Source organism: Tachypleus tridentatus, chromosome 3 (assembly GCF_004210375.1).
Source record: "Tachypleus tridentatus isolate NWPU-2018 chromosome 3, ASM421037v1, whole genome shotgun sequence".
Taxonomy (NCBI): Eukaryota; Metazoa; Arthropoda; class Merostomata; order Xiphosura; family Limulidae; genus Tachypleus; species Tachypleus tridentatus.
Genome location: NC_134827.1, coordinates 75,956,955 through 76,082,104, shown reverse-complemented (window position 1 = coordinate 76,082,104; position 125,150 = coordinate 75,956,955). Strand labels below are relative to the sequence as shown.

At 33.8% G+C, this 125,150-nt stretch overlaps 2 protein-coding genes across 6 annotated transcripts; both read left to right on the top strand.

Annotated features, from left to right (window-relative positions):
* Nucleotides 1-12,558: 12,558 nt before the first annotated feature.
* On the top strand, nucleotides 12,559-14,400 carry LOC143247231 (uncharacterized). The gene is made up of 2 exons (XM_076494944.1): nucleotides 12,559-13,533; nucleotides 13,740-14,400. Exons 1-2 carry the CDS (start codon nucleotides 13,314-13,316, stop codon nucleotides 13,886-13,888), a joined length of 369 nt encoding a protein of 122 aa, XP_076351059.1. The 5' UTR covers nucleotides 12,559-13,313; the 3' UTR covers nucleotides 13,889-14,400.
* Nucleotides 14,401-24,812: 10,412 nt separating this feature from the next.
* Nucleotides 24,813-122,568, top strand: LOC143247230 (putative receptor-type tyrosine-protein phosphatase mosPTP-1). 5 transcript variants are annotated; one of them, XM_076494939.1, is made up of 25 exons: nucleotides 24,821-25,752; nucleotides 32,759-33,055; nucleotides 66,705-66,828; nucleotides 68,277-68,458; nucleotides 74,534-74,718; nucleotides 75,113-75,227; nucleotides 75,794-75,991; nucleotides 77,281-77,376; nucleotides 78,491-78,675; nucleotides 79,731-79,872; nucleotides 81,353-81,464; nucleotides 82,459-82,538; nucleotides 83,228-83,325; nucleotides 85,642-85,815; nucleotides 88,306-88,440; nucleotides 105,814-105,840; nucleotides 108,185-108,319; nucleotides 108,678-108,829; nucleotides 109,920-110,055; nucleotides 111,150-111,311; nucleotides 112,907-113,077; nucleotides 113,867-113,995; nucleotides 116,000-116,271; nucleotides 116,591-116,726; nucleotides 117,308-122,568. In XM_076494939.1, exons 1-25 carry the CDS (start codon nucleotides 25,671-25,673, stop codon nucleotides 117,467-117,469), a joined length of 3,687 nt encoding a protein of 1,228 aa, XP_076351054.1. In that variant the 5' UTR covers nucleotides 24,821-25,670; the 3' UTR covers nucleotides 117,470-122,568. The 5 variants fall into 5 exon arrangements, with proteins under 5 accessions (XP_076351056.1, XP_076351054.1, XP_076351055.1 ...); XM_076494941.1 differs by lacking the exon at nucleotides 32,759-33,055 and having other exon boundaries at nucleotides 24,813-25,752; XM_076494940.1 differs by lacking the exon at nucleotides 105,814-105,840.
* The last annotated feature ends 2,582 nt before the right edge of the window (nucleotides 122,569-125,150 follow it).

Below are 125,150 nucleotides of genomic sequence, written 5' to 3'. Positions count from 1 at the left end.
ATATCCGGTGGGATATCCTTATCGTTCCAGTAACGTTGGAAGCCATCTGGACCATCCAGGTTAAATTTTTTCTCATCAGAGAACAAACCCTTCTTCCACTTTTCTACACCCCATGTTTGGTGCTTCTCAGCAAAGTTTAACCGAGCTGTTTAGTGGTGTGGAAAGAGGCATGGCATTTGAAGACGTTTACGGCTTTTAAAGCCTTTCGTAGATGCCGTCTTATTGTTCTTGAGTTGCATTCTGCGTCTGTAAGGGCATTAATCTGGTTCGACGATCGGCTGGTGTCTTGCTGGACAACCCGCCGAATCCTCCTGCTCAACGCCAGAGAAATTTTCTTAGGCCGACCACTTGAAATTCTCGTTCCGTATCCCTCAAGGGCTTTTAAGAAATTTGTAAAACAGCAGTTTTACTACGCCCAATCTCACCAGCGATGGCACGTTGAGAGAGACCTTGCTTTTGCAGCTCGACAATTTTGCCACGTTCAAACTCTGTCAACTTTTTAACCTTTGCCATGTTTTTACCCAATGTAACACAGGAGTTGTTGACAACGCTAATGCTTGAACACAAATGACTAACTTTCTTTACGTGCTTACCGATTGACACTTCGTTTCAGTTTGGTCTTAAACTTTTGACCAGCTAATATTTAGGCTAATTTCATAGTGTTGACATTTTCCATATTAAATGCTAAAAAGTTTATTTTCCTTTTTCTTATTTTCATCTTTCAAAGCTTTACTGAAATAAGGGTTTGAGTCTGACAACGCAAAATGCATATTTTTTCTTTGTTCATTGGACAATAGATAAAGTCCACAATAAAGCAGGTTTAATTTTCCAAACGATTCATATCTAATTGGATGGTTAGTAGGGGTTATAATTGAATTCTGTACATTGTCTCATTTTTTAAAAAGATACAAGATATTACAGTTGATGTTATGCTTGATATTATGATATTGTCATAACAAACAGTTCGAAACATAACACTAAATTTAGAAAATGGAAAGAAACGACCCACATTATCTTTGAAGTTCAAAGTAATTTCTACATCTGTGTTACTTTCCTTTTGTATTTCTCCATCTTGTGATCGTGAGTTTTGACAACATGCTCTTTCGAGTTCGAGCCTAGTAGTAAGGGTGCGCGACTAACAATCTGGGTGTCGCGAGATCGAAATCTGTCATGGAACATGCTTTTCCTGTGAGCTGTAAAGGGTGTTTTAACGTGATATCCATCCCATTATTCATTGGTAAAAGAGAAACCCAAGAACTGGTGGAAGATCATATTGGCTAGCTACCTTTCTTCTAGTTTATTAGAGAAACGTTGGGTCATCTAGCATAGATAGCCCTTGAGTAGCTTTGCATGAAAATTGCCAAAGAACTGGTGCAGAGTTCATTGTATTAGATGTTAACACCCAGTCTTTTAAGAAACATTTTCATGTCACAGAAAAATTGAAACATGTTTGAATTTATTCTCACTTGAATTTCACAATCGCATACCGAGTAGTTCGTCTTCCAGACGTTTTGCAGGAAACCTGTGTAAAGGTTTTTATTATTTTCTCTGGTCATATCCACTGGGGTTCGAGCTAGCTCCGTGACAGAGATGGGAATTCGAAGCTGGCGATCCATATTCGAGTCCGGGCGTGACTCAAAATATTCCCTAAACTTTAAGCTGTGGATAAGTTATAAAAGTAACGATCAATTCATTAGTGTCGATAGCGAGTAGTAAGGTGCTGCTTCCTATGTGTACTAGTTGAAAATTAGGGACATGGAAGATGGGCTTAAGAGAGCATTGCTCTAATTACGACATAAATGTATCCTGGTACATTACGAGCTGATATTTAACTATTGTTTAATATTGGAACCACGTGAGCTGTCGGTAATCACTAAAGTTATAAAGGATTTGAAGAGTATCAAGAAACAATTGTTACAAGAATGGACAAAATTTAAGGGTTGAATAAACCAAGGAATTTAAACCAGACTCGAATTCTTATTGGTCACCAATTAAGATCCTTCCGAAAACTCCAGTCAGTTTCTGTCCCTTTGAGTAAATACACAACACCTCGTAAATTAACTTAAAGTTACAGACAGTCTGGACTGAAGATCAAACATGAAAGTGTCGAAATTTGTATACTTAAATTTGTTATTCTTTAATAGTGGATCTAAACTTTATTTCACAGTTCAAATAAACTGTGTGTTATCCATACCTTATTGACAAACTGAAACAAACTGTAATTTCGTTGTGTAAAACACAAATAACTATGTTATTATCGATAATAATTACATGAAAATAGTCGATATAATAAAATATTTAAAAAACGACCTAGATGTATATCAAAATTATGTTCATACGCGTATTTATTTTAAGGTATACTTCGAAAATGATTTACTTTCTATAAATTATTTTTTTATATATATTTATAATGTAATATTTTATTCTTAATGCACTTGTGTTGTCAGAGATAAGTTCTTCAGGCAAACCATTTAGGCTTAAGCCAGAATTTTTAAGTTAATGGTATTAATTCGATATTTTTCAAAAGTATTAAAAGCATCATCTGGTGTCAGTTACTGTTGCATAAATATTTCGATTTTTGGTTGAAAACTTATCGAAACTTCGTGTGTGTGATGTTGAATTAAACTTGATATGTAGCCTATACACAAAATGGAGAACGATTAAACGTGAAACGTAATTAAAAAAACAAACAAAAGTGAATTTTACTAAGATGTTTCAAACTCATAGTTGAAGGGTACTGCTGTTGATTTTTTTAATTGTTAAAGCCACCCTTCCTCTGTGGCTCAGCAATAAGTCTGACAGCTTACAACAATCGACTTTCAATACAAGGAGTGAGGAAAGCACAGATAAACTATTGTGGCTTTTGTGCTTGAAGGCAAACAATCAGTTTCTAGAACAATTCATTCTAAGAACAAGCGCCAAGAATCTGAAAGATTAAAAAAAGTGAAAAACTGAATATTAATAATAATGGTGGCCAAATCCCCAATAGTCCATTGTGTGACTTTGCTCTTAATGGCAAACAAACAAATTCAAATAGGAAATCACAAACGTGATTTTTTTTACGCGACTGGTAAGATAGTATATCGGTTTCATTTAAAGTTGATAACGGAACACAGTTTGTTTAATGGTAACAAGTTAATGTGTCGATATTATTAACCCAGATAATGAATGGGATACACAATGAGAAAAAAAAGTTCTTATAGTACCACAGATTGCCATTAATACCTACAAATTTCAAATATAATGAAATTTATTTACATAGATATAATAGTATTTATTGTCTGTTGTATGTCCATGTAACTATTTCACAAGGTGTGTATGGACATTCATCAAGTTGGTATGGAAGTCATTGGATTCATAAAGAGATACATTCAAACTTGAGGTTTTGCATTTTGTGTTTTGCAGTTTTTTATGGGAGTTTTTAAGTTTTTCGGCTCAGCATGGTGAGCGCGCTCGACTCGTCATCTATGGTTTGTGTGTTCGAATCCCCGTTCCACCAAACATGATCGCCTTTTCAGCCGTGAGGAGCGTTATAATATTGCGTACAATCCCAGTATTCGTTTGTAAAAAGAGTAGCCCAAGAGTTGGTGTTGGTTAGTGACGACTAGCTGACTTTCCTCTCGTCTTGCATTGCTAAATTAGGAACGGCTAACACAGATAGTCCTCATGTAGCTAGCTTTGCGCGAAATTCAAACCAAACCTAAAATACCCTTTCATTAGTCATGAATACATAACGTCCATCCAAGGGATGGGTACTCCAGCTGGTATGAGAAAAAACACAAAAAACTCGAAATATAATTATAACTAGCAATTAAAACGTCTTGTTGGTTTAGGGTTTGATGAGCCCAAGAAGAAAACTAACTAATTAAAGAAAGTCCTAACTCTCTATCAGATATCTCAGAACTTTGACCAATTTTTGATTGTTTTTTGTAAGGTACGAAGTGTTAACTGAAACATTATTGTGTATATTGTATTTTTTAAAACATTTTTTAAGTTGATAATTGTTTATCGAATAGTCTCGGTGTTTTGTTAAGTATTTCCTAATGTGTAATAGTTTGTTTGTTTTTGAATTTCGCACAAAGCTACTCGAGGGCTATCTGTGCTAGCCGTCGCTAATTTAGCAGTGTAAGACTAGAAGGAAGGCAGCTAGTCATCACCACCCATCGCCAACTCTTGGGCTACTCTTTTACCAATGAAGAGTGGGATTGACCGTCACATTATAACGCCCCCACGGCTAAAAGGGCGAGCATGTTTGGCGCGACGGGGATGCGAACCCGCGACCCTCAGATTACGAGTTGCATGCCTTAACATGCTTGGCCATGCCGGGCCAATGTGTAATATAAATGAAGGTTTTGCTTAAAACAAGTATAGTTTTAAGACCTTAGAGTCTGGTGAATCCATTATAATGTCATTGAACATTGTAAGAACGATCACTTGACATTGGCCCAGCATGGCCAGGTGATTAAGGCACTCGACTCGTAATCTGGAGGTCGCGGGTTCGAATCCCCAAACATGCTCGCCCTTTCAGCCGTGGGAGTGTTATAATGTGACGGTAAGAGAGTAGCTTTGCGCAAAATTCAAAATCAACCAAACCAATCACTTTGACGTCTTAAATAAATGAAAAATATATAAATATATTCCGCATAATTTAGCAAACATTAAATAGATACTTGTATATTTGTAATTCTAGTTCTCTCATGTTTGCCATATGAGAAATTTACGAATTATAATTATGCCTCATGATGCGATTGACAGAGGTGTCGTTTGTGCAGCACCTTAAACATCACAGGAATAATAAGAATGAACGAAATTGTTCGCAGAAAGCACGCCATCTCGTGAATGTATACAGTGGATCACAGTAATGTAATTAGTACAAGTTAACACCTAGCCAGCAGGTCATCAACGTGCACTATGCCTAACAAATAGTGTCTGCTACAGTTTAGTAATATTAGATTCCTGCAAAGAATGTGATGATGACATGTGGTGAATGGTTTTAGGCGCAACAAAGCACAAGCCGTGTTTATGGTTGTCGCTGATATTGTATGCCTTGAAGCTGTTTGCTACCAAATCCGTTGACTTTGTTGTCATGCATACCCCATTACAACATCAATTCTAACACTCTCGCTCGCTCCACTTAATCACAGTATTTTGTTCTAAGTCGTACGTCAATCTAAAATATTCTGCATGTTTTATACATCTAGGAAAGAGTTGTAAACGGAACGAGATTTTGTGTTTGGCGTTTGACCGAAGGAATTATTTATGTTTTTTGTTTGTTTTTTTTTAAATACAAACTGTACATAAAACCTGATGAGAAAGGTGTTTCACTGATCTTTGGAGTGAATATATTCTAGCTGCAATGTAAACCATTACAGTGCAAGTCGATCAAAAATCTTTTACATTGTCCAAGAAATCTGAAACTAGTTGACGTAATATGTTTAATAATTAAATGGCTGAGGGAAGATGACCATAATATAAATTATGGAAGTAAGATATTCCAAAACTAATGGCTTATAAATGACAGATGAAATAGGTTTAAACCTAATATAAAATAAATGACATAGGATATAGGTTTAGAACCTAACGTGTAATAAACGACAGAAGGTGGCGGGCTTAAAATGTAACGTGTAATAAATGACAGAAGATAGTAGGCTTAAAATTTAATGTGCAATAAATGACAAAAATAGTAGTTTTAAAATTTAACGTGTAATAAATGATGGAGGAAATAGGCTTAAAATTTAATGTATAATAAATGAAGACGACAGTGGCTTAAAATTCGATGTGAAACACTGAACTGATATCTTTATATCTTCTACATCCTACATTATTAGGATGATCAGGTGGTTATGGCGTTCGACTCCTAAACTGAAGGTCGCGGGTTCGAATCCTCATCACACTAAACATGCTCACCCTTTCAGCTGTGGAGGAGTTATAATGTGACGGTCAGTCACACTATTCCTTAGTAAAAGGGTAGTTGACAGTGGGTGATGATGACTGGTTGCCTTCCCTCTTGTCTTACACTGCTAAATTAGAGACGTGTAGCTTTGCGCGAAATTCAAAACAAACCTACATCATTATTTATAAAATGTTTTTTATTCAATGTAACTTTTAGTAAATCGTAAGCACGTTTGTTGCAAGTAGATACTAAAATAGGCAGAATATTTTCATTTTGACTCCTTCTTTTTCCTATTGTTGAGCAAGGCTGTATCACAAATAAATAATAGGTACGAATTTTAAATCCATACCGTTATTCCTTATCGTTAAATCTTTGAAACTTATATCGTGTTTTAGACCTTTTGTTTGTTGTTTTTTTTTTACGTACGCTCGCCACTGACAACAAACAACAAGACTATAAGTTAATTTACTTTGTTCTCTATAGTCTCCTCTAAGACAGAATGGTTATGTGGAACAACAACATCAACAGAGTCGATACAGAATATCATCTTTACAATTTACAGTAACGTCCTTGGTCACTGTTCTTAGTGACACCAAATCAAAATATTAATCAAGTCTTTATTTTATTATTTTTTGACAGAAAATAAGACTCCAACAATATTGAAGACAATGGCAATCTGTCAAGATTTAAGCTGGCAGCACTATTGTTATCTGTTCTCGGAGTTTCTACCAAATATAGTAGATTGATTATCGATTAGGGCCTGTAAAGCATTTTCTTTAACGTTATTGAAATCTACTCCTTCATACAAACTCTAACATTCGTCCTAAGATCTGGTTAATCTCGTTAAATAACACGGAGTCAATTTGTTAGAAACCGGCCTAACCTGTCTCTTGGTTAACCTGGGTAAATAATGCAGAGTGGTAGTGTTAGAAACCGGCCTTACCTGTCTCTTGGTTAACCTGGGTAAATAATGCAGAGTGGTGGTGTTAGAAACCGGCCTAACCTGTCTCTTGGTTAACCTGGGTAAATAATGCAGAGTGGTAGTGTTAGAAACTGGCCTTACCCATCTTTTGGGTAACCTGGGTAAATAATGCAGAGTCGTATTGTTAGAAACTGGGTTAGCCAAGGTTAATAATGTAGCAATGTATATTATTAAAACTAGCCTAACCTGAATCAACGACGTCTGAAATTTCCTTGTAAAACTATTACAATTATCTAATGGTATTAAAATACCTAACAGCACAAGCAAAATTCTATATATATATATAAATATTCAATCACAATCGAGTTTAATCTATACTATTTCTATCTCTTAACATTCTAATACACTGTGTACTTGTGTTATTATATATGGATAATACAAATGATATCCCTACTATCTTGTTTACATTGTTTTTGAAGGATGAATATTAGCCACCCCTACATTTAACCCAGTTTTAAAAAGTTATTTCTTACTTCTAAATATCAAAGTTTTAGCGTCATAAATTGTCATTCCAGTTTTTCATAACTCTTAGTATAACTTTATAGTGTAAATCACTTAGTGGTACTATAATTTTCCAGTGTGCATCACTTAGTGATACTATAATTTCCCACTATTCTACAAGTAACGTTCTTATTATTGTTTAGTATTCCTCACGTACACGCACATATTTGTTCAAACAAATTGGGTGAACAAGCGACAAAAATATTTTGCTGAAAAATATTCAAGCAGAGGTGGCACGTGGCTCTTCTCTCTTTGTTAGGTACCTATGGTCACGTACTATTAATATAATTTTATATTACTTGTTACGAGGTATTTATTATACCTACGCTGTCAAAAGTAATCCTGGCGGCATTCGTTACATGAAGAAAATAGGTTTAGTAAATTGTGTATTTCTCGCCATTATTTTCCTTTAATCAAATGCATTTCTGTCAAGATAGAGAAAATCGTACTTAGAGTTAAAGATTAAAAAACAAATCAACCGACTTCCCTTGCAAAATAATGTGTATTGAAACACAAAAGGGTCGCCAAGCACAAATAAAATCGTTCAGTTGTTGCCATAGGAGCAATTTCGTGCATGATGAGCTCTAAAACTTACTCTTCGGAACCTTCCACCAGCTTTTACCCAAGACCACCATTAGGGTCTTAAGTAGATGGTACATCATTGGAAAGTTCCAGAAATGCCCTGTCTTCTTAACGTAAAGACATACGTTAAATAAACAGCTTAGAAGGGGACATAGTAGCAACGCTTTTAGAATTGGGTATTATAGTTTCTATTGTTTCATATTTAGGTAGTTTTATCGTTTGTATTGGTTCATATTTAGGTAGTTTTATAGTTTATATTGGTTCATATTTAGGTAGTTTTATAGTTTGTATTGATTAATATTTAAATACCGCATAACATTGTGGCAAAGTTAAGGGTTTGTTTGTTTTTGAATTTCGCACAAAGCTACACGATGGCTATCTGTGCTAGCCGTCTCTAACTTAGCAGTGTAAGACTAGAGGGAAGGCAGCTAGTCATCACCACCCACCGCCAACTCTTGGGCTACTCTTTTACCAACGAATAGTTGGATTGACCGTCACCTTATAACGCCCCCACGGCTGAAAGGACGAGCATGTTTGGCGCGACAGGGATGCGAACCCGCAAATCTCAGATTATGAGTCGCACGCCTTAATGCGCTTGAACATGCCGGGGCTTGTTCGAAAAGAAAGAAAAACATTATTACACATAAATTGAACCCATATGCTCCTATCACATACTATTTCGAAGATATTTAGCGAGTGAAAATGGTATTAACATACTGTTTTGACAACACTGTTCATGTATATTCGACAGAAGTCGTTTTTGGAACGTCGAAACAGAGTTATTTTGAGTTTTGTTAGCACCTAGTTCCAGGGTATTTGATTTATAGTTATTTTGGAGAATTTTTTACATTGGTCATTTCAAATTTTTTTGTAAGTTCTGGTTTTAATTTGGATTTGTGGGGGGGTGAGGGTGACATCAGTCGAGGACCGAATGACTTAACGTCTGAAATTGTTTGTTTCTGAATTTCGCGCAAAGCTACACGAGGTCTATGTACGCTAGCCGTCCCTAATTTAGAAGTGGGAAGGCAGCTAGTCAACATCACCCACTTTTTTCTTTTTTTTTTACCAATGAATCACTTTATAATAACCCCACAGTTGAAATAGCTAACATGTTCTGTGTGATGGAGGTTTTCACCTACTACGTTGATACCGAAAACAGAAAATTACACTCAAAATGACGAATATATTTATAATAGTTTGTTTTTATCAAGAAAACAAAGAAATTTGAATTGTAATACTTATTACAATCATTCGCACAGAAATATGTACTTATAGTGGAATACGAAATACAAATATATAAACAACCAACACGACTTAAAACTAACACAAAACGAATGTTCAAGAAGGAAAGGCATAATCGTGGTTCATTGCACGACTTTCGTCAAACGAAACAAGAAGAAAACCAGATAAGCTCAGCGAACAACATTGTACGCTTTCTTTTGTTAAATCCACGCGTCACCATCTTTCTTTAACAACTGTAAAAACTCCTTTTTATGGGTTGAGTCAGAGATCTTGTTGTTTTATGCAATTACTCAACTACTGTTGTTAGGGCGAGTCAGAGATCTTGTTGTTGTACGCAGTTGTTCAACTATTGTTGTTTTATTAACTACTATTACTGTATGTGTGTTGTTTGTTGTGTATAGTTTCTCACTTCCTGTTTCTATTTGCCATCTGTGTCACTACTCTTGTTTTGTTTTTTATGTATAAGTGTTGATTTTTAACAGATATCGCTGTATGTGTGTACTTTCGTTTTTCTGCCGTTTTGTGCAACTGGTATTGAACAAGTAGAATCACTTAAATTAATGTTAGCTTTTCTTAGATCCTGTTTTTTTGTTCGATTTTGTTCAGACGGACTAGAGGGAAGGCAACTAGTCATCATCACCCACCACCAACGTTTGAGCTACTCTTTTCCCAACGAATAGTGGTATTGACCGTCACATTATAACAACAACAAGATAACTTAAGAAGGTAGAAACGTTGTTCTCCACTTTATTTTAACAAACGTTTTAGTACCCATACCACTCATCTTGAGATACAATTTTTTTGTCAGTGGACAAAAGATATGATTGGAGAAAATCGTTAGGACTCTACGTAACCCATATGAGACATGATTAAATATTAAATCCTCAGGATAATTAGAATATAGAAATAAAAATATATTAGTAAATGATTAATAATTAGGCTTAAGTGATCGTATAAGATTCTGATATGACAACACTTGATTTCAAATTGCTAAACACTCAACATGGGTACATTACACGCTTTTTAGTGTATTAATCACTTACAGTGATACAATAACCTAATATTCCAGATCGTAGCGAAACAAAAATATTAGCTTTGTGTTTATTGTATACCGATTGTGTGTTCGTTTGTGTGTTTTTTTAATTTCGCGCAAAGCAACACGAGAGCTATCTACGCTAGCCGTCCCTAATTTAGCAGTGTAATACTAGAAGGAAAGCAGCTAGTCATCAACATCCACGGTCAACTCTTGAGCTACTCTTTTACCAACGAAAAGTGGGATTGAGCGACATATTATAACGCTCCAATAGCTGAAAGGGTGAGCGTGTTTGGTGGAACAGGGATTCGAACATGCGACCCTCAGATTAGGAGTCAAGTGCCCTAACCATCTGGCCATGACGGGCCGTTATGTACCGAAGTGCTGCGTTTTGTATTAACTTTGTGTTGTTTAGTACAGTGCTGTATGTTATATCAATTTTGTGTAGTGTAGTATAGTAATGCTTGCTGTGTTAGCATTGGGCTGTGCATTACAGAGCTATGTTGTATTATGTTTGTGTTATGTTGTATTTTGTGTCATATAATCCAGCGATGCATTTTGTATAATAACACTGTCGTTGTCTTTCATTGTGTCTACTGCCTTTTGTGTGGTTATGACGTCACTATTATTAGTTTTCCTAGTGTCTATTGCATTTGTTTGTTATTCGTCTTGGCATCTCTGCCTGTTGTTTGTTTTATTGCCAGGGTATTTGCTGTTGTTTGTGGTTGTTGTCTCTGCTGTTGCTTTGGCGCGGTATTAACATAGTTTTTGGTCATTACAGTATCTACTGTTGTTGTGTTTAGTTGCCTTGATGTCTACATCTTCTTTTGTATTGTTATGTGTCTAATGCTGTAGTTCTTGATTGTCTTGCATCTGTTGCTGCTGTTCTTTGTTGTTGTGATGTCTACTTCTGTAGTTTTTAGTTTGTAATGGATTTACTGTTGTACATTTGTTTTAATGCCTACGTTTATTTCTGTATAGGTTCCCTTTTGCATATAAAGTATATTGTTGACTGTGTATTGAAAAATTCCTGCCTGTTCATGAACTTTGTTAAACGTTCATGAGTGTAAAAATCAACAATAGTTGTTTAACGAAAGCGTGCGAGGATATTGTCGAAATTTCTAAAAACTCGTTTATTATAAATAAGCGGCTAGCCGAGTGACGAAAGAACATCATTGAACAGCTACAGTCAGCACACTGTAAACCTAGGAAGCTATAATTATGATTAACATCTATTAATAGGGAAGCTACGGAATTTGATCAGGAACATTACTGATTTAGGACATTAGAAACCATTCAACTTCAGTGAATTACTTCGTTGAAAGGAGTCAGCTTGTATCTGGTGTACCGTGTTTACTCGCTTATAAGACGGGGATTTTTCCTCGAGATTTCGGGCTCAAATTGGGGGGCCCGTCTTATAGGCGAGGTCTACAGACATAGAAAATAAATTTAGTTCACTCAGAACTGTGCAGATATTTCAGACAGTGAAAATAGGGAAGTGAGCTATCTTGTTATTATTAGATCTGTGATTGTGGAGAACACGGAGGAATGTGACCTCTACGATGATGGATTGTCCGAGGAGCAGTTTTATGAACTGTTTGGAGATAGCGACAACGAATAATTTGAAGGCTTTTGAATTTCATAACTTGCATACTGATTTGCTGTGTTCTATTAAAGTGCAGTTTGCGTAAACTCTTTTAATACTTTGAAGAAATGTGGTTTAAAAGTTAGCATAAACGTAGTTTGATACTGAAATATGTTGTGATAAGTTTTGTGCGTTAGATTGTTCTTTGTTATGTGTTTTAAATATGAATATTTATCATACAGTAAATAAAATAGTTGATGAAATTCCATTAAACGCTTGAACACCGAGTTTGGATTTATTCATTTATTTTCACTTTTCTATCTCTTCTATTTATCTCCTTCTAATCTGAAATCGAAATATCGTATACGAAACCCAAAATTAGGTTTCTATTAATTTCCATTTTTTTCACTTTTCTCTCGTTACCTGCTTTCCTTCCTTCGTCTTATAAACGAGTCTAAACAGAATATCGACAATCTCTCAGGTGAAGTTGGGACCCGTCTTATAAGCGAATCGTCTTATAAACGAATAAAAACGGTAAGACTAGCCAAAAAAGGACATCGTTAGCTTAAGCGAGATGCAACAATATTAACTTAGAATTAATTTTCTCGTCGTGTACTTGGATCGTCGATAAGATATCCAGTTCTAGACCGGATGTGCGACTCAGTATTGTCTGCAACTTTGTAAAACTGTTGTATATAAATCATTATTTTTAATAAATGTTAATACTAACCGTTATTATAAAGTGTATTGTTCTTTTGTTTGTATGTTAAAATATATTTGTATTAAACAAAAGGAACTTGTATATATTATAATCTTGTTGACAAATAACACACATTTGATACGTATTAACATTATTTAAGTACTAAGCTCAAATTAAAATTCCGATTATTTTAAGCAGTAATATGTAACGTACGTAACATAATAAATCGGAGACTCATCCGAAATAAAATACAATCTGTAAGATCGTTCCTGTGATTTTTAGTGTTGTAGTTCTATATTGTTATGGTGTCTACCGCTGTAACCTAACAATTACTAATACGCAAAACTAGTAACACTTACTTGTAATACCGGACGGTTTATAACGTAAAACTAGGAACACTATGTAACAAAATTTTTACTTTTTCGTGCTCCTGGGCAGAAAGTGTTTTTTCCCAATTGCTTATGCCTAAAGTAAATGGAAAAGACCTATTTTTCTTTTCAAACTTTGCTTATTTGACGAGGATAATGAAATTTTCACGTTTACCTGTTTTCCAGGACATTCCAGGTAGATTCAGTGCTGAGTAGCCGATAGAGAATTTTCTCGAACTTAGAAGAATTTTTCAAGAACTTTCCAGAATGTTGTAGAAATTACAAGAATTTTCTAGAATGTTGTAGAACTTACGAAAAGTTTCTAGAACTTTCCATAGTAATATATATACAGGGGCTCACCACTCACCACTTCAGTTTAGTTCTAGCTGCCTAAGTGAATATATAGACCTATCTGATTTTATCAGAGATGGCATCAAAAAGCTGCAAGCATTTTCCAGACGAATTCTGCTATGTATATGGCCAATTTATCAAGCCAAGTGCGAAAAACGTACTCTGTGGTAACATCTGCTGTGTGAAGCCTACAACACATATTTCAACATGCCTGTCAGGGATCAAGACAAACCCTGGACACCTCATTTTACAAACCCCTCATTTTACCCGCGAACACTGCAAAAAAACTCTAGAAGGTAAGACGGACAATTTTGCTTGTTTGAATAGTAAGATTTTATATACAAATTTTAGACCTTTTAAAATTTAAATATCTTATTTTTTTAATTTCCAATAGTATAGAAAAAATATCACATAAAATATTTTGTATGAACCTCTTACGCATTAGTTGTGGATGAAACATATTTATTCTTCATACTAATAATTTTATTTTGCTCTTTTGCAGGATGGTACAGAGGGGAAAAGAGAGCCATGAAGTTCGCTATTCCAACAATTTGCGTGAACCCACTGACCCTTCAAGCAATTGCTACTTCTGCATGGCGGACCCTTCCAAACGTTAGGCTGGCAAGAATGTATCTGCTATCATGTATCTGAACTTGTTGATAAGGGGTCTGCAGTACCTTCGAGACTTTTCCCCTAAGCTGTCTGAGGCAAAGGTAAAAGCTGGTGTCTTCGTTGGACATAAAAAAGATCCTGAAGTGCACAGAATTCCCACAGAAGCTCAGTAGGAAGAAGAAAAAAAAAGCTTGGAGTAGCTTTGTCGCAGTGGATCGGGGTTTCTTGGGCAATCACAAGGCCGAAAATTATGTGGAACTGGTTGAGGCTTTGGTAAAGAACTACGGCAAAATGGGCTGCAGGATATCCCTGAAAGTCCATGTCCTTGACGCTCATCTTGATATACTCAAGGAGAACATGGAAGCATACTCGGAGGAGCAAGGCGAGCGCTTCCACCAAGAGACTATATTCGGGGTCTCGTACGTGAAAGTGATTTACATTACAGTCGCAAACCTCGAAAAACTACTCACTCTAAACATTTTTGTGTTACTTTATTATAAATACATGTATATCTTGATTCATATGTTGTTTTATTCAACATATTGCAAATTTGCCCGTTTTTACATAGAAAATAGGTTAATTTCTAAATTTCATTATCCAGGTCACAAAAGCAAAGTTTGAAGGGAATAATGACCATTTTTTGTACTTTTATAACATAAACAATTAAGAAATAACACATACTATGCAGGAACAAAATGTGTGTTACATAGTGTAATACTTACTTATAATACTGGATGTTTACAGTTTTAAACTAACAATACAGTTTAACTAAAGAAATATGAAAGTAATCCACGAGATAGCTTATTTTTCCCATTAAAATAATATAAGATTGCTGCTCTAATCCTTAAACATTTAACCGTTACATATAATAATTTATTAGACTTTTATATGTTATTATTATAACATTGTATTTTTAGACAACAGAAATTGGAGTTTACTTTCAATATGAATATCGATGAAATTACTACAGGGGAACAAATGAAGATACTGTCATGGAAACCACAGAAATAATCCTCTTATGCTGAAACTAAGATCTGCAATTTGAACATCGATTTTTGTAACAAAACCTTTTTCTTTAAAATACACCATCACTTATAAGTAAACGGTCAACAGTGCATGTTTATTTTTTACTTATTTCGTGTGTGTGTGTGTATTTTCTTTTAGCAAAGCCACATAGGGCTATCTGCTGAATCCACCGAGGGGAATCGAACCCTTGATTATAGCGTTGTAAATCCTTAGACTTACCGCTGTACACACACACTTATTTCGTATTATTAATATTATTCAAGGTGAAATAAATTATAAGGCCTAACAATATTGAATGGTTAACAAGTGTTTACTTGTTGAAAGCGCAAAGCTACACAATTGAGTTAAGTTTAATGTGAGTGTTGAAAAACCGGTTTTATACATGGTTAGTACTCTGACTTACGGTTAAGCCACTACGGGCATCAAGAATAAAATAAGTCGTACTGACTATGAAAAAAAATACTGGTCTTCAAAGGAATATCATGATTGGTTATTCAGAAAATGTTGCAGAGAAAAATAATATTGAAAATATTTTTAAAAGCTTTTGTTGCAGATGTGACAATATTTGTTTTATTTTTCTCAAGTGATTTAAAGTGGTGACTTTCCGCAACAACAGCTATACTAAAATCGCAGATTTCGGGAAGAAGTGTATGTGTTTTCTTAATAGCAAAGTTACATCGGACTATTTGCTGTGTCTAGCAAGGGAATCGAACCCTTGATTTGGGCGTTGTAAATCAGAAGACTTACCAGCAGGAAGCGAAAGAAGTGTGTAGCTCATTCTATTTTTAGATTCATCGCATATTTGAATTGATTCGTTAAATTCGAATATTTTCAGTAAGGGCATAAATAAAGATACAAGTTACATTTCAGTAAGGACATAAATAAAGATACAAGTTACATTTCAGTAAGGACATAAATAGAGATACAAGTTACATTTCAGTAAGGACATAAATAAAGATACAAGTTACATTTCAGTAAGGACATAAATAAAGATACAAGTTACATTTCAGTAAGGACATAAATAAAGATACAAGTTACATTTCAGTAAGGACATCAATAAAGATACAAGTTACATTTCAGTAAGGACATAAATAAAGATACAAGTTACATTTCAGTAAGGACATAAATAAAGATACAAGTTACATTTCAGTAAGGACATAAATGAAGATACAAGTTACATTTCAGTAAGGACATAAATAAAGATACAAGTTACATTTCAGTAAGGACATAAATAAAGATACAAGTTACATTTCAGTAAGGACATAAATAAAGATACAAGTTACATTTCAGTAAGGACATAAATAAAGATACAAGTTACATTTCAGTAAGGACATAAATGAAGACACAAGTTACATTTCAGTAAGGACATAAAAGAAGATACAAGTTACATTTCAGTAAGGACATAAATAAAGATACAAGTTACATTTCAGTAAGGACATAAATGAAGACACAAGTTACATTTCAGTAAGGAATAAATGAAGATACAAGTTACATTTCAGTAAGGACATAAATAAAGATACAAGTTACATTTCAGTAAGGACATAAATAAAGATACAAGTTACATTTCAGTAAGGAGATAAATAAAGATACAAGTTACATTTCAGTAAGGACATAAATAAAGATACAAGTTACATTTCAGTAAGGACATAAATAAAGATACAAGTTACATTTCAGTAAGGAAATAAATAAAGATACAAGTTACATTTCAGTAAGGACATAAATAAAGATACAAGTTACATTTCAGTAAGGAATAAATGAAGATACAAGTTACATTTCAGTAAGGACATAAATGAAGATACAAGTTACATTTCAGTAAGGACATAAATAAAGATACAAGTTACATTTCAGTAAGGACATAAATAAAGATACAAGTTACATTTCAGTAAGGACATAAATGAAGATACAAGTTACATTTCAGTAAGGAATAAATGAAGATACAAGTTACATTTCAGTAAGGAATAAATGAAGATACAAGTTACATTTCAGTAAGGACATAAATGAAGATACAAGTTACATTTCAGTAAGGACATAAATAAAGATACAAGTTACATTTCAGTAAGGACATAAATAAAGATACAAGTTACATTTCAGTAAGGAATAAATGAAGATACAAGTTACATTTCAGTAAGGAATAAATGAAGATACAAGTTACATTTCAGTAAGGACATAAATAAAGATACAAGTTACATTTCAGTAAGGAATAAATGAAGATACAAGTTACATTTCAGTAAGGACATAAATGAAGATACAAGTTACACTTCAGTAAGGACATAAATGAAGATACAAGTTACATTTCAGTAAGGACATAAATGAAGATACAAGTTACATTTCAGTAAGGACATAAATAAAGATACAAGTTACATTTCAGTAAGGAATAAATGAAGATACAAGTTACATTTCAGTAAGGAATAAATGAAGATACAAGTTACATTTCAGTAAGGACATAAATGAAGATACAAGTTACATTTCAGTAAGGACATAAATGAAGATACAAGTTACATTTCAGTAAGGAAATAAATAAAGATACAAGTTACATTTCAGTAAGGACATAAATAAAGATACAAGTTACATTTCAGTAAGGAATAAATGAAGATACAAGTTATATTTCAGTAAGGACATAAATGAAGATACAAGTTACATTTCAGTAAGGACATAAATAAAGATACAAGTTACATTTCAGTAAGGACATAAATAAAGATACAAGTTACATTTCAGTAAGGACATAAATGAAGATACAAGTTACATTTCAGTAAGGAATAAATGAAGATACAAGTTACATTTCAGTAAGGAATAAATGAAGATACAAGTTACATTTCAGTAAGGACATAAATGAAGATACAAGTTACATTTCAGTAAGGACATAAATAAAGATACAAGTTACATTTCAGTAAGGACATAAATAAAGATACAAGTTACATTTCGGTAATGAATAAATGAAGATACAAGTTACATTTCAGTAAGGACATAAATAAAGATACAAGTTACATTTCAGTAAGGACATAAATAAAGATACAAGTTACATTTCAGTAAGGAATAAATGAAGATACAAGTTACATTTCAGTAAGGAATAAATGAAGATACAAGTTACATTTCAGTAAGGACATAAATAAAGATACAAGTTACATTTCAGTAAGGACATAAATGAAGATAAAGTTACATTTCAGTAAGGACATAAATAAAGATACAAGTTACATTTCAGTAAGGGCATAAATAAAGATACAAGTTACATCAAAGCAAAAAAATATATAATTTAATTCATATCGTATTCCTTATCTTCAACAATTTTCTTTGTACAAATGGTAAAAATCTTTAACTTAGAATTGTATTCATCCAGTAATACTTAATTTTATTAAGTTTATCGAATAATGTTTATTGAAATTACCTGACCATCATACGAGTAAAAGTCTATCGAGTTAATAATTAAATCATTTTATTTTTTATAGAGTTTCAACCCAGTTAAGAAACCTCGGAACTCATCGAGTAATTACGGTACACTAGTGCTGTATGTTATATCAGTTTTGTTTTGTGTTATATAGTTTCAAGCCAGTTAAACAACTCGGAACTCCTCGGCTAATTCCGGTACCCTACGTCAGACCTCTGATGCATAAAACACTGATGAGCAGAACAATTCTTACATTTTTACCATATAAATAAATTAATCCTTACATCTAGTAATAGCTGTGCATTTTTTTACCCAGTAGAAATTCTTCACAATGGCAATATTATTAGTCAATACACCTTTTTACAGACATGGCAGAAAGTAGTTCAACGTGCATGCCTACGTCATTTACCAGAGGTTTGACGTAAGACACCGGAATAAACCGAAGAGTTCCGAGTGCTGATAAACCGTTGATAGTGGGAAGGAGTGGAGAAGTACGTGGATGAACGACCTTTGTGGAGTTAAATTCCTGTTCTTCGGTTGAAAAGAAAAGAAATAACAAAAGTGAAATTTAGTTGACATTGTACGGTCGTGCTACTGTTACAAAAACTTATTATTGTATATCGTGTTCTAACTTGTAGCTAATGTTAGCGCTGAATTTAACACTATGTTCACGGCAACATTTCGACCTAAGAGTCAGGATTATGTAACGTTGATAAGAAAGTATAATTAACTTCTGAGAAAAGCTTTTTACATTCAATAAAAATTTTGGGCAGAATTTCGTAGATTCGCCTCATAAGAAACTGACAAGAAAATGTAATATTAAGGGTTTGTGGATACCAAACGTTTATGTGTTGCCCAATTACCACTTAACTACTACCTTTTTTTTCAGCTCGATGCTTATTATTAATTAATTTAAATCCTATATTTCCGTTGCTAACCTGCTGTCTTTTTTTGAGAACTCTCGAAAAGGAATTTATGTGGTGCACAGACATTTGATCCCGTCTGTTTGTTGGAAAGTTGTATGTCGCGGATGGGGGTTGGGAGAAGACCACGGATAAGTGCATAGAAAATCAGCCATTATAAGAAAAATATATTAGAATTTATTGTTTGCTTATGTTGTTTAAAATTATTCCAAACGACAGTTTCATTAGTAGAACCAAGTAGTGGACCCCATAATATTAAACACTCTTGCACATTTCAAATACCCGAGATAATCAGTTGTACTTAAATAACATTAAATATTGATATTCTTAATATTGTTGACCATCTGCCACATTACGGTCAGTGGTCAACAAAGACTATTTGTGCATTCTGAAAATGTGCTGGTTTATTATCAAAATAACACGTGCTACAAACATGACTCCTTACCTAGGCCTAATGGCTTATACCAAACATTTTCTCTCGTATTACAACGGCGAGTCAGTTCATGTGAAGAATTTGATAGGAGACAAGCATTTCTTGCATAATAAAATAATGTTTTTACGTTTATACACTGTCTCCACGACTAAGTGACGTTTTCTGAGATTCTCAGAATCCCATCGCTCACTGTCTCTTCAGTACGAAGACGTAGTCGCCATGTCTGCAGCTGTTACGTTGCCAACACGGAGAGGTAACTATTTTAAGAACTCTACGTCAAATCAACATCACGACAAACAACAAGAATATTTCGTTATTTTCCAAGAAATGTTTTCCATTACAAACAAACTATCTTTCTCTTGTTATATACAAGGAAATAAGTAGTGAAGAATATTTAAGTAATCTATTAAACTTTAAAGAATTGTAAAAAATAAAATAAAAACTTCGAAGTTTTACAAACATTTACTCGTTTGCTTGCATTCAGTTAACTTGTATCAAATTCTTAATCTTAAAATTAAAGCATTCAGCATTATCTAATGAAGGGAATAATTATTATTACTAAAATAAAAATTCGGAGTTGTCATCGAGTATATAAATTTTATTTAGCTTCTGACCAAAACAGACTACCGGTATAGATCAGATCGAAAAACTAACTAAAACTGTTTCACTGTTGTAAGTCCAAAACCAACAATATTATAACTGAGTTTGGCCAATATAATTATGATACTTGGGTTCGTTATAAATCAAACTAATATTAGTAGTAGAAATATAAAACAGTGAGAAATAATAATATAAATGTGGATGTTACATATTCTAATCAAAAGATAAGTAAAATAACCTTAAATAAGTAATAAAAAGTAGCTTGTCTATGCAGTTTGTCACAAAAACAACTTCTTTCTCATTAAGTACATTATTAAAACTATCCCACATTCCTTAAATACACACACGTATATATAAGTAGATATAACGTAGATACACGGGTAGTTGACGTAATGTAACTTCGTACAGTTATAACATATCTGTAGGTTGTTTGTACTTAACCTAATGTCTCCGAGAAATTGTTACTAATAGAATATAAATAAAACGCCATATTGTTAGTGTCTTTCAAAAAATCAGAGAAACAAACACCTTTACACTCGAAATGTATATATTATATTTTAACGAACAATTTGCATTTGTGGCTTCCTCGAGGTGATATTGAAATACGTTTCACAGTGTAAGGTATATTAAGTATTGTAAAAATGGTTCATGTTCATAGTTTCTTACAAATAAAATGTTTTACGATACTTAGCAATGCTTCTAACTGGGCGAGATTCGTCTCTGGTTTTGTTTGAAATGCGTTATTTATGCACTGAGAATTAAACAATAACCAAATTCAAATTACTGTCAACATAGTTTGAGTTTGTAATAACTCAAAACTATTTACATTTGTTTGTTTTTTGAGTTTTGCGCAAAGCTACACGAAGGTTAACTGCACTAGCCGTCCCTAATTTAGCAGTGTAAGACTAGAGGGAAGGCAGCTAGTCATCACCACCCATCGCAGCTCTTGGGTTACTCTTTTACCAACGAATAGTGGGATTGACCGTAACGTTATAACGCTCGCACGGGTGAAAGGCGAACATGTTTGGTGCGATGGGGATTCAAACCTGCGACCTTCAGATTACAAGTTGAGTGCCTCTTAGCCACCAGGCCATGACAGGTCTTTACACATTAGAGTACGAAGGTTTGGTCTGACAGGCCGTTGTGCCCCAGGTGTTGGATCCTGTGGATCCGGGTGTTATTGATTCCCATTCTCTCCTTGCTGTGGGTGCACTGAAAGAGTAACAGTCAAATTCCAGTATTTGATTAAAGTAGTTCAATGATTGACAATCGGGCCACTGATTACCTATCTTCTCTCTAGTCTGTTAATTCCATATCATGGAAACATATAACAGTTGTTTATGTTTACACACTTATGTAAAAAAAAACAAAAGTATTCTCAGTAAAGACGTTTTGAAAATTTATATAAAATATTTAAAGTCGTAAAATACTATTTATTATTTGCATAGATGTTCAAGTTTCGCTTATTTATTATTGACTATAAAGTTCGACATGTGAATAATCAAACTGTGATATACGAAACTGTTATTAATAACGTATTGGAAATCTGTAACGATACTTTCTTTCAATATTTCGTTTTCTTTGATAACATTATAATGTTAAGACCCGACATCGCCAGGTGGTTAAGGCACTCGACTCATAATCCAACGATCGCGGGTTCGAATCCCCGTCACATCAAACATGCTCGTCCTTCCAGCTGTAGGGGGCGTTATAATGTAACGGTCAATCCCACTATTCGTTGGTAAAAGAGTAGCCCAAGAGTTGGTAGTGAGTGTTGATGACTATTTGCCTTCCTTCTAGTCTTACACTGCTAAATTAGTGACGGCTAGTGCCCATAGCCTTCGAGTAGCTTTGCGCAAAATTCAAAAACCAAACCAATTTTGATGTTGAAAATTAGATTGATTTTTGCTTACCTTTCAAACGCGTAAACGTTATCAACAAGTATTGTAATTTCGAATGAAATGATATATAATATGGACAGTAAGAAACGAAGGTTGAACTTGGACGTGTACATTATTCTTCAAGTTGGTTTGAACCACATTATCTCTAGTGTAAAAACATCAGGGAAAGTCCATAAAAATTGCATCCCAGGATTAACCCAGTTTCTCATCTGTATTACCGAACGTTTAATTACTGTCCGCATGGAACTGCTCGCAAATACAAACAGCAAATATTAGAGTAAGATGAAACCTTAGGGTTATTATATAGAACACCAACACCAAACGTACTTCACATGAAACAAACAGTGAAAACCGGTGTTAATTAAAGTTCAGATAAACCTAACAGTAATTAAGTACATGACAGTCACGTGACGAGTGTGCATAACATGATCTATCCGAAACTAACCAATTAAACAATGGCCACATGTGTAAGTGTGTGAAGATATACGTTATTTCACCTGTCATCAACGAAGCCGTATGGATTAATGTAGTTTATCTAATTATGAATGAAATTAAAACGTGTTCTAACGTTAAACTCTATGATTAATCTGTTCATATATCATTAGGTAAACATTCAAAAGACACTTTAAAACGTGTGAATAAAGTACCAATAAATTATAGTTATTTTCTACACACACACACATTCATACTTAAAAGTTTTGGTAAATTATTCTGAGAACTGTTTCTCAGAATAGCACAAACAGATTAAAGTTTAGATCCGGGTAACATTCAGGAATGATAATAATTAGACCCCAGTATTGAGGTTTAGATCTAACGAGGTACGATCAGTTAGCTTGTTCATCTTTCACTAGACATTTATTACGTAATATTTTCCAAGACTTTTTTTATCATTAAACAAGTTTGCTAATATTTATATACATACACATATTTGAACAACTGACTGTTTTATCCAGGTTTATTTGTTAGTGTGAGAGTAATTGATTAGAGCTGACGTCTTTATCGATTTGGTGTCTATTACATTTGTACTATTGAGGATTAATTTTACGGAATGGCAATAAAATCTTTAATACTGATTAAAGTTCACGATATGACGTAGAATAAAGAAATTACACAATAACCTATCTGACTTTTGTCCAGCGTTGTAGGTCCGTAAGCTTACCACTAACTCACTGGAGATACAAGTTACAACAACAACAACAACAACAACAAAAAACAAAAACGATGTCCATTTATAATTCGTTCCTAATAAAGGAAAGTAAAGACACTCAGACAGCTATTTGATGTCTGACTTTGTGTTGCTACTTGTGAAAGTTATTCACCGTTATTATGTTTTACTCAAGTTCATTTGGTTGTTTCCTGTTAAGCACAAAATTACGCAATGGGTTATCACTTCTGTGCCCATCATGGGCGACGAAACCCGACTTTCAGAGTATTTTACTTCAAAATAATAAAAAGTTCTTTAATGAAGGAACGTATCAATACATTATTAAAAACGATTTGCGATACATCGTTTTTTGACCGCCAGAGGGAACAGAATTTAGCACATTTATTTACAGCATCACTACAAAATTGGCCTCAATCTTCTATTTGTACTAGTGTCATTACGAGTGTGTGAAGAACATACGAAGCAGACGAAAGACGTATAATTTAATCATGCTCGTTTTTAAATGTGTTTTGCGAGATTATAAAATTCAATAAACTTTGTTAAAACTCACATTTGAATGGATATGAGAGACTGACCTTTGGAGTCCAACATGCCGACACGAGACAACAATATCCTGCTGTCCTAGTGGACCAATAATCTTTGATCTTTCGCTGAAAGGAAACGTTTGTTAATTATTTCGTGCATTCACCACAGCCCCACAAAGTTCATTAGACAGGCGAGCCCCCGAGGGTGTTCACCTATTCATCTAAGGGTTATCGTAAGGTAACTTATAGGTAAGGGTGCCTTCGCTTACCTCCTAATCGTTATTACAGCGTGCAACAGATGACGCTAGTAATGACATATGTACTTTTCGGAAAGATGAGTAGATTTTCATCGTTGAATACCATGCTTTCTCAGAAAGCTATTTTGGTGTTAGCTTTCGTAAACGTCACAAATTCATAAATGGTTGTAACGTATGGTAACGTAAATATAAATATGATATACCTGAACTGAAAAAAAACGTTCGTAACTCTCTGTTTTACGTTACAAAAACAAATATACTTCACTGAACTAACACCTTATATCATTTGACAAAACGGATATGCGTCACTAAACTAAAAATCTTACGTTAGAAAAGTGTAGCATCTTACTGGTGTATATAATAATAACTATTGTCCATTTTTCAATTTATTTTCATTCAATAAAACAAATTAATAATCTCGTTTGATCATCAGTATATTTTAGTATTGACTTTCGTTAGATTTTTATAATTCATTTTCGTTTTTTTGTAATTCTACCAAAGAAAGAGCTTATAAGTTCAGTCTAAAAACGAATGTGGAATGCCACACAACTAAATAATGAAACGGTTCTGTAATTTACAGACTGGTATATTTTAGTCGTAACACGCAGTACAATATTTTGTATATTTATAGGGCTATATTATAAAAAGCATAATAAATACGCACTACTTTGAACTATCAATAGATAATCTGACATTTTTTTTATAAAATAGCATAACACTCTCACTAGAGGGCAGCATTTAAGGTACAAAATCAATACTAGAATTTGGTAAACGCAGCAAAACATTTTATCAGCTCTTGGGTATTTACAGATGTTTAACAAAGACTGCTGAGTAGTGCCATTACTATTACAAATTTCTAAATAAATTCGGGGAATATTTTGGTGACACCAGATTGCGCTAAGTCTGTAGAAGAAAGAAGCACATCTGGCTGCATTTGTAGAACAGACGACGTCAGGTGAAGGAACGAGTAGATGAAAACACCAGTGTAATGGATAAGAAAATCTCAGTTACCATTCCATAAGTTTCTCTCTTCCCTCCTTTTAGGTCTTTCACGCAGCACGAGGAGGCCACGTTATAGAATTCCATAGCCCTCTCTCGTGAAAGAGTGACGTAATAGGCGTATATGAGTATTGAGTTTTGAGGAAAATCGATTGAAGAGGGGAGGGATACGCATGTTAAGCAGACGCCAGTTACGGAAGAAGGCGTGTTCGATTTGAAAGAGTTGGGGAAATACATAAATTCGAGTACTTTCATGTATTGTTCGTTTGAAAAGAGGTTTTAACGAAGGCTAGTTCCCATAGGTTTTGATTATGACGTGACTGGCGGAAAAAAGAACTGCTAACAGATAGATGGATGACTGTTAGAATATATAACATTTACGTATTAAGCGGGAGAAAGAAAACACAACGCTATAAGACAGGCGCAGAACTACCACAACCTGTCTTAGTAGACTGGTTGACTCGTGGCTGTACCGACAAAATGACAAGAATGATTTAGTTCCGGAATGGGATGCCTAGAGACCAAATGTTTGCCTGGAATGCTTGTCGTTGGTGAAATAGTTTGGGTTCCTTGTTAAAGTTGATATAAAAACGCTACAAGAAACCTTTAACATGAAGACATGGGGGTCGTTCTTTGTAATTTACATTCTTATTTCAGCTGTTGTTAGTGTGTTAAAAGGTCAGAATTTTTTGGGTAAGTGCTGGGTTTTTATTCTTTCTTCTTACGTATAATAACTCTCCATTTTATTAATTAGCTTCACTGAACCGGAAAAACAAATACGTTCCTGCAAAACTAATAAGACGGTTTCTACTAGAATGTAGCTCGCATCGTATACTGAACATCTTTCTAACGGTCTCTACTAGGATGTAGCTCGCATCGTATACTGAACATCTTTTCTAACGGTCTCTACTAGGATGTAGCTCACATCGTATTCTGAACATCTCTTTTAACGGTCTCTACTAGGATGTAGCTCGTATCGTATTCTGAACATCTTCCTAACGGTTTCCAGAATGTAGCTCGTGGTACTAGATATCTTCCTAACGGTTTTCAGAATGTAGCTCGTGGTACTAGATATCTTCCTAACGGTTTTCAGAATGTAGCTCGTGGCACTAGATATCTTTGTAACTGTATCCAGGATGTAGCTTCTAACCCTGAACATTTTGCTAAAGTGCAGATTTGATAGTTTAATTTACATGTAATGTTCTTAAAGTTGAATTACTTGTGTTAATATATCTGTCCATAAAAAACACATAATAGTTTTACAGTGATTCCTTTGATACTTTTTATCTTAGAATTTTAATAGTTTTTATTTCAAACCCTGCTACATTTTACCAAACGAGAAGGGATTTTTAGACGTATGTTCATGACCCTTTAATTCAGCTACGAAGAACTGACTTTTTAAGTGAAAATTTACGTCGGTGACATTTCTGTAAGAACAGAATCTATCCATCTATATCTGTGCATATATTGATTCTGCAAGCTAATACTTCCTTATCTAATGCTGTGTGCAGTCCAGGAGGGTGGGGGTCGCTATAAGGAGGTTTCGAGCTATCCTTCCTTCGTTAAGTGCGAACGTTTTGAAAAGTACCAGGATGAGTCATTGTAAGTTCAAAAACGAGCTTACAACTTGCTGGCTGTACGATTTTTTTTTCTTTGTGATAAACTGGAACGACTAAAGTTTGATTACATATTTAAATTAAAACATAAAGGAATAATGAAAGCACAACATCGGATTCGAAGCAGCTGCTGCAGAACAGCTGTTTATATATACATTAATCCTCAAAGTTATTAGTGGCTTTCAGTCCAGAGGTAGGCTTACAGTTCTGCTTTTTTTATTTGTCCAGTTGCTTATATCTTTATGTGTGATACGAATACGAGGCTTATTAAAACAATTAATTAAAGTATTTAAGGACCCCTAGCTGTTTATTTGTTCTCAATTACGTCAATTGTTCTCTTTGGTTTTGAACGAAGGGAATGTTTGGATCAAAGTGTTCGAAGGGGAAAAATTACAAAGCCCAATTGATAGTAACTGTGTGTTTATTATCGCTTTGCTTTTAACAGGCGTTTACGTAGCCTCCACTCTCACTTTATATAGTTTTGTTGCTAGGCTTAATATTTCCAAGATAAAATATGGGGGTTCTAATTTGACTTATTCCAAGATCACTTAGAATCACTTATCCTAAATATTGTATGTCACTTACGTGTTAGCTCAACACCATAACTATCTGATTTGTCATTAAAAATATATATCCAATGAAACCAGACAGTAATTTCAAACAGGAATTAATCAAAAGAAATCTTCATTAGAACCAAAAGGTAATGAAATTAGATCATGATTTTAAAACAGGACCTAACAGAAGAAAACCTTTGTTAGAAATAGGAGCTAATGAAATTAGCCATGGTTTAAAACAAACGCTAATCAAACTAGATCATATTTCAAACTGTAATTAATCAAACCAGACCATACTTTAAAACATGTAATGAAAATAGACCACGATTTAAATTAGGAGCAAAAAATGGAATCCCTCATTAATTTAGTCTGCGGCTGCAATTTTGATTTCTTTGTTACGTCATAACAATGTTTGGAAGAAAAAAATAGCAGTATTGTTGTTGACGTTAAAGAACCAGACAGATAGTGGCAACTAGAAACAGAACTACTGTTGTTGACGTTAAAGAACCAGACAGACAGTGGCAGCTAGAAATAGAACTATTGTTGTTGATAATGTAGAAGAAAAGTGAAACTGGTAGAAAATATCGGGGTTAAAGGTTATAAGTCAGTACAGGAATAATATAGCCAGAAGCCAGTTGGCTCAGTGAGAAAGATGGCCAGACCTAAGCCTGATTCACCATGTTGTGTTGTTGAACATGCACCAAGAAGAAAGTAAATGAATTTCTTGCTTATGTTATCATGATTTTATTCAAAGCACGAACAGCTGAATCAGTGGCATGCTGTCGCCCCCGTACATGTCTTGCACTTTGGTATAAATGATACCTGCAGCTAAACTTTGTTGTTATTATTGTTTTGAGATGTTGGCTATGTTACACGTCGCACCAAACTTATTTAAAAGCTAAGTGAGTGTCTTCACCTCTGCATTGCCGAATACATGTACATAAATATGGACGTCGCACTAAGTTTACTTATATACGTAATTTTGTTTTACCCTGTTCTTTGTGGACACAGACACGCGCGTGAGTACACACACATGCATATATGTACCAACTTCGCACTGCAATAACAAAGGAATGAAGTCATCTGTTTATTAGACTCCTTTTATTAGTAAAACAATTTTTATACACTTTTTTTTTTAATGGTAAAAACTTAACACTATAAATAAGACCGTGAAAATTAACACTTTAAACTCTATTGACGACAACGATACTTTGGTAGCAATTGTTTTCCACGCGTACTGTATCAATAGTTTCAAACACAGGTTATTGTCCCTTATCTCGTAGCTAACCATTCTGTACATTTATCATAAACAAATATCTTTAAAGCCGGACGTCTGAAGTTTATAGCAGGAGGCACCACTGTCAGAAAGCATTTAAAAGTAAAAGCTTAGAAGAATTGTTGTAAAAGAGTTAAGCAACTTTACGCTCAGATAAGTTATAGCAAACACTTTGTTAAAAAAACAGTCCTCGTTGTGACACAAGATGGCGTGATTTGTACTGATAATGTTGTGTGCCACTCTACAATATTTCAGTTTCTGGTTTTAGTGAAAATATTTTATTTTTGTGGTCTAATTGATGTAATTAATGATATTAATTTTCGTTTTTCTTTTAACCATAGAGGCATCTGAAACTTCCAAAAGTGGTTTTAGTCATAAATCAAGCCCATCACGAATTTTAAACTCCCTCTGGCGAAACAAAAATACAAATATCAAAATTAAGAAACGTAGCCTACAATAGTGTAGTTTCTCACAAGTTTTAAGTTTCAGTTTTGGTTTTATTGCAGAAACTCTTTATAAATCATGGAGATAAATAGCAGAATACTTGGAGTAGATTTGATAAATGAATGGTTAACAATGTGGGAAGCCTAAAGATTTAAGCATAAAACTGGATAATGCATTTCGAAATAAAGACGTTAACATTTTCAGAATAAATATATTTAAATCGTCTGAATATCTCCGAGTAGTTTTTGTTTAAAACCACGTACTCACGGCTTTTGAAGTTATTAAATGATCATGAACTTATTTAACGATCCCCGATTCTCCTGTACTTGAAGCTAACTACGTAAGTGGCGCTATCCTACCAGTAGACTTATAACCCTAAGGGATCATTTAAAAATTTGTACCATACTGTCTTAATGCTTCATTTGTATACATTTTCAATGGAAATGGAAAAACGGCATTTCGCGTTAGATTATTATGCTACGACAGAAAATTTATATGGTTAAAAATATAATTAAGAAAACACTTAAACAGATGATAAATCGTAAAACACACACCAAAAAACACGACATTCAAAAGGTAATATCGTGTTTCATTATCCAACAATAGGCTTCTAGCTAATTAGTTTTCAGGTTTTCAAAATAAAGGTTACAAAAACCTCCGTTCTCCAAGTGGGTCAGCGGTAAGTGTGTGGACTTATCATGATACGATTGGGTTTCAATATACATGACTGGCACGGCACAGTATTCAGCCTACTGTGTAGCTTTGGATTTAATGATAAACAAAGAAAGGTTCGGCATGGCCAGGTGGTTAAGGCACTCGACTCGTAATCTGATGGTCGCGGGTTCGAATCCCCGTTACATCAAACATGCTCGTCCTTTCAGCCGTGGGGGCGTTATAGTGTTTTTATCAATCCCACTATTTGTTGGGAAAAATGTAGCCCAAGAGTAAGCGGTGGGCAGTTATGACTAGCTGCCTTCCCTCTAATCTTACACTGCTAAATTAGGGACGGCTAGAGCAGATAGCTTTCATGTAGATATGCGCGAAATTTAAAACAAACAAACAAAGAAAAACTAGAAAAAATAAAATAATGGTCACAACATATTAAGAGTGTTTGTTGTTCATCTGCCGTTTGTTACATGACCCAGGATGGCCAGATGGTCCTCGTAATCTAAAGGTCGCGGGTTCGAGTCCCCGTCACACCAAACATGCTCGCCCTTTCAGTCGTGGGATCGTTATAATTTGACAGTCAATCCAAATATTCGTCGGTAAAAAGGGTAGCCCAAGAGTTGGCGGTGGATGGTGTTGACTAGCCGTCTTTCCTCTAGAGTCTTATACTGCTAACTTAGCAATAGTTTTGCGCGAAATTGAAAAAAAAAGTTTTATTTTGCAGCAATTACGACATTTGACGTGTTATAACTTGGCTTGATGAAATTGACGTCGTTAGTTTTACTGTCAACCTTACTGTGTTAGTTAAGTCAGTTTCTTCTTAACGGCCCCCCAGTGGCTTAGCGGTATGTCTGCGGACTTACACGCTAAGATCCGGGTTTCGATACCCGTGGTGGGCAGAGCACAGATAGCCCATTGTGTAGCTTTGTGCTTAATTCAAAATAACAAATAACAAATTCTTTATAACGCCCGCCACCGAAAGTGGAGAAAGGTTATGTTTTCACTTCTGCATATGTAGATTTGTCAGCAAAATTATTCGAAGATAGCTGAATGGATTTGGACGAAAGTTTGTATAGACTTAGGCTATGATCAGGCTTAGAAGCGATTAGTTTTTGGAAAGTCAAGGTCACAGCAAGGACACGAAAACAAAAGAAACTTCCTCTGTTAAAATTTTTCACACTGTTTTTGCTCTACAGCAAAGTTTAAAATGGTCATATATATGCAAAAACGGCTCGTTTGGGTTGAGAAAATATTTTACAACCCAAACGAGCCGTTTTTGCATATATATTTCTCAACAAGTGGGTTTCTCGACATCACTGATTTAAAATGGTCATATTTTGACGAAACTTGATGAGCATCCTCATAATTTGTCATTTATGGTGATGAACATATGATTAAACATTCTTGATGATGAGAAACGAACTCAAAATAAAAATATATCTCAGAACAGCTGGTATGGGTATTAACACTGTTACTGATAGGGAGAGAACAACGTTTCGACCTTCCTAGGTCATCTTCAGGTAAAGAAAGAGAGAGTTTGAATGTGACCGTTGACGAACACATGTCTTAGGAAAGAGAGTATAAACGGGTATGGGATTGTAGGGGGTATCGCAGTTGAATGTTAGATTATTAATTAGTATAGGTATAAAGGTGTTCCTTTACATTGGTTAATTTTGGTTTTAGTTGTTGTATAAGTAGGGCTTCTTTGATTTTGCGTTTGTTTATACTTGTCTCCCTACTTAATATCTGGGTGTTTCCTATGGTTATGTTGTGTTTATTTAATCTGGTTTGGGGGTGCTGTATAGCTGTAGTGTCCGTGAGTTGGCCTTTTGTAGGTAAGAAAGATTGTTTTCCGAGATTGTGATGTTTTTTTCATTTGTAGTATTTTACTAGGACCTAGGAAGGTCGAAACGTTGTTCTCTACTTATCAATAAAAGTGATAATACCCATACCAGCTGTTCTGAGATACATGATTAAACATATATTTATAGCCACTATGCATAAAAGTTCTGTATGGAAATAATAACAAATAGTAACATTTACCTGCAACTTGGCTTCTGAACTGACTTAGTATCTTTTGTGACTACTCTTCACTTTGTTTTTGTTCTTAAAAAGGTGGAAAGTTCTGACATATAAAGGAACTGAAACGCACAAAAACCAGTTTGATACAGTAGGGGTGGTGTGGAGTGTAGAGAGAGGGGAAAAAATAGTATCAACTGGCTGATCCAGTTTGTTACGTATTACTAAAAATAGTATCAACTGGCTGATCCAGTTTGTTACGTATTACTAAAAATAGTATCAACTGGCTGATCCAGTTTGTTATGTATTACTAAAAATAGTATCAACTGGCTGATCCAGTTTGTTACGTATTACTAAAAATAGTATCAACTGGCTGATCCAGTTTGTTACGTATTACTTAAAATTTATAGACACAGAAAAAATAATATTCGAGTCTTTAGCTACAATTCTATGTAAACAAAGATGCTAAAAATAATTAAAGTGTCAATGTTATATTTGTAGATCTGATTCTATGTATACACACACACACATATATCCGCATACTCGTATTGTAAAGCTGTTCACTGATGTAGCCCCTTAGTTTGTCTGCCGTTTTACAACGCTAATAGCCCATTGTGTTGCTTTGTGCTTCAAACAAACAATATATATATATATATATTCACTGATGTAACTGGTGTCTTTACGTTAACAAATACATACAGAAGTGTACGTTTCGTTGTGTCTGATAAACTAGCACCTGTTTATGGTATGCTGAAATTTGCAATAGTGTTTCATAATTCGGTTGTGGATTGAATTTCATGTAAAGCTACAAGAAGGCTATCTGCACTAGCTGTCCCTAACTTAGTAGTAGAAGACCAGGTCAGGGGTCGGCAGCTCTTCAAGGAAGAGTCTTTTTATTTGTTTAAGACCAGAACATTTTGGCGAGCATGTTTGGCGTGACAGGGATTCAAACCCACGAATCTTGGATTACGAGTCGCGTGCCTGAACCACCTAGCCATGACGGGCCTGGTTTCATTTGATAGTCTTGTATTTGTTATACACAACACGTGCATCTTTACACGTCTTTCTTCTATTTGTACGTTTTAATTTTTTTCCACACTTTTTTTTTCCGTGTACCATTTCAGACTATGGAAAAAGAAAAGAATTATACGTTCGAGCTGGGAGAAATGTCACAATCTTGTGTGCACCAGCAGAAGATGTCAGTCTCGTCAAACATCTTGAATGGTGGAAGGAAGACAGCAAGATCGCAGAAATCATCGGAGAAAAAGTTGTAGTGTGGGAAGCTAAGGCCCACGTTGGGCTTCAGCCCAATACTTATGCTCTTCGCTTTCGGAACGTGGTCTACAAAGACAGCGGCGAGTACCAGTGCATTGTGAACGACAAGAAAACACGTAAAGGCATCACGAGGTTATTCGTTCAAGGTATGTACATACGTATAAACTTTTCTTCTAATATCTACAGCGCAGATAGCCCTCGTGAAGCTTTGTGCGAAATTCAAAACAAACAAACCATCTAATATCTACATATACAGACTTTCTTTATAACGTTTACATGTATACATTTTCCTTGTAATATCTACACGTACTAATTTTCCTTCTAATATTTGTTCCCCGATGGTATGGCGGTGAGTCCACAGATTTACAAAGCTAAAATCAGCTGTTCGATTCCCGTTGGTGGACATAGCAGATAGCCCGATGTGGTTTTGCTGTAAGAAAACACACACACACACACGTTCTGATATCTACTCGTACAAACTTTCTTATAATAAACCATGTAAAGCAAAGACTATGTGTGTGTTATATTAATTCATAATTGTGTATATCCAAGCCTTCCCTACAGATAACATGCTTAACATAGTAGCTACTAGTTATACACAACTTTACGTACTCCATCCAACTCAAGTTAAAGTATCTATTATACCATATTATCTCAAACTACACTGCTGGCCAAAATCTTAAGGCCAATGAACATAAAGAAACAATATGCATTTTGCGTTGTTAGACTCAACCACTTATTTGAGTAGAGCTTCAAAACATGAAAATAAGAAAAGGGAAAATAAAAACCTTTTTAGCATTTAGTAGGGAAAATGTGAACACTATGAAATTAGCCAAAATACTAGCTGGTCAAAAGTTTAAGACCATACTGAAAAGAAGCGTTAATCGGTAAACACGTAACGAAATTGAGTCATTTCTGTTCAAGCATTAGCGTTGTCAACATCTCCTGTGTTACATTGGGTATAAACATGAGAAAGGTTAAAAAGTTGACAGAGTTTTAACGTGGCAGAATTGTCGAGCTGCAAAAGCAAGGTCTTTCTCAACGTGCCATCGCTGGTGAGATTGGGCGTAGTAAAACTATTACAAATTTATTAAAAGACACTGAGAGATAAGGAACGAGAATTTCAAGTGGTCGGCCCAAGAAAATTTCTCCAGCGTTGAGCAGGAGGATTCGACGGGTTGTCCGGCAAGACACCAGCAGATCGTCGAACCAGATTAAGGCCCTTATGGACGTAGAATGCAGCTCAAGAACAATAAGACGGCAGATACGAGAGAAAGGCTTTAATAACCGTAAACATATTCAAAGCCCACGCCTCTTTCCACACCACGAAACAGCTCGGTTAAATTTTGCTGAGAAGCACCAAACATGGGGTGTAGAAAAGTGGAAGAAGGTTTTGTTCTCTGATGAGAAAAAATTTAACCTGGATGGTCCAGATGGCTTCCAACGTTACTGGTACGATAAGGATATCCCACCGGAGACATTTTCTACACGACATAGTGGAAGAGGCTCCATCATTATCTGGGGTGCTTTCTTCTTTCATGGAACAATGGAGCTTCAGGTTACACAGGGGCGTCAAACAGCTGCTGGCTACATTTTCATGTTGGAGAGAGCATCCTTATTGACTGAAGGCCCTCGCTTGTGTGGAAATGACTGGATCTTTCAGCAGGACAACGCTGCAATCCACAATGCCCGCAGGACAAAGGACTTTTTCATGGCGAATAACGTGATTCTTTTGGACCATCCAGCGTGTTCGCTCGAACTGATCCCCATTGAAAATGTTTGGGGTGGATGGCAAGGGATGTTTATAGAAATGGACAGTAATTCCAAACAGTGCGTACTCTTCGTAAAGCCATCTTTACCAGCTGGTATTTAGGCTAATTTCATAGTGTTCACATTTTCCATATTAAATGCTAAAAACGTTTTTACTTTTTGTTTTCCCTTTTTTTATTTTCATGTTTTGAAGCTGTACTCAAATAAGTGGTTGAGTCTAACAACGCAAAATGCATATTTTTCTTTATGTTCATTGGCCTTAAGATTTTAGCAGTGTATATCTGTTATAATATGAATTTCCCCAGATCCCACTCTAACGTTTCCTAAGTTACTTTCTGATTTCTCGAAAATAATTATCTTTGATATTTTTACTCTTATGAGCCCCCCACACTTTTCGAGATACAAAAGATGTGATATTATTTTGTAAACATCCAGCTAGAACTTATCACACACTAAATAAGACCTACGTTTGTATGTGCTTCTGTACTTTATAATAATGTGTACCATCTAATTTAATTATGAATGTTAGTGAATTATAATATTAGCTAGATTAATACATAAGATAGAATTCCTAAGATAATAATTACTACATTGACCAAATGTGATACAAATGGTACATTGAGCTTTAGATTTGACAATTCTACTTCAATGTCTGGTTAATATGGCGAAGCAGATCCTATCTAGTCGGACGTTTTGGGTTAATGACCAAAACGCCGCTAGCAGCAAGGGCATCATACTAATATTTTCTGCCACAGTTATTACTGAAGCAGTTTTGTAGTTTGCTAATTACATATAATTGAAACTGTTTATTATTATTCATTATAATTACTATTGTAGAATTTTATTATCAATTTTCCATCCCCCCACAAGACAAAGACTCCCCTCTTCAAAGAAGGCAACTGTATCTTACTCATTATAATTATTCAAGCAATGAGTAATTTCTGATAAGTTTGATCTCACTAAAACTGGTTTAATTACAAAACAGCGTAGATGGACCAACAGAAACATGTGTACTGGTTTCTGGAGAACAGTTGGAACGGTAGATCTTTGTTCTTAACATAAATTGTTTTTTACGTCTCGTCAGGTATTAGCTATCGTTGATTCGTCGTGTCTGACGAAACGATATCACTAGAACATTTGGTGTTATTCCTAGCTTTCTGGAAAAAAACAAACAGCCATTTTCGTATACATGTAGGGAAAAATCAAATTACAGACGACATAGAATTGATATGGCCAGCATTACCTTTACATGTTTAGTTTTGTTAACTGCTAGAATAACATTGGATATAAAAATCTTAATCAGCTTAGAGTTTATTGAATATAATGTGTTGAGTTTAGTGGATATAACGTGTTGAGAGACTGATATCAAATGAATGGTTATTTATCTAGTTTGTTTCGTTGTTTCTGAATTTTTGGCAAAGCAATACAGGAACTATCTACACTAGTCTTCCCTAATTTAACAGTTTAAGGCTACATGAAAGGCAGCTAGTCATCACTACCCACCGCCAACTCTTAAGCTACAGTTTTATTAACGAATAGTGGGATTTACCGTCATATTATAACGTCCCCGCGGCTAAAAGAGCGAACATGTTTGGTGTGACGGGGATTCAAAGCCGCCACCCACAGATTGCAAGTCGAAAGCCTTAACTACCTGACCACGAAGGGCCTCACATTTAGTACAGATGCTTGAAACACTACAACTAAAATCTCGCCCAGCTGTATTTCTACCTGTGTAAAGTAAGTAAGTATGGATAACAAACGTTATTTAAACTAGGGCTTTGACGATTTTGAGGCTCGGCATGGTCAGGTGGTAAAGACGCTCTACTCATGATCTAAGGGTCACTGGTTCGAATCTACGTCACAATAAACATGCTCGCCCTTTTAACCGTGGATGCGTTATAATATGACGGTCATTCCCACTATTCGTTAGTAAAAGAGTAGCCCAAGAGTTGGCGATAGTTGGTGATGACTAGTTGCCTTCCCTCTAGTCTTACACTGCTAAATTAGTGATGGCTAGCGCAGATATCCCTCGTGTAGATTTGCGCGAAATTCAAAAACAAACAAAGACAAACTAGAAAATATAAAATAATGTTCAAAATATATTAAGACAGTGTCTCTTTTTCATCTGTCTTTTGTTACACGACCCTCGTAATCTGAGGGTTACAGGTTCGTATCCCCGTCACAATAAACATTCTCACTTTTTCAGTCGTGAGGGCTTTATAATGTAGCGGTCAATTTCACTATTCGTTGGTAAAAGAGTAGTCCAAGAGTCGGCGGTGGGTGGTGATGACTAGTTGCCTTCCCTCTAGTCTTACACTGCTAAATTAGGGGTGGATAGCGCTCGTGTAGCTTTGCCCAAAAAAACAAATTTAAGATTTTGCAATCGATTAATCGTGTTCATAAAATCGAATCGAATGATGTAATTGTCGGCCATTTTAGATCCATTATTAGATAACATGACGAAAGTACAGAAACGGTCAAAACTAAGAAGCAGAGATATTACACTACTGTTTTCTATAAACAGCATGTCTTCATGCATTTACTGTTGTATTATGTGAAGACAGGTAAGAATTAACGCAATTTCTCAATATATTTGCTATTTAACCATTTAAATGTTTGTTTTGCAGGGATAAACTTTCGAATTGAAACAAAATTAATCCTTTAATTTCTGATTGGAAACAATTATCGATTTTATGATTTTGAAATCGGAAATCGAATTTGATTATTTGAGTAACATTCAGAGGCGAGTATAAACAAAAGACAACTAAGCACAATGTATGTTGAATACAAGTTTTTGTTCTTGTTGGTAGGACTCAAATGAAAACTAGAGATCTGTACAGTATTCAGAATCCACTACATTAAGAATTAGAAGAGATATGTACGTTTGGCACTTAGTTATTTAATTTTCTTTGTAGAATCTCACTCCTCTGCTGATACAGCGGTAAGTCTATAGATTTACAACGCTAAAATTAGAGGATTGATTCCCCTCGGTGGGCTCAGCAGATAGTTCGATGTGGCTTTGATATAAGAAAACACATTCTCTCTCTCTCCATGGCGGAATAATGCAGTCTTATAAGCTCGCTGTTTACGTCACTAAGAGTGATCTCTTAGTATCTGACCATCTTTTTCGTTGTAAGAAAAGTCATCCTACCTTCTATTATCCTTGAATACTTAAAAGTAAGTCATTTACAGTAACAGCTTCGTTGTCAACAGTGTTGAAATTTCTGTTGACGAACATAGTAGTAGAGAAATGTAACTTTTAAACCGCATTTTTCATTAAAAATGATGTTCAACTATTTATTAACAGTCATGGTGTCTGATAACTTTAACCTGTTTTTGTTGCAGACAAGGAACAGGTGTTTGTTTACAACCATAGAAGCCAGGAATAGGGGTAAGACAATAGACTTACAAAATGGAATTCAACTTTTCGTGATGGGCACAGCAGACAGCCCAATGTGGCTTTGTTCTAAAATAAACAACCAATCACAGCGTTAAGAGGACTTAACTTTAAAATCCCAGTTGTTATTGTTGCTTTAAATGAAAGAGGGAGTTACATGACTATTAAAACCTATTTGTATGCGTAACAACCTTTAAGAAGGACGTTTTTTGTTATTTCAAATTTTTTTATGCTGTGTCACAACCTGTTACATTTGAATCTGGACACACATAACGGAAACCATCCTTACCGTTTCTCTCAACACTCTATTGTTGTTTTCAACAAGATATTGCAATTCTCATTTGTTGACTTTGAAGAAAGCAACATTTGAAATTGGTAACCAAAGTTACGCCGAAACGTCATAGCTTACTGCTTGTATGAACACTATATCCACTATCTTTAAAACAGTGGTTAGAGTTCTTGTAATAGAACAAAATTTTACTATGTAACAATGTGGTTGTTGATAGTTGTTTCGGTGTCTATGTTTATTACATCTTCGACATGTCATCAAGTGTTGTGCTGAAGTTTGTTGTTTTTAAAATCGCGCAAAGCTACACGAGCGCTATCTGTCCCTAATTTAGCAGTGTAAGACTAGAGGGAAGGCAGCTAGTCTTCACCATCCACCGCCAACTCTTGAGCTACTGTTTTACCAACGAAAATTGGGATTGATCGTCATATTATAACGCACCAACTGCTGAAAGACGAATATGTTTGGTGTGACGGAGGTTGAAGCCCGCGACCCTCAGATTACGAGTCCAGCGCCCTAATTACCTGGCCCCGTTGTCTTAAGGATAGTATTAATATAACTGGTGTTTTGGTTTTAAATAAATTTCATCTGCTTGGACGTTAATATTTACATCATGTCGATGGAAGAAACCGAAACGTTTAGCTTACTCCACGCAGATGCGGTTCAAAGATGAAAAAATATTATCATCTTTTATAGTATTCCCTTACGCATGTAGGGTTTTCTGCATTACCCACGTGCTGTGTGCGAGACACTTTCTTACTGCTGTGCCTCTATTGGTACGTTTAGTGGAGTTAGTGGAGGTAAGTTTGTAAAATGGACCTTCGAGAGAAATATAGTTCTCATTTCTATGTTTTGGTTAATTTGGAGTAGTATAGTGTAGATATAATTACGATATTCTTCTAATGTAAATATATTTTTCAATCTCATGTTTTTAACACTGACTACCAGATGCTGTACAAGTCCGTAACTTCGTACATTGTAACTTATTAATATTGAGGTTATGCAGTTGTATGAAGGTTATCCCCCGTTTATTACACGAAACTATCAATTTACTCATATTTTTTGGTTAAATATGGTAAGAAAATAATTCGTTTTACTGTTGTGCTCTTATTTTGTCATGTCCCACAAAGACACAGCAATAAGCTTCAACTCTTATAACCCTAGGATTCAGAGTTCGATCACTGAGGCAGACACAGTGCAGATAGTCTCATGTGCAGTTTATCACAGTGACGAAACAGGACTGTTTGATTATTCTGAAAATACTTAGTTACACAAGATTAGTCATTATAATGGACACCCAGTGGCACAGCGGAATGTCTGTCGACTTAGAACGCTAGAAACCGGTTTTCGATGCTCGTAATGGGAAGAACATAGATAGCCCATTGTGTAGCTTGGTGCTTGACTTCAGAGTCGTTGTAAAGTTGTCAAGTGTAAGGATATAACATCTCAACTCCACCCGGAACCCTATTTATCAATTATTTTTCATATAACGAACGTTTCATCAACATTTCGAAGCGATACCGCGAAGAAACATCTTCGATCTTGCTAGGCTAGTGAGAACATTCCATTTTATATGACGTCAGCGAAACTTCATCATTTGTTGTTCCAATTATCTGCTTATATAGATAGCTTAAAAGTTAAATATTTGCCGTACTTTTACAAGGTACATAAGATCGGTACTTTCGAACACTTATTCCAATGGTACAAGTCCATCACAGGCTAACAGGTGTGGGTCTCTCACACAGATGGGTACCTTGGAATAAGTGGGATAGTTTCTTATTTAGGAAAACAACAACTTGACACGGGTCAGCCTCGAACTCACAATCATGCGACTACGAATCCGAAGCGCTCCTATACATACTATTGCCAAGTCTAACCAGAGAAAGCGTCGCTGTCGTTCGGAACAAGCCCTAAAATAAGCGGCATATATGACTAAATGACAGTTGGTGTAGTTTAACTAGAAAAGAGGATTTATGAAGTAGGTGTGGTTTGGTTTTGAATTTTGGGCAAAGCTACTCGAGGGCTATCTGCGCTAGCTGTCCCTAATTTAGCAGTGTAAGACTACAGGGAAGGCAGCTAGTCATCACTGCCCACCGCTAATTCTTGGGCTACTCTTTTACCAACGAATGGAAGAATTGACCGTCACATTATAACGACCCCACGTCTGACAGGGCGAGCATATTTGGTGTGACGGGGATTCGAACCCGCGACCTTCAGATTACGAGTCGAGGGCTTTAACCACCTGGCCATGCCGGGCCGTATCAAGTGGACGAAAAAAGACCTCACGATGTTGGGTGTGTTTTTTATTTGAAAATTAGTGTGGCTAGACCATCCTAAAATTATTATAATGCCAAGGCAACATTTTACTATATGTTGAAGTCGGTTATAACAAAAAGGTCAAAATAAACGACCTCAGAATAAAACTAGTTCAAGAACCGCAACATTTTAAAAAACCAGCTCAACGTATGTGGAGTCAAGCAATATACTTTATACAGATAATGTGGGGTCAAGCAATATACTTTATACAGATAATGTGGAGTCAAGCAATATACTTTATACAGATAATGTGGAGTCAAGCAATATACTTTATACAGCTTATCCAGTTAATTATTTGCTGATGACAGGAAATACTCGTATGTTAATATGGAACTTAAAACTCATGCAAAATATTCTAGTGGAAATGTTAAAGCAAAAATGCTAAAAATATTATTTATACGGAATTGTTGTACATGAAAAACAAACATTCTGTCACTGCAAAATACTCTCTCAAACAACAACAAAAAATACTTATTGGTTTTGAAAACAAAAAAATGGGTCGCATGCGCTAAAATCAGTAATTTGGAATTTATAGATTAGGAAACTAGCCAACTCATGGGATAGTTTTTGTCATGTCGTATAGTGGGATTTGACCGTCACATTTATAACATACTTACACTTCCAGTCTCAAAGTACGGAGCACAAGTTTTGAAAATATATATTATTGTAAGGGGACCCGGACCACGTAGCTTTAGCTCAGTAGTACGGGACGTTAAATAGTGGGCTTTATTTCGAAATAATTATGTATTGTGGTTGACCACGTCCAAATAAAAATAAGTGGAGATTAGGAAAAAAATTATTTGATAAAATGGAATGTTAACTTAAAGGGGAGTAAATTCGTAATTTATTCAACTATTTTCTGATTCAGATTAGGTTTGTTTTTTGTTTTTTTCAAAGTAACGTTATTAGTTTAGAAGCAAAATCACTTTCTTCTTGTGAAAAAGATTCTGACAGTACTCGAAATGATTTGGGTTGTATTCTTGGAGTTAAATCAAACTAAAGGCCTGAAAAGATCTGAAGCCCCATTTTAGATGCCAAGTTTGATTACACGACCCTAATACAGTCAGCGTATTTTAATAGATTACACACAATGTTTACATGTCAAAAAGAAAGATTAGAAATCGGTCGAGAACAATTCCTTTAGTGAAGTAAATTTCATGCATTCACATTTCATATAAGTATATGTAAATTATACATTGTTATATGTAACTGTTACAAAACAAAAGAAAAACTGATAACCAGGGTGCTCTTGGAAGGTTGATCTTCCGACAGTTCAGGGTTGAATCAGAATTAGGGGTTAAATGGTAGTTTAACCTTGTAGGAAGGTTTATCATTCCAAAGCTCTCCTGAAAGAGTCAGGTCTATCTTCCAAGAAGATAAGTCTGCAGGCTTATGACGCTAAATTTGGGGGTTCGATTCCCGTGGTAGTCCATTTCAAAAATTTTGTTTAACAACCAAACCAATAGCCCTCGAGTTAAGTGTTTTCTGATCTTGCAGATATTAGATGATGTTTTAGTATATTTATCTACGTGATGATTTGGTAGTTTATTCAGTTGATATGAGACTTGGAAAGCATATTGAAGATACATTTGTGTTCGAGATTTCTTTTCTTGGGCCAGCAAACCAAAAGAACAACATTATTCACATATCTACATTAAGTTAGGTTACTATATGGTGAAGTAAAACAGATCTAAGAGATTGTTAATGGTTTCGATCATTGTGGCAAACATGTAAATTATTGTTATGAATATTATTTAATGAATATTTGAAGCACGCTCTATCTTGCTATGGATAATTAGATATGTAATAAGTAGCCATAATCGGCAACTGATATACATATATATATAAACACCCATGCTCAACACATTAATATATCTAAATATTATTGTAATGGAACTTGTGACGTATACATCCAAAACTTAATTTGGTTTGTTTTGAATTTCTAGCAAAGCTACACGAGGGCTATCTGCGCTAGCTGTCCCTAATTTAGCAGTGTAAAACTGGAGGGAAGGCATCTAGTCATCATCACTCGCCGCTGGCTACTCTTTTACCAACGAATAGTTGGATTGATCGTAACACTATAACTCCCCCACGGCCGAAAGGGCGGGCATGTTTGGTGTGAAGGGGATTTGAACCCGCAACCCTAAGGTTACGAGTCGAGTGCTTTAACCACCTGGTCACGTCGGGCACCTGGTCACGCCGGGCCTCCAAAACTTGGATCTTGGAAACTGTTGCCCCGATCACCAATCACAACTGATAATATTTTAATAACTAGGCAGTATACACAACTGAGAATATTTTAATAACTAGGCAGTATACACAACTGAGAATATTTTAATAACTAGGCAGTATTTTTATAGCTGAGCAATAAATGAAACAATTGAATTTTCCACAGAAATTATGTTTTAGATTTAACCAATAAAAAAAATTACAAAAAGGAATGATTTTTTAAAATGTAAACACTCATAAAACAAAATTATTATTTTTTTCTTTTTTTAGTGAAAATCTAATGAGTATTACAACAGAAAAGCAAGATAACTGTGTCTACTAAGAAATACATAAATAAATTCTACTATGTGATATAGTGCTGTAATGATAGTTAATTTTTTAACTAAAATTTCAATAAAATCCATTTTCTTATGGATGGTGAACATTATTGAATGTCAAATACGAGTACGTTGTAGAAGTATCAGACAATTCCAGAAAAGGCCTCAGGCCCAGTCACCTTTCGCCGGAACTAACAGTTATACCTGCCCTGAATTATATAAAACACATCTGAATTTCTATTTGTAATAACCTACTTACTCTTCAGCCGTAAATATATATGTATATTTTACTTTTGCAAAAAATTCCGTTTTTAAGTCACGGGAGGTGGTATAACTTGTAAGAATTTCCGTATTCGATGAATAGCGTACCCCTATCCACTGAGTGCATCCTAGAATTCCATATACCTCTCTCATTGAGGTACATTTTTTTTAAAGTCTATTTCACGCTATAGTTTGTCTTTAGTTTTGATGCGTAATATTTATATACAACGTTTAATGTTTTTAGCCCTGTTTTTTAAACAGCAGCGTAATAAATACATGTATATCTATAGTACATTTGTGTGCACATTGGAAACGGAAGCAACCGATCGGAAAGAAAACTATTTGAGGCTTTCAACCAGATTTTTATGAAATACCATTCCACTGATGCAATGTATTTTGTTTAGTGAATACCAAGTAGCGCACCAAATTCTGCTGTGTATCAGAAAAAAAAGTTCCTGATGAGTGGAATATCCGGATGTGAGTTACCAGCTATATATATGCACACTTACATACATTGATGGTTCACTACATGCGTTATTATCCCATTTCTGTTGTTGGTTCTAAAAACAATATTCCCTCACAAAATACTCTAACGTAAACAGGTCAAAAACGTCATTAGTACGGATTTTTGTGTCTTTTTAATATCACTTCTTGAAAAAAAACAAAAAAAAACGTGTGATGCTGTTGGATCAAACACCAGTAGGTGACTAAGAATAATGGACCACTGCATCTCAGAAAAGTAGGAGAGGAGTATCTTTCAGGATGGTGTTATTTATTTATTTGTTAGAACGATAAATCAAAATGTGGATTGAAAAACTTAGGCTATTTTTAACGTACACTTATAGCCTACTTTACCGAATATCTAAGTGTCATCAGCTTCACAGGCCACGCCAGTGGTCAATCTTGTGTAACAACTTAAAAAATAAACTTCTTTTAGAGCCATATAGACTTGCGTATTGTTTACCTAGACAGTTAGGCCCGGCATGGCCAGGTGGTTAGGGCGCTTGACTCTAATCTGAGATCGTGGGTTCGAATCCCCGTCACATACCGAACATGCTCGCTCTTTCAGCCGTGGGGGCATTATAATGTGCAGTCAATCCCACTATTTGTTGCTAAAAAGTACTTCAAAAGTTGGCGGTGGGTGGTGATGACTAGCCTTCCCTAAAGTATAGATGGCTAGCGCAGATAGCCTTCGTGTAGCTTTGCGTGAAATTCAAAAAGCAAACAAACGTATACAGTTGATATTTATATGAACACTCATAACTCAATGGATTATGTATCAGTACCCGTATCGTTCATTGTTAACATTTCTGAAATTCGTACGGTACATAGTATTCTTCAAGAATATTAAATAAACAAAATGTTTTGTTGTTTAATTAAACGGCCAGGTCAGTTTGTTTGTTGTATTTCACGAGGGTTACCCGTCTTTAATTTTCAACTGATAGACCAGATAGGAAAGCGGTTATTCAACACTACCCACCGCAAACTCTTGGAATGCGTGCTATCAACGGACAGTGTGATTGATCGACATATTATAATGTTACATGGTTGAAATGGAGAGCATGTTCAAGGATGGATCATGCTCTAAGGTTTTAACATACAGGGAAGGTAACCACCTGCACGTTTACTCTTAGCGGAATAGCAGATACTGACTGTCGCTTTTATAATATGCATCCATATTCAGCAACATAATGCGGACTCGAATCTCGAACTTTCCAATCCGCTATCCACTGGGTCATTCCTGGCCCTTAAAGTACATGAGATATAATCATAACAGTACATATCTATGTATTTTACAAAAGCTGAAAAAACATCAAGAAAAAGGTTGTTACTAGGATGAAAGATTCGACGACCAACCACTGGCTAATGTTCTGATGATTGTTTGTTGAATTTCGTTACTAGGATGTAAGATTTGACGAGCACCCAACTTCCACTGGCTAATGTTCTGATGATTATTTGTTGAATTTCGATACTAGGATGTAAGATTCGACGAGCACGCAACTTCCACTGGCTAATGTTCTGATGATTATTTGTTGAATTTCGATACTAGGATGTAAGATTCGACGAGCACCCAACTTCCACTGGCTAATGTTCTGATGATTTTTTGTTGAATTTCGATACTAGGATGTAAGATTCGACGAGTTTGTTTGTTTGTTTTTTGAATTTCGCACAAAGCTACTCGAGGGCTATCTGTGCTAGCCGTCTTTAATTTAGCAGTATAAGACTAGAGGGAAGGCAGCTAGTCATCACCACCCACCTCGAACTCTTGGGCTACTCTTTTACCAACGAATAGTAGGATTGACCGTCACATTATAACGCCCCTACGGCTGAAAGGGCGAGCATGTTTGGCGCGACGGGGATGCGAACCCGCGATCCTCAGATTACGAGTCGCGTGCCTTAACACGCTTGACCATGCCGGGCCCAAGATTCGACGAGCACCCAATTTCCACTGGCTAATGTTCTGATGATTGTTTGTTGAGTTTCGTTACTAGGATGAAAGATCCGACGACCAACCAACTCCAACTGGCTAATGTTCTGATGAGTATTTGTTGAATTTCGTTACTAGGATGTAAGATTCGATGACCACCCACTTTCCACTAGCTAATGTTCTGATGACAGTTTGTTGAATTTCGCGCAAAGGTACTTGTGGTTTATTTGAGCTGGCTCTCTGTAATTTGGAAATGATAGGCTAAAGGAGAAGCAGATAGTCACCATTACCCACCGCCAACTCTTGAGATAATTTTTCACCAATGAATAGTGTGATTGATCTTCGATATATAACGTTCTTATAAGCATGACTGGTGATGGGATTTGAACCTGCGACTCACAGATTGCGAGTCAAGTGTGTTTTATGGAATATTTTGCAGCTGCGACCTTTAACTTGTATCAAGTGGTAATGGGAACACGAGTGAGTTCTATTCTCTAGTCTGAATTTAGTTATCGGCGTAATGTGGGGCAAAATGTCATAATATTGATATTATACGTCATGATACAAAAGCTACCTCTGGGAAAACGTTGATTCACTTACACGTAAGTATAAAGTAAGCCAAACAGGACGATGTTTCAGGACTTATTATAACGCATAGAAGTTCATGTGAGTTGTCAGTTTCTGACAGTAATTTCATCACTTGCTTCCAATATGAGGAACTTACAACAACTTAGCTGCGCTTCTTTCACCAGTGACCCCTAGTGGGAATGTTTTCCATCGATGATTTATTTCTACAGTACTGAAATATGCATTACCGTTTTCAGAATGTTTTATTTACGCAAGTGGGTCACAGCGTTGGCTGAAGGACAGATAATGATGTATCACATTGAGGGTGCGATCGGAATGTAGAATAATTGTTGATTTTTGTATCCTTTCAACAGCTTTTTTTACTGTGTGGGGGGACCTAATTCTCTGTACATCAAATAAGCTTTTTATAAAATAATACACGAAGTAGTTTTTATTTAAATTATGGTACTGTTTTCCATTATTTTCAGCTGTATTTTTCTGCAAATATTCGACCTTCAATAATAGGTGATTTATATAAAGATTTATTTGATCTCCCTGAACGTGGTGTCAGTAGCAAATTCAACCAGAAAAGACATTGACGAGATATTCTGTCAAATTTTCTCTATGTCATCGCTCCTAGAGGGGCGGTCCAGAGTTTTTTTAGCGTGGCAACTATCTTAGATCGAACGATAAATGGCCATCAAGTTCACAGGTTTCCTTGCATCACCTTTCAGATACCATGGTATAATCATCTATGATTACCAGCTGTGTGGTTAGGTAGTAATGACGTTAAATCATCATTTGTGGGAAAAAAGAAAGACCTTAACGACGTAACAGTTGAACAGTTAGTTTATCAAGTTCCATGTCAATGTGTGGATAGCAAAAGGAAAAAAAAAATAGCCAAAAAACACTACTTTTCATGTGAACGGTGTTTTTTAAGCTTGCTGGGGTTCAACTTATGACGTACTTGAATTATTCTAAACATTTGTTGTAAGGTGCGAAGCTACAGAGTGGAATATTTGTGCTGTGAATATTTCAGCGATCGAACATCATATATAAGTCTTAAACCCTGCACTGAACCACTGGAGAGAAGGGTATGACTAACATAAGATATCATATTATAGCATCCCGTTTTGTAGCGGATGTGAACAACGGTGAATGTTTTGTAACAGATGTAAACAAAGGCTCACTAGGCCGGCTGAGAGACGACAAATATAGTAATAATTGAGGCACTATTTATATTAGCAAACATTTTGACAATGTTACCATGTGAACTGGATGAAACCGGTCAACTTTAATTTTTTTATCAATACAAATCAGAATTTGGTTTGTGTTACACTAGATCAGTGGTTTTTAACATGGGTTCAGTCGAACCCCAGGGGTTCGGTGAGTCAGTCTTAAGATATTCAAATTGTAGAAATTTCCGTTTTGCAGAGGAATTTGAAAATAATTTGTGAAATGATGTTGTGTATAATATTCCGTAAAGGAAGTCGGGTCCTTCCATTGTCCCACAAAGCAACAGGTGTAACCATGGTTCTTATATTAATCAAACTGTAAATAATTGAACTTCCAGTTTTACTCAGGTAGTCTACGATTGTGGGTGGATCACTACTTGTATTCGGGAAATGCCAAGTGCAACAGTAAACGGGGTGAGTTTGTTTGTTTTGGAATTTCGCACAAAGCTACTCGAGGGCTATCTGTGCTAGCCGTCCCTAATTTAGCAGTGTAAGACTAGAGGGAAGGCAGCTAGTCATCACCACCCACCGCCAACTCTTGGGCTACTCTTTTACCAACGAATAGTGGGATTGACCGTCACATTATACACCCCCACGGCTGGGAGGGCGAGCATGTTTAGCGCGACGCGGGCGCGAACCCGCGACCCTCAGATTACGAGTCGCACGCCTTACGCGCTTGGCCATGCCAGGCCCAAACAGGGTGAGAACTCGTCCATTAATTAAATAAACGGCCACTGCTTGTAGCACACTACAACCAGGTTCGTGACATTACTTCAGTAAGCTATTATGTTCATCAAAGTAGGTTTGGATGCAGATAAAAGTAGTTAGATTGTAGGAACGCCTCTCTTGAATGAGACAACCGGTTTTTAAAATCTGTCGCAATTACAATTAGACGAAACAGACCTCAAGATTTGGGACTAACGTGTACGGAATGAGGGGGGAAGACAAAAGTGACTGGATTGTTGTGAATGTCGTATTTATAGCTACATATATATCCAGCAGAAAAATGAGGGTCAAATGTCCCTTCCACACCTGTAATGTCTCCTTACAGAATATCTTACCCCACAGCGACCAAATAGACATGTTGCATACGACTTCGCATGCGCGATTCTTTTCTGAGGGGTGGTTATTCTTCAGTCTTTCATCCAAGATATTGTGAAACATTGAGCCTGAGTAATAAAATCCACAATCGTCTGTAATTTATTTCTATCGTTTATCCAGTTCAGTGGGAAGTTTCGCTAATGCTAATTACCGGCTACATTTCGTCTGCCTATTTGGTGTGAAAATGTTTAAATCTAGTGTTGACGGTTAATCATTTAGAAAAACTAATTGATGTAATTGACATAACACGCATGCTTTTTTAAAGTAGTTCTAAAATTCATTAGTTTTAAGAATCATGGGTCCTAAAACTACTATGTATTATTATTTTAAACAATTAGCATTGATTATTATAGTATCTTATCAATAAATATCACTGTCACTTTAGCAGTCAGAAGTGTCTGTCACAGGAGTTTGTTTTCTATTTTCAATAAACACCCTCTATAATGACGTACATTGTATTAAACCAGTGGTTCTTAACCTGGGTTCAATCGAACCCCAGGGGTTCGGTGAGTCTCGTCTCAGGAGTTCGGCGGAGGTCAAGACACACACACTGTGTGTGTGTCCGTTCCGTTCTCCCACTCGTATGATTCGTGACGTCATGCTCCACTGGGTCATCATTGGCTGCGGCTGATCACATCACATCACTTGGCCTTAATATCTGTGCTGCAGGGAACTTCGTGCGCTTAGCAGTCGACTTGTGACTGTAATAATCGTGCGTCATTTGTGATTTTTTTCCTAATCTTTCAATCCCTTCATACTAACTATGTCGAGCAAAAATAGAAAGTGGTCCGACGAATACGTACAATATGGATTCACGTGTATAACGGAACATGATGGGAGTCAGCGTCCTCAATGCATGATTTGCAATGCCAGGTTGAGCAATTCTAGTCTAGCACTGGCAAAACTAAGAGAACACTCCCTAAAGCTGCATGGAGATGGAAAATACAAGAGCACAACGCTTGCTGAATTCAAGGTAAAGAGAGCCAGGTTCGATGAAACGGCTACTTTGCCTGTTCTCGGCTTTGTACCCATCGACAAACCGATCCTTACAGCATCGTACGAAGTTGCGTACTTGATCGCAAAGCAGAGCAAACCACACACCATTGGTGAAGCACTCGTAAAACCAGCTGCATTGAAGATGGCGAATATCATGCTGGGAAAAGTTGCTGAAAATAAGTTATCCTAAATTCCTCTTTCAAATGACACCATCAACAGCAGAATAGATGGCATGAGCGATGACATCTTGGCTCAAGTAGTTGCAGATCTGATTTCAAGCCCAGCAACATTCAGCCTTCAACTCGACGAGATTACCGACGTTTCCAATCTAAGCCAGCTTGTTATATTCGTGCGCTTTGTAAAGAACGACGAGATAAAAGAAGATTTTTTATTTTGTAAGCATCTTACAACAACAACTAAGGCAGCAGACGTGAAGAAACTTGTGGATGACTTCTGCAGAGACAATGATCTTTCGTGGGATATGGTTTCTGCAGTTTGTTCCTCATGCCAGGACGAAACTCTGGTTTTGGTGCGCTGATGAAAGCCGATGCACCACACATCATTGTAACACATTGTGTTCTGCACAGGCATGCGTTGGCAACAAATACCTTTCCTTCAAAATTGGCAGAAATATTAAAAATTGTAGTGGAATGTGTGAACTTTGTGCGAAATAGTGCCCTGAAGCACTGCATCTTCAAAACGCTGTGTAATGAAATGGGCTCTGAATTCGAGGTACTTCTGTACCATTCTAACGTTCGGTGATTATCCCGGGGAAAGTTGCTGAATCGTGTTCTTGCCATGCGTGTGGAATTAGCCCTGTTTTTGCGAGAGCACCAACATTGTCATGCAGATTGCTTCGAAAAATATGTGTTCATTCTCATTTTGGCGTACATGGCCGATATCTTCCATGCTCTCAATCAACAGATGTAGGGTGGTGGAGTCAACATCATCCAAGCGTAAGAAAACCTGAAGGCTTTTCAAAAAAAAGCTACCGTTATGGAAACGACGAACAGAGAATGATATATTCGCAAACTTTCCTCTGCTGGACGACTGTGTAAGTAAGATCGAAGATGTGTCTGAAATCAGAGACATTTATGTACCCGAGGAACTGAAGCAAGCAATTGCTATGTACCTAGATGAGCTCGCAAAGTCTCTCGACGGATACTTCCCCACCAGAGAGTCATATCCAGTATGGGTGAGACAGTCGTTCACGTTTAGTGTTGCGACAGCAGGTGTCAATGATGAATATCTCGACGAAATCATTGAACTTCAGCAGAGCCAGGTTCAACAGCAACTTTTCAGAACAACAACGCTCTTAACGTTTTGGTGTCACCAAATCGTAACGTACCCTCTTACTGCTAAGAAAGCCCTTGAGATATACCATTTGTTACAACGTATCTTTTGCGAGCAATCCTTTTCGAGAATGGTAGACATAAAAACGAAGAAAAGGAACAGACTTTGTTGCGAAATTGATATGAAAGTGGCACTTGCCAAGGTGAAGCCGTGCATTTCTGAACTTGTCTCTGAAAGGCAACAGTGAAAGTCACATTGATTTGTAATTATGTTTTTTTGTTTTTTTGTGAAATTCATGGTTTGTTGGTTTTGTTCTTTGAACACTGATACTGTGTGCAACTGATGCATGGTTCATTTTGTGCACTAATAAAATATCTACTTATGTTTTGAATTTGAAAAAAATCATATTTTATTTTTCCTATTACGAAGGGTTCAGTGAATGCAAGTACGAAACTTCCGGGGTTCAGTACCTTCAACAAGGTTAAAAACCACTGGACGAGATAAACTAGTTGATCGACACATTCTAGCAAATTAGTAGTTTGTTTGTTTTTTACCTTCTATGCTTGTTTGCATTCGATTTTGACTACCTGGAAACTTAATTATTTTCTATCAAATGGGCATATTCCGATTGGAACTTCAAATTTTGTAATTATGACCCCTCGAGTTTCTGCTTATATTACAAGTTATGATGATGTAGAAGCGAAATTTGTAACTTCATAAGTGAATCGTGATCGAACGGCTGTAGACACGTCAGTGTTGTTGTACCTTATTAAGAAACAATGTCTGTCTGTCTGTTATACACTACTGCAGCATCACTTATTATTTTCTCTAACTATTGCTTCACTCTCTTTGTAGCCGTGGTATAGAGTTTCAGTTCGTGCACGTATGGGATTGAATGATACACCATTATGTTCGTAACACGAGAATTCCTCTGATATCAAACGCGCGAGTCTTACTAGAGTTCGCGTTTCACATTTCATTGCTGAAATAAAAAAGAAAGAAAGAAATGCGCTCTGAAATTTGAGGCTGTGAGTGCTTTCTGGAAGTGACTGTTAAATTCCACTGTTCGATTTAAATAGCCCAAAGGTTGGCAGTGGGCGCTGTTAAGAACCTTGCTTCTCTCTAGCCAATCAGCTGAAGATCAAAGACGGCTAGCGTAGATATCCCGAAACAAATCCACAGAGCAACATAAATTAAGTAACTATATATTAACTAAAGGATTCATTCTAAGCGACATATTTGATCGACACCACGTGTTATATAACACAAAACGAAATAAGCTTACGCTAATTATAATATATACACGATCTGTTTTATTATAGAAAATAAATCTTTATTTATTTATAGGAATAAATATTTTATTAGTTATATTTTCCTGTAACTTTAAACGGATTTACTGTAACACTTCCTAGACAATTTTCACAAACGTGTAAAAAAACAAAAACAACGAACAACAATTCGCCCACATGTTTAATACATTTCACCCTCTATATTATTTTTATATATTTGAAATAGTCAAATTAATTACTATTATAGTTTGTGGAAAGCTGAACGAGCAATTTGAAACTGTTTCTCTGGATGATTTTTGGTACTGAGTAACTGAAATTATTTGACCAAAATAAACGTCTAAGACATAAAGTGATTGTTCATCCGGTAAGTTTGTAGTTTGTTGAATTTTGCGCAGAGCTACACGACAGATATCTGCGTTGTCCGTCCCTAATTTTCAAGCGACATATTAAATGTGGAGCAGCTAGTTAGCAACACCCGACGCCAAACTACGGGCTACTCTTATCAAACCATACAGTAAGATTAATCGTCACTTCTGTAACGCATCCACGACGTCAAACCAAGGAATGTTACTTTTTGATTGTTTATAACGTAACGGGGCATGAACCACGATACACCAGATCTACAGACAGTAAATTCTAACCACTATATCACATTTAGCCACAGGCGGGCAAGTTTGTTTGAATTTCGTGCAAAGCTACACGAGGGCTATCTGCGCTAACCGTCCATAATTTAGCAGCGTAAGACTAGAAGGAAGAGAGCTGGTCATCATCACCCAACGCCAACTCTTGAACTACTCTTTTTACCAACGAATAGTAGGACTGACTGTAACATTATAACTCCCACATGGCTAAAAGGGCAAGCATGTTTGATGTGACCGGGGCTCGAACCCGCGACCTTCAGATTACGAGTTGAGCGCCCTCAACAGCTGGCCATGCCGAGCTGTAACGAGTGTGTTTTTCTTAGAGCAAAGCCACATCAGGCTATCTTCTGAACCCACCGAGGGGAATCGAACCCCTGATTTTAGCATTGTAAATCCGTAGACTTACCACTGTACAAGCGGGGGGCAAGAGCCTTAACGAACATCTAATTCAGTTGTACATTCACAATCAAAACCTGCCCCTGCGTAAACCTTGACTGCAGCGAAGGGAAACGTCTTCCAAGCGTCCCCGATTGTCTTCGGAAGATTCCTCGGAAGGCTGAAACCGATATAATGTACTCTCAGTATCCTGTTAGGGAGACTCTGCAGTAAACATACATAGACAGATACAAATACACGCAAAAAGGAAAATATAAGTGCACGCAAAAAGGACATTTAAATTCCATTTAAATGGAAGCAGTGTGGATAATTAGTTTCTGATTTTTCTTCACGATATCTATTACTGAATAATTTGAGGAAATACGAGAACAGGTTAATTCAAGGACTACAATCTCGGATCGTTTCCTATAAATATTTTCGAGTAATGAATAGCCATCACTCTCGTTTGTTTGTTTTTGAATTTCACGCAAAGCTACTCGTGGGCTATCTGTGCTAGCCGTCCCTAATTTTGCAGTGTAAGACTAGAGGGAAGGCACCTAGTCATCACCACCCACCGCCAACACTTGGGTTACTCTTTTACCAACGAATAGTGTGGATTGACTGTCACATTATAACGCCCTCACGGCTAAAAGGGCGAGCATGTTTGGCGCGACGGGTATGCGAACCCACAACCCTCAGATTACAAGTCGCACGCCTTAACACGCTTGGCCATGCCGGACATGGGAAACAAACAAATACTCGCTGTTAGGAATGTTTACTCTTGACGTATCGTCATGACGTTACTTCCAAATGTTTGTTTGTAATTACGCACATAGCTACACAATGGGATGTCTGTGCTCTGCCCACTACGGGTATTGAAACACGTTTTGTAGCGGTGTGAGTTTGCAAACATACGGCTGTACCACTGGGCACATTTAGTCACCATTACCCACCGCCAACTCCTGAGCTACTCTTTAACAACAAACAGTGTGATGTGATTGATCTTCGCATGTAACGTCCTTATGGCTGTAAGGACGAGCATGATTGGTGGAGGGATTTGAACCTGCGACCCGCAGGTTGGAAATAAAGCGCTTTAACAATCGGTCTCTTGACGAGTTTGTAAAATGAGTAAAATATCAAATAACAGATGTTACAAAGAAAAAGAAATAGATTGAAACACGGATAGAAGTTAGAAGAAAAAAGTATAGTAAGAGCGGTACCGAACTAGAGAATTATGATAAGGTCCGGACGCATCACTCTGCACATAGTTCGGTTTGTGTTTTTGAGTAATATATTTATTCTGTTTTCTTGTATGTTATACTGTTACTTTTCCTTCATTATATTGTAATAACTTAAATGCGTTGAAGTATAAGCAATAACCTGCTAAAAACGCTATTTCATTAACGAGGCTTCGTATCTCTGTCACTAATGGGGTGAGTAATGTATGAATTTTACATACGGTAACTAAACAGTTAACAAAAACAACTTTATTAAATTGTTTATTAGAGAAGCATATGTATTGACAGTTAACCATGGACACCCGCGAGAAATGAGAAAGGGTGCATTTGCCCTCTTATCTTTTACAAAAAAAATGTGCACATTATGATGTAAACTTAATGTCGTAGCGAAATTAAACAGTTTTTGAAGTTTTCATTAAAACTGTGGAACTCTGTTCATATTTAAGCACACATAACACATCTATTTATTTTGTTGACTTACGCTGTGTAAGCATGTTTCTTACATATATCTTTTGCCCTACTGCCCATGGATTCAACTAATCATAATGAAAGTAAATTACATCTAACAGCAAAGGTCATACTAACACTAATTAGTAATTATTTGTGAATCCTTTTTTTACCGATTCGTTTTTATATCATTTCCAATAGGTGGCGCTCACATATTACATTATATTGGGTGATTTTCTTTGCCCTTGGCAAAACTCCTTGTTGATGTAAAAACCGACCAGAAAACATGTTTTCTTTTGTGAAATTCATAGAGGACTTAACAGTAACTGGTAAGATTAGTTACAATATTAATGATATTTTGGTTTTTATAGTGCGGGTCATGTTTAATTAAAAGGACCCTGTAACCAGTGAAGTCATGGATCAGTAATCAAATTGGTGCATCGTAAGATCAAACCCTGATTGGATCCACCAATAATTGTACGGTTAAGCCTCTTTAGTGTGAATCCTAGTGACTCATAACTCAGCTTCATAGCTTATAATGGTAAAATTCGAGGTTATATCCAAGATGTGGACGTCGTGCAAATACCTCATTTTGTAGCTTTGCGCTGAAAGAAAGAATCTCCTATCATTGTTTGTTATAAAGCACAAAGCTACACAAAGGGCTACATGTAATCTGCCCACCACGAGTTTCGAAACCCGGTTTCTACAGTGCAAGTCCGCAGACATCCCGCTGTTCCACCGTGGGCAAAACCATCAACCAAACCAGCACGTGCGGAATTATGAAAATTCCTTGTAAAAAAAACTTGTTCATTTAACTTTCTTTTACTTTATAGTTTAGCAACATGAATTATCTCTGAACTCTAGAGTGTAGTACAGGTAATTATTAATAATTATTAATAATTTTGAAGCCATTGGAGAATCTGAAAAAAAAACAAAGTAAAATTAAATCATATGTAAGGCAATAATAATTATGTGCGTCGTTGGAAATTGTAATACAAATATATACCCAAAAGATTGTGTAACACAATTGTCGAGGGACACCAACCTCCTGCGCTGACTGCCAGTGCACTACTGGCTGTTGATTGAGACGTGTTGGCTACGCTTAACTGCCAAAATCCGTCTTGATATATAGCTATATATATATATATATAATGTAATGCTATCACTTACATTTATTGCATAATAACTAAAAAAGAAGACATAAGTCACACAATATTAGAAATTAACCCTGAATGCATATACGCCTTTATGTACAGTATGTGTACAAAATATATAGTACTCCCAAATTAGGTTAAAACAGCTATTTTTGTGCTTGCCTCAATTTCTTTGTAAACCAGTGTAATTTTTCTATTTTGGAAAGATAAATCTGGGCAGTTACTTTTTGGACCACTTCTTTAAAGAAACTGCCCTGTGATAAAACAGCAAGGTAGAGTAGAATGAATGATTTGACTACCAGCTAGAATATTACCCAGCTGGGATAATGATTGAATAAATAACTGAATGAATGGCTTGGCTACCAGCTAGGAAAATACCCATCTAGGATAGTAGTTGAATAAGTGATTTGACTACCAGCTAGAATATTACCCAGTTGGGATAATGGTTGAGTAAGTGGCTGAATGAATGGTTTGTATATCAGCTAGAACAATACACATCTGGGATAATGGTTGAATAAGTGATTCTAATGTTGAATATTCCAGTGATAACTGAAAGGATGTGGTAGAAAACTTCTGGTATTAAAATAAGTGTTTTCACACAGAAAACATACAATATAGTTTTCTCTTAGAGTTGCAATTATTTTAAAGTATGTCCAACAATCATATAGTTTTCTCATAGAGTTACAATTATTATTTTAAAGTATGTCCAACAATCATATTGTTTTCTCTTAGAGTTGCAATTATTTTAACGTATGTCCAACAATCATATAGTTTTTGTTAGCGTAAAGTTATTATTTTAAATTATGTCCAACAATCATATAATTTTCTATGGAATTCTGCGACATTTCTTTCTTTCAACGCAGGCCTGATGAATGACATTGGCTTCTTAATGTCGTCCAGAACCAAACAAAATGCCAGGAGAAGTTTATAGTAATCTCAGCCCAGCTAAAAACAAATTGGACTGCACATATCTTGCCCAAAATGAACTCTAACCGTAAGATATTTATTTCCAACAAACGAAGCTTCTTCGTTTAATTACTTTTACTCTACTGTTTTCATGCATGCTAATGGTTAGTGTATTGGGCTGCTTATCGGAAGATCAAAGATTCGAGCTACGCTATGTTGTTGAACATGCTCCGTGGTCACAGCTGTAAGTGTTTTATAAATATGACAGTCAATACACTATGTGGTTAAATCTAGCCACAAAGGTGGCGGGTACTGTTGACTAGGTGTCTTTACTCTGGTCAGCAGTATGGGGTGTATGACTTGACCGAGTTTGTTCACGTATCGTATAAGATTCAGTTTAGGTTTAACATTCCACTTTTCTATTTTGTTTTCGTTTAACTGCGTGAAGTTAAACGTTTGTAACTTCACTGAAATGGGAAATTTGTTTGGTTTTTCAAGGTTAGTATAAACTCATTTACAAGCTGCGTGAAACGGAGCATGTATGTGGTGTTAAATGTTTAATTTAGAAAAATCCCTGGTATAAATGTTCCTCATAAAACTAAAGCGATTTTTTATAATCTTCTCTTGGAATCTTCTAGTTTGAAACTTCCATGATTCTAAATAATACAGTTACCTAAGCTTCTAACTGATGTAGACCATGTTATAACCTTGTTTTACAGTCTTAAGTACAGTTTCGTGGCTTGTAAAGACCAGATCTTGTAAGGACATGTATAAACACGTACAGTGTGTAATCTTGCGATCCTGTTCTCTGTCACATCATTTGCCGTGAGTAGCCCTTATGTATTTATAGACGTGAAGTAATAAACTTGGTTCATAATATCTGTGCCCTTCAACAATAACAAAAATCGATGAAGCGCGATCAACTGTGCTCTGTGGCACAAGGAACAAACGTCAACGGAAGAATCAAAACAATTTAAAAGATGTAAGAGTAATATAGATTAAAGAAGAAGGAAAAACATTTAGGTTGAAAACAAAACAAACGACGTTGTTTTAATGGAGAAGAGGAAAGATTCTAAATATAAACCTCTCTTGAAGACAGTGTGCATGAAGTTTATTTCAGGACGCTGCAAGATGATGGTGGATAACGAACGGTTTCATACCATCATCGCTGCCAACTACTACTAAATTTCAACGTAATCTATACTTTCTGATAAATGGCTTGTACGTTGGCCTGGTTTAGCGCTTACAGAAGCTATATTCTTTGGTGTTTAAATATTTTCTTTATAAAAACATTTGATGTAGGGCTGAAATACTGTTATACACTCCTCTTTGAGTGAATTCTCATAATGCGCCAGTTAAAAATAATGCGAGCTTAATTATTATGAGTGTTATAATGATGTAATTATAAATAATACGAGTAAAATTGTTATCAGTCTTATTGTGACGTAATTAAATTATTGTTAATTTTATAGTGATGTAATAACGAATAATGCAAATTAAATTACTGTTACTGTTATTGTGATATAATATCACAAAATATTGTTTTTGATTGTTTTTTTTTTTTTCGCGCAAAGCTACATGAGGGCTATCTGCGCTAGCCGTTCCTAATTTAGCAGTGTAAGACTAGAGGGAAAGCAGTTAGTCATCATCACCCACCGCCAACTTTTGGGCTCTTCTTTTACCAACGAATAGTAGGATTAACCGTCACATTATAACGCTCTTACGGTTGAAAGGGCGAGCATTTGGTGTGACGGGGATTCGAATCCGCGACCCTCGAATTACGAGTCGAGTGCTTCAAACATCTGGCCATGCTGGGCCTACGAAGAAACGAAGGCGACTGAATTAATTTTAAACTGTCCTATGACTTACACAATACTGCATTCGATACTATTTTACAGATTTCGGTGTTTGATTAAACGAAGTGTTTCCGACCAGTATAACGGTGCTCAAATGACTTCTGCATTTCTGTAATGATTGAATAACTTCAAAGAGTTTACATTGGTAGTGAAGAACTTGTACAATTTTCAAGAATCAGCTTAAGAATAGTCCTACAACCTTCATAGCAATTTGTGTAGTAGCTGTGCATAGATTTGAGAGTAGTATATCTAACCGTATCTACTGTAGGAGTCGGTGCTTATTTATGTTTAAGGTTGTTATGTTTTACCCTTCACGAAGACAGATTCAGTTGCTGTAACTACGCGGGTTTTACCGAATTATAGTTTACTGAAAAAGACACTAATTTGAATAAGAGGTAGTGTAACATGCCCACAAAAACTTACAAACGAAAAATATTAATGTGATGTGTGAGTAAAAATGGAGTTCAACACAATGCGTTATTAATGAAACACGTGTTGTGTTTAATTTCATCTTAACAAGTAAGTTTATCCAAATTATATTATGAAAATGAGAAGTAATTCTGAATCGCCTGATGTGGGTTTGGTGTATGTTAACTTGTCATCTTCATAATATCACTTGTGTAAAGTTACTTGTTCACGTGTTACTAGATGTGGTATGCTGTACATTTTGAACTCAGTGTGTATTTTCTGAGGTATTCCAATTATACATCACGTATCCCAAGTATAATCGATCATACTGCTCTGTTTGGTGCTTCTGGTAGAGCGGAATGTTTCATTACACAGATGAGGGAGAGTAAGGTTTCCCAAAAACATTATATACCAAAACCAAGATAGGGTGTTCTATACACTTGTTTTTCATTTATCCAATATTGACGATAAACCGCACAAGGCGTTAACTTCGACAAGTCATATATATAAATATAGAGAGAGACAACATATTTTTCTTTTCACTGATTTTTGGTATGGAAAATCAAATTTAAAATTTTCCGGCTAGAAAAAATATAATAACGTGTGATATGAACGACATATCTTGTTTATGTTTTATCTGATCTCAGACCTGATTCTTTAACCATTAAATCAGAAACTATTTCGGTTTCTAAAACGTGTGGAAGTAACTAGTATGTGCGTGCTGTGTTAATGATTTTTGTATTGAACATCAAATTCTCTTTGAAGAAAGAAAAAAGGAACACCCCACAGTGTCAGTTTTCTGAAGATGTTCTTATGTTAGATGAACAGCAAGCATGACTTCCTATGTTAGATCAACTGCAGACAAAACCATTTCCGGTGTAGGATTTAAGCTTTACTTTCTGAAAATCATTCCGATATCAGGAAATCTCTATCGAAGAAAAAATTCTCACAAATTATCTCCAACCAACAAATCTAAAATGTAACCCTAAACCGTTTCTCACGATATTAAAAATATTAGTTATTGTTAGGGAAAAATCAAACAGTAAATTCGAATGTTTTTATTTTAAAACCATATACAAACATTTTCTTTGCTTTCTTTCAGCTTTAACATAGTATATTGCTGAAGTCCAAGGCGTGTGTCGTGATGCTATTGAACGTGCCTTCCACTTTCAGCTGTGGGACGTACTAATTGTAAGAGGTAACATTGACTGGTCAGCATTTCTAGACTGTCAAGGACAATATACGTATAAAACTTTGAAGCCACGAACCAAACTAGCACGGCATAGTCAGGTGATTAGGTGGCTCGACTCCTAATCTGAGGGTCGAGGGTTCGAATCCCCGTCGCACCAAACATGTTCATCATTTCAGCAGTGGAGGGTGTCACAATGTGACGATAAATCTTACTCTTCGTTGATAAATGAGTAGCCCAAGAGTTGGCGGTGGGTGGTGACGACTAGCTGCCTTCCGTGTAGTCCCACAGTTGAAAGTATGGGGCGTGTTGGTGCACGTCTTGGACTTGGCGTTCGGTTAAGTTAAAGCTGAACGAAAACAGTCATATGTTGAATTTGTTTTCATACAGTATATCGATTGTGCTACTTATTCCCTTTTCTTGTGTAATATTTTTATGCCACAAATACAGTCAACTAACTGACTGACCATAGGGCAAGTAGGTACTCAACAACACCTACTGGCACCTCTTGGGTTACTTTTATCTGATCAAATAGTGGGATTTGAACGTCATTTTGTAGCAATCCACAGTTCCAGACTATTGAACGTGTTTGTGAGGCAAAAGATCACGAATCGTCAGATTCACACCCTAAACACACTGACCGCGAGGGGAAACACACATAGATCTCAGTACCTTTCACTGATAAAAAGATGCACGACTTTCAGAAACTGAAATATAAGTCTGAAGAGTATTTGTGTGTGTAATTTCCTATCAGTTTCTGATTTCACTACTTGAACATTCTCCTTTGTTTTTCCTTATCATCCATTCAATTTGTGGTGATAAAGCAAACATTCTTTAACGACTTATTCCTTATCTCGCAACAGCGTGAAATCACGTTACTTGCGCGAGAAGAACTGCATCATGTTACTAAATTGTAACACCAAGGAACAAACTGGCTCAGGGAGATTGTGGAAATTGTCATTGCATTGATAAAGCTAGATGTTGCTAGATTTTAAAGTATGAATTATCATAAAACTGATAATTTTGTTTTTTAATAAACACTTCAAAGTTTTCAGTATCTGAAACCATCACAGAGACAACTGGGATTATCTTTATGCGAATGGTGACCAAGCAAAAAATACTGAGATAACGATAGAAACTCCGAGTTCTGTCGTAATCAAATGCTCTTGGTTCTTTAATGTTGACATAGGACATCATGCGTCAGTCTAAAGTATTTGAAAAAAAACCAAAATGAAACAAACAAGTCAAATTGAGGACAGCTTGTGTTTAACGTAAGATTTTCTAATGAGATTGTAAAACAAAATTACAGTGTAGTTTGGAACAAATTTAGAAATATCAGAAAACTAAGCAATCTCTTTCTGTAAGCCCACAGTGACACAGCGGGATGTCTGCGGACCTAAAACGCTAGAAACCGGGTTTCGATACCTGTAGTGAGCGGAACACGGATAGCACATTTGGTAGATTTGTGCTTAATTACAAAAAAAAAAAACACCAAAAACTCTCTAGTAAAGACGATTATATTTTTCTTTTGTGCTTAAATAGTACATATGCTGTTGTTTTATGTTGAAAATAAAGATTATCTTTACAGTTTAGTCTTATTCAACCGGGGCCCGGCATGGCCAAGCGCGTTAAGGCGTGTGACTTGTAATCCGAGGGTCGCGGGTTCGCATCCCCGTCGCGCCAAACATCCTCGCCCTTTCAGCCGTAAGGGCGTTATAATATTACGCTCAATCCCACTATTCGGTGGTAAAAGAGTAGTCCAAGAGTTGGCGGTGGGTGGTGATGACTAGCTGCCTTCCCTCTAGTCTTACACTGCTAAATTAGGGACGGCTAGCACAGATAGCCCTTGAGTAGCTTTGTGCGAAATTCAAAAACAAACAAACTTATTCAACCTTGGGGAAGTCGGTTTCACCAGAAAGATACCTCATTTTAATTTTGTTAGTTTCTTTCACTGCTTTATAAGTTATATTTATATTCAACACATTATCGTATTTTTTAAACTTGCCATAAAGTCTTGTTTTTAAAAAATAACTGAATATGACACATGAACTACATAAAGTATCCAAATCAAAGCGCTCGTTAAATATAAACTGAGGCAATCGTGTATATCTACAGCTGCTAGTGATTTTGAGTACAACCAAGCTTCATTGTGTCAAATAAATAGATCTAAAATGTGACTGTGGGGTTGAGATTTAATAATTTTTATAGTTTTTTTTATTTTTTCACAAGGAAGGTTTATTTTGAAGTTCGTGCAAACTTACACAAGGGCTACCTACGCTAGCCATCTTTATTTTAGTAGTAGTGCAAGACTAGAGGGAAGGCAGTTGTTACCACCCATTACACAAGGGCTACCTACGCTAGCCATCTTTATTTTAGTAGTAGTGCAAGACTAGAGGGAAGGCAGTTATTACCACCCATTACCAACTTTTGGACTACTTTTTAGCAACAAATAGTGGGATTGACCGTAACATTATATAACACTCTCATGGCTGAAAGGGCGAACATGTTTGATATGACGGGGATTCGACCCCGCGACCCTCGGATTACGAGTCGAGTGTCTTAACCATATCGGGCCTATTGGAAAGCATTAGACATTTTCCAGTGTTTTGAACGAATTAATAGCCTTTCAGGCGCATAAGTTACGAAACTTAGAAAAAAAAAAAGACATCTTAATATCTTATCTTTCTAAATCGACAACTAGAGGGCGAAAACCATGTCGGGTCCACAAGGAAGGAGCTGAGAATTGTACTAATGTCAAACCCATTTGAAAATTACTCGCTGTTCCAGTAAGAGAAACTACATAGTATACAATATATAAACTAGACCTTTGACACTTCTTAACGAAATACCTACATGAAATTGACAGCAGTTATGTGTTTCATCGCAGCACGAGAAAATGATTGGTGCATGACAATCAAGGTACATTATTAAGTAGAGATACTGCTTTAGTTTTACAGAGTTGTTTAAACTAGTTATATTATTGAACTGTTACTAATTATCTTACACGTAGATAGCTCAGTACTTTACTATAATAAAACATATTTATAATTCTTTAAGTCTAGGTCCCCATGCGGTGTTATAACAGAGTAACGATTTGATTACTTTTCATTAGATATTTGTGGATTTTATGTCAATGGCTCTGCAATTGTTTAAGCTAAATTTTACGCAAAATTGCTTCCAGATTTAATCTCGTAGGATCCATTTATTACAAACAGCCAGGATGGGGAGCATACCCCAGACCCCCGTAGCATTAGCATGGCTTGCATGCTGATTGTGCTTCACACAATATGTGTTGGGTATTTTCGATCTCACAGATTAGATCTCCGAACTCCCTGAAAAAAACACAACATATTTTTTGATAGATACAAGTTTGTTTCTTTGTTTTAGCGCAAAGCCCCACGGCAGTAGACTGTCTGTACTCTGTCCACCACACTAAATCAAAACCCAGATTTTAGGGTTATGAATCCATAAATTTACCTTTGGTTCGCCGTGGAACTAGATGAATACAAATCAAAATTTTAAAACGATTTAAGATAAAATATTAATACAAAATAAATTACTTTCTAATATTCCATTACTTATGTGTTATTCTGATAAAATATTACTTGTTTTATCAATTCTTTTTTATAATGATTCATGTGGTCGAACAATTTACAAAAACACACAAGTAATGTTTATAGACACCTTTCACGTTTAATATCACAGTAGAGCGGACAAATTAGTCCCTAGAAGTAATTTAACGTAATAAAATTTAATTACTTTTGTGCTTAAACCTCATGCTCCAGAACAGTTTAATATATTGCTGGTTTCATGTTACAGTTAATGGTGTAGAAAATAACTTGGCGTTTCAAAGTGCCATATTCTTTTTGTTTGGATCGAGCGATCTAATGTACATTAAAGATTTCTCATCTTTTTCACAACAGTAAAATAGAAAATATATTATCTGACGTAACGGCCTGATATGTTTCTCTATGCCATTTTCTGTGGACTGCAATGCCTCCTATCCAAGGCTCATAAGCACAGCATGAGTCAACAAGCCAAAGAAAGTTGGGCCTGTTGTAATGTTGATGTGTATTACGTAATATTTATGGGATTTATAAGACCTTCTTAATTCATCATATAGTATCGCTAGCTAATGAGTATGAATTATATTGTATTAATAACATTAAGCCTATTCGGTATAATACAGTAGACCGTCTGTTTAATGATGATTAGTGATTTCATTTCACTTAAGATAAAATCATGCCTTTGATGTGCAGCTGAGCATGCTCCGCACTTTCATTGTGATGCAAACGTTTATTTCAGAATCTTCCCGCAAGGCCAAATAAAGGCGCATAACCGTCCTTAATTTTGATCTTATAGAACACCAGCCACTAACTATAGTTCCGAACAGTGGAATTGAACCGTCACTCTTATAATCAACAACTCGAAATGCGGAATGTGTTTGGGGGGAAATAGGACTCAAACCGAAAATCCTTAAACTCATAATGTATCAAGCTAATCACTAAGTCCCGTTTTGTTAGAGAAAAGATTGTCAATTCTGCTATTCGGTTAAAAGTCTTGGCAGCGTGTGCTGCATACTGACTGTTTTCCTTCTAAGAAGGCCTAGTCTGGTAGTTAGGGTGCCGTACTTGCGAGTTACGGGTTCTAATTCTATCACCAAAACTGCTCTTCCTTTCAGCCGTGGGGGCGTGATAATGTGATGGTCAATCCCACTGTTCGATTAGATTAGCGCAAGAGTTAGAGGTACTGACTTGCTGCCTTTCCTATAGTCCATCACTTCTCAAAATAAACCAGGAAGACTTGGGGGACATGATCCCCCTGAAAATTATTAGAATGACAAACTGGAATTATTTTGATCTAGTGGAACAAAAAAAAAGATGAAAATCAGAAGTAAAAAAAAAAAGTCAAATTATTTAAAAAATAAACCATTTAATAACCAATTTACATGACTTTGTGTTGTTATTTTTTACCTTAAATATTTTTTAATTTCGTATTTTCGACCTTTTTGGCCCGGCATAACCAGGAGGTTAGGGCGTTCGACTTGTAATCCGAGAGTCGAGGGTTCAAATCCTCGTCACACCAAACATGCTTGTCGTATCAGCCGTGGGGACTTTATAATGTGACGGTCAATCGCATTATTCGTTGGCAAAAGAGTAGCCCAAGAGTTGAGGGTTGGTGGCGATGACTAGCTGCCTTCCCTCTTGTTTCGTACTACTAAATTAGGGACGGTTAGCACAGATAGTCCTCGTGTAGCTTTGCACGAAATTCAAAAACAAACAAATCGACTGTTCGTAAAAATTCTTTACTTTAGACCGAAAACTCAGTTCAAATTGCACAAAACGTAAACGTGCTGAAATTTATACGCGAGGCGAAGGTGGTTCCGCTGCAACCTTACTGGAAATAAAGGTCCTTCCCCCATCCCTTCTGACCCCTATTACTTGAGTTCACAACTAAAATGCTTCTTTTCTGTGTGATTTAAATACAGAACCTGTCCTTTAAAAAAACAACAGATCAAACGAGTAAGTAATAAAACGATGGATGATGCGTTCTGCGACATTAATAAATGATTAGTAACTAACACGAAAAACTGACAAACAAACAAGCGTCTTCACTCTTACGGATAGAGTTGATTCTACTTTAATTACTCACCAGTTGTCTTTCTACATTTGTAACGTGTTTTTAATACCGATGACCGACAGCATAAAAACAACTGTCAACCTTCCAAGCAGTAAATCGTCAAAAGAAGAAAAGAACGTTTTGACCTGCTAGCAGAGATCACCTCTTTTGAATGTCATGTTGTCGTTTCACTGTAGATATTTTAATCATACTGTGTTTATACTGAAGCTACTGTACACACGAAAAATATTTCCCAAATTCCTATCCCCCGATAGGACGGTGGTAAGTTTACGGACTTACTACTCCAAAATCCGGGGTTCGATTCCTCACAATGGACACATTTGCTCTAGAAACGAAGAAATTCTTGACTTCCTCAAAGTTGTTAACATGTATAAAGATACCCCCTTTCACCAAGATTCAAAGTAGTATATTGTTAGATGTCTCACTGTTGATACCTTTGTTGTTGTTTTTTTCAAGATATTCCGGATCCTCCTGGCATGCCTCTGGTAACTGGTTTCACATCACGTTCCGTGAATCTATCTTGGGCTTCTAGCAACAACAACCATAACAGCCCTATTTTGCAGTATATTATCCAAGTAAGGTAAGCCCATTTTATGGTATCTAACATTTCTTGTATTTATATTCTTGAAAACCATAGTTTTAATTCTGGTTCCTCACCTTATGTAGCTCTTATAAACTGAGATAGGGCCAATAAATATGTTATGAAAAGAAATCTGTGCCGGGAATATCGTTTTCAAAAATAATCTGAAATCAACTTCGAATCAGTGACGATGAATCATGCGTTTGACTTTTTAAATTGTGCTTTGTTACCAATGTGTGGAAGACAAGAGCTGATTTCATAATAGTTTCTAAAACACACATCCCATGTACAGGTTTTTTTTTTTTCTTAAAGACCTTGTCCCAGTTTTTCTTTATTCTTGGTTGTTTATATATTTACACGTCTTAAAACTGTAAGGTCTCGTATATTGACAAACCAAACACCATCTACTAGTTAGAGCCAGTGAATATATCGGAATTTCAGTGAAAACGCAAAGTTGAGTAACCCTTGTGTTTCCACTATACAGTAAAAGGACATGAAATTAACCTATCCTATTTCAATATCATTTGTAAAGTCAACACCGATCAGGAATAACTGATTCGATAAACCTTCCACATCCAACAGGTCTCACCAACACTGAACAACATAGTCTTTGTTTACATTGTACATTTTTTAATACGTACGCCATTTTGTTTGTTACTCATTTAAAGATATTTGCTGTAGTTTTGATTCCATTACTGTTACTATATTAACGTGTTTTAGTTACTCACTTAGCAATGATGTAATTCATTTATTTTGCTTTAGATACTGAAGATTGAATTTCAAATGTTTATCTGTTTCCCCTTGTGTTATAAATATGTCGTTTATCTTTGATTCTAAAACTTAATGTTTTTCACCGAACACATAAATTGCTAACAACAAAAACATTACAACACTATTTGGTTTTTGACAACATGATGTAGGGTTACATTTTTAATATTTCTTTCATTCTTTCATTTGGCTGCAGTCTTTCCTCGTGTTAAAATTTGTTTAAAATGATAGAAAATTAGTAACTTGCATCTAGATTATTTTTATTTTATAGATTTGTACACACAGTTTCTCGATGTTTAAATCAACAACTGGTAATTACTGTACGTAAGAAAATACAAAGTTAGAAAACTGTTGTGTTAAAAATCAACCCAAAGAAGCTAAGATGCTTAAATTAGAAATTAAAGAAATAGGTTTTGGGGTTTTTATGCTATTGAAAAGTAAACGAAAAAAGGTACAACACAGTAAGGATTTTTAAATGAAATGTAATTTTTTATTCGAAACCAGATTCGGTGTTGAAAACATGGTAAATCAAAAATACAACTTAGACTGAGTTATGATAAATTTAGTTATGTTTCTTTCTCTCTTTATCTTTAGTGTTTAACGACTGATTTGGTATAGATATTCACAACATTAAAGATACTGAACAATGGGTTACTAAGAATTATTTTTAATCTGTAAAGAAAAGGCGAGTCCGGAAAGTGGAACAGTGCCAACGACATCATGACATTAAGCAACAAGACCTATCATCAGGTTATCAATCTTCAACCTTTTACAGTGTATTCTTTTCGGATCTTAGCAGTGAACGCCATTGGTGCAAGCAAGCATAGCAAACCCTCTTACTACACAGTTACACTGAGGGAAGGTAAGAAATACTGTTCAAAATCCTCTTACTACACAGTTACACCAAATGAAGATAATTAATACCTTTCAAGGTCCTTTTACTAAACAGTTACACCAAGAGAAAATATCTACCAGTTATTATTTTTGCTTCAGGGCACATAGAGACAAAATATGTAAGCTACATAATTTTTTCTTAAAAACCATGGGAAACTTGCTTGGGTTCTCAAGATTTAATTTGGCAATTCTTTGTTTGTTTGTTAAATGAGAAGTCGCAGAATGAATTATCTGATCTGAATACATCACAGGTATCGAATTCTGATTCTGAGCGCTATAAGCCCCCAGTATTCCCGCTGAGCCAACTGGGGTGATTGATCTTTGAGATCAAAATTCCTGCTGTTAGAGGCAGGTTAATTATCACACGTTACGTCAACGATCTCCCTTACGTGTATTAAATGGAACAGGAGTGATGGCTATTCAATCTTTTCAGATGTTCATCTTAATGGAATATATGAAAAGGAAGGAAGAAAACACACGAGATATGCGTGTTATTTACACTACTCGTATAAGATGGCCTCTTCTCCATTATTTTATTAGTTAATTTTACTTTGGGTGAAAAATGATATCATAATCTTCTTTAAACCGTTAACAAATAACTACAGTTTCAAATCTGTGCTGAACTACATCCTTTAAGTGTTAAAATTAAATTCTTTGATGTGGATTTAACTTGCAGGTCGCTGATCACAAGGTGGTCATCAATGGAATTATTTTCCAATTGCTAATAAAAAATCAGTGTAGACATGCGCACAGAAAAGTCGATTTTCACAAACAACGTTGCAATCTGATGGCCTAATAACAGCAAAATATTGAAACAGATGTTGCTTTATTTAATGATTAAGTCGATAAGTATAATTTAAGAGGAATAAATTCAATTTAACACAAAGATAATCATTTTCAGAAGGAAATATTTTATTATTTCCCGCCAGGGATTTTAAAATGCATTAAATGTGATAATTTACAAGTTAGTTTATTTTCAAAGTCATCAGAGACAGATCAAGTCAAATAAGGCAGTTTGTTAAACAAATCGGTCAATTACGCTTAGTATCTTTAGTCATTGTATATTTACTCACTCATAGGCAAAACGTACCATTAGGAAGAAATAAAAAAAGAAAATCGTTCACGTTCTCTTAAAGGCGCTGGCTCATGAAGTGCATTTGAAACTTTGATTTAGAAACTGTTAATGTAGATTGAATTCAGACATTAGATGAAGCGTCGCTCTCTTAAGAAGCGAATATCTTCTGGAAGTTTGATCAAAGCCATCAGCTCCTTTGATGTTTTTTATCAGTTTCGTACGGTAAAGCGCCCCATTTCACGAGGGTATGATTGTGCAAACGCTCATAAACGTTTTTTTCTTTAAAAAGTTACCTAGTTATTGAGTTCCACAAGATTTTTACTAAACATATCCAAATTCCTATCAAGAAACACCAGAACAAAAAAACTTAAATTGGAATTATTTTGTAATTAATTTTATGTTTATCAAAGGTGCACATTTATTTTCTCTCCAATTTAATGTATACACACTTCACTTTGTCTTTTAAAAAATTTTTGAAAAAATTTATTTGCTTGGAAAATCAAGATTATGCGTCTAAAACGAATATATATTATCCTCAACACATCCAAAAATTATTTTTGGATCTTATTTCAGTTACCTACTTTGCTTATGAAAAATTATTCGAATGGTAGATACTAATTCTATTCAAAATTATGTCAAACATCGTAAATTTCTTTTAAAACAACCACTAGGATTCTATGAATGCAAGTTCATTATTTTGTACACAACAGCTTATTGTAAGGCAAGTCCACAAAAACAACGGGTCTATAAATTCTTATGTTACTGTAAATTGTATTTTCCCCACCAGCAATAGACGAAATAATTGATTATAAATGTCAGTGTATTATCTCTCAGACATAACCACAATATAACCGTATTGTAATTTTTTTTTTAAATTTTAGGCCTTGTTAGTTGCGCAACCGGTTTCAAAGCGCCGTGCTGTAACGTCTACTGTAAATCTTGGAATGTATCATAATTATTATGCTTTATTTTTTAGAATTGCTATGTATTTGTTTGAAATATTTAGAAAATCATAAAAGGATAGAGACAAACAACACAAATTTTATTACTTTGTAACTTCAATTCAGTTTTAATTTTGCATTTGTGGGCTAAGCTTTAACCTTAGGTTTAATTCTCAGAACAGAACCTGTACCTACCGTTACTAGATACACTACTGATAGTTAAATGAAAAGTAGATTAAATAGATTATTTTTAATCAATAAATACTTGTGTTTTACTCTTACATTTAACACTGCAATCAGAATATCGCTTAAAGCCACCGAAGCAAGCTTGATTAAATGATTAAACCACTAGCAGAGATGCCAGCTATTTCAAATGACTGAGCGTAATGATTGTAGACAGAGAGCCCTTTATCATTTGCGGCAACTAGGCCTGACCAATGTCTCTAAGCTGTTTATTATTATATTATTATTATAACTGTTATTATTTATTACTGCTATAGATTGCTCATTTATGACTGTGTTTTGTGTATTTAATAAATAAATTTTAAAAAATTATTTTGAAATTATGTCTTTTATTTAGTTCAGAGTAACAAATATATTGGTAAAACAATATTGAACATGCATAAACAGTAAGCAGAAAAAGCCTTTGTGTAAGGACTAGTTTATATCATGTTTATGACACTTATTGTAATAGTTTTGCAGCCTTTGCTTTCATGAGAATGTCTCTGGATGGTTGGGAGTCATAAGAACATTGTCCATTTGACTGCATGTGTCTTGTGTGTTATAATACTGCTCAAAACTGAGGTGCTCAAGTTTGGTCTGAACTTGCTTTTCGTTTTAGTCACTAAACTAAATATCCTTTCACTGTCAGTATTAGAATGGAAGATTGTAAGAATTCCAAGCATAACCCTACACAGAATGTCATACTTCTGGTTGCCATTTCCATCCTTAACTGTAGACAGCTGAACCCAAAACTTGTCAACATTCAACTGAAGGACAGTTTCTGAGAAAGTATCAATTTCATAGTTCAAATATTGCCCTTCCAACTTGTCAATAGTGTCGTGCTCATGTGTATTGACAAGGACAGGATACCTGTCTGTGAAGAAGCGTAGATAAGAGAAATCTTTGCTGACTTTCAGTTTTGGATCAGCAACCTCTGCGTGAATCAGAAGTTCATCATTTAGAGGGAAATGTTTCATCATGTAATTTGTAGCTGCAATAAAGTGTTTCTTGACACTGGTGTATAAGCTGATCAGGTCCAGGTCCTTTATATATTTAACAATGTATTCCTTGGCAGCATTTCCAGTAGAAACTGCCTCATCAGATTTGTGTAAGGATTCATTGTTGTAGTCAAGTTCAGTAATATTGCCTTCAAGATATTCTAGATTAATGTGTCTGACAAGTATATTTTTAACTTGTGTAATCAGAGTTCTATGCACAATGTGTATGCAAGGTTCTTCTCTTTGCAATATCAAGTTGGCTTGCTCAAATAGAGGAATTGCAGACTGAAGAAAAAGACAAAATAACAAGTTCATTTTGTTGTCCAAGAGAACAGTTCACTTATCTAACTTGCTCTGTGCATAACTTTTCTTGGTTACTTCTTTGCTAGCTTTCGTTTTCTTCTCTTTTTTTTTTCATTGATTGTTTCTTCTTTAGTTCAAGGTCAGACTGCCTAAACATATATTGAGTTATATTAAATGTTTCTTTGTCTGCTTTTGGAGGCTGTTGTCTTGTGTCCCTGTGTGGCTGAGAGAATATCCTGACTGTTAAAGTCTTGCTGCCTGACTGAGCTGCACGTTTAGATCCTTTTGAATCTACTTTTTTCTTTTCACAGTGAAAATACTCCTTCAATGGCTTCCACATGTCCAATATTCTGTTGAGGCACACCCCAAGTGATAGCCATTTGTGTTAACATGTTGTAGACTTTTTCTTGTTTCTTTGTCATACAATCCTTGAAACTCTTTGAAATGTTGTTTTCTATTAGCACTTTTGTCCAGAAAATAGTAGATATCTATCAATATATCAGAAACTGGGCAGGGCAGTTCTCTGGAAGCTTTCTGGACAGCAATATTTATGAGGAGACAGGCACAGCCCATGAAGTAAATGCTAGGCTGTTGTCTTGAGATGTGTCCCATCACATCTTTACCTATACCAGACATAACTGAGGCATTGTCTGAAGAAAAACTAAGACAGTTTTCCCATGGAATTTTTCTCTTTGTCAGTTTGTGGTCCAAAAGCTTGAAAATATTCTCTCCCATTGAAGCTTCTTTCCATTCCACCATAGTCAAAAGAGAACAAACAATTTTTCCAAGCAAAAGGTCAAGATATCGTGCAACCACTGAATACAGTTCTGAGTCATCCATGTCTGTGGATCCATCTGTGGCTAAACTGTAAACACTGTTAGTAAGTATGCTTGAAATCATTTTGTCATCTTCTCAACCCAACATTTGTACAATAGCTGTAGTTTTGGTTTTAGCACAGCCATATTTTTTCGCTATATCAGAGTCTGGGAACATTTTTCTAAATAGATGTCCTGCATGATTGGCTACAGCTAGGGGTAAATTAAGAGCAATGACGAATTGTGTGAACATCACTTCTGCATTTATGGTTTCATATTCTGAATTCTTACTCATAAATGTCGTTATTTACATCATTTTTGTCTTCGCCTTAGCCTTTTGTTGGTGAGATGCCGAATTTGTATGTCTGGAACAATCGTTTATCCCGCCATGCGCCACAGAAAAATCGATGTGACAAACTGTACAAAACGCATGACTGTCACTGACTTTTGATGTAATAACCAGATAATTTGCATTATACTGTTTTGTGATTCACAGTTTTAGTCCTTTTAGTGTTGCCAGAAACAAGACAATCTGGTGAACGAGGCCTCTTTTTTTCCAATTTGTGAACGATCGCATTGGTGTTTTTATGCCGCTTAGAAAACGAGAAATACCCATCTACGCGAGCGCTGATTGGCTGACAAGCACTGATGACGTAACTATGGATACCCCCACGTACCCAGTATGGAGAAGCACCGCTTGTTTGTTTTGTTTTTGAATTTCGCGCTAAGCTACTCGAGGGCTATCTGGACTAGCCATTCCTAATTTAGCATAGTAAGACTAGAGGGAAGGCAGCTAGTCATCACCACCCACCGCCAACTCTTGGGCTACTCTTTTACCAACGAATAGTGGGATTGACTGTTATATTATAACGCCCCCACGGCTGAAAGGGCGAGCATGTTTGGTGCGACGGGGATGCGAACCCGCGACCCTTAGATTACGAGTCGCACGCCTTAACCCACCTGGCCATGCCTGAACGAAAAGCACCGCACTCAAACTATTGGTAGACGTCGGAGGTACAAATATTTTTTATTATTTCAAGCACAAACATGATTATCGCAAGTAGCCATTTGGACTATGTCTTTTATTTATTATCAAAATTTATTTGTACCTCACTAGAAATTTTCTTTTCGCCCCTTTCAAGCCCTGGGGAACAATTTATTACTTTATTGTATAGGCCTATATAATGTATAATAATTTGTCTGTATGAGCATATAGTCGTAATGTATACACCAAAATCGTAATAATTGCGCTCAAATCGTACTGGTTGGCATCTCTGCATTAGGAAAGTCTTGAATCACCCCACCTCCAATACTCCATTCTCACATACGTAACGGACACTAACTCACCAAAACGTTCAGAATTGTGACAGATAATATGAAAACCTATCCCGTAATGCCTCTAATAAACAATGTTTTTCTTAACCTTGCGATCATGGTTTTAAACTACCCTGATGGGTTATAGTAAATTTAATTTATAAATATGTTTTATTAATAAAACTATACATATGTAGAATTAACATAATAAATAGTTGGTTAATTTTTTTCTAATAAATACTTAATGGTATCTTTTAAATCGTGATATTTTAAAATTCAAAGATACTTTTTATAATGCAGAAATGTTTATCCTTTTTTATAATCATATACCCTAAAACTTAGTATTATATACATACATGAAATATTGGATTTCAGAACCAGAAGGTAAACCTGTTATAACGTCAGCACAGAACAAAAGCAGTACTTCCATTCATCTTCAATGGACTCCTCCACCAAAAGACACAATCCATGGAGAATTTCTTGGTTATCGAATCCTCTACAAACCACGTGATAATGAGAGATTACAGAGGGAGATCATATTACGTGATCCTCACGCTAGGGTCTCGACCAATTTTTTTCATTTGTTTTTCACTTATTAACAACAGATTTAAAAATTATTAGTGCGTTTAGCGCTAGACTGCTAAATGTATAACTAATGGTGATGAAATCTCTTTTTGTCTTTTGTATAATTCCTTGAAAATTGTTAATTAGTCATAGAAAATTTTAAATAAAGGTCAATATATTTAATTTAGTGATTTTTTTTTTAAACAACGAGTTTATATATCGTTCTTTTTGACCTATTAAATATTTCTTTAAATAAAGAACGTATTGGAGATTCACCCTAACAAGAAAATAAGTCTTCACGTGTGTGGAAGTATTTAATGAAATTGTAGCTCTGTGTGAAGTGTATTCGATGCTAAAAGTTTATATTATTGTATATCAATTAATTTACAGCAATACACCATACGAAACTTGGATACTTTTACACAGTACCTAATTTCAGTTCAAGTCTTCAATCCAGAGGGTCGTGGCCCGTTTGTTACAGTCGCTGTAATGACTGATGAAGGAGGTAAGCTATATGCATCTTAAACAAACTAATACTAACTACGTTTCGTAACTTTCGCCTTATATGACATTTTTACAGATGATCAATATAATACTTAAGGACAACAAAGACCTATTGGTTCTTCCAGACTGTCCTTTTACACCCATCCCTGATAACAGGATATCTGAGTTTAATATACATAACATTATTGTTAGAAATCACATTATTTAAATATGCTGATAAGAATCTGAAAGAAGTGATGTAATAAATTGGTTTTTCGTTTCAGAGCTCTAGTTAGTGTGTGTGTTTACTCATTCAGTTTGTTGAGGAGAAAGGTTTAAAAGTGATCATAATTGTTAACAGAAAGGGTTGAACTTACCATATACACAAAATACTTTCGTAAATTTAAGACGCAAAGACAAACAATACAGTATTTATTTTAACTACAAAGTAATTAGAACTCCCACCGAACATTTGGCATTTGTCTACTCCTTATATTACGTTTTCTCTGTCATACGATAATGCTTTCTGTATTGATTATTAACCAAATTTGGATGTTGTTGTAATTATTTACTTTTTCTTCTTCGTAGTTCCAAGCCCACCTCGCAATTTTTCCTTACTGTGGATTTCCAACAACACAGTTCGGCTTCACTGGAAAGAACCAAAACATCCGAATGGCATAATATTGGGTTACCATGTTTATTACTTGCAGCCTGCTAGAAACTTGACAGAAGTAAAGAAGGTTGTGAATTCGTTACCAGTTAAGGAATATCTATTAACAGATTTGCGTAAGTTCTACAGACAAACAATGACAACATAAATAAGTAGCTTACGTGTTTGTTAGTGTTATCAAAAGTGGAATCATGAAAATAAGTTGGTGTGTGCTTATTTTGTTATGTGGGGATTTTTTCTTGTTTGGTTTGAATTTCATGTGAAGCTATTTGAGGAATATCTGCTCTATCTGTTCCTAATTTAGCAGTGATAGACTAGATGGAAGGTAACTAGAATAGTAGGATTGTCCAACACATAATAATGTCCCCTTGTAGCTGAAAGAGTGAGCATATTTAATTATGGGAATTCGAATATTACGAGTCAAGCACCTTAACAATCAGGCCTTTTGCTGATGGCCCCGATGTTAATTAACTATATTTGTAATAATACATTACAATTAGGGCTATTATATTTTTACTTTTTTTTCTTAGGCCTGTTAAATACACGTTAGCGTGTGTATTTTTTATAACAAAGCCACATTGGGCTATCCGCAGTGTACATCAAGGGGAATCGAACTCCAAACTTTAGTATTGTAAATTCGAAGACTTAAAGTCGTACCATCGGAGACAAAACATCGTCTCCATTGAAGAGACATCGTAAGAATATAGAATTATAGTAGTTTTGCACGTTATATACAATACACCTTCAAGCAATAATCAAATAACATGGATCTAATTTGATAAAACAATGCACTCAGTGACTTAATTATTAAAAAAATGTCTCCCCTCCCATATAAAACATGATGGGTCTCCGTAAATTTATTCTCCTTTCAGACAATTCTAAAGTTTGTCAGGCTCTTGTTACTTCTTTTAATATCCGGGACCCCGCAATTGGAGGAACTGCAAGGGAATAACTGTGTGCACGAGTGTTGTTTACGTAGGGCGAAAAGTATTTGTCTGAAAATAAGAAGATGACACTTGTATGATGACATGTGAAGACCTTTGCCCAGAATCGTCTGGTCATATTAGCGAACTCCATATATTAAAGTGTTACTTTATTATTGTTAGTATCATATGTATACTGTATCCTACAGAAAAAAGTGGGTGTGGTCAACTGTTCCTCCTTTTCCCCTCCTTCCTTTAATCCCGCCTATGTCTGAAGAAGTAATAATTACCTTTTGTGTATTTTTCCTGCTGTCAAAATCGCGTACAGAACGTGTTTTATACGAGCAAACTCGAATTAAATCAAGGAGAAATAATCGTAGGTCAGATTTAGCTGTGTCTTTTGTAATCTAAGTTCATATGAGAGTAACAGAGTTTTGATTTTCATTTGATACAAATACGACTATAAAATTCCAATATTTCAGAACCTTACACTGAATATATCATTTGGTTGAAGCCTTTCACGTGGAAGTTTGAAGGCCAGCCTAGTCAGAAGCTGGTGGTTCGTACAGATGTACAAGGTAAGTAATGCTATGAAACCATTTTAGTTTATACAATCCTTAACCGTGTGTACAGATCTACATATTTTAAAAATACCTTAATACAAGCTTTGTTTGTACATTAATTAAGTAATCATTCGTACTTATATGCATATTTTAAAAATAAAGTAATAATATCAGTTTTATTTGTTCATTACATAATCATATATACAGACATACAACATGAGAAGTACCACAGGACGCTTTTTGTTTGCTAATGTACTGATGAGTTGTGATGTATTTATTTGTATAATTTCAGAGAACAAGTAGGCTTGTGTTGTTGGTGTTAGCGCATTGATAATTTCACCTTTCATAATTCAAGTTAATAATTTAAAATTGATATGGAACTTTGTTCTGTGTTTTCCTCGTAACTTATACAAAATTTTCTGTTAATCTAAGCTAATAATACATAGTTACCAAACAGTGTGTGTGTGTTTTCTTATAGCAAAGCTGTATCGGGTTATCTGCTGAGTCCACTGAGGGGAATCGAACCCTTGATGTTAGCATTGTAAATCCATATACTTACTGCTACTTACCAAACAGATTTAAGTCTATAACTCTTTTGTCCTTAGTATAATTAAGCAAAATTCCATGTCATTAAGTTTAATTAATTAAAAAAGTATACTTGATTGAAATACTTAACAATTGGAAAACTGAATATTCTTGTTCTTTAGTAATGTGTTACATGTTAAGTGTCAACTTTATAGTGTGAAATGTAATTATGTTTTATTGGATTTGTTATTTATGTTTACTACAAGTAAGCCCATGTTTCTTATTATTCATTTTTTTTAAAGACAATAAACCAGTATTTTTATCAAGCCCTCAGTGGCACAGCAGTATGTATGTCTTCAGACTCACTGCTACAAACCAGGTTTCGATAGTCGTGGTGGGCAGAGCACAGATAGCCCATTGTATAGCTTTGTGCTTAATTCCAAACAAATAAAACAAAATTGTAGTTCAAATAAAATAAATAAAGCTATTATTTCTTGTTTGTTCAGAATTGAGGTTTTAGAAATGTTTCAAATTAGGCTGTTTAGCATTATGAAGAGCATATACAAATCTGTGTTGTGCAAGTAATATTTCCACATTGTTTCAGGTCCCAGTGCTCCATATATTTCGAACATAACTTGTCCTACTTTGGACAGTCTCTTTCTGCAGTGGGAACGCCCCCAAAAGTATTATAACCAAATTGATTATTATTATGTGTACTTCCGCTCTGAACATTCCTGGGAGTTTGAAGAAATTGCTTTGGAAGTATCACATAATAAGATTGATCAAACGGTAAGGTGTTTCTCTTTTATTCGTATTACATTATGTAAAAATAAAGTATTTCTGTTTTACATCACCACTACAGGTACATATAGTGTAGTAGTGCAGTTTTATGGTTGGCAGGTTCTTTTATATTATCTAGTAAAAATATTCAAAGTCCAGTCCATATAACAATAATAATTTATTTTATTTCCTTCTTTAACATTTCAACAAACTTGTTCACTGTCATAACTTGTATATCTGAGGACTCACACTACTGGAAACCGGGTTTCAATACCCATGGTGGGCAGAACACAGATAGCCATTTGTATAGCTTTGTGCTTAATTCTAAGCAACCGAATGAACAAAACTTACAAATTAAAAGTGATGGTTAAAACATCAACAGATTCACTTGTGTTTATAATTTCTCTTTGAATGTACTAGAACATTTCACGTCACATCTGTAGTTTCCTAGATGCTTTAAGCCTATCTAATTAAGTCTTTTAATCTTTTAAAGTGATCATTAAAATCCATAGTTCTATTTAACTCATATTTAACATTAAAAATGCAGCTTACAACAGTGATGTATGAATCTGTTTTTACCTTTTATAACATTCAAAGATTAGCTACACAAATAGTGAAGAAGTTAGTCATTTGTACAGCAAAACATATTTATGTTAAAACATAAATAATAATTTTGTTTTTAAGTATGCTTACAAAAGGTAAACTGACATCGTATACAAGTTTGAATATTCAGAGGTACTTCTTTCTTGTGTTGTATTTTTGTTTTGAATATTCTGTCAATCTGATTTTATGTATGATATTTTATTACACTAATAGCAGTTTTTAAGTTAAGCTTATAATATGTTACTTAACTTATATTAATTTTCTATTTTGTAATATGAGAATAATAGACTAGAAATATTCAGTTGTAAATAAAGTCAGTTTTGATATTAAAGTTTACATGCCATCCCCTAATATAGCATTCTCTTCTGTGAATTGTGAAGTTAAACTGATTTTGTAAAGGTTGTTTGAAAGGTTGGGTTCAATGAATCAACTCATATATTCTTGTATATTTCTTATTGCAGTTAGTCATACCTAATCTAACAGCTAACACCATGTATGAGATAAAAGTTTGTGGAGCAACAAGAAGTATAATCCAACCAAACAAATTGTATAAAGGTCTCTTTTCTGAGTCTCGAAAGGTGCTTCTACTTGGTCAGTGCCAGAGTAAGTTAGTCTTCAGTTTTATTTCAAATGGTTTAAGAAAATATACAAATTGAAATTTATTAATTGCATAAGTATTGAGCCCCTAAGTCAGTACTTGGTGGAAACACGTTTGTCAACAATTACTGCTGTGAATCTTCTTGGATAGGTCACTACCACCTTTGCTCAATGGGATCGTGTAATTTCTGCCCTTTCTACCTGGGAAAATTGTTTCAATTCTGACAAGTTTGTTGGGATCTCTGATGGACTGCAACCTTCAAGTCTCACAGTAACCTGTCTATTGGATTCCAGTCAGGATTTTGACTGGGCCACTACAGGATATTCATTGTATTCTTTCAAAACCACTCCAGTGTGGCTTTGGCATTGTGCTTCGGGTCTCAATATTCTGCTGAAATGTGAATTTTTTAACCAGTTTAAGATTCTTGGCTGACTCAAGTAAATTTCTTTCTAGGATTTGTCTATGCTTTACACTGTCCATCTTTCTCTTAGTCCTAACAAGCTTCCCTTGATGAGAAACATTCCCATAACGTGATGCAGTCACCATGATGTTTGACAGTTGGGATAGTGTTGAGTGGGTGATGTACTGTGTTAGCCTTGTACAACAGGCAATAATTTGATTTTAGACCAAAAATTCAATTTTTATTTTGTCTAACCACAAAAACTTCTGCAACAGTATTATTTACTTGCTTTTTTGGCAAACTCCATACAAGATTAAATTATTATTCTCTAGTAATGGCTTCCTCCATGCCATAAAGGTCAGCTTTGTGTAAGGACTGGGATATTGTCAATGTATGAACATTGACTCTAATTTTAGACATGGAACTTTCCAAATATTTCAAAGTCACTGTTAGCTTCACAGTGGCATATACCTAACTAGTTTCCTGCTTGCCTGGCTGTTTAGTTTGTAAGAATGGTGACTGGGTGGTGTGAAGCACATTCCATTTCTTAAAAATGAACTTCACTTCACTCTTGTTGGTGAAATTTTCAAGAAATTTTCTTGTAACCTTCTGATCTGTATTTCTCTACTACTTCATCTCTGGCTTCTTTAGAAAACTCTTATTGTACCATTAGTTTGTTGTATCACTATGCGAGTTGTGACTTGAAAAGATGTATTTACTCTGAAGTCAAGTTAAACCATTTTGACAGACAGAGACCATTACATTAATTTTGTGACCTTTCAAACTGAATGATTTAGGGTTGAATACATATGCAATTGAGAGTATTCTAATTTCCATTACAAATCTAACTTAAGTAATATTGTTTTCATTTAGCTTTCTAAGTTTGGAGTAGGTTGTGTAGATTCTAAATATAAAGATCCATGTGAAAGTTTCATGATTGTGAGCTCAGACACTGTATGAAGGTTACATATGTACACCTACAGTTTTCAAGCACTTTTTAAATTTATTGGGTTATAAGACTTCTAGATAATGATAGCTACTAATAAAGATAACAATTTCAAATATATGATTACCTCTTTTCACAGCATTTGCTAATTCTCCTTTTGTTGAATCGAATCTCAGTGCTGGTTTAATAGCTGGAGTTCTCTGTGCTTCAGTTGCTTTTATTCTGGCCATTCTATCCATCATACTCTGGAGGTAAGTGAAACTTATTGGTTAATTTGTATATAATTCCACAGTAAAATGTGGTACTTCCTAACATGCAGTTTATTCTAATTTTAGTCAGAATTCCCTAAATGTCTCAGACATATGAGCCTGGACATAAGCCAGTCTCATAATAAGTTAGTGTTGTAAATGTATAGATGTCATAGGATAGTTTCTAACTTACGTGTGTTTCTACTTAGTTTTTAATTATTGAAACAGGTAACTGTCTATAAGAAAATGGAGACACACAAAATAGAAAGTAAGTAAGTGAGAAGATGTGCACTGGCTATTTATCAGTTGATCATCATTCAGTTGTGTCAGGTGATCATTACATAGTTATACCTGTTTTATCAGTTGGTTATTATATAACTGTGGAAACACCAATTTTATCAGTTGGTAAATATGAAATTGTGGAATTATTTACCCATTCCATCAGTTGGCACATATGAAATTGTGGAATCATTTACTTATTTTATGAGTTGATTGACATATAGTTGTGGAATTATTTACCTATTTTATGGGTTGGTTGATATAGTTGTGGAATTATTTAACTGTTATATGAGTTGGTTGACATATAGTTGTGGAATTATTTACCTATTTTATGGGTTGGTTGACATATTGTTGTGGAATTATTTAACTGTTATATGAGTTGATTGACATATAGTTGTGGAATTATTTACCTATTTTATGGGTTGGTTGACATATTGTTGTGGAATTATTTAACTGTTATATGAGTTGATTGATATATAGTTGTGGAATTATTTACATATTTTATGAGTTTGTTGACATATAGCTGTGGAATTATTTACATATTTTATGAGTTTGTTGACATATAGCTGTGGAATTATTTAACTGTTATATGTGTTGGTTGACACAAAACTGCTGATTCATTTACAAAGAAATAATATAACTAAAGAAATGTAGTTAGTTTAAGTACATGTTAGATTTATTTATCAATTTCTTCTTAAAGGTTATTTTATTTCAACAGGAAATATTTCCAAGTCGCTTATTATTACCTTGACGATCCTCCTGGCATCAGGGCCTCCCCTCAATTATCTGAAACTTTTGGTAAGGAGTATTATTTAATAAATTGTTTGTTTTATTTAAACTGATATATTTTAAAGTTTTATATAAGAAGCAAAGAGTAATTGTACATGTTGTAATAACTTTGTTTTATCTTTTCATTGGTGTACATGTTACTATGAAAGTGCAACATTCCAAAGTTTCTTTGGCATGTTTATCATCACCACATTAATTTTGTAATATTTTAGTATTTCACTAATTTTACATCTTAATTTGAAACAACACATGAACATCAAAATACACAACAAGAGAAGTCAGTATGGAACATACCAACTTTAAAAATGTAAATGTGGTATCAAAAGTAACTGGTTTTACATCAACTTGTGTTTGTGTTGGGGGGGGGGATGATAGAATCATTACGTAGAAATATGCAGTGATGTCAGATAAAGTTTGTTTTGAAATGAAAAAGTACTAAATGAAAAAACTTTGATTCATCCACCTGGTTTTAAACATGTTGTGAATGATTTTAGTAGAAATGTAAAAAAAGACAACAATTGTTTGGATGTAAAAAAATGAAAAGAAGTTAGTTTCTAAATATTGATAGAACTTAGTACCAAACATTTTATGTCCCAAATATTTGTAATAGAGTTTATCAAAATTCAAAATTAAAAACAAAATTATTTAATTACTATTACTTATTTCAATTGTGAAAATAATCTAATTTTTTTTTCCAGATGATTTAGAATATCCTTCAATTCCAGTCCATCAGTTTTCAAAGCATGTGGCCGACTTACACGCTGATGGAGATATTGGATTTTCTAAAGAATATGAAGTATGTTTACAATTTATAATGAGATGAGTGTTTGTTTCTTGTTAAGCACCAAGCCACACAATGGACTGTATGTGCTGTGTTCACCAAGGGTACTTAAACATGTTTCTTAGCAGTATAACTTTACAAACTTACAACTAAACCACTGGGGAGTAAAAGCATTGTTTAGAGGTGTTTCATTCTGTCATTTGTTTCAGTGCAACTTTGTCTTGTATCTGTTGAAAAACCATTCCAGGATTGAATATTACATAACTCTTAATTGGACAGAAGATGGTAACTTTCAAAATAATTACTTTTATAAATATTTCATAGGATTTGAAGTTCAAACCTTATCATTAAAAAATTAATTCTCTTGAAATGGGCAAGCCAAAATGCCAGTATGTATTTTTCTGTTATTTTGTTATCTTTGTTTATGATTAACTTGCAATATTAGTTGAGATTTCAGTCTGCTGTGTATTTCTAGTCAGGCTTCATAGATCAGTCTATTCAAATTCAGTCTTCCTACTTCTTTGTTTGTTTGGAATTAAGCACAAAGCTACACAATGGGCTATCTGTGCTCTTCCCACATAGAAATAAAAACCTGGATTCTAGCAGTGTGAGTCTGCAGACATACCACTGTGTCACTGGGGGGGTATATTTGTTTGATATGAAAAAACTAAAAGTTTGTGGTTATCAAATCTTCCATATGCAGTGTATACAAATCAACTTATTGAGTTAAGACAAAATTACAACAGACAACCAAATTGTAGAAGGAAACACAAATACATTGTTGTGAGGTGGATGAACACGCCCAGTAGTTTTATTAGAGTAGAAAGCAGGTTGTTCAAATTGATTGTATCAAACAAATATTTACTCTTATATATATACCCAAAGAAAATAAACTTTTTTCCAGGCTGGAAAATCAACATGCCATATGTTATACTCATACAAAAAAATAACTAACATTAAGTTAGTGAGCATTTTTGGTGTTATTATTATTATTAATAAGTTATTAAATCATGTGTTCTTAAACACTCATTTAAATGTAAGTGACTAAAAAATCTAACTTGTATAGAGGAATATAGTTTGCCAAAGTAAATTAAAGAAAAATACATTTTCTGGAAAATGGAGTTTCAAACTTATTTTTATTATTTTAGATTAAGTAGCAAGAAAATACATTAAAATTCTTTGAAATTATGAGTAAAAAGTCCCCCACTGGTTCAGTGGTGAGTCTACAGATTTACAATGATAAAATCAAGGTTTGGATTACCCTCACTGGGCTAAGCAGATAGCCCAATATGGCTTTGCTATAAGAAAAAAAACACACACATACTTATAAAAAACCTACTGGTTTATTTGAGATGCATCTCAATGTTTCTGTGAGATTGTTTATAGGATGTTGATAATGAAATAACATTGACGTGGGTGATTTTAATACCCTCTATGCAAGTGAGGTAGAGATGTTGGGTGAGTTGATTCCAAAACAAGGTTTCAACAACTGAAAATTGTATTGGCCAACAGCCTGGTCAGCTTTTCTTGGTAGTGGCTGGACATGTTACACAATACAAAATCTCAATTTTATAAAGCTGTTTTCCATGCAGTTTTCAAGAATTCGGTCACTAGAGTTCATTATGTGATGAGGAGTTTTTAGAATAATGTACAAAATGATTTGATATGTTTGATTTTCATAGTTCTCTATCACAATAATAGAAACATTACCAACGTATGTAACAGGAAGTGATAGCAGTATATAGCAGCAGTGGTAATAGCATCAGTAGCCTACCCTGTGGGGGAAGACAGGCCAATTAACCCTTGTCTTAGACCAGTCAGGATCTAATATTTATATGTACTTTTATTTGATAAACACAGTGTACCAACATGAAAACTTCTACTATTAGCAAGAAGAACACAGTCTGGTAAATTCCCTAAGTTTTGTGGCTAAATACTACTGAGAGGTGAATTCTTTTGGTGATAAAATTTGTGTTGGTTTTGTTGAACAAACTGAGCTCTTTACTGGAGAACATTTCATTTTAGTTCTGGCTTGAAACTGTGACACCCGTCTGTAACTACCCAATTTTTCAAAGTTGCTCTCATCAAATTACAAACTGGGTGTTGAATACAATAGTTCTCTTTCTGAAGGCTACAGTTAGATGATAAATATGTTATTTAAAGCCCTAACTGGTTTCAAAAGTTCTAGGCTGGATATATAACACTCTTTATATTATTAAAGTGTGTACAGGTTGATAATGAATGTCATAGTAGGTACTTTAATAGTATCAGAAAATATTTGAATAATTAGTACAATTCTAACTGCCACTGTTATTTCTTTTGCTAATTCAGCTGATTCAACAGAATACTGATATGGACCTATCTACAGAATATTCTCAGATGAATGAGAACAAAAACAAAAACAGATATGTGAACATCATGGCTTATGATCATACCAGAGTTGTGTTAAAACCTCTACCTGGGTACAAGAAATCTCCAGATTATATCAACGGTAATTTCATTGATGTAAGTACTTGTTGTTCTAGAAAGAATAAATTTATCATGTTCAAAATGAATAAAATAGAATTAAAACATTTAGCCAGATTGGTGACAGAACTCTGTGTTAAATTAAGACTGAATAGTTCACACATCCATGCTTGTGTGATGTTTTTACATAGAAGTCATATTTCATGAGGATCCATAAATACTCTTCTACAGATAGTCGTACAAGGATTTGACTTGGGCACCTTTAGAAGATGGTACTTCCATAATTCTAGTGCTTGAGGAGGAATTGGTATTAAATAATGTGTACCATTGTGAAATACTTTACACTGTACTCTATCTTTTTAACTAATAAGAGTTTATCTATTTAATTACTTTCCATATATAGTTTTTCTAACTAGTGTTGAAGTTTTCAAACAAATTAACTATTCTTTGTCAATATCCTTCAACTAATTTCATAACAGTTATAAACATGGTTATTTGTAACTGTATCTTTCTACTCTCTGTACCTAAAGGACATGCCTATGATGTTAGAAAAACATTTAGGTTCAAGAAGTCTTGGTAGAAATGAAACAGAAACTCTATAACCTGAGAGCTGTTAAAAGGTGGACCTTTCTTTTTCAGGGGCAAACTAGGAGTGGTGATTTAATCAAACGAGTGATATAGAGAGAGGAAGTTTAGTGACATCATGGAGGTCATCTGGTTTTGCAGGAAATGTTTATTACTCTACATAATATTCTAAACATCTGATTTCTGGTACAATGGCAAGAGTATAAGTAAAAAGATATTATGGATATTTTAATTTAAAAATTGCTGAAAATATGTATGTTTAAACTATACTCAAGTATTCAAGTAAAATAGAGGTAACATCAAGAGACTGATTGTAAAAGATATGTTATACTAATCGACTTATAAAAGAGATAGAAAATAAGCTTTCATATTTTATGAAAAAAAGCAAATAATTGAGTTATCTTTCTTGTTCCGACAGAGAAGAAACCAATGAACAGATATCTAGATTAATTTTGAAAGTTTCAACAGTGTTTAGATAAGAAATCCAGTAAGATTCTGTTATTTCTCTATCTGCTTTAGTTTTGAATCCTGTTTCATTGCTGATGAGAGTAACATTGTTAATGGAATGACTGGGTTGGTTAAAGCATTGAGCAACAGGGAGATCTTGTTCGGTGTTAACAGAAAATTTATGGTTGTTGTTGAAACATTCTATAAGAGTTGTTTGTGTATGTTCAACATATTGGTGATTGCATTTTTTACACTGTATCAGATAAATGGTGTTTTTAAAATACATAAAGAAATCACCTGTGAAACAAAAAAGCCTGTTCAACCTTTCAGAATTATTCTAGATCCTGGAATCAGTGAACTCTGTTCACTGGTTTCTTTGTCAGGAAAAGAAAAATGACTTTATTTTTTGTTCATTATTTTTTATGAAATATGAAAACTTATTTTCTACCTGTTTTATAAATCAATTAGTATAACATATCTTTTCAGTCAGTCTCCAGGTGTCACCTTTATTGTACTTAAACACCTAAGCATAGTTTAAAATACATATATATTTAACTATTTCTAAATTAAAATATCCCTAACATATTTTCACATAGACTCTTGCTATTAGCCACATTGTACTGGAAATGAGACGTTTACAATAGTACATAGATAAATAAACATTTCCTGGAAAACCTTCATGATATCACTAAACTCCCTTCATATATATCACTTGTCAGGGGCGTAGATTTTTTTACACTCGATGGGGGGGGGGTATGATATTTGCAACCACTTATGTGGACTGTTCAATTTGGAAATTGGTAATCTCTGATTACGTGAACTTGAAATCTGTAAACATGCAGTCACAGAGTAATCTCGTTGCCATGATACTTGCATGTATACTTAGGCCTACTGACTGATACTTACAAACTATTGCTTAGATCGAAAAACTTAGAAGCACACCTATATTAAAGATGTACATTTTGGCTACTGACAAAGCCTACATCCAGGTCTAATTATGTAATTTTATTGGTAAGAACATGAGAATCACAAGAACAAACACATAATTTGTAGGCCTGTGATGCTATTAAACAATTCAACAGACCAAACTGTAGGGGGGGATGATTGTATGCATCATACCCCCCACCTAAAATGAGGGGGGATATATTTCCTCTTTAGTCTTTATCAGGAGAGGCTTTATTTCAGGACAACACGTAAATATGTGAAATTACAGTTTGTATGTTTTAAGTGGAAATGAACAAATAAATTCAGTGAAACAATGAAAATCATACATGTTTTCAGTCATTACCTCAACAGTTGTGACTTTGTTTATCTAATGATAACAGCAAACTTTCTTTCCTAGAATTTATTTGCAAAGCACCAAAAAAACTGTAGTACTATAGAAGTAATTGATTTTGTTTCTTTCACAACTACAAAATGTATGGTTTGAGAAGTATCATATGAGATACTTATAATTATGTATCTTAATCTCAGTTTATTTTTCATACGTGTGTTTAGGGCTATGGAAAATCAAATGCTTATATCGGGACACAAGGACCATTACCATCTACATTTGATGATTATTGGCAAATGATTTGGGAACAACAGGTCTACATTATTGTCATGATCACCAATCTGGTGGAAAGAGGCAGGGTAGGTGTATTACATATGTTAAAGATTGGTGTACTTTTAAAAGATATTGATACCCTGAGTTTTGGTTTCCTTCTTCTCCTTTTTTAGTTTAAGTTGTTCTGATTTTCAACATATTTATTAATTTATTTTTTGCTTTTTGAGATTTCCACTTTTTCGATGACAGCCTTACCATCTTCTAAACTGGGATCGTCACAAAGTAACCAATGCACTGTCATAAAGTAGACCTTTTTTTGAAACTTAAAAAGTGCCATGAATGCAGTAGCTTGATACTTTTGGGAATTATTTTCCCACTGTTGAGAAACTTCTGTTATCTTGAAGTGTTTGGGTTTCTTGTCATTCATCTGCTTTTTGAAATGACAATTCTTGTCATTTACCTGCTTTTTCATCTTCCCTGCTTCCTTGGGATATTAAAAGTCAAAATACTAGGATACGTGTGAAAATAAATTTATTTCTTTTCATTGTTTCAACTCCAATTCTCAAACAAAAATTAGGACGTTCTTAAGCCCAATATACAGATATTGCTGCAACAAATAAAATTAATTTTCTGTATTCTTATTTACAACATATTTACTGTATATTTATGATATATTTATAATATAGTTACAATATATTCACAATATAGATACAATATATTTGCAGTATATCTACACTATATTTACAATATAGTTATAATATGTTTACAGTATATTTACAATATAGTTACAATATATTTACAGTATAGTTAAATATATTTACACTATTGGTACAATGTATTTTATAACTGTTGTGCTACTCTTTCTCTCTCTTAAACATCTCTTCAAATTACACAAAATTGGCTCATTGTATAATTCCAAGTTTGCCATAAATGACTAGGCATTAGCTTCTTACCTTAATTGTTTACTCACATGTCTCTCTGCAGTTTCTTATCACCTTGATTGTATACTCACCTGTCTCTTTACAGTGTTTTATCACCTTAATTGTTTATTCACCTATCTATCTGCAGTGTTTTATCACCTTCATTGTTTACTTACCTGTCTCTCTGTGGTGTTATATCACCTTAATTGTTCACTCACCTGTCTCTATGCAGTATGTTAACACCTTGATTATTTACTCACCTATCTCTATAGTGCTTTATCACATTGATTATTTATTTACCTGTCTCTTTTCGGTGTTTTATCACCTTAATTGTTTACTCACCTGGGTCTCTACAGTGTTTTATCACCTTAATTGTTTACTCACCTGTCTCTCTGTAGTTTTTATTATCTTGATTATTTACTCACCTGTCTCTTTGCCATGTTTTATCAGCTTAATTGTTTACCCATCTGTCTCTCTGTGGTGTTTTATTTTAATTGTTTACTCACCTATCTCTCTATAGTGTTTTATCACCTTGATTATTTATTAACCTGTCTCTTTGCATTGTTTTATCATCTTAATTGTTTACTCACCTGTATTTCTCCAGTGTTTTATCATTTTAATTGTTTACTCACCTGTCTGTATGGTGTTTTATTACCTTCGTTATTTATTCACTTGTCTCTGTGTGGTGTTTTATCACCTTAATTGTTCACTCACCTGTCTCTCTGCTGTGTTTTATTACCATAATTGTTTACTCACCTGTCTCTCTGCAGTGTATTATCACCTTAATTGTTTACTTATCTGTCTCTCTACAGTTTTTTATCATGGTGATTGTTTACTCACCTGTCTCTCTGGAGTATTTTAACACCTTGATTATGTACTCACCTATCTCTCTATAGTGTTTTATCACCTTGATTATTTATTAACCTGTCTCTTTGAGTTGTTTTATAATCTTAATTGTTTACTCACCTGTATTTCTGCAGTGTTTTATCATTTTAATTGTTTACTCACCTGTCTGTATGGTGTTTTATTACCTTCATTATTTATTCATTTGTCTCTTTGAGGTATTTTATCATCTTAATTGTTTACTCACCCGTCTCTGTGGTGTTTTATCACCTTCATTATTTATTCACCTGTCTCTCTGTGGTGTTTTATCATCTTTATTGTTTATTCACCTGAATCTCTGTGGTGTTTTATCACCTTAATTGTTTACTCACCTGTCTCTTTGCTGTGTTTTATTACTTTAATTGTTTACTCACCTGTTTTTCTGCAGTGTATTATAACCTTGGTTGTTTACTCACTTATCTCTCTGCCATGTTTTATCACCTTAATTGTTTACTCACCTGTCTTTCTGCAGTGTATTATAACCTTGGTTGTTTACTCACCTGTCTCTCTGCAGTATTTTAACACCTTGATTACGTACTCACCTATCTCTCTATAGTGTTTTATCACCTTGATCGTTTATTCACCAGTCTCTTTGAGGTATTTTATCATTTTAATTGTTTACCCACCCGCCTCTGTGGTGTTTTATCACCTTCATTATTTATTCACCTATCTGTATGGTGTTTTATTACCTTCATTATTTATTCACCTGTCTCTCTGTGGTGTTTTATCATCTTTATTGTTTATTCACCTGAATCTCTGTGGTGTTTTATCACCATAATTGTTTACTCACCTGTCTCTTTGCTGTGTTTTATTACTTTAATTGTTTACTCACCTTTTTTTCTGCAGTGTATTATCACCTTGGTTGTTTACTCACTTATCTCTCTGCCATGTTTTATCACCTTAATTATTTACTCACCTGTCTCTCTGCAGTGTATTATCACCTTAATTGTTTACTCACCTGTCTTTCTGCAGTGTATTATAACCTTGGTTGTTTACTCACCTGTCTCTCTGCAGTATTTTAACACCTTGATTACGTACTCACCTATCTCTCTATAGTGTTTTATCACCTTGATCGTTTATTCACCAGTCTCTTTGAGGTATTTTATCATCTTAATTGTTTACTCACCCGTCTCTGTGGTGTTTTATCACCTTAATTATTTATTCACCTATCTCTCTGTGGTGTTTTACCACTTTAATTGTTTACTCACCTGACTCTCTACAGTGTTTTATCAGCTTAATTGTTTACCCACCTGTCTCTCTGCTATGTTTTATCACCTTAATTGTTTACTTAATTGTCTCTCTGCCATATTTTATCACCTTAATTGTTTACTCATCTGTCTCTCTGCTGTGTTTTATTACCTTAATTGTTTACTCACCTGTTTTTCTGCAGTGTATTATCACCATAATTGTTTACTTATCTGTTTCTCTGCAGTTTCTTGTCACGGTGATTGTTTACTCACCTATCTCTCTGCAGTATTTTAACATCTTGATTATGTACTCGCCTATCTCTCTATAGTGTTTTATCACCTTGATTATTCATTAACCTGTCTCTTTGAGTTGTTTTATAATCTTAATTGTTTACTCACCTGTATTTCTGCAGTGTTTTATCATTTTAATTGTTTACTCACCTGTCTGTATGGTGTTTTATTACCTTCATTATTTATTCATTTGTCTCTTTGAGGTATTTTATCATTTTAATTGTTTACTCACCCGTCTCTGTGGTGTTTTATCACCTTCATTATTTATTCACCTGTCTCTCTGTGGTGTTTTATCATCTTTATTGTTTACTCACCTGTCTCTTTGCTGTGTTTTATTACTTTAATTGTTTACTCACCTGTTTTTCTGCAGTGTATTATCACCTTGGTTGTTTACTCACTTATCTCTCTGCCATGTTTTATCACCTTAATTATTTACTCACCTGTCTCTCTGCAGTGTATTATCACCTTAATTGTTTACTCACCTGTCTTTCTGCAGTGTATTATAACCTTGGTTGTTTACTCACCTGTCTCTCTGCTGTATTTTAACCCTTTGATTACGTACTCACCTATCTCTCTATAGTGTTTTATCACCTTGATCGTTTATTCACCAGTCTCTTTGAGGTATTTTATCATCTTAATTGTTTACTCACCCGTCTCTGTGGTGTTTTATCACCTTCATTATTCATTCACCTGTCTCTCTGTGGTGTTTTATCACCTTTATTGTTTATTCACCTGACTCTCTGTGGTGTTTTATCACTTTAATTGTTTACTGACCTGGCTCTCTACAGTATTTTATCAGCTTAATTGTTTACCCACCTGTTTCTCTGCTATGTTTTATCACCTTAATTGTTTACTTACCTGTCTTTCTTCCATGTTTTATCACCTTAATTATTTACTCACCTGTCTCTCTGCTGTGTTTTATTACCTTAATTGTTTACTCACCTGTCTCTCTGCAGTTTCTTATCACGGTAATTCTTTACTCACCTGTCTCTCTGCAGTATTTTAACACTTTGGTTAGGTACTCACCTATCTCTCTGTAGTCTTTTATCACCTTGATCGTTTATTCACCAGTCTCTTTGAGGTATTTTATCATCTTAATTGTTTACTCACCTGTCTCTCTGTAGTTTTTATTACCTTGATTAATTACTCACCTATCTCTTTGCCATGTTTTATCAGCTTAATTGTTTACCCATCTGTCTCTCTGTGGTGTTTTATTTTAAGTGTTTACTCACCTATCTCTCTATAGTGTTTTATCACCTTGATTATTTATTCACCTGTCTCTTTGCGTTGTTTTATCATCTTAATTGTTTACTCACCTGGCTCTCTACAGTGTTTTATCATTTTAATTGTTTACTCACCCGTCTCTGTGGTGTTGTATCACCTTCATTATTTATTCACCTGACTCTCTGTGGTGTTTTATCACTTTAATTGTTTACTCACCTGTCTTTCTGCAGTGTTTTATCATTTTGATTGTTTACTCACCTGTCTGTCTGGTGTTTTATTACCTTCATTATTTATTCACTTGTCTCTTTGAGGTATTTTATCATCTTAATTGTTTACTCACCCGTCTCTGTGGTGTTTTATCACCTTCATTATTTATTCACCTGTCTATCTGTGGTGTTTTATCACTTTAATTGCTTACTCACCTGGTTCTCTACAGTGTTTTATCAGCTTAATTGGTTACCCACCTGTCTCTCTGCTATGTTTTATCACCTTAATTGTTTACTTACCTGTCTCTCTGCAGTTTTTTATCACGGTAATTGTTTACTCACCTGTCTCTCTGCAGTATTTTAACACCTTTATTATGTACTGACCTATCTCTCTATAGTGTTTTATCACCTTGATCGTTTATTCACCAGTCCCTTTGAGGTATTTTATCATCTTAATTTTTTTACTCATCTGTCTCTCTGTAGTTTTTATTATCTTGATTATTTACTCACCTGTCTCTTTGCTATGTTTTATCATTTTAATTGTTTACTCACCCGTCTCTGTGGTGTTTTATCACCTTCATTATTCATTCACCTGTCTCTCTGTGGCGTTTTATCACTTTAATTGTTTACTCACTTGTCTTTCTGCAGTGTTTTATCATTTTAATTGTTTACTCACCTATCTCTCTATAGTGTTTTATCATCTTAATTGTTTACTCACCTAACTCTCTATAGTGTTTTATCACTTTGATCGTTTATTCACCAGTCTCTTTGAGGTATTTTATCATCTTAATTGTTTACTCACCTGTCTCTCTGTAGTTTTTATTATCTTGATTATTTACTCACCTGTCTCTTTGCCATGTTTTATCAGCTTAATTGTTTACCCATTTGTCTCTCTGTGGTGTTTTATTTTAATTGTTTACTCACCTATTTCTCTATAGTGTTTTATCACCTTGATTATTTATTAACCTGTCTCTTTGAGTTGTTTTATAATCTTAATTGTTTACTCACCTGTATTTCTGCAGTGTTTTATCATTTTAATTGTTTACTCACCTGTCTGTATGGTGTTTTATTACCTTCATTATTTATTCACTTGTCTCTTTGAGGTATTTTATCATCTCAATTGTTTACTCACCCGTCTCTGTGGTGTTTTATCACCTTCATTATTTATTCACCTGTCTCTCTGTGGTGTTTTAATCACCTTTTTTGTTTATTCACCTGACTCTCTGTGGTGTTTTATCACTTTAATTGCTTACTCACCTGGCTTTCTGCCATGTTTTATCACCTTAATTGTTTTCTCACCTGTCTCTCTGCAGTTTCTTATCACGGTAATTGTTTACTCACCTGTCTCTCTGCAGTATTTTAACACCTTTATTATGTACTCACCTATCTCTCTATAGTATTTTATCACCTTGATCGTTTATTCACCAGTCTCTTTGAGGTATTTTATCATCTTAATTGTTTACTCATCTGTCTCTCTGTAGTTTTTATTACCTTCATTATTTATTCACTTGTCTCTCTGTGGTGTTTTATCACCTTAATTGTTTACTCACCTGTCTCTCTGCAGTGTATTATCACCTTAATTGTTTACTTATCTGTCTCTCTACAGTTTTTTATCGTGGTGATTGTTTACTCACCTGTCTCTCTGCAGTATTTTAACATCTTGATTATGTACTCACCTATCTCTCTATAGTGTTTTATCACCTTGATCGTTTATTCACCAGTCTCTTTGAGGTATTTTATCATCTTAATTGTTTACTCACCCGTCTCTGTGGTGTTTTATCACCTTAATTGTTTACTTACCTGTCTTTCTGCCATATTTTATCACCTTAATTGTTTACCCACCTGTCTCTCTGCTGTGTTTTATTACCTTAATTGTTTACTCACCTGTCTCTCTGCAGTTTCTTATCACGGTAATTGTTTACTCACGTGTCTCTCTGCAGTATTTTAACGCCTTGGTTAGGTACTCACCTATCTTTCTGTAGTTTTTTATCACCTTGATCGTTTATTCACCAGTCTCTTTGAGGTATTTTATCATTTTAATTGTTTACTCACCTGTCTCTCTGTAGTTTTTATTACCTTGATTATTTGCTCATCTATCTCTTTGCCATGTTTTATCAGCTTAATTGTTTACCCATCTGTCTCTCTGTGGTGTTTTATTTTAATTGTTTACTCATCTATCTCTCTATAGTGTTTTATCACCTTGGTTATTTATTCACCTGTCTCTTTGCGTTGTTTTATCATCTTAATTGTTTACTCAACTGTCTTTCTGCAGTGTTTTATCATTTTAATTGTTTACTCACCCGTCTCTGTGGTGTTTTATCACCTTCATTATTCATTCACCTGTCTCTCTGTGGTGTTTTATCACCTTTATTGTTTATTCACCTGACTCTCTGTGGTGTTTTATCACTTTAATTGTTTACCTGGCTCTCTACAGTGTTTTATCATCTTAATTGTTTACCCACCTGTCTCTCTGCTGTGTTTTATTACCTTAATTGTTTACTCACCTGTCTCTCTGCAGTTTCTTATCACGGTAATTGTTTACTCACCTATCTCTCTGTAGTGTTTTATCACCTTGATCGTTTATTCACCAGTCTCTTTGAGGTATTTTATCATCTTAATTGTTTACTCACCTGTCTCTCTGTAGTTTTTATTACCTTGATTATTTACTCACCTATCTCTTTGCCATGTTTTATCAGCTTAATTGTTTACCCATCTGTCTCTCTGTGGTGTTTTATTTTAATTGTTTACTCACCTATCTCTCTATAGTGTTTTATCACCTTAATTGTTTACTCACCTGTCTCTCTGCTGTGTTTTATTACTTTAATTGTTTACTCACCTGTCTGTCTGCAGTGTATTATCACTCTAATTGTTTACTCACCTGGCTCTCTACAATGTTTTATCAGCTTAATTCTTTACCCACCTGTCTCTCTGCTGCGTTTTATTACCTTAATTGTTTACTCACCTGTCTCTCTGCAGTTTCTTATCACGGTAATTGTTTTCTCACCTGTTTCTCTGCAGTATTTTAACACCTTGGTTCGGTACTCACCTATATCTCTGTAGTGTTTTATCACCTTGATCGTTTATTCACCAGTCTCTTTGCGTTGTTTTACCATCTTAATTGTTTACTCACCTGGCTCTCTACAGTGTTTTATCATTTTAATTGTTTACTAACCTGTCTTTCTGCAGTGTTTTATCATTTTAATTGTTTACTCACCCATCTCTGTGGTGTTTTATCACCTTCATTATTTATTCACCTGACTCTCTGTGGTGTTTTATCACTTTAATTGTTTACTCACTTGTCTTTCTGCAGTGTTTTATCATTTTAATTGTTTACTCACCTATCTCTCTATAGTGTTTTATCATCTTAATTGTTTACTCACCTAACTCTCTATAGTGTTTTATCACTTTGATCGTTTATTCACCAGTCTCTTTGAGGTATTTTATCATCTTAATTGTTTACTCACCTGTCTCTCTGTAGTTTTTATTATCTTGATTATTTACTCACCTGTCTCTTTGCCATGTTTTATCAGCTTAATTGTTTACCCATTTGTCTCTCTGTGGTGTTTTATTTTAATTGTTTACTCACCTATTTCTCTATAGTGTTTTATCACCTTGATTATTTATTAACCTGTCTCTTTGAGTTGTTTTATAATCTTAATTGTTTACTCACCTGTATTTCTGCAGTGTTTTATCATTTTAATTGTTTACTCACCTGTCTGTATGGTGTTTTATTACCTTCATTATTTATTCACTTGTCTCTTTGAGGTATTTTATCATCTCAATTGTTTACTCACCCGTCTCTGTGGTGTTTTATCACCTTCATTATTTATTCACCTGTCTCTCTGCAGTTTCTTATCACGGTAATTGTTTACTCATTTGTCTCTCTGCAGTTTCTTATCACGGTAATTGTTTACTCACCTATCTCTCTGTAGTGTTTTATCACCTTGATCGTTTATTCACCAGTCTCTTTGAGGTATTTTATCATCTTAATTGTTTACTCACCTGTCTCTCTGTAGTTTTTATTACCTTGATTATTTACTCACCTATCTCTTTGCCATGTTTTATCAGCTTGATTGTTTACTCACCTGTCTCTCTGCAGTGTATTATCACCTTAATTGTTTACTTATCTGTCTCTCTACAGTTTTTTATCGTGGTGATTGTTTACTCACCTGTCTCTCTGCAGTATTTTAACATCTTGATTATGTACTCACCTATCTCTCTATAGTGTTTTATCACCTTGATCGTTTATTCACCAGTCTCTTTGAGGTATTTTATCATCTTAATTGTTTACTCACCCGTCTCTGTGGTGTTTTATCACCTTAATTGTTTACTTACCTGTCTTTCTGCCATATTTTATCACCTTAATTGTTTACCCACCTGTCTCTCTGCTGTGTTTTATTACCTTAATTGTTTACTCACCTGTCTCTCTGCAGTTTCTTATCACGGTAATTGTTTACTCACGTGTCTCTCTGCAGTATTTTAACGCCTTGGTTAGGTACTCACCTATCTTTCTGTAGTTTTTTATCACCTTGATCGTTTATTCACCAGTCTCTTTGAGGTATTTTATCATTTTAATTGTTTACTCACCTGTCTCTCTGAGGTATTTTATCATTTTAATTGTTTACTCACCTGTCTCTCTGTAGTTTTTATTACCTTGATTATTTGCTCATCTATCTCTTTGCCATGTTTTATCAGCTTAATTGTTTACCCATCTGTCTCTCTGTGGTGTTTTATTTTAATTGTTTACTCATCTATCTCTCTATAGTGTTTTATCACCTTGGTTATTTATTCACCTGTCTCTTTGCGTTGTTTTATCATCTTAATTGTTTACTCAACTGTCTTTCTGCAGTGTTTTATCATTTTAATTGTTTACTCACCCGTCTCTGTGGTGTTTTATCACCTTCATTATTCATTCACCTGTCTCTCTGTGGTGTTTTATCACCTTTATTGTTTATTCACCTGACTCTCTGTGGTGTTTTATCACTTTAATTGTTTACCTGGCTCTCTACAGTGTTTTATCATCTTAATTGTTTACCCACCTGTCTCTCTGCTGTGTTTTATTACCTTAATTGTTTACTCACCTGTCTCTCTGCAGTTTCTTATCACGGTAATTGTTTACTCACCTATCTCTCTGTAGTGTTTTATCACCTTGATCGTTTATTCACCAGTCTCTTTGAGGTATTTTATCATCTTAATTGTTTACTCACCTGTCTCTCTGTAGTTTTTATTACCTTGATTATTTACTCACCTATCTCTTTGCCATGTTTTATCAGCTTAATTGTTTACCCATCTGTCTCTCTGTGGTGTTTTATTTTAATTGTTTACTCACCTATCTCTCTATAGTGTTTTATCACCTTAATTGTTTACTCACCTGTCTCTCTGCTGTGTTTTATTACTTTAATTGTTTACTCACCTGTCTCTCTGCAGTGTATTATCACTCTAATTGTTTACTCACCTGGCTCTCTACAATGTTTTATCAGCTTAATTCTTTACCCACCTGTCTCTCTGCTGCGTTTTATTACCTTAATTGTTTACTCACCTGTCTCTCTGCAGTTTCTTATCACGGTAATTGTTTACTCACCTGTTTCTCTGCAGTATTTTAACACCTTGGTTCGGTACTCACCTATATCTCTGTAGTGTTTTATCACCTTGATCGTTTATTCACCAGTCTCTTTGCGTTGTTTTACCATCTTAATTGTTTACTCACCTGGCTCTCTACAGTGTTTTATCATTTTAATTGTTTACTAACCTGTCTTTCTGCAGTGTTTTATCATTTTAATTGTTTACTCACCCATCTCTGTGGTGTTTTATCACCTTCATTATTTATTCACCTGACTCTCTGTGGTGTTTTATCACTTTAATTGTTTACTCACTTGTCTTTCTGCAGTGTTTTATCATTTTAATTGTTTACTCACCTATCTCTCTATAGTGTTTTATCATCTTAATTGTTTACTCACCTAACTCTCTATAGTGTTTTATCACTTTGATCGTTTATTCACCAGTCTCTTTGAGGTATTTTATCATCTTAATTGTTTACTCACCTGTCTCTCTGTAGTTTTTATTATCTTGATTATTTACTCACCTGTCTCTTTGCCATGTTTTATCAGCTTAATTGTTTACCCATTTGTCTCTCTGTGGTGTTTTATTTTAATTGTTTACTCACCTATTTCTCTATAGTGTTTTATCACCTTGATTATTTATTAACCTGTCTCTTTGAGTTGTTTTATAATCTTAATTGTTTACTCACCTGTATTTCTGCAGTGTTTTATCATTTTAATTGTTTACTCACCTGTCTGTATGGTGTTTTATTACCTTCATTATTTATTCACTTGTCTCTTTGAGGTATTTTATCATCTCAATTGTTTACTCACCCGTCTCTGTGGTGTTTTATCACCTTCATTATTTATTCACCTGTCTCTCTGCAGTTTCTTATCACGGTAATTGTTTACTCATTTGTCTCTCTGCAGTTTCTTATCACGGTAATTGTTTACTCACCTATCTCTCTGTAGTGTTTTATCACCTTGATCGTTTATTCACCAGTCTCTTTGAGGTATTTTATCATCTTAATTGTTTACTCACCTGTCTCTCTGTAGTTTTTATTACCTTGATTATTTACTCACCTATCTCTTTGCCATGTTTTATCAGCTTGATTGTTTACCCATCTGTCTCTCTGTGGTGTTTTATATTAATTGTTTACTCACCTATCTCTCTATAGTGTTTTATCACCTTGGTTATTTATTCACCTGTCTCTTTGCGTTGTTTTATCATCTTAATTGTTTACTCACCTGTCTTTCTGCAGTGTTTTATCATTTTAATTGTTTACTCACTTGTCATTCTGCAGTGTTTTATCATTGTAATTGTTTACTCACCTATCTCTCTATAGTGTTTTATCACCTTGATCGTTTATTCACCAGTCTTTTTGAGGTATTTTATCATCTTAATTGTTTACTCACCCGTCTCTGTGGTGTTTTATCACCTTTATTATTTATTCACCTGTCTCTCTGTGGTGTTTTAATCACCTTTATTGTTTATTCACCTGACTCTCTGTGGTGTTTTATCACTTTAATTGCTTACTCACCTGGCTCTCTACAGTGTTTTATCAGCTTAATTGGTTACCCACCTGTCTCTCTGTAGTTTTTATTATCTTGATTATTTACTCACCTGTCTCTTTGCCATGTTTTATCAGCTTAATTGTTTACCCATCTGTCTCTCTGTGGTGTTTTATTTTAATTGTTTACTCACCTATCTCTCTATAGTGTTTTATCACCTTGATTATTTATTAACCTGTCTCTTTGCGTTGTTTTATCATCTTAATTGTTTACTCACCTGTATTTCTGCTGTGTTTTATCATTTTAATTGTTTACTCACCTGTCTGTATGGTGTTTTATTACCTTTATTATTTATTGACTTGTCTCTCTGTGGTGTTTTATCACCTTAATTGTTTACTCACCTGTCTCTCTGCTGTGTTTTATTACCATAATTGTTTACTCACCTGTCTCTCTGCAGTGTATTATCACCTTAATTGTTTACTTATCTGTCTCTCTTCAGTTTTTTATCGTGGTGATTGTTTACTCACCTGTCTCTCTGGAGTATTTTAACACCTTGATTATGTACTCACCTATCTCTCTATAGTGTTTTATCACCTTGATCGTTTATTCACCAGTCTCTTTGAGGTATTTTATCATCTTAATTTTTTACTCACCCGTCTCTGTGGTGTTTTATCACCTTCATTATTTATTCACCTGTCACTTTGTGGTGTTTTATCACCTTCATTATTTATTCACCTGACTCTCTGTGGTGTTTTATCACTTTAATTGTTTACTCACCTGTCTTTCTGCAGTGTTTTATCATTTTAATTGTTTACTCACCTGTCTTTCTTCAGTGTTTTAACACCTTGATTATGTACTCACCTATCTCTCTATAGTGTTTTATCACCTTGATCGTTTATTCACCAGTCTCTTTGTGGTATTTTATCATCTTAATTGTTTCCCATCCCGTCTCTGTGGTGTTTTATCACCTTCTTTATTTATTCACCTGTCTCTCTGTGGTGTTTTATCACCTTAATTGTTTACTTACCTGTCTCTCTGCCATGTTTTTTCACCTTAATTGTTTTCTCACCTGTCTCTCTGCAGTTTCTTATCACGGTAATTGTTTACTCACCTGTCTCTCTGCAGTATTTTAACACCTTGATTACGTACTCACCTATCTCTCTATAGTGTTTTATCACCTTGATCGTTTATTCACCAGTCTCTTTGTGGTATTTTATCATCTTAATTGTTTATTCACCTGTCTCTCTGTAGTTTTTATTATCTTGATTATTTACTCACCTGTCTCTGCAGTTTCTTATCAAGGTAATTGTTTACTCACCTGTCTCTCTGCTGTATTTGAACACCTTGATTATGTACTCACCTTTCTCTCTTTTGTGTTTTATCACCTTTATTGTTTATTCACCTGTCTCTTTGAGATATTTTATCATCTTAATTGTTTACTCACCTGTCTCTCTGTAATTTTTATTACCTTGATTATTTACTCACCTGTCTCTTTGCCATGTTTTATCAGCTTAATTGTTTTCCCATCTGTCTCTCTGTGTTGTTTTATTTTAATTGTTTATTTACTGATGTGTCTATAGTGTTTTATCACCTTGATTATTTATTAACCTGTCTCTTTGCATTGTTTTTTCATCTTAATTGTTTACTCACCTGTCTTTCTGCAGTGTTTTATCATTTTAATTGTTTACTCACCTGTCTTTCTGCAGTGTTTTATCATTTTAATTGTTTACTCACCTGTCTTTCTGCAGTGTTTTATCATCTTAATTGTTTACTCACCTGTCTTTCTTCAGTGTTTTATCATTTTAATTGCTTACTCACCTGTCTTTCTGCAGTGTTTCATCATCTTAATTGTTTACTCACCTGTCTTTCTGTAGTGTTTTATCATTTTAATTGTTTACTCACCTGTCTGTATGGTGTTTTATTACCTTCATTATTTATTCACTTGTCTTTCTGTGGTGTTTTATAACCTTAATTGTTTACTCACCTGTCTCTCTGCAGTGTTTTAACACCTTGATTATTTACTCACCTATCTTTCTATAGTGTTTTATCACCTTAATTGTTTACTCACCTGTCTCTTTACAGTGTTTTAACACCTTGATTATTTACTCACCTATCTCTCTATAGTGTTTTATCACCTTGATCATTTATTTATCAGTTTCTTTGTGGTGTTTTTTCATCTGAATTGTTTTCTCACCTGTCTCTCTGCAGTTTGTATCACCTTGATTGTTTACTCACCTGTCTCTTTCTGATTTTTAATAATTTCCTACTTATTTTGCCTGGGCTGACCCATCTGGATGTTCACCAATATTACAGTGGAAAGTCTAAAGCTTGTAATACTAAACACAAGGTTGAATACATATGATGAATTCAGCATGTATATATTTTAATAACAAACAAATCCATCTTGAGTTGCTTCAAAGTTGTTTAAAACCTTTTTGGCCTCCATCTTGGACCATGAGTGATGAACTAATATCATCAAATGTTAGCACTCACCATCAGGACTAGTATGATGTTCTCTTAAGAACCTTTATCTCAGCTAATTCGTATAGGATAATTTGGTATTTTCACAAACCAAGAATTTTTAAACATAAGTGGCTTGCCAAAAAGTGTTCAGTGATGGTGATTTGTGGCCCTCAGATTGTGAGTTGAGTGCCCTTTTCAATAGACCATGTGAGGCTTTTAGGCTAATAAAATCTACTCTAAGAAAGGTGTTATTTCTCAGTTTCTATTCATGTTTTAAAATGTTTTGAATCTTGTTATTTTCAAATCTGTTTAGTTTAGAGTATTTACCTTCCCAATCTTTGCTTTGTTTTTCTCACAGCAGCTATTGTCAGTCTTTAAAAATGGTAATATTCATCTTATTTATGACTTTGTATTATTTATGTCATAATTTGTAAAAATTCTTTAATTTACTCACCTGCCGTTTCTCTATGTTAGTTATGGAACACCATTATCTTCAGCTTTCATTGCTTGTTATTTTCATTATATTTGAATACTTTGAGAACTAGATTTGCCTTGTGTTTTCTTTGATATTTTTTATCTCTGGCATTATTTCATGAATAACTTATAAAATATCAACATGCAGAGTTTATATCATGATATGTGATATTAAAGATATATGATATTAGAGAAGACAGAAATTACAAATTATTTTGTACAGTGGAGGATTTAATATTGTTTGGCCTCAGGGAGCTAAGAACTTTTGCAGGCCCTGCATCCCATGTAATTTTACATACAATAAAATTATCAATGAGCCTCCATTAATACCATGGGCCTGAGAGCTGAGTTCTTTTCTTACTCCTAGTCAAACATGCCACTAATTTTTTACTAGAGTTGAACATAATCTATACCACAGTAATTTGTCTTTAATAAATTAATTAAATTCTGTAAGACAATGATTTTATTTATGTATAATAAGTATGATGAAATGAAAAGGGTAGATGTGGCTATTATAATAGTTAAATTTGTTTTATAAGGTCTTTGAAAATGTTGCCCTGATATTTTATCAAATAGAAATATATAAGAAAAAAGTGAACATTTTTTATGGGTTTAATCATTTTTTCTTACAAATCTTTCATGTCATGGTTCATGACTTATTGTTAGATGTAGTGCTATCAATAACGATTCTAAAACTTTGATGCTTATATATAGTTTATTTCTAAAAATAAAAGTTTGTTCTTTACAGGGATCGAATCACAGCTTTTAGTATTATACTTAAATACTGGGTGGGGAACAGTTTTTGGCTACTTGATTACCGAAACATTATAACTAGTTTGGTTAATCATATGTACCAGTTTCCAGAAAATTAATTTGTTGAGGCATAAGAACTGTACTTAATTTACTTATTAAGTAAGATATATATATATATATATATATAAGATAGCTGTTGATAAACCATCTGACTTTAAAACTACATTGCATAAGTGGCAGCACTTTTGCACATTTAACATGGTGACTGTAAACTATAAAGCAAAATGAGAGTTTCTTTATGCTAAATTCAACAGTTTGGTACACATGTATCATGAATTTTGAGGCTGTATTGTGAAACAAACTTGGAGCATTCTCCAAATTCTCATGCAATTGTAAATAATTTCAAGACTGGTTGAGTGATTCATGGCCACCCTGAAGTCCATATTTTTATAGATAACAAGATTTTTGACCTTGAATATTTTATCTGATATATATTACTCCTTTTTTATTTATATTATAAAGTATATTTTTGTTATTTACATTAAAACGTTATCTTGTAGAGGATAAACCATAACATACATGATTTTTCTAAAGAATTTGGAAGCTATTAATTGATGTCACATTATGTTAATGAGATTCTTGAGAAAGAGAGTAGAAGTATTGTCAGTTTCATCATAGTGTATGACTTGTTATGTTTTAATATTTTGACAACAAATTATAAATAACTGAACCCACTGCAGTATTCTTTTTGTTTTATTAAGCAGTGGAAAAGATATTTTTTTCAAAAACAATTGGTCTAATGAGCTGTGAGTACTAGTATAGTTTTTTCATATAATATATATAAAGGTTTTATTTGAATAACTCCCATATGTATATTATGTAAGTGCTCTGAGAAGCAACCAAAACTAATTAAATGTATAGTTATAAATGGTATAAATTCTCAACATTCTCTTATCCTGCAGGTGTTTTTTTTTTTTTTTTTTAGTTTTAGTCAGAAGTCAAGTATGAGGAGAAAACACAAATTTGATGGTATAAAATAAATTTTCAAAACGTAATTTACATATATTTTAGTTTTTTGTGAATAATTAATGAAGTGACAAGTTGGTATTTATGTTATAAGAACATCAAAAGCAACATGTTTCTGTTGAAGTGTTTGCACTATTAAAATAAATTAAAAATTAGTTTTCTGTGATAATATCAAATATTGTTTGTGTAACAGTTGCTATGTAACTAGGTGAAGCATATATGAATCTACCATGATTTCTGCTTAAAGGAACTATCTTTGTTTTATTAACAATATTCAGATTTTCTCTGGCAATAAAGATAGAAACAGGATTCTGTTTCATACCTTTTTTTATTCAAAGGAGCTCAGTATGAAATTTGGGAAGTTCATTATATTTCTTGCCCTAAAATTAATTATTAAGAAAGACTAGTATGTGTATGGGTAAATGATGAATTTTAATTAGTGAATTTTTTTGATCACAAGAAACCCACTCGAAGTAAGAATCTATTCTAAAGACAGCTGGTATGGGTATTAAAACTTTAATTAAAATAAAGTACAGAACAACGTTTTAACCTTCTTTGGCAGTCTTTTGTCCTGAAGATAACCTAAGATGGTCAAAAGTTGTTCTGTACTTTATTTTAATTAAAATTTTAACACCCATACCAGCTGTCTTTAGAATACATAACTAGAGAGTTGGTTTAATATTAATATCATTTTTGTCATCATAGTTCAGATGTTCTACTTAATTAACATTAAGATTGGGTGACACAATGATAGTTTAAAAATTCATTAAAACTAAGTATAAAGTAAATGGTGAAATTCATTGTAAGTTAGATGATAAGAGAACACTTCAAATATCTAAACTTTTCTTGTTATTAGAATTGTGCTTGAATCTACTGTAATTCTTCTGATATAAAATAGAAACAGCTTTGTAGGTTGCTGATGTAGAAAGCATTATAGTAAGGTCATCTTATTAGGCATGTTACTTTGTTCTCTTGCATGCTCAGCCTTCCACTTCTGAATTGGAAGACACTGTAAGTATGATACAACCTATATCTTCTTGCCCTTTACAAAGATTTTATTTCTGTTTAGACCATTTTTCTTTTGTTACTGTATTTTTTAAAATTTTATTTTCTGTTTTTATTATAGTATTTTTGCTTTTATACAAAGATTTGTTGACCTTGATTTTATTACTATGGAATGTTAGACTTGAAAGATATTTAGTATAATTGTTTCCAGCATGTATTGTACATGCATATACAGCTAAAATGTTATTTTATTGTGTATTTAACTTCCAAAATAAAATTGTAATTACATAATTCCTTGATACAAGCATATCTCTACTTCACCTACAAAATTGTAGTGTTATGTCTATGTTTTAAGAAATATTTAGAAACTGAAGTGAGTTTGATATATTGTTTAAGAAAAACAAATACAATAAAACTAGTATTACTCATCCAAGACTTTAGAACAGTGCGTAAGACTTTTAGCCCAAGGTCTTGCATGTGTGGTGTCTGTATTGAGTAACCAGAATCTGGCCTGTGGACGTGTAACTTTAACAAGGACCAGTACAGATACTGTATGACAATTTAAAAATAATACTAATAATTTAGTGCAATAAACTGAAAAAAAAGAGAATTGTGGAACAAAATTACTAGTCAGTGTTGAGAAAAGATAGATATTTTATGCTCATGTTAAATCTAATTTACATATATTAATTTGAGTGTCACATTTATGTAACAAATTCCAGAGAAAATAAAGGAAATCAAATAAAACCAAAAATATTACTAATGAGAGTGCCACGTGAATGAAACCTGTGGTCAGTTCATTTTTTTTATAGTACTTGGGCCTACTATTAATCACCAAATTTGAATAAATGACTAAATTGGTGTTTAAAAGAATATTATTTGAAAACACTAAATATAATAGTGCATTTTAAATTTTTTCTGTTATTTTTGTCTTAACTATTTTTATTTACCAAAATTAAACAAGTACCTAACACTGGCTTTAAAATAAATCAAAATAAAACACGTTGTTACTAGTCACATTTCATTTAAAACAGCAGCAAGGTTATTTTTTCAACGATGGGTTTACACATTTATTGTGTGATACATTTTAATCAACTGATTGGTTTATTTAAAATTATGACATCTTTGATAGTGATTGTACTTAGAAACATTTAACCATAAGAAGTTAGAGAAGTTTGTAAATTTATAATTCTTGTAGGAATTTCACAGGTTAATGGAATTCATTATAATAAATAATTAGTACAGCCTATTATATATAGAGTTGTAACTATATTTGTTTTTTCATGATGCACCACTGTGATTGCTTAACCCATTCAAAAACTCAAGCAACTTATGTGTTATTATGTTACTAAATTATGTTTATTTAATGAATTTATTTTAACAGCTAGTGTCACTTATTAAACATCTCTTGTAGTGGTAATAAATTTATGCATGTCATTGAAAAAAGAATTAATAAGTACAACTGGAAGTCAGAGTTGGAAACTAATAAATATTATCATTTTAACCCACTCTAATATACATTTATAAATTAATATAGCTGTAAAAACCTAATCAGAATTACTGTGTGCTTCATATTAATAAATGTTGTGTTTTTATAAATTATTTTTATCTCAAAATATTTAACTTGTTTCACTAACTCATTCACTGCCACATATAGAAAATAAACTTAACCATTTCAGTGTCATATTCATTTGTAGATATGCAATAAATAACGCCCCCCAGTGGCTCAGTGGTATGTCTGCAGACTTTCAATACTAAAAACCAGGTTTCAATACCTGTGGTGGGCAGAGCACAGATGGTCCATTGTGTAGCTTTATGCTTAATTCAAAACAACAACAGCATAAATAACAAGAAAACCCAAGTTTTAATATCTTGGTTTTTAACTGAAACTTGAAAACTGGTAAACTTTGAACAGTTTTAAGGAAAATGTCATTTCTTCATGGTACAAAATTCAAGATGGCACTGCTCTATAAAGGGACATAAATGTGCATGTGGCAGCTAAAGAATTAATTGCTGCATTTAGTGATTTAGAAGTTATATCAGAGTATGTTTCCTTGTGAACAAGCAGCTACTCCTACTATTAACTTTTATAAAGTTCCCTCTAATATGTATTTCACCAGTGTTAATTTTTTGATGGTCCTAATTGAATGAAAACTGAATACTGAACATTTGAAATTTTAGGTACCAATCTTCTGAATTAACTTGTTTTAGTTAATTAAGTCTGATCATTTTAATATACTTTTATCCATTACTTTTTTACATTTTATTATTATCAGTACAAAAAAATTCAGTATTTTGAAAGCCAATATTTTGTACTTTTAAAGTTATTGTTGTACATTTTGCCTTTTAGAGAAAGTGTGATATGTACTGGCCTAAAGAAGGGGTCGAAACATATGGGATAATTCAAGTGAAGTTGATTTATGAGTTGGTCATGGCTACTTACACTCTTCGAACTTTCAGCATTCGAAATGTTAAAATCAAGAAGGTGAGTGTTGTGTGTAGAAGATATTGCCGTAGGAAAATACTATTTATTTCATGGGTTGGAAAATCTTATAATAAAGTACATCACAATTAGAGGTAAGAGTACATGTAAAGAATCTTGATATTCTCAGGAGTGTCCTAGACATCATTATTAATAGTTGAACTTATTTAAATAATAATACGCTATTCTACAGTTATGTATTTGTATAATTATGTAAGGTTTGAAGTTGAAGAACTATCATTAACCCAACAGTGCCTGTCATGCAATTAATTGTTATCTCTTTTTACCACAGCAACATAAATGATTGATTTTATATAGGACTACTAACACACTATTAAAGTGTACGTGTTGTTAATCACAGAAACAGTGTGCAGAAAGAACTGTGTTACAATACCACTACACCAACTGGCCTGACCATGGAGTCCCCGACCATCCCTTGCCCGTTTTAAGCTTTATTTGGAAATCCTCTTCTGCTAACCCATCGGATGGAGGTCCCATTGTTGTACACTGCAGGTACAAATGGAAATATTCATTTGGTTTTTGCATACTTTATAGCCTTTACAAATTAGTGTGTATAATTGTGTAACTAATTGTACTTTGTAGTTTTTAACTTTTAAGGTTTGTTTGTTCCAAGACTTTGTGAGTAAAATCTAAAATAATTCAGTCAGTGGTAGTCTGTCTGTTTAGGATACTGGGAAACTTCCTAGTGGGTCTGTCCCATGTTTCAACAAAATGTCGGGTCTGTTGATACATCTTAGTAGTCTGAACTCTTAAAATAACAAGTTAACATTTGTTGCCAGACCGTAAACACTAATCCCCTTCAATCACTTTGACAAAGTGCTAGTCTCCCTCTACATCCAGTGGAAGTCTCTTAGAGAACAATTAACATTTTTATAAAACAAATAATGCATGCTATTAGAATAAAATAAACTATAACAAAATATTAATGATACTTTAATCTTGTCTTAGGATTTGTAGAATAAATTATATAAACTTGATTTTGTCTGTTAGAATTTAAATGCAGGCATTCAAGTCATGCATTTTATATGATATCTAATAATATTTTCACAATAATTGGACATTTTCATATTCGTTATATAATACTGTCTGATTTGTACAACTTCTTACACTGATGAATACTACATAATACTGGCATATTTTAACATGACATCTGTCAAATTCAGCTTCTTTGCTTTTTACTGCAAGATTTTTTTGTATCAGTGTTTTTATGGAATGTGTATTAGTGTTTAATGGAATACAAGTTTATTGTATTAGTGTTTCTAATGTGAAATAAAATTTGTGTATTATTTCTCATAACCTTCTAATATACAAGAAATTGTGGTTTAAAAGTGTTACAACACATTTTATGTTATATTTATTTTAATACTAAATGTGTTGGTAACATAGATTATTTTGTACAAGTAACAGTAGATTTCAATGAAGAGCATCTGTGGGTTTTATTTCAAGTAACACATAACTGAAAACCATTTTGTCTTTTAAGAGACAAATCTCAACTTCTAGATCTCACAAGGATAATGATATTTACTAACTAATATATACTGCCTTTGTACACTAAGGTTGCTGTTTTTTTATTTCGCTAAAGTGCTGGTGTGGGGTGGACTGGAACCTATATTGTTATTGATGCAATGTTGAAACAAATCAGGCATCAACAAAGTGTGAATATATGTGGTTTTTTAACTCACATTAGACACCAGAGGAACTACTTGGTTCAGACAGAGGTGAGTTGTCTGCACACTATGTACTTCTTCTGATAGGTTACAATTAAACTAATTAAGATTAGTTCCTGATTATTTTGTATCGTTTTAGATTAATTTTATGAAAGTCAAGAGTGATTGTTATTAAAAGGCAAAATGAGGCTTATAATTTTTTTTTTTTTCAATTTGTAACCAAAGATGTGATAAGTACATAGAAGTAATTACAAAATAGAAACATTAGGGATGTAGAAAATTTTTATTGAAAATGTTTTGTTTAGCATAAATCTCTCCTTTGGTACTTTCTGAATCTCATTATTAATAATGTCATGCAGTTTTCATTTGTTTTGCTCATCTCCATATTCAGTGGAATGCATGTAATGTTCAATTTTATTGTCAAAACCCCTTGAATTACATTTTATTATAATTATTATAGGGAACTATTTTAATATTTATGTGTATGTTACCAATTATCCCTGATTTGTAAATTCCAGCTTTTTCTAGTTCTTTTTTTTAATAATAATATCATATATTATCCAATAACTTGCAATAATATCAATTAAAAATTTAGAGAATTTCATGTTTTTTTTTTAATTACAAAGATCATGAGTAAGTTCATGTTGGCTGTAGAATATAAATAAAAATAAATATAAATAAGTACAGGGTGTCCCAAAAAATATATGCACAATTTGAATGATTATAGATACAATGTTTATTAAGATATATCTAGGTTTCATAATCCAAGTTTAAGAAAACAAGTGTAGAATCTTTTGAGTTATCTCAGGTGTTCAAACTGATGACCGTTCTGATCCAGGCACTGCTGATAACGCGGACAGATGGAATTGTAAACTTCATGAATCATTTCATTTTTTTACGTAACACTACATAAATTTTTATAAGCAATGCTCATTGTAGAAAAATGTTTAACCAGTTTGGTAGCAAACATTAGTTTTACGAATCTGTGTATAATACTAAAAGACAAGAGGTAGTCTTTGTTTGGTAATGCATTGATTACAAACTCCCAAATTTAAACAGCAGTTAACTGTAAGTGGTTTACTAAGAAACTTGATTGTTCATTCTTGGTACTCATATGATCTGTTATTAATATATCTTGATTTCAGGAGCAGTACGTTTTCATTCATGAGGCCATACAAGAAGCTATTGAGAGTGGTGAAACAGAAGTCTCGAGTCATCACCTTCAGCCATATATTCTGTCTCTACAGTCAACAGAGGGAGCCAACGGAGAAAAAAATCACTGCCCACTCATCGAAAAACAGTTTAAGGTGAGTTTTATTCAGAGAAGTCACATGCTGAGCTTTTTCACTTTAAAGATATTTCATAATGAGAGTTTTTGAATAGGTTACAAGTAAGCCTTTTTAACAGTAAAACACAATATACAACAACCTCTTCCATTTTAGGCTTGAAAACTGCTTTTGGTCAATAAACACAATGATAACTGCCACTTTAGGGTCGAAAAACGCTTTTGTTCAATAAACATAGTACATAACAACTTCCACTTTAGACTTGAAACTGCTTTCAGTCAATAAATACACCACACAACAACCACTTCTATTTTAGAGTTGAAAGTTGCTTCCAATCAATAAACACAGAGCTGTGATTCTTATTGCAACATGTCAAGCTCTTTAGTTAATATGTAATCTCAAACAGTTAATGGTCTAGTCAAGGCAGATTAATGTTTGAGATGTGGTACCTCTGAAATATTCCTCAGTTAAAGTTTTCAGAGTACTATAAGAGGGCCAGACTAAACCCTTTCAGTGATTAATGAAGCTGGCTCACTGTTGTCCTGCTGGCAGTTGTTGAAAAATAAAAATGGTTATATCTGCAAATTTTTGGGTATTTCTGACCTGGACATATGCACTAGGTGCCATTACAGTTGAAAAATCTAAATATTTTTCATATTATGCCCTTGGCACCAATGTAAAATATAGAACTAATCTCTTGCAACTGTGAAAATTAGAGGAAAAAAAAACTAGAGTTTAATTTTGAATACAAATTTTATGGAATTATAAATTGATTAGACTTAAAACAATGTCTTGTAATGAATATTTTTGCATGCATGAAAACATTTTTACATAGCCCTCGTGTAGCACTGCACAAAATTCAAAACAAACAAACAATTTTATGGTCTACTGTAGCTGATAATATTACTAGCAGTGAGGGTACCAAACTGAAGAAACAATGCATGCATTCTAATCCTCATAAATAAGGATTTAACAAGGTTCGTGTTTATTCAGTTATCTATATTCATTACACAGTTCATTTTTAACTCTAATTACTGTAGAAAATATTCTTCTTTATTTTGATGTAAGTTTTTACAATTCATGATCATTACAATTAACAACCTGTTTTTTGTGCTGTATTTTAAAGATTTTTATCTAGTATATAATTCTGTGAATTATGTGAACTTCTCTAAACTTTAATCCAGCAATTCGTTGCCCTAATTTATTCAGTTGCTTCTCAGTATAACTTTTTATGTGTGTTCTGTTTATAAAACTGAGTTGTTTAAAAATATTTTACTCTTATTCAACTGTATGATAGTAGTATTACTGGTAGGTATCTGTGAGTCTTGTAAAACTATAATTTAGGCACCAGTAAGATAAAAGTCTAACACTACCTTGTATGGCTGTATAGTCTTACTTTGGATAAGCAGACATGGTTACAGTTTGAAGAGGCAAAAGTTGCTATTGTCCATGAGAAGAGTCTATGAATAATATTAACAATGCATATTACATTAATTGAACAACTTCTAGCTTGATTTACACAGGGTTTTCTGGAATTTTTTTTTTATAAACCTGTGTAAATCTTATCCTATCATAGAATACTTAGGTAACATAAACATCTGTTTTACAATGCTCAGCTGGTGACCTCTTTCCGAGCCAAAGATTTCAACGTTGTTTCTGCTCTGAAGCCATGTAATAAAGGAAAGAACCGATCCCTCAACCTTATTCCTATTGAATCTCACAGAGTCCATATAACTCCAAAACCTGGAACTGATGGATCAGATTATATTAATGCTACTTTCCTAATGGTAACTTGTACTCAGTTTAATTACTATTACTTGTGTAGAAGTGAGGAAAAAAGTACAGTATGAACCAATGTTTATTCCATTATTAACCATTCTTTTAAAACATATATCTGTATCACTTTTTATATTTATATTATATATTTTCCTTTGTTCTAATGATAAAATTATACAAAATAATTTTTCAGAATAATTACAGTTATTCATTATACTCAGAATTCATTTAGTTGTGTTTTGAATTATGGGAAATACTTTTGTAGAAGTATTATGAACAGTTGAGCACCTTATTTTTAAATATGGTAATAATAATTTCTTGATCAGATATTTATGTGTTTAACATTTATATTTATAAATAAATTATAATATTGTAGATATTCAAAAATCAAATGAATTGCATGTATTCTGATAACTTCCATGGGTAATAAAATAAATCTCTAATTTCAATGATTGTAGAATAAAACAATTTATATATTTTTATACTTACTACTTCTGTGTGAACCATTTGTTTATTATTTATAACATTGTATGTGTATTGTATACTGCCTCCTCTTATAAATTATAGAGTCTACCAAAAAACATTATCGTATCTATTTATTTAAATATTCTGTTGCCAAGTTCTATAACCAGTTATTTGAATGCTCTGTTATCAAGTTTTATAACCAGTAATTGAATGCTTTGTTATCACATTCCATAACCATTTATCAAATGCTCATGTAACCAGTTATTTGGATGATCTATTATGAATTTTTGTAACCAGTTATTTGAATGCTCCATTATTGAGTGTACTTCTTACAGGGCTTTAATAAAATGAAAGAGTTCATCGTGACCCAACATCCTACATATGAAACAGTGATTGACTTTTGGCAAATGGTGTGGGATCATAACACTCAAACAATAGTTCTGCTCTCATACATTGATGAAAAGGTAAGTTAAGCTGTGATATCATACATTAGTAGAAAGTTAAACTTATTAACAGTTTTCTAGAGTATTCCTCTATATCATTCTAAAATACAGTTTTCAATTAACATGATAAATCATTGTGTATGGAAGTTTTTTTTTTAATTTTTTTTACTTAGTAAAAATCTCAAATTCTGTTTCTCACTTCTAACTTGTGGTCAAGGCTGTACCAAGGTTAATATGATCAGTGTGTCTGCATAGAGCACTGACCTGTAGAGGGCACGAGGCTGACCTATGAGAGGTCTGAGTTTGCATCTTTGAAAATAAGGATAGATTAGAGTTTTTTGAGGAGGGGCAGAATTTATATCCTGTACAAGGTGCTAGTTATAACAGTTGTATTAAAAATGCTTCCTTCCTTTGTTATTAAAATTAAATTTGTAAAAGCAAAAATTAAAAATGTTTTTACTGGATAATCTTTTGAGTTTGGTCTCAGGAATATGAATAAATTACATTTTAAAACAAACAGATGAGAGTTCACTGTTGAATGAAATCAGGTCATTTACGTCTAGACAAATTTAAAGGTAACCTGTTTTTAAAACTATTGAACAGTATATGAGATCAGCCATTAAACAATAATTTGTATTTTAAAGATGGCTGGTATGGTTATTAAAACTTTAATTGAAATAAATTATAGAACCTGTTAACCTAAAGATGACATGAGAAGGTCAAAACATTGTTCTGTATCTTATTTTAATTAAAGTTTTTAATACTCATACCAGCTGTCTTTAAAATATAATTTTACTTCACTTAGGTTTATCATCATCATAAACAATAATTTGTTTTACAGTTTTCAAATGTGTTGAATATCTACAAAAACATTGTTTTAAAAGTATGATGTTTTTAAAACTGTTTAACAGTCATGTTTATTAACCTTATAATCCATTATGCTACATGGGTTGGGTATGACTAGTAATGTAATTAGCATGTTCCCACTATGAGTTATACATCTTTTAGTTTGGGGCCAATGGTGTACTATAGAAGTGATTTACTTCTATTCAATGAGACAAGAGTAACCCCATAGTTGATTATGGGCAATATTAATTAGCTTCATTCCCTCCAGTCTGTGAATTCAAAATTAATGATAACTATATGCAGATAACACTTGTGTAGTTTTGTACAAAATTCCAAAACAAACAAACCCTGAAATTCAGCCCTTTTAACAACCAGTCTAGATGTCTGTGAAGATTAATGTATCATCATGCCAAAGTGCAGACAAAAAGTATTGCTAGATATGGAGTAATCCAGCCCTGACTTTATCAAAAGTATTTTAACCTTGTATACAGATTCACTAATAGTGAATAAAAAGAAGCTTCAATAGTAAGAGCATTTAAAGCATGAATTACTAGCTTCAATAAATAATGTTTCACATATCTGTATCTGTCAAGTCAGCAAAGTCACTTTAATTTTCCTGTGACTCACAGAATCTCTTAAGTTGAAATGAACCCTGAATGTAAAGAAGTTATTTTTTATTAAATTTATTCAAAGAACATAAAAAGTCACCTTCACACATTTTTGAACACTGCAAATCAAGTAAACACAACATAACCATAGAAAACATCCAAATACTAAATAAAGAAACAAACATAAACAAAAGCAAAATTAAAGAAGCCTTACTTTTACAACAACTCAAGCCCAAAATAAACCAACAGAAAGGAACACCTTTATACCTATATTAATAAATATAATTAAACATCTAATCATGCCCTCTATATTCCTATACTCAATTACACAACCCCCTTCAAACAGGTGGTCAGCTACCTCTTTCTTTCTTTGTGATAACTGAAGAAGGTTGAAACGTTGTTTGCTCCTTTACATAAAAAATTTTCTCAAGCCATACCAGCCATTTTTAAATATGTATTAAATTTGTTTATTAATTAAACAACTTAGTTTAGGAATCTTAAAGTTATATGATGGTGATAGTTTTCTTAAAATTTTAGAAATAACTTTATCTTAAAGTTTCAATATACGTAGGAGTATCCAAGCTTCTGGCCTGAGAAAGGTCAAGAATCGGTGTATAGCACATTTAGGGTCAAACAAGCAGAAGAGTCATACCAAGGTAGCTTCATCACTCGTGACTTCATCCTCCAAGCTCTTCAGGATGAATATGAAGTAATGTGTCGAGTTATCCAGTGCTCAGGATGGCCCGAAATTTGTTCTCCTCTCAGCTGTGTGTTTGGCCTCGTGCATCTAGTTCAGGAATGGCATCTTGAGTACCAGAATGGACCAATGATTGTAATTGACAGGTAAATATGAGCACAGGTTTTGTTAGATTGTTTCACTAACAACCAATGGGATTAGAAATGCGTTCCATGATTGTATTGGCATATAAAAAACACACCAGCAGTATTGTGATCCCTTTTGCATGTGATAACAGTACAAGTTTTGATCAAATTAACCAATGGGATCAGAAGCACTTTTTCCATGATTATACTGACAAATAAAGTTAAAAAACACCAGCGGTATTATGATCCCTCTTGCATGTGATAATAATACAAGTTTGATCAAATTAACAATATACACAGTTTGATACTACTTTTTAAAAGTATTTTCACGTGTTTTTAGATATGGTGGGACTGAAGCTGCAACATTCTGCTGTCTGACAACTCTTTTCAAACAGTTACAGTATGAAGACAGAGTGGATGTATACATGTATGCTAAGTTGTACCATATGCGAAGACCAGGAATTTGGAAGACTCAGGTAAAATTGTTCTCTTGAAATAAATATAAATTTCTATAGAATAATATAAACAAAAGGCTGTAATATCTTAGAGATATAAATATTATTTTTAAATTATTGTAAGAGTATTACTTTAGGATTATTTTTAGAATTATTGTAAAAGAATATTATTTAGAGGGTGTATTATTTTAAAATGATTATTGAAAACTATTGTTAATTGATTATATTACCATAGGATGTTTATGGAAGAGTATTATAAGAATATCTTATTATTGTTATAGGATTATAATGTAAGAATATTGTTTACAGGTATTATTTTATTATTGTTACGGATAACTGGTATTGTTAAAAGATTGTATTGTTTTAGTATGATAATGAAAGAGTATTATTACAAAGCTATATTACTTCAGGATTATTATGGAAGACTATAGTTAGAAAGTTGAATTATTTTAGTATTGTTAAGTAAAAGTGTTGTTATGAGGTAGTGTTACTTCTGTGTAATAATTAAATAGAATTGTAGGTTATCGAATTGTTTCAGGTTAGGTTGTGTAAATATATTTACTTCTAATATGAAATAATAATGAAAACCTGTGGTACTGTAGGACGATTACTTCTTTCTTTATCGAGCACTGGACAGTTTAATTGACAACAGAGTCCTAGATGAGGCAGACCCTTCATTCAGCAATCTCCAGATGGAAAACAATGGTCATGTCAGAAGTAATGGTGACGCTTTCAGAGTAAATGTTGCTTCTGTTTCATTGTGAATCATAAAAAACACTCGTTGTTTTATCTGTATACGCAACACCAGTTTCTGTACAGTTGGGTTATTCAATTGAAAGTTGTGTCTAATGTTCAAATCTCCTATGAAATGTCATCCAATAAAGTTGTGACTTAATAAAACTTAAGCTAGTATAGAAAATAGATCAAGATTTCACATAATTATTGCTTGTGTAAAAGAAATACTCAGTTTAAATTAAATTTGTGAAAATAAAAATTTAACAAGTAATGTTGAAACAAATATGAGGTTAGATTTGCTCAAAAGCTGTTGAAACTGTTAATAATGTACCTGTTGTAATATTATTTAGAGTAAAATAATTCAGAATTATTAGAAAAAGCTAAATTCCTTTTAATTTGATACAATCAGATATTAAGTTATCTTTGGTTTGGTGTTAACTTTTCTGTGCTTATATAACTTTGAAAAAGAGTACATATAGTTATGAAATATTGTGTTTCTGGTATTAATTTATTATCATTCATAAACTATACGTTAGCCTTCAGTTTTCCCACGAATGTAAATTGTACGATTTTCTAAACATAGATGTCTTGAACATCATAAAAAGATTTGCAACTGATGTCTGTATTTTATTAGAATAAAGTTATGACTTAGAATGTTAGGAATATATTATTTTAATGAGTCTTTACAGTAAGGAAAAAAAATTATGAGTACAAAAGAGCTTCCAGAGTAGTTATTTGTGCAGGGGAAGATTAAAAAATGTATAAACTTGTAGGTGTTATATTATTCTAGTGGTAATAATTCTGTAAGATGTTTAGTAACTACTGAAGACCAGTTCTTTTATGTCATTTGTATAATGTTCACCTATAAATGCTGTCAGTAGTGTAGCATATTCTAACACACTTTCTGTGAACTCAATATAAAACACTTTTTTTTTATTGAATGAAGATGAAATACAAAAATCTTTATATATTTAACTATAGCTTGCAGGCACTTCATTGGTCTTAGGAATTAATATATAAATAAGAAGTATTTCTCTAAAAGTTAGGAGAATTGTAAATATTAGTCAAGGTTGTGATCTAATGGAAAATTTGTACCAAAGAATCACTTGTCATATGTGTGCAAAACTAGCAACATTAACGATAAATGAAATGCAGGAAGCTATTATTAATTATGTAAATAAATTTGAAAAAATATTAGAAAAAAATTAAATAATCCATTCTTTACAAAATATTAACTAATTTATATATATAAAGATATTAGTAAAACCAGTTGTTGAAATATTGCTTTTTAATGTTATTTGCAATTTATATTGAGACAAATACTATAATATTATCAAATTAAATTATATTAATTTAACAAACTTACATTTAAGAACATTGTAATATTTTGAAAAGTTTGAGGTGACATCTAGTGTTGATGAAACATGTTAGTTTTAATAATAAAGTACTTAGTGTATATTACTTGTCTCTAATATACCAGCATGAAGAATAATATTGGTAGTTTTGTAATGATTTTCATGTATCTGATTACAGCCTTGTAAAAAGAACACAGAACATAGTTGAACATTTAACTATATTCTTAATGAAATATTCATATAAAGTTATGGCAGCTCAACTACTTTTGAGATTCCATTGCACAGGAACAAAAATTGATGGATACCTCAAAACACAAAGTTTTTAGTTGATTGTAGACTCTGTATAATGTTAACAATTTGAATAATTCACAAGCAATGTTGTAGTGTTGTGACAGTGAATAAAAAGAAAATATAGATGTGTATTTAAGGGAAGTTTCAAGTTACTTCTCTTTGTAAGCACAATGAATTAAAACTGAAAATTATTTATTTAAAGGGAAATTCAAATGACTACTCTTTGTTAAAGAGCAGTTACTTGAAATACTCTTTGGGTAAATTTATATTTTCCTTTTAATTTGCTGTTGTGGTGTTACACCCTTACATGTGAATTGTTGAAATAAGTTCTTACCATTCCTAAAATTTTCTACTTCACTTTTTACATAATGTGTGTTTCACTTTAAGAAAATGTTTCTAGTTGATGTCCAGTGCTAACATGTTGTGTTGCTGTTGTGCTGTTAAACTGTTATCTAAAAAGAATATTTATATCTTAGCTGTTGATGTAGTTTACCTTTAAAGATAAAGTTGAAATGTTCATAATTTTTATTATAAACTTTTATGTAGTGTTATTAAAATATGAGAGTTGACTACTTGTGTTTCTGAGAGGCAGTGTTTTTTTTTATTTCTCGTCTATTTATATAACTATCATAGCATTTTTTGTCTACTGTTTGTATAGTTTGTACATAAACATATATTATTTTTTGGTTTTCTGAGCTTAGTATTATGGAAAATCAAGATTTGAGAGCAAACTTTTGGTTCTTATGAAGAAACCTGCAAAGTATAAATTTTCAGATGGATTTTATAACTAAGTAAGGTACATTTATTGAAACAGTTGATATTTTTGATACATTCTACTATTGTGTACTAGATTACAGTAGAAGGGTATCAAAAATATACAAATAAATGGATCAGTTGTTCACAATAACTTTAACTTAATTTGTTAAGTAATTTCTCTTACAAAGCCTTAAATAGATTTTAATTCTCACTGTAAATGTGTAGGCTTCAACCAGTTTCTGTGAGTTTATTTACACTTTTGTTTCATGTAAATATTTTTTTACAAAAACAAAATTAAATTTCTAGAGGTATTTCCTAAAATTATTTTGAAAATGGGAAAGAAAAGAATAATAATTAATGTTTATTAGTAACATTCATTATGGTAGAAATATTTTCAAATTATGTGAATTTTTAATTGCTCACATACTATTTAGCACAGATATGATGATAAATGGAGCAAAATGATGTATGAAAAGTGTCTTATTTAGGAATTAAGGATAATAATATCATAAGTTGAAATTTACAGTATTATTGTGAAATATTATGCTAGTTGGAAAAACATCCAACTGTGAAAAAGTGTTTTTTTCTCCCAATAAATCAGTAGTTAAGGATGAAGATATGTCTTTCAGTTGGCAAGGGAACTAATGAAATGTAGCAGGAATTAGTGTTTATCATTGTAATGGTTGTTGACTTCATACTGAACTGGATAAGTATAAGTGATTAGAGTTGCTTTAAATTTTCTTCAAACCTTAAGAAGACCCACAATATATTTTTATCAGCTATCCTGGCACAGTAGTATGTCTGTGGACTTACAGTGCTAGAATCTGGGTTTTGATACCCATGGTGGACAGAGCATGGATAGCCCATTTGTGTAGCTTCATGCTTAATCACAAACAAAAACTAGCTATCTTGAAGTAACTTGAAAAACTGAATTTTCACATTGCAATTTCTTGAGTTGCCCTTGTACCTTGTGTTTTCACCCATTGTTTTAACATGAAATTCATTTTGTTTGTTTTATCATTATAGGCACTTTAATCACATTAAATACAAATTTGTATGTATACTTAGGAAATACAAAAAGAGTAGGTGAATATTTTTAGCATGTTGTATGTCTTAACATGATTTTTATATCTTATTAAATTGTAAATGATTTTATTGTTTAAAGGTATTAAATAATTTATTAATTATATATTTGAATAAATAAAGATGAAAAAAGATATTGTTGTAAACTGGTTAAAAATATATCTAGTGTTATGTAAGTTATTCTTGTTGTTCAAATCACTGGATACCAGATATCTGATGGTTATAGTATTGTGAAGCTTGCTGTGCTGAGAAGTATATCTTGTGGAAAATACATACACATTGAAACAACTTGTTCTAAGCTATTTTAAATATTATTTTGAACAATGTCATGTGTGCCTGTAGTGACAATGATGCACCACATGGCTATGTACATTGTTTTCCTCATGGTGGTCAAAGTGGTCTAGAGACTGACTTTCACCACATTGTGGTTGTTTAGGGGTCAGCATTAAGTTTATAGACTTATAATACTGAACTTTGGGATTTAAGTCTCTGTAATGGATAGATTATAGCTACTCTAAGAAAACATCATGACATTATATGCATTGGTTTTTCTGAATGCAGTCATCTGAACAGTGAAAGTGGCTTTTGAAACACTTAGTACTATATTTCGAGTGAGGTAGACTGATTGTCTGTTGTGCAATGTAGCTTTATTAATACTCTCTATAAGTTAAGTGTACAAATTGTATTACAAAAACTGTCACAGTTCAATTATTAATTAATTTTTGGTCAATATAAACCTAAACTGTAAAAATTTAGCAACCTGCCAAAAAGGTTAAAGAGAGTGTATCACTTTTTGTTTTACTTAAAATAAAGTATAGATTGTGTATTTCAATAATTAAAATAATTTAAGTGCTATGTGAAGTTCCATACAGGTGTAGCTCTGTAATAAATTCGTTTTGAATAACCAATTATAAGTAGCTATAATTTCAATTTTTTCCAAAGTTTGAATATAGGAATATTAGATCAATGTTTTCAGATCATTAGCTTATATATATATGAATTTGAATCAGTAGCTTATATGTGAAATAGTTATAAAGTTTACTTCTACATTGAATGCACTTGTATTGTCTGTCATTATTTATTTAATCATTAGAATAATTTATATTTTACATCTAGTAGAAGAGCTATGAAAACTCACAAAAACTTACAGCACCTATAACTTCTCTATCTATACAACTCTATCTACTGGATGATCCAAAATTTACTTGATTTACTTTTAAAACTCGTTTTTATGAATTAATTTGATTTCCAACATCAGTAAATACTGATTAACCTTTTGTCAGTTGGTAAACCATACTTACGTCCTGTACTCAAACGTTATTATGAAACAGTTTGAAATTAAAAATAATTAGTACACTGCTCTAAAGCAACTAGCTTTTGTATTATCCTGAATGTTATGGTTAAAATTTATTATAAAATTTTCATTGATCTATGATAACTTTCTTTAGCTTTTATTAGCTATTAATTTAATACTTTGTTCACCATTGTTTAGATGTCTGACTTGTATTAGTTTTAATTTGCAAAGTAAACCTCTATCTATCAGGTAAATTGTTTTTTTTACCTTATGTTTTCAGTGTTTGCTGATACTTCTATTTCTTAAGATGTTCCTATGGGCTGTACCATAATAAAGTGATTAAAAATAAGAGTGGAATGTCATTTATTGTCACCACTAGATTGATAATGTTAAACTGAAGGTAACCATAGAATATGCAAACCTACACACTTGTATGTTCATGTTCTAGGTGTTTTATTATCATGCCTCAAATGTGAATATTTGACACAAAATATTAATAAACATCCATTCAGTCTGTTCATTCACTGACATCCTGAACATCAGTATTCATTCAATACGTCACTCACCGATATCCTGAACACCACATTCCTTCAGTACATCATTCACTGACATCCTGAACACCACATTCCTTCAGTACATCATTCACTGACATCCTGAACACATTTCTTCAGTACATCATTCACTGACATACTGAACAACACCCTCCTTTATTTATACATCAGTATCTCTAACATCTGTCTTTCTTCCAAATATATTCTATACATACATACTCTTGTGACTGTGATACTATATAACTATGTGTGGACAAACACACCCTCCTAACATTAAATATTTTGCACGTATGGTTAGCTGAATTTTTTTTTTTACAACATATATCATAAATTAATTTTTTGGTGAATAAAATTTAAAGGGTGATTGTGTTACACAATTATATACTATATAGCGATCATTAATCACACAAATTTACTTCCTTCACAACATCTGAATGCAATCCATTCCATAGACGAACCACCCTATTTGAAAAATAAAATTGTCTTAGCTGAAGACGGCTAGATTCTACCTTGCCTAAATCTATATTTGTGTCCCCAAGTTCTATACCTCTTGCTGTTAAGTATGAAAATATATGATGTATCAACATTATTAATTCCTGTTACAATCTTAAACACTTCAATCAGATATCCTTTAACTTTTCTTAATCTCTTCTCGTATGACAAGTCCTCCATCCAAGGTGTAATTTTAGTAACCCTCCTCTGAACCCTTTCCAAGAACTCGATGTCTTTCCTAAGGTGAAGAGCCCAAGATTAAGGACCTATTATTAACAATAACTGATGTAAAACTAATAGGCCTATAATTACTGGAACAACTTCTATTGCCTCTCTTGAAGATACGAGTGGCATTAGCTAATTTTCCAATCTGGTGGTACTTGTTTACTATTCAAGGATTTACAAAAATACTTGAACTCCTTTAAAACATGGAGTTCGAAATTTTTATCCAGAACGTTTTGTAAAAGATAAAAATATATACGACAGAAACATAAGCTTATTTTATCAAGGAATTTCATTATTGTGCAAATTTCTGAACGTTTTCAGGAACCAACTTAATTACATTTAGAATGTGTGTGTGTGTGTTGTATTGTATAGGGACATTAATACTCAGGTATACCTTGCAAGGTTGATAAATTTCTTGAAATTTTGCCTCTCTGGTATGTTTTTGTTTTCTCGGAAAATAACCGGAAAACACAAACATTTATTATACTAACAGTTTAAATATTTATTTTATATATGCGAAATTCTTCCACATAAAATATACTTTGAAAAGGTGGTTTTAAAACTTTAGAACAAATCCAAAATTTTAATATCATGTTATTTTCTTCTAAGAAACTTTGAAACAAAAAGTAAAAAAAAAATTGTTACACAGCTTAGACAAAACATTTTATGGGGTAATAATAAATAGTGTAATAATATGTGACAAATAAATTGTGTAAAAGTTGGGATTTTTGTGTTAATTATCATCCAACACTACATTTTTTTATGTTCAAAATTTGGACAAATCATGGGTACCTCAGCTTTCTTAGTATAAAAGATTTTCGAATTTCAATAATTTGAGGTCAATTTGCAATTTTCAATAGAAACATAAACATGGTATTGACGTTAATGTTTCATAGAAGTTAAGAATGTAATGTATTCACGAAATGTATCTCGGGTAATTACCTTTTTTCCAATTGATGCAAATAATATTTGTTGAATAAAGTTTGTTTGTTCTGTTATATAAATTTCAACATCAACTCCATCAAGTTTTCACGTAATTTATCAAACTCGTTCTGAAACTACGTATTGGAACATGTTTTGTATTTTACCCACTGTAACAACAATTCTTTTACTCCTGCTGCACAGCGTCATCTTTAGCTAGTTTAAGTTACGAAAAGGGTAGAGTTATTTGAATATTGTTAAAAGAAAGCTTGATAGATATATGAATGATAAGGGCTGGCTTTATTTTTTATTTAATAGTTTTATTTAGTGGATGAGACATCCGAGATGGACCAACAGGTCTCTTGTTGTCTCTAAGCATTATGTTATGTTAAAGCTAGCTGCCAGTGTTCCTAACTTTAAAGTGCCCAAAGAATGTTTACGTTTAATTACCAATCTCTTTTTACATTTACACTTATTTTGCGTTTTACAAGTTTAACTTTACCATAGCTATATTGTATTTCTTGCTAGCTAGTTTGTGATCTCTATGAATATATTTGTCAACTTAGGCCATCTTGCCCCCTCCTCCAGTGGTTCAGCAGTAAGTCTATAGACTTAGGACGTTAAAAATCAAGTTTCCATACCCATGGTGAGCAGACCACAGTTAGCCTATTATGTAACTTTGTACTTATCAACAACCACACTATTACAATCCTGGCATCGAGTATTAATTAATTTGTGAAAG

Excerpts from the sequence above, each read along its gene's own strand:
- LOC143247230 (XM_076494939.1), top strand. The coding sequence starts at position 25,671 with ATGAAGACATGGGGGTCGTTCTTTGTAATTTACATTCTTATTTCAGCT. Across the intron at positions 82,539-83,227 it reads TCAATTATCTGAAACTTTTG|ATGATTTAGAATATCCTTCA; the intron begins GTAAGGAGTATT and ends TTTTTTTTCCAG. Across the intron at positions 110,056-111,149 it reads ACTACTTGGTTCAGACAGAG|GAGCAGTACGTTTTCATTCA; the intron begins GTGAGTTGTCTG and ends TCTTGATTTCAG.
- LOC143247231 (XM_076494944.1), top strand. The coding sequence starts at position 13,314 with ATGGCATCAAAAAGCTGCAAGCATTTTCCAGACGAATTCTGCTATGTA. Across the intron at positions 13,534-13,739 it reads CTGCAAAAAAACTCTAGAAG|GATGGTACAGAGGGGAAAAG; the intron begins GTAAGACGGACA and ends GCTCTTTTGCAG.